We start from the raw sequence: 142,986 nt of genomic DNA, 5'->3' as shown, positions 1-142,986 counted from the left end.
CTGCTCTGCACTTGCTCCAATGGGGGCCTCTCTCAGCTCGGGAACGCCGACAATTATCTGCTCTGGCCTTCCCTGTTGCGAGGCCTCTGTGTGTGATTCAACCAAAGCTGCAACCTGCAGGTCTGATGCAGGAATATGGTCCATCACATTGAGTTGTCTGAGCAAACTGCAGCCTCTTGACAAAGTCTCTGCTGCAGAAACAAAGAACATCTGCATGTCTTTCCCTGTTTATGACACAAGACTTTTCCTTATTGAGTGGTTGCATTAAATAAATTTCAATCGTCTATTTCCCCAAATTAAAGAGAGCTTCGATATTAAATTAGGCTTCTAGCAACAAACTCTCACTTTTTAATAGTTGTTGTTTTTTGGGCCCGGAGGTAGTGAGTGAAATGCGTCAGGTTTTACTAAATTGAAATCTTCCTAAATTGCTAATTTGACAGTTTCTATGACTGATACATATTCTTTTCGCATCCCTGTGTATGATTAATTTTCATATCCATATATTACTTTCATGGAAATGACCAGGAACAAGACATTACTGTCACGACTACATGAAGTATAAGTCTATTTAGCCTATTTGTGTCTTTTAATCTTCCCTTCGTTTAGAAATTCAGACGTTTTATTCGTCCGCCCGCTGCCAGGAAAGCGATTCGAAGTTGCAACTTGCAAAGAAGCGATTCATTTTAGTCATTAAATCAAATGCGCATTATCTCGCGGTGCCCAAACAAACATTAATCATCGGGCATAATCTCGACAGGTAATCTCCTCTCCCCTCTCCAACTTGCCTGGGAAAGTGATAAATAAATATATTTACAGCGCCCATTCAGGAGAGAGGAGGCATCCTTGCAAAATGATGTCATTAGTGCTGAACGATAGCTCCCACTACTCCTGTTTCTGTTGAAAAAAACAAGTAGCTGCATTCAATAGGCTGTAGCTCAAGATCAAAATCAATAATAATATTCTTGGGCGAGTGAGTCTAATGGCCGGAGAATCCCATCACCTACCAGCCGCCGTCGGGCAGCCGGCACTCTGGTGTGCTACCGCTAAGAAAATCCACTTAATCAACTTTCCTTAAGGTTTGCTGACACACACGTGCAGACACAAACACACACATGAGGTTTCTGTTTGTGTGCGAGTCCAAACAACCGCTCATTATTTTTGGTATCATTCATGAAAAGAAAAAGAAAAAGGATTAGGAACGGATCCGTATCACTGACTCTTTCTGGTTTCCAAGGAGATTGAAATAATCCTTGACAATGACAGTTTAGACTTTGCAGCTTGTGCTCATTGAGAGATGAAGAGGAGACAGAAGCGTCTCTCCTGGATTTCTTCCGCTCTGTGTCTCTCATGATGCCGGCTAATGAGACTACTGTGAAACAGAAGAGAAATTTCTAAACCGTGCTTTGGAAAGCTCCAGGAGGAAACTTAACTTAAATCCTTGGCAGCTTTGGCGTTATTTCAAAAACTTTAAAACTCCAGCAATAATTTTAAAAATGATGTCTGTAAACAAGACATGTCCTGATTATGTTGATTATATTTTAATATAATTCATATATCTTTTCACGTTAACCTTCCTGAGACATATGCAGGTTGCATAATTCTGTCTAAACCCATCTCAACCCAAAAGGAAACTCACCGACCCCGACTTGACCTGTTGCAGTTCATGAAGCTGTGATGTGATGAACCTCCACATGTCCCTACGTCCATTATGCAACAGAATTACAAAGTTAGTGATGTGTGACGGGCTGGTACAGTCAGTGGTCGAGAGGCTTTTAACTTGAATGATATGTTTGACCTTGTTCATTCATGTAGGTAAATTACAAACTCTACAACCCTTCAAATAATGAATTAATCCTCCGACAAACCCCAGAAAATCACTTTCTACACTTTAATTTAACCTGTGCTGCTTTGAATTATGGTCTGACGCAGCCTCTCTGCTTGGATTCACTTTGAGATGTGAGATAAACCTGGCAAATTAAATGATTGGACCCAGTTTAGAAAGTTAATCCCGATTTACATCCATGTCAGTCCAAAAAAACTGATTTTGGGCCGTGTCTCACTGACCAGTATGGAAACATGCTCGGGCCTGGGACACTTCTCACCCTCCACCTTTGACGTCTTGGCCAGGTAGAGGAAGGGGAAAATGGCGCCAGCGAAGGAGAACATGTCACTGACGCTGTATTCGGGACAAAGCTAAGCAGCGAGCGAAATTTGGTTTGATTTGGGACAACATTACCCTGTCTGAATACTACTAGGACATCCCATGTGAGTTAACAACCCGATTTGAGACACAGAAATCAAGTCCAAGGATCTCTCCATAGACGTCCATGACATAATTGTGGCGAGACAAGGATCGGGGCAGGGTTATGGAACCGTTTATAAAGAGTGTTCCCAGGAGCACATTGTCCTCGATTGCTACGAAATGGAAAAAGTTTGGAAGCACCAAGACTTTTTGCTAGTGTTTGCCGGCCTTTGTGCTGGTGGGGTGTGAGTAAAAGGTATATGACAGGCTGCTGGGCCAGACAGTGTTTAATGACTCTGAGACCATGAGGAAAAAATTCTCTGGTCTGAGGAGACAACAACTGAACTGTCCGGGCAGAGCGCCAAACGTTGTCTGGCAGACACGAGGAACTACTCATCACCCGGCAAACCGTCCCTGCAGTGAAGCACGGTGGTGGCAGCATCATGCGCTGCAGAGGCGTCTCAGCAGCAGGGACATGGAGACAGGGACCGTCCAGCAAGAAAAAACCTGCTCCAGGGTGCACGCCACCAGAGACTATACGCACGACAATAGCCCGAAGCATTCGGCCAAGACAATGCTGGAGTGGCATCCAAGACTGGGCTTGAGTGCAGCCAAAGCCGGGACTTAAACTCTATTCAGCATCTGTGGAGCGACCTGAAGATTGGCAGTTTAGATGCTGCCCATCCAATCGGGTGGAGCTTGAGAGGATCTGCCAGGAAGAAAGGGATAAACTGCTCACATCCAGTTGTGCAAAGCCTGTGGAGATTTTACAGGAGGAGACTCAAAGCTGTAATCGCTTCGACAATGTGCTGAAGGAAGGGTTAGAATCGGCAGAGCGCTTTCCTCCGCCACGGCCCAACAGGGCTCTGGAATTCAATCACGTTGTACCGAATCCTACTCACAGATATTAGTTCCTCTATTTGCTCACAATTTTAAAGATTATGAGTAATTTTAACGAGTTGTTTGATGGCCCAAGTTTCATGGAAGTCCTTTCAATCATCTTTGCACAATCCTGCTGACAAACACACCAATGGACCGGGGTGTAAACATAACCTCCTCTGTCGGTGAATGGTAACAAGTTGAACTTTGCAGCAGTTTTATCAATTTGAAATCAAATCTACAACATGTGATAGGATCTAAAAACCTCCTGCACCCACTCTCCAACACACTCACACACACACACACACACACACACACACGCACACACACAAACACACACACACACAAACACACACACACAATGTTCCTACAGTAACAGGCACAATCCCTGAACAAAATAAAGCTGCATCCAAGGTGGTGGAAAAAGTCGAACTTAAGGAAGCAAGGTGTGATTCTTACACTATCAGATTGTCCCCATACACTGGATTTTCAGGCCTATTTGTTCAAAACTTTTTCCAGACAAAACTTTTGCTGCTAAATTTCAGTTAGTCCCTTCTCCCCCCCTTGGGCAAAAAGGTTTATGACTCATCCTTATTTTATCCAAGAAATCTCAGCTAGGAAAAGAGACATTATTTTTTGATGCCGCTCTATACTATCGGCTGATAAACCAGATTTATTTTCATTTGAAAAAACATGCGGCTCGTATTGTGCTCCAAGATTTAAAGCAGTTGAGACACGGTGAATTTAAAGCTGGTCTGCAGATACACATTGTATAATTAAACGCTTGCGTCCATAGAAACTGAAACATGCTGCAGACACACACATATATCCAATAGCCCTGTTGCTAGGCAACGGCTGTTACGGCGGGACAAGGGGCCGTCTCATTTTGATTTCAGGTTGTCCGACCCGTCCTTGTGAACACGATATCTCAATAACCCCTCGAGGGAATTTAGTCAAATCGGGTACAAATGTTCACTTAGCCTCATGGATGAACTGATTGGATGTGGGTGACATCTTGACCCCTGAAACCACAAGTCGGCCCCTGATTAGAGGTCAAAGGTCACGTTAACCTCATATTAGTCTAGATTGAAACTGCTCTGGTTGTTGGAGGCGTACGGTACAATCACAGTTATTCTAGTTATATAGTGATGCATACATTTCACTTACAGTAAAAGGGATGTAATCACAAACAGGACATTTTAGTGCAGCTTTAAGTAATTACGCAATAAGATCATTGTTCTGAAGTGAGGCAGGAAAGAGGAATGACTAATAACAGTCGTTCTGTTTGTCTCTATCAGGAATATCGTCTCAGGATTAATGGATCATCACCTCATCTATTTGTGTGAGTGATTGTTCTGCAGGAGTTTCTCAGTTTAAGTGAGTGCATCTTCCTGTGGGGAAAAGTTTATAATAAACCAATGCATCAAAAAGTTGTTTTTTCTGGTGCTACGATGCCGTTGGCCCTCAAGAAAATACACAATCCTCATTTATTGTGATTTGTTTTTTTTTGAGAACTCGTGAAATTCTTTTCTTTGTTGTCTAATAAATCGAGTGTCCGCTTCACTTTCCTTTTTTAATAACAAAATCAAACTCAAGGTTCAGCCTGTAACTCCTCACTTTCACTCGGTCATTCTGTTTGTAGCCGTTACTTCTGCGGCTCCATCGGGTTTCTTCTTTCCTGCGGCTCCACCCGAAGCCTCATCTCTTCCCCCAGAGTTCTTACAGTGACATTGGCAAAAGTCTCCAGGGATCTTAGTGCATTAGCATCATGACCTCTTGTGTGTCTTTGATTCCTCCGCTCGCCTCTCCTTCCTTCTCACAGCTCATCGATCTCTTTCCTTGCTCCCTCAACCTCCCGTCGCCTCCTCTCCCCACCCTCCCACTCTCACCCCTGCACTTTTCCTCTTCCCTCACGTCCTCCACTCACCACACTTTAACATTGTCCCTCGCCTCCGCTTCTCCTTCACGTGTGGACCTGCTCAGGAACGAGCGGAGCGTCCTCGCCAGCTTATAAAACCACATAAAACACCATTTCTCATAAAGAGGAAGACACGGTGTGCGTTGCTGCAGCTGCCACAGGGAGGATTTGAAAACGCAGGAACGCCAGACTAATAACGCTCGGAAGACATTTTGTTATGGGCCAGGACGTTCCAAAGAAAGCCGGGAAATCCTAAATCATTGCGAGAAAGTTGAGGTTGATGGGGCATAGGGGAAAAAATCAATGTGTGCTATTACAGGGCTGGTTGAAGAGATGTAATTTGCACCAAGAGGCAAAAACATGACAGTCTGATTTAAAAGGGGATGAAAAGAAGAAGTGAAGAAAGTGTTTAGCTGGAGCCACGTACTGTACATAAAGGAGAAACTCTGCTGCAGGCCAAGAAAAAAGTTTTTACGGCACAAACACCTATTGAACTGAGTCAATATCACTTTCAGCACCTTGCTCTAATCATTGTTTCATTCTCTCACTTTCTTCACTTTCAGTTTCGCTCTTTTCATTTCAAGGAGCTCGTTTCTCACGTTGACACCGAGCTGAAGTTGCTCAGATTCAATTTTCAGAAGTTAATTCCAAAGTTTTGACACATCTTGCATTTAAAAAATGACACAATAGATACATATATTTGTATGTATATAGAATATGTGGTGAAAATAAAAATATAGAAGTGGTATCTGGAGTATATGGAGGAAGTAGTATGGAAGTAATGTGATGACATGGTAATATTGTTCATGAATAGTAATGAAAACGCTAAAATTGCAGATCTGATATTTAACTGTAAATAACTTTATATTTTGCTCAATGAGGGCAAAATAAAACACATTGTCTTCATGTTGCTCACGTCCACAGACTCAAACGGTTTCTTTACATGAGAAACGACAGTGACCACACATGTCCAGACACACTTGCTTGGATCAGCTCTCAGGATGTGTTGCTGCAGCAGCGATTTGCCGCTGAGCCGTGATGACTCTGTGCTTCTGTCTGACTTTGCATTATATTCTTTTTTCTCCCGGTATCATTAGGAAGTCCAAACAGAGGCAGGAGACGTCGGGGGGGAGGCAGAGACATCGGTGACAGCTCCGCGATGCCAGCGGCTCCTGTGGCGTAAACATGCCAGGGAGAAGCTCTGTCAACACGGGGGACGGGGGGGACAGAAGACGTCTGCGTTAAGGACGAGGACTGTCACTGCCCAGGAGGCCTCGGCGTGGAAAAGACTGGTGCAATCTGCTGAGTCAGCGCTGTGACATCCTGACGTCACAGCGGGACACGTTCAAACTGAAATGAGATCACACGACCGTTTGACGTCTCAGCAGGACGGAAACTTTACAGAGATGCTGTGGAAAATATCAAATGTCCTACGTAAAGATTAATATTTAATGCTTATACTGGACATGTCCAAGGGGGGGGGGGGGGGTGATCTCAGTCCAGCAGCTGTGAGCCAAACAACTTCTTGGTGTTTGTAGCAAAGTGCAGAATATTAAAGTTTACAAATTACATATTGATTTTTTATATTCTGAAGAACAATAAAATGCATCATCTCAATGTCTTGCTACTGGAATTGGATTTCTTTCCCCACTTCACATTACCCCAAAAAGTAGAAATACTGAAAGACTGGATAATATTGTTGCTGAGTAAACAGAAGAGATGTTCGAGATCCACAGTGAGGCTTCGATAACATGTTGGTACAATTATACAAATGTTTGTGATGTTTGTGTCTCAAACAGAGAAGCGTGATGGCAGAAATGAATCCAACAACATGAAATACAGTATTTTAATTTTAAATTAAAACGAGAAACGTTAGTTCACAGAACAAAACATACACATCGACCAACTCTGGAGGTGAATCTGTGCAGATGTGATGGAAGCTGGAACTGATGTGGAAGGTATTCGTGCACATTTTACCTCCCCCCCCCCCCCCTCCTCAAAAGACCAGCGGCTTTTAAATGTGCCCACTTGTTTTGGACGTGTCTCTGTTGTTTGTGGAGAATCACTGAACTGAGAATAAAACACAAGCTCACATGTTTGAGGTTGAAAAACGGAAACTCGCTCCTCAAACACTCGTCCATCACGATGTGAGAATCCAGCCGGTCGAGTGCAAGGAAACTCAAAAAGCATTCTGCGCTTCGTGATGTTTTGTGGATGGATCAATTTAGCTTTATTTGAAAAAGCATAATTTTATACAGGAATGTGCTTCACGTAATTAGATTCTATTTTTCCTTCAGTTATTTCTCTCTGTTTCTCTGTTTGTCAGCAGGAATTCATCAAACCTTTCTCCTTTCTGTCACCTGCGTCCGAGGCCCCTTGTTATCTTCGCAGCGTCAGACGAGATGGAACCGAAAGTCCATTCCTTCTTCTTCTTGAAATATTTCCGTGTTCAAAATCTTTGCCTGTGGAAACTGTTCAGTGCAAACTGGAATCAAACTGCTAGGTGCCCCGGCATGACGAAGCGAGCGGGAGAATGTGAACGATGTGAGGACAAGAGCAGATTGCTTTTCTTTCCGCCGTGGTTCGGCAGTTAGCTGCAGAAGACAGCACATTTAATAATATGGTTCATAATATTGGCAAGCAAAAAGTCCTGGAAATGATTGACCATCAGGCAGTCTGTATTATAAAGCAGTAAACTCTTCACGCCATGCACCAGAGAAGTTCTGCAGCCGTTAATCTTGGGCCCAAGCCGCCGCTGGGATCTGCTGTCAGGGCGCCGCTCGGGCTCTTTTCACGCAGCGCGTCAGTAACAGCAAACAGGTCAAATTGCATTTTGAGGAATAGAATAGAAACACCAACACACATCCGCTGGCCGAGCGGCAGAGGAGACTCTCACCGTGTTGCGGTTAATCCTTGACACAGAAGCTCTGAATGGAGACGCACGCTGAGGAGGGAACGCTTGTTGCCCGGAAACCACAAAATGACACGTTGTGAACGAGCTCTTAAAGCGGTTACACACACACACACACACACACACACACACACACACACACACACACACACACAGGACTGTACCTGGAGGAACTGCGAACAGAACTGAACTCTGGGACTTAACCTCTGAAAGACTCACATTCTCTGCACATGTCAACCTATTCTGACTCGTGGCAGCTTAAAGATGTGATATGAAACAATAAGAAAAACAACTTGTGTACTTATGTCATTCCAATAATCTTCAAACCCAGGAAAAAGTACCAATTTTATTTATTTATTTATTTTGGTCGCCTTTTAATTGCATCACATCCGCTGGTGACGTCTCTGTCCCTCACCCTCACCCGGACATTTTCCTATTGTTGTGAAGTTGCCCAAATGTCTGAAAATGTCTTCACCCTTCTTGCCAACAGGTTTTCCATCCCTGCACATTTTGGACTTTTCCCTCATTGCAGAGGAAGCGTCCTCATCTGACCCCGGACTCTCAGCAACTGGCAGGTTTCTTACCGTCCCTACTTCCTTATATCAAAGCCACGGTGTGAACTGCCAGCCAAGATCACACAGTTGAAATCACGACCTGCCAACAAAGCAGACAACCTCACATCTGCTTCTCCTTCCAGGTCCTTGAAGCTCAGGTAGATTCCTCCTGAAGCCGGCCTCACACCTCAGACACCTTCCCAACTCATATACATTTCAGTCGATGGTTAACGGAGATCTTAACGTTAGCTTGTGATTCAAGGCGTCGAGATAAGATGATTAAATTAGACTTTCCTCTTTTCCTGCTTTGCTCCCAGTTGAGTCTGATTCATGAATCGTTTTCACCGCTGGACTAAAGCGAGGAAAAACCTCAGTTTGCAATTAATTAAACCAACAGTGGTTCTGTGAACAATTATTGCATTGCAGCGCAGCCATTATATACAAAGTAAAGCTTTACTCCTGTTTGATGACTTAACATTTTGTGCTGCAAACAAAAAGTTTATTCTGCTTTAGTTTCACTTCCCTTATTTTCCTCTAAACACCCGAGTCCTCGCTGCTGCAGCTCTGTGAACTTTTTAAACCCCTTTTGTATAATTGCATCACTTTGCATTGTGTTTCTGCTTCTCTCAAGGCATTGAAATCAATTAATATTACTGATCAACGTGTCTAAACTGAGCTGAAACTGGATGTATTTTCTCACTGCAGGTTTAACTTTAGTGTCACTGCTGGACTGAGTGGTTGCTGCTGCATCTTTCAGTGTTTAAAAGAAAACTGCACCTTCCCAGACGACACAGTGACATTTCATTTATTTCGGTGTGTTACAGCGACGGACGTCTCCAGAGGACAAGACGGCCGGATATCCAGAGAACGAGGAAGAGAAATGAGCGTTTCTGTCTTTACCAAAATGGGCCAGCAGCTCATAAGTCAGTCCAGTGCGTCCAGACGTTCCGTTTCTTTTACCGCGTGGAACAACTGCTGATGTTATAAAATTGTTTTTCATTTTTCAGCCCCGTGAAAATCGTTCAGTTGCGTTTCACAGTGAGTTTGCACGTTGCCACATCTGCAGAGACGGGAACACACCGAAGGAATAATCAGCACAAACACTTTCGTGTTTCTAATCTCACTTTAATGCCTCTGCAAACTAATTCACAAACAATAACGTCAATTAAAACGGAGTGAAAATAGGATTTTAGCGGCTTAGTTCACGGGGGGGGGGGTGGAATTATCTTTTCTCTACAGAGCAGTGGCCACTTTTAATGAAGGTAGACGTCTGTTTGAACTGCAGCACAATGGAGGTCAACGGAATTTATTTCCCTGTATTTTTCTACTTTCATTGGAAAAAAGTCCATAATTTAAAATACTTTAATTGCTGTTGTGCTTTGCTTGTTCTAATAATTACATCTTATTACCAACTTCTCGTTGTTGTCCTGGCTCACTGTGTACGAGTCTCTTTTTATTGGTTCTACTGGTGGTTGGCAAACAGCTTTCGGTGCATTCCCACCACCCACTGATCTGTGAGCTGGTTCCGCTCTCACTCAGATTGGCAACGATTGATTTGCATAATCAGAACGCATTTGTATTGCCTTAAGGGGCTGTGGATCAGGAGGAAGAGGACGGAACCAGAAAGTTGCTGGTTCAATCCCAGCAACGAAGACAGCGAAGAAGAAGTGAAAGGACACTGACAGAGAGAGAGAGAGAGATAGAGAGAGTCACTGTAAATACTGAAGGAAATGTTTTCTTATATGTATTATTTTTGTAAGGTCCCCATGCAAACTTATGCTCTTTTTACCAGTAGTTTTCTCTCCATTGCACTATAGCTTCAAGACGCTGTATAGAAACAATTCGTGACCATTCTTATTTGGCGTTAATATTATGAATATTATTATTAATGATGATGTTACTTTCTGTCTGATCCTGGGATGCTATAGACTGAGGATCTGGTTGTGTTTTTTTTTTTTTTTTTGCTGATGAGGTAAAAAAAGATGAAATTGTAAACACAGTGGAAAATTATATTCGATACCAAACCCCAAATTCACCCTGAAAACTGTGTGAATGGTCTGTGTAACAGAAAAGATCGATCTATCACCTGTAAATGTTTAATTTGGTAATAAATGTGATTTTAAAACAGACGTATAATTTATTTTAAAGCTCTAAAATCACAATTCATTCACCTCCTTCTGGCCTTTGCAGAAATATGAACTTTTGAGGTATTTTGCTGCAAAGAACAGAGTTTTGCACGATCCGAGTGACACTGTTTTCACTGAAAAGGAAGAAGTTTTGTTTAATCCTCTTTCCGCAGATTAAAACACAGAAGGAACTGATGTGTAGAGGTTTTATCCTTTATCCTAATTGGGAGGTTCAAGGCGTCTGGATGAGCTGGTGATAAAAGGGAGGAGAGTGAATAAAAAAACGATTCCTAGTGTGACTAACACAGCCTCAACCGCTGTTCTGTGTGAATCCATTTCCCCAGTGTTCCCATCAGTGTGAAATAACTGGAGCCAGGATTCATTACACCCGGCAATGTTTCCAATCGTAAAGGATTCACACTCCACTCTTTTCCTTGGATCATACAAATCGACCATGGGATCTGCATCATTGTAGCTTCTCTGCCTCTTTAATGAAGCTAGAGAGATTTTCTTTTTTCATTCTGTGTATCTCCAGTTGTCCTTTGGGTTTCACTGCATTCCAACCCGTGCACTGGTGATGAACTGTCGTTATTGCCCTCTGTGTGTGCAAAGCAGAACACCAGTATGTGTGGAGCCCTTTGCACTGACACCATGAAACTAACTGCACCACTTCTGCAAAGATCTTTCTAATCTTCTGTCTTCACCATTTCCACCTTAAATGGCAAACATGGATAATTAATATCTGCGTCTCATCTCGACTCAAGTTCTCCTTTGACTTCTTTCTCACCTTTGGCTTCTTTGAAATGCTACGAAGGTAGTTTTGCAATTATATTGTCCATTTAGACATTCCTCCGTAATTGCATTTTGCATTTAATTAAAAAGGAGAGAATTGTGTGAGCAGGGTTCTGTAAAGACTTTAAAAGTTGTCAATACAATCGTCTAAAAACTCTCAGATACGCAAATTTATTATGTGTTGATTACATTTATGTAGATTTTAATTATGTTAACATTCATTTAACGCTACTGAAACATTTCAGAAATTAACACCAGGTAATAAAACTACAACCCAGAGCAACGTAGAACTGATAAATTATCATCTATTTGAGTTGTTTCTACTAAAATCTTGTCGTCTTTTTAAGTTGACGTCATCTTCTTTGAAAAAGACAAATAATATCTCAGGACGAAATAGAAATAGAAAATAGAAATAGAAAGGTCATTAACGCTCTTGGTGAATACTCCAGTTAATCTCCTGCTCCATTATTCATTATTTATACTCCTGGTTCTCCAGGCGTCCAATCAGATTTCGCCACAGTCTCGATCGTCAGGCGTGTAGCTGCTGTCAAACTTTAAATCTTCTCCTGTCAGCTGCAGTGTCATTGATTCACTCTCCAGCCAGTTTACCACCGGTCCTCGTGTCCAGCGCCGTGGTCGAGTTTATCAAAGTCTCTCCTGATTGAATCACTACTCATCCAGTCGTCCAAACCTTTAAGTATCTGCAGTTTTATTTTGCTGCCAAATCAGTGAACTGAAAACTGAACACAGGAAGTTGTGTTTTTTCTCTCTCCACACATGTACATCAACACTCTGACACACAACGAACACACGTGTGTGACCTTTTCTGCAACAGGTTGGACGGGGTGGAGTGACAAATCAAAGGCTGTCTTTCAAAAGTTTGGCATATTGGCAGCTTCCCAGCAGGTAGAAAATTCCAGTCAATAAACCATCTGAGTCCAGAGCAGAAATCCATTCAGCTCAGGCCTCAGCAACCTTTCAATCTATCAGCTGCAGCCCAAAACACAAACAGGAGGAAAGGTGCCAATGAGGCATAAAAACACAGCTCGTATCTGACGTGACTGGAGCAGCAGGAGGAGAAAAATGAATTTTAAGGTTGAGATTGAAGTATTCAAGTATTCTGCAGGTGTATGTAAGTGAAAAAACATAAATTAATATACATTTCAGACATATTCAAAATGTGTTTTCCTTCTGTTCCACTGAACCCCGCAGCAGGACGACAAATATTCCTCGCCAACATTTTCCTCCTGAATTTGCTTGAATGGATAAAACAACATTTTCCTTATTTATTTTCACACGTGTCCTGTACTGAAAATAGCCACTTCCTCTGCTGGGTGAGTGCGTCCCGTATGGTGGCTCTCTGGTTTCCAGGTTGTGAGCCGGGTTACGGGCCACACAGGTGACAGAGGAAGAGGACACCCGCCACGGGAACATATGGGCCAACCAGGTTGTGACGAGATGGGATGTGACAGCCAATGAGATCCCTGGAGATGCGTCTGAGCCGGGGTCATGCTATATCTGCGGAAGCATCTGTGGACAGGAGGAAAGTCCTCCGAGTCAGATGACGACTCTTCAAACACACACAGCTTTGCACATATTCAGACTTTGACTTAACCTGCTTGACTTACAGGAACATTTTGACTTTGGATGAAAACTCGTCGTCTTGTTTGTAAATAGAAATAACTGGTGATCCTGGTGTCGTCAAACCTGCTGGTTCCCACTCACATGGAACCTGTGCCATGTTCTTTATAAACTGAGCTGACCTGACTCACCTGTCCGTTAAGTCTTCTCACGTTGTACCATTGCACCTTTTCTGAACATGTAATGAAAACTCAAACTGCGACCCCCTGACCTTGCAGGTTGAAGCCATTGAGCTTTACACCCCGCCCCTCTGGATCCTGTACAGCAGCAGTGAAAGACTCATCATGAACTTCGCTGCCTGGCGTCTGCACCATGTGATTTAACCATGATGTAAGTGCAGCTTCATGTGGCTTTACAGGATCTCAGGAAAGAGGCAGATCGGCGCTCACGCTCTGTCTGAAACGTGACGAGGACCCGTTACCTCACACAAGATATCTCGGATCATTAGTCGTCACTTTTGTCTGTTTCTTATTCATTCCGGCTCCTCAGTGTCTGTGTAAGTGAAGCATGAAGACTGTTAGTGTGTAGGGAGGAGAATGTTCTCCCTCTCCAGACTGAGTGGGTGTGTGTGAGCTCCAAGTAATGACAGAGATCAGAGTGTTAACAGGTCTGAACTGATGTGTGATGCCTGAATGTCATCGGCTAAACGTGTGATTTAAGGATTTAATTTAACTTTGTTTTATGAAATAAGAGGCTGAAGGTTGATGCTCGTGATTTACATAATTAACCTTTATTTACTCTTAAACCTGTGACTCATTTTCAGTTTAATTTAGCAATCAATTAAAGCCTGTAAACAAGAATTGAGGATGAGCCTCCCCTTCCTCCAGTTGTTCAAAAATGAATCAAAAATATTCTGCATATAAGCGCCGCCATTTTGAGTGTTACGCGGTATCAAGGTCCCGCCAAACACGAGTCAGTCAAAGCTGTCAATCATGAAGTTTTTATATCATCAAATAACTTATTACAACTGTAAGAAACACTTAAATATACAAGAACTGCTTAAAATTGTAAAGATAGATAGATAGATAGATAGATAGATAGATAGATAGATAGATAGATAGATAGATAGATAGATAGATAGATAGATAGATAGATAGATAGATAGATAGATAGATAGATAGATAGATAGATAGATAGATAGATAGATAGATAGATAGATAGATAGATAGATAGATAGATAGATAGATAGATAGATAGATAGATAGATAGATAGATAGATAGATAGATAGATAGATAGATAGATAGATAGATAGATAGATAGATAGGTAGGTAGGTAGGTAGGTAGGTAGGTAGGTAGGTAGGTAGGTAGGTAGGTAGGTAGGTAGATAGATAGATAGATAGATAGATAGATAGATAGATAGATAGATAGATAGATAGATAGATAGATAGATAGATAGATAGATAGATAGATAGATAGATAGATAGATAGATAGATAGATAGATAGATAGATAGATAGATAGATAGATAGATAGATAGATAGATAGATAGATAGATAGATAGATAGATAGATAGATAGATAGATAGATAGATAGATAGATAGATAGATAGATAGATAGATAGATAGATAGATAGATAGATAGATAGATAGATAGATAGATCGTAAACAAACGGCTGCCGAGAATCAATTTGCAGTCAAATGTTTTATTTTTACTAAATGGGCTAAAAGCACCAAAATACTCCTGTGAAGTTTAATTAGGATTACATTTAGATTATGGTCTGGATTACGCTTGTACACTGAGTGGCTGAGGGAATTCATGTAATCAATAACGGTCCCAACAAGTATAATGAGACGAGCACGTGTGTGTGTGCAGGTGTTAATATAGATCAGTGATTATTGATCGTGAAGCTCAGGAAGCTGATTTCCCTCCTGTGATCTGATCGGGGATTATTCCACACGTGGGAATGATCAGGTGGAGCCAAGGAGCAGGTGGTGGTGGAGGAGCCGAGGAGCCGAGGACAACATGGAGGCCGACACGCGCTGTGAGCTGAATGGAAAACACTCTGACATTACGAGAGGAGCCATGTAACTCAAAATTTGAGCTGTGATTCTGGTTTACGCTGCAGAGACCGTTATCAGCTCAAAGAGATGGAAGAGAATTTGGCTCCAAAGAAGAAAAACACATCAAATTAAAGCCCGACAGATTTCTGGGGACGGCTTCACTCCTCGATCACTGCTTCACAGGCTCTGGATCAAAATGCTGCCAAGAATGTCCATAAAGATGCCGGCATCCATTCCTAGAACATACTGGCTCAGTGTTTGAACGTTGGGAGGAAGAAGAGACACATCGTTCATCTTGATTTAGTCTAAACTCTGACTTCACCTCCAAGAGTTTGCTGTCTGATGAATCAAGGCCTGATGGGAAAACCAGTTGAGCTCTATCTTTGGTCTCCACCAGCTTTTTGAACCAGGTTCATAAGTTTAGTTTTTTTAAGTAAAATGTAAACATATATACACATCCACAAACCAATCAGTGTCAGGTACCGGTAGAGAGGATGTACATATGTCAGACAAAATTCCTTAGTCCTTAAATCCCAATGTGAAACCGAAACTAACCAGATCCAATGGAACCAGAGTAACAAACACATGAAGCTTGGTTCAGTCTCTCAGCTCCTGTGACATCCTGGACTTTCCTGGACTTTCAGACTCATCAACATCTTCTAATAATTCTACTTTTGAATTCAAGACATTTTTAACTCGATCATAAACCCTTATGAAGTGTGAATACTTGTGCTGAGCAGCGAGCAGCAGCGGTGACTTGTCTGTGTGTGTTTCGGTCTCAGATGGCCGGTGTCGAGTGCCTCTCTCCTGAGGTCTTTACTTCTCTCTGACAGCACGACCGTGTGACTGCGTGTCAGCGAAACCTCCTGCCGCCCTGCATGAGCTCCCGTAGGGCAATGATGCTTCAAGAGCTGGGCTAACTGAATTTACTCCCCTCTGCACCACACACACACACACACACACACACACACACACACACACACACACACACACACACACACACACACACACACGTTCTGCTCTGTAAAGGATGAGGCGCAGAGTGAAAAACATAAAAATTGTTTTTATTCAGCACCTGGATTAGAAATGTGAAGTTTTATTAGATGTTGGCGTCTGGGGAGAAAACTCCAGAACAACATCTGCATCCTCAAATACTGGAGAAGTTCAGGAAAACATCAGGAGTTCAGTTCAGGTCTGAAAGCCAGAATATATACTGTATACATATATATCATATATCCCAGAGCAGATCAGTGAAGGTCAACATGGAAACACTAAAACAAGATACTGTTCTTTACTGTATGAAAATAGATCTGCAAGACAAACAAGTTTGTCCTCACATCTCCAGGTTCCACAGGGGAGGTCTTCAGCCGTGTCTCCTTCTAATGCTCCTTGATTGCCATTGACCCACTTTCACAGTAACAAGAGGAGACCACAGTGTCACGTGGGAGGAGGCTCCCCCCCCCCCCCCCCCCCCCACAGACGACTCTCGATCTGACAATGATCTGAAGAGTTCAACATGAGTGACCTAGAAACATTTAGCATCAAGTCCGACTTCGGTTTGTCTCATTAGATCTAATGATTTATACAAAGTGTATTCAAACAGAAAAACTCTTTAGAAACAAATCGCAATGACTTTTGATTTCTGCTCACAGAGTTTGTGATTTTCAGGTGAGATGTTGCCTGTGAGTTTCAGGTCAATGTGAACTTTGCATGAAGCAGCTCTGCACGAATACACAGCATGACAGACTGCTACTTCAGGGACCAAAGGAATACGTTCACCTAAAAAAAGAATAATGCATCATATCCTATTTAATCACCTAATTAGGGAGGTTGTGTTTTCATCTGTTTGTTTGTCTGTTGATTGGCTGGATTACACAGAAACTACAGGACATTGTGAGACAGGACGTTTTCTGTTTTATTTAATTTGGTGCAGATCCACCCCACGAAAATCTGTGTCCAGTGAATTTAAATAAATGTTTATATCGTGTGTTTGGTATTTGTATCGTTCTTTTAGATATTTCAAGCAACTCTGTCTTTCAAATTGTTCCCCAGGTCTTTTTTTATTCATTTGTCAACTGACACCAACGTCTGAGACATTTTAATTGAATCAGCGAGCTGCAGACGATTGTGCTCGTCGAGACCGTTGAGTCAGTTTCCATCGTTCAGGGCAGTTGTGATATTTCACACGTTATTGTTCACAGGGACGGATGCAAACTTTACTGGTGCATTAAAAAATGGCTCCAGCTGTTTCCTTCCTGAGCATCGAGAGGCAGCAGCGAGGAAACGATAACAAGCAGCTTTAACAGCTCTCATAGCAGGGATACGTTTCTCAGAAATGTTTATTCTGTTTACATATTTATCATTCTCCAAGACTTTAATTATTTCCGGCTTTTTCATCATTATGATATTATCTTGTCCTGGCTGTCAATAAGAGTGGAGGGTTCTCTGCAGCGGGATTCAGACGTTTGAGGCAGAATAACGTACGATTCTGTGTTGTGCTTGTTTGAGGTTTATAACTGAAGGAAAGATCTTTCAACTCAGGGAAGTTGTCGGCGTGAGATTGAATTTCCCACGTTGAGACGGAGATGTGACTTTGTCTCAGCGTCCTGATCGTTGATCCCTTGTTTGGCCCATCAGGGATGGTGGACATAAGACTAAGGAGAGAAGAGAGTGGGATTATTATCAGATGCACTTGTCTAATCTGTAGCTTTCTAAACATTGGCTGTGTCCAAAATCCACTGTATGCACTATAAAAAAATCTCACTAAGCTTTCAGACTGCACTATAAAATGGTGAATTCGCTATATAACGGACTATCAATCAATCAATCAAATTTTATTTGTATAGCCCATATTCACAAATCACAATTCGTCTCATAGGGCTTTAACATGGTGTAACATCCTCTGTCCTTAACCCTCAGCAAGAGTCAGGACAAACTACTAAAAACTATTTTAACAGGTAAAAATATGTAGAAACCTCAGAGAGACACATGTGAGGATCCCTCTCCCAGGACGGACAGAAGTGCAATAGATGTCAAGAGTAGGAAAACATCATCAGGATTAAAGTTTTTTGCAGCATCGATGAGGGTAAACACTTTTCAATACTATATCAATCAATCAATCAATCAAGTTTTATTTGTATAGCCCACATTCACAAATAACAATTCGTCTCATGGGGCTTTAACATTGTGTGACATCCTCTGTCCTTAACCCTCAACAAGAGTAAGGAAAAACTACTAAAAACCCTTTTCACAGGTAAAAATATGTAGAAACCTCAGAGAGAGCCACATGTGAGGGATCCCTCTCTCAGGACGGACAGAAGTGCAATAGATGTCAGGTGTAAGAAAACATCATCAGGATTTTTAGCAGCATCCATTAGGCTAAACATTTTTCAATACTATGTGTCAGGCAGTCCCGCTGCAATCACAGTCTCTGGCCAGCAGCAAGACCACGATCCAGCATCAGGATGGGATCCACTATAATCCACAGTCATTGTCCACCGCCGCCAGTTAGAATCCATTATCAGCTGCCGCCTCGGTCGTGGTCCCTCATCATCCGATGCCAACGCGACAAAGGATCCTCCATTACAACGACGATCAGCTGGCACGATACAGAATCCACCGAACTGGATCCACCATTGCGACCTCCGACACGCGATCCACAATCATAATCCATGGTGCGGCCACAGCTGTGGCCCTGCATCCGCGGGCGCTAAGGCACAGAAACTCCGGGAAAAGGGGTCAAGTTAGTAACATGTACTGATCAGATAAGAATTATCTTGATGTGATAAATATGGAGAAAAGGAAGGAGAAGCAGGAAAGAGAAGCTCCGTGTGTCTTGTGTCATAAATTCCCTGTGCGTCTTAGCATCATCAGGGGTTTTTGCCATTTAATCAAATTTGGAACATCGCACAAATTAGCTCTAACTATAAGCTTTATAAAAAAGGAAGGTTTTGAGTCTACTTTTAAACGAACTGAGCGTGTCTGCCTCCCTAACTGAAAGTGAGAGATTATTCCACAGCAGTGGGGCTTGATGGCTAAAAGCTCTGGCTCCTACTCTACTTTTAGAGACTTTAGGGACAACAAGTAAACCTGAGTTCTGGGATCGGAGTGCTCTAGTAGGTTGATATGGAACTAACATCTCTTTAAGGTAAAGAGGTGCCATATCATTAAGGGCCTTGAAGGTGAGGAGGAGAATTTTAAATTCTATTCTAGATTTAACAGGAAGCCAGTGTAGCGATGCTAATACTGGAGAAATGTGCTCTCTTTTCTTAGTTCTCGTCAGGACACGTGCTGCGGCATTTTGGACCAGCTGCAGAGTCTTTAACGACTTGCTGCTGGAGCCTGATAATAATGAATTACAATAGTCCAGTCTCGATGTAACAAAGGCGTGGACTAGTTTTTCTGCATCTTTTTGCGAAAGGACATGTCTGATTTTTGAGATATTACGCAAGTGGAAAAACGCGGTCCTAGAAATTACTTTTAAGTGACTATTAAAGGACAAATCAGGATCGAAGATCACTCCCAAGTTCCTGACTGTGTCATTGGAAGCAAGGGCAATGTCATCTAGCGCAGCTATATCATTAAATAATGTATCTCTAAGGTGTTTAGGGCCGAGTATTATAACCTCTGTTTTATCTGAGTTTAATAAGAGAAAATTGCGGGTCATCCAGGTTTTTATGTCCTTGAGACATGCTCGAAGTTTAGTTAATTGATTACTTTGATCAGGTTTTATTGACAAATATAACTGGGTGTCATCCGCATAACAGTGAAAATTTACCGAGTGTGTCCTGATAATGTTTCCTAGTGGAAGCATATATAATGAGAATAAAATTGGGCCGAGCACAGACCCCTGTGGGACACCATGGTTAACTTTGGTGCGCACCGATGACTCATCATTGATTTGAACGAATTGGGAGCGATCAGCAAAATAAGATTTAAACCAGTTTAAGGCCGTTCCTTTAATGTTAATTAACTGTTTTAGTCTCTCTAATAAAATTTGATGGTCAATTGTGTCGAATGCTGCACTGAGATCTAACAGAACGAGGACAGACACAAGTCCCTGATCTGAAGCTATTAGAAGGTCATTAGTGACTTTTGCCAGGGCTGTCTCTGTGCTATGATTGGTTCTAAACCCAGACTGAAAGTCTTCATATATATTATTTTCCTGGAGAAACTCACACAGCTGATTGGCTACAACTTTTTCTAAGATTTTAGATAGGAAGGGGAGATTAGATATTGGCCTGTAATTTGCTAAAACCTCTGGGTCTAGGGTGGGTTTTTTGAGTAGGGGTTTGATTACAGCTATTTTAAAAGACTGTGGTACATAACCTGATGATAATGACAGATTGATTGTGTTAAGTAACGAATTATCTATTAGGGGCAGAATTTCTTTAAGTAATTTAGTTGGAATCGGATCTAAAATACAGGTTGTTGGTTTAGAACCTGAGACTATTTTGGTAAGCTGATCACGGGTGATCAGAGAGAAGCTGTCTAAATAATGGGAAGGATTCTCAGCCGTTTCTGAGATCTCTATTGTTGGGAGGGTATTAGTGCCAATTGAGGGCAGGAGATGATTGATTTTATTTCTAATAGTTAGAATTTTATCATTAAAAAAGGTCATAAAGATATTGCTATTTAGGGATCGAGGAATACTGGGTTTGGTGGAGGTGTGACTCTCTGTCAGCCTGGCTACAGTGCTGAAGAGAAACCTGGGGTTGTTTTTATTCTCTTCTATTAGTTTTGAGTAATAGGCAGCTCTTGCTTTGTGGAGAGCCTTTTTATATTCTGTAACACTACTCTTCCAGTTTAGGAGATTTTCAACACTGTTGCTGGAGCGCCACTTCCTTTCTAATTTTCTTGATATTTGTTTCAACTCATGTGTCTTGGAATTATACCACGGAGCTAATTTACTATGTTTTACACATTTCTTTTTTAGAGGCGCTATTGAGTCTAATGTAAATCGTAATGAGTCTGCAGAGCTTTCTACGAGGTGGTCAATCTCAATAGAGCTCGGGTTTTTAAAGAATTCGTTGTTTATGTCGACGGATAATACGGGTTTAAATGTAATCGGAATTATTTCCTTAAATTTAGCTACAGCACTATCAGGTAGACATCTAGAAAATGAGTTTTTTATTAGTGGCATATATTCAGATAGTGAAAAATCGAAGGTTATTAAATTATGGTCTGATAGTACTGGATTGCGCGGAAGTACTGTTAAATGTTCAATTTTGACACCGTATGATAACACAAGGTCAAGTGTGTGGTTACAACAATGAGTAGGTTGATGCACACACTGACTAAAACCAATTGAGTCTAGTATTGAAATAAATGCTACGCTCAGGCTATCTTTATTATTGTCAACATGAATATTAAAGTCACCAACAATAATAATTTTATCTGTCTTTAGGACTAGGTTTGATAAAAACTCAGGGAATTCTGTTAGAAATTCAGTATAAGCCCCAGGAGCACGATAAACTACAGCAAATATGATTGGCTGTTGGTGTTTCCTGGATTGACGTGGAAGATTAAGAACAAGACATTCAAATGAGTTGTAGCTAAATTTAGGTTTAGGATTAATTGATAGACTGGAGTTAAAAATAGCAGCAACTCCACCTCCTCGCCCGAGTTCCCTGGGAACGTGTGAATTTATATGACTGGGGGGAGTAGATTCATTTAAACTGACATATTCATCAGGATGCAGCCACGTCTCAGTAAGGGACATTACATCTATATTGTAGTCTGAGACTAGTTCATTAACTAAAATAGCCTTTGAGGACAGTGATCTAATGTTTAAAAGACCACATTTGAAAGTCTTAGTTTCCTGTGTTGTTCCAGAGGTTGTGTTAATTTGTATAAGATTATTGTGAGTTCTCGCTCTGTTATTGTTTAATTTAAATAATTGAATCGGACAGTAGACAGAGACAGTACCTATGCGGTTGGGTGACTGATCCAGAGGGAGCGCAGAGAAGTGTTTAGCACTGCAGCTCTGCTTCCTGGTCCCAACTCTGGGTTGTCATGTGATAGACTTAGTAATATTCTTAGATAAGAGAGCTGCTCCATCCCAAGTGGGATGAACGCCGTCTCTCCTAACAAGACCAGGTTTCCTCCAAAAAGTTTGCCAATTATCTATAAAGCCCACACCGTTTACAGGACACCACCTCGACAGCCAGCGATTAAAAGAAAACATGCGACTAAACATGTCATCACCTGTAGTGTTAGGGAGAGGGCCAGAGAAAACTACGTCACGCAGTCCTGCTGCAATCATAGTCTCTGGTCAGCAGCCAGCAAGATCACAATCCAGCATCAAGATGGGATCCACTATAGTCCACAGTCATTGTCCACTGGCGCCATTTAGGATCCGTCACCAGCCGCCGCCCCGTTCGTGGTCCACCACCATCCGATGCCAACGCGACAAAGGATCCTCCATTATCACTACGATCAGCTGGCACGATACAGAATCCACCATACTGGATCCACCATTGCGACCTCTGATGCGTGATCCACAATCATATCTATGGTGCGGCCACAGCTCTGGCCCTGCATCCGCAGGCGCTAAGGTACAGAAACTCCGGGAAAGGGGTCAAGTTAGTAACATGTACTGATCAGATAAGAATTACTTTGATGTGATAAGTATGGAGAAGAGGAAGGAGAAGCTGGAAAGAGAAGCTCCGTGTGTCATGTGTCATAAATTCCCTGTGCGTCTTAGCGTCATCAGGGGTTTTTGCCTTTTAATCAATGATACAATGATACAGGCCGAACTTGAGGCTATACTGAGGCTCAAGGTAAATCTGACTGGCTACTGGTTTGTATGGTAGTACGATGAAAACCATGTGGCCCACTCAGTAGATCAGACATCAATACCTCTATGCCTTTTTAAACTAAACGCTTCCTATTTCGAACATAGGACGAGTTATTTTCTGCCGCACTAATTAGCTCTAACTATAAGCTTTATCAAAAAGAAAGGTTTTGAGTCTACTCTTAAACAAACAGAGCGTGTCTGCTTCCCGAACTGAAAGTGGGAGATTATTCCACAGGAGTGGGGCTTGATGGCTGAAAGCTCTGGCTCCTACTCTACTTTTAGAGACTTTAGGGACGACAAGTAAACCTGAATTCTGGGATCGGAGTGCTCTAGCTGGTTGATAAGGTATTAACATCTCTTTAAGGTAAAAAGGCGCCATATCATTAAGGGCCTTGAAGGTGAGGAGGAGAATTTTAAATTTCTTTTCTTGATTTAACTGGAAGCCAGTGTAGCGATGCTAATACTGGAGAAATGTGCTCTCTTTTCTTGGTTCTCGTCAGGACACGTGCTGCGGCATTTTGGACAAGCTGTTTCTCTAAGGTGTTTAGGGCCGAGTATTATAACCTCCGTTTATCTGAGTTTAATAAAAGAAAATTGCGGGTCATCCAGGTTTTTATGTCCTTGAGACAAGCTCGAAGTTTAGTTAATTGATTACTTTGTTCAGGTTTTATTGACAAATATAACTGGGTGTCATCCGCATAGCAGTGAAAATTCACCGAGTGTACTATGTATTAATAAATCAGTGATTTCAGACGCAGCCATGCATTACACTTCACTACACTTCACTTTCATGATTACACTTTATATTCTGCTGTATCCTTCAGCTGCACGTCTTGGTGTTGAAACCTGTCCTCCTCAATCCACAGGACTTTACCAGACGTGAACGCCAGACACTGATATCTGACGCCGTTTTATCTCTGAGCAGCAAAATCATCAAGTGTGTTTTTAAAAACAACAACAAAGTGCCAGCGTTAATAAGTTCAGCCCGTCAGAGTTAATTCAGCCACCCCCAGAGGCACATCAGCTATTCCAGGGAACAAACAACCGTCTACTCAGCACATGTCAACATCAAATAATCAGCCGCTCAAGAATCCAAAGTTATCAGAGGAGGATTTGCTGTGTAGTTATTGACATGATGACCAGAGCAGGAGCACCTCAGTATCTCCAAACACTGTCTTCTAAAGACCCAATTACACGCTGGTGCAGAATCTGCGCTGAAAGCAAATGTGATTAACCGTGTTCCTACAGCTGCAAACATCCTGACTTCACAGGGCAGGCTCACGATGTGCTGTAATGGAGATTATTTAGTCTGTAATTAACCTTCTTTATCTCAACTTACCATGAATATTTCACTCCTCACGCTCTCAAGGATGCGATGGTTCTTGCCTCAGGCACCGGAAGAGTGTCGGTTCCCAAAGAATTAGATGGATCTGAATAGATATATAATTACGGTGATTCACACGTGTAGATCAGGCCTGAGGCTGTCTGGGTCTCTCATTTGGTTTGGATGTATGCTGATTTGATTTCTTTGTCTTTAGCTCGTTTATCTCAGCGTCTCCAGGTCAAACCGAAGTGAAAGATTGTTCAACTTTACCAGTAGTGGAGGCTGGAACCAGAAGTATGATTCACAGTCACACATACGCTGACGTAGCAATGTCAAAACTTTATGGGATAAAAAATATCAGTAATTTAAAGGCACTTGATTATTTCTAAAATCCAGATCCATGGATTGTTCCCTGTGAGTGTTCTCTCCTTCCTCCACTAAGTGGGGGTGTTGTCCTTCAGTGTTTAAATCATTTGTGTTGCAGAAACCTTCCCCTGTCGTGTGTTGTTACTCTGAAGTTCCTCCCCTGCTGATGTTGTGATTTCATTTTCCCCTCTTCTTCTACATCTCAGGGCTCCAAAGACATGCGACTCAGTGTGATGTCAGCAGCGAGTCCTTTCCATCACAGGGCAGGAGAATGAGGCGCCGCTCCTGTGAAGATGGTCTCTGGAGTGGACACGCAGCTTCCTGTAGAGCTGACAGATCATCTGGGTTCAACTCTCCCTCCCTGCAGCCGCCACCCACTTTGATGTTATGTTTATGTCCCTGCAAAGAGCGCAGGAAGAGAAAAGACCAGCGGCTGAGTGCGCACATTTGTCCAGGAGAGGATCAGCAGCATGAAATGGCAGCAAAGCAAAAAAAATTTCCTTGCTCTTGCTTTTTTCGGGGAGCTGGATTTCTCTCCTGACATATAAACGTGACATTTAATCTGACATTTAATCACTAACCCTTAGCCTCAGCCCAACATGAGCTAAATTCAAACCTGAACCAACAATCCATATCCCACTAATGAATCCAGAAATGCTGGTCTTTCCATCTTTCTGTCGGTCCTTTTGATTTTCTCAGCAGCCGCTCGTCCAAATACCTTCAGTGGACGCCTCGTTTCCTCCTCAGCAACACATCTGCCACATCTGGAGTCTACCGGACCACAACACAAACCCCAACCCTCTCTCATTTGATACATCTGGAGGCTGTGGCCTTTTTCTACACAACCTTTGTTTTACAGAACATCTCCGTCCAGACGAGAACTAAAACGCGTGTGTGTGGCCAGTAGGTGGCGACAACATCTGGAATCCTTAGGACCTGTAATGTTGGGTGAGACTGACATCGGTACTGTGACGCAGTTATTTAGATGGAGTTATTAAAGGGTCCTATAACATCGCTGACCAAACGTAGAAAAACCAGTATGAAGCCGGCATATCTGTTGTTGTTCTGGTATGTGTTTATTACACAAAGCAAAATTGGAAGTAAACTGTGAGGCTGTCACTTCCCAAATACTCCTAAATCTTAGGGTGGACAAACAACTCAAACCCAGAGGAGGAAGTTTGTATTGCAAAAATATCCACATGCTTGTTTGTTTGTTTGGCACCGGGATTAAAATCTAATGAACGGAATTCCACAAAACGTGCTGGAAGGACGGGACATGGGCCAAAATGTAAATTGACCCATTGGCACGAGGCATTTTCACAAACTCTGATTTCTATGTGTGCATGTAATTTGGTGCAGATCCAAATAAGAAATCTGGACCTGCTGGATTTAAATGTGGTTTCAACACAGGGCTACCTAGGCGTATCCACTGTCACTGTCACTCTACTTTTAAACTACATTTGGGATGTGACACTGCTCCATCTATGCTGCTTCCATTTTCAACGGCAAACTTGGCGGGTTTGACTCACATCACAGTGACATCACAGACTTCACTGCTTGGTAAATAGCAGCCATTACCTCCCATCAGGCTATTTTTTGCAGCGACGCCGCGCACCGCCGGACACATTTTGAACGGGCATAAAACAGATTTAGTAGCACCTATAAATGGCGACTGACCTAAAATGACCATAACTCTTCCTCTGCCATCCTTGTGAGGAGCGTCACGTCCTCGTAAAGGTCGTTCAACGCACACATCAGTGGCTGTTTGTTGTTTACACAGTCGCTGGCTTCACAATGTCTATTTATTTTAATTTGATCAACATTTGGCTTCACCTAACAGAGACAGAGACAGGGGGGGTGGATGCAGGAAGCTCATGCTGAGGCCCAGAATGCAGAAAGGCTGTAAACGCAAGGAATCTGTGATGAGCAGCATCTGCAGCAGAGCTGAGGAGCGATGTGGTGCTTTACAGACATCCTGTGGTGAACAGTGGGAACAGCAGGCACACCGAGGGGAGCGTCACGACACTACCTGCACACGTCAACAGTGAAGCTGGTCACCAACGTCTCATTGGTGATATAAACCAAAGAGGAGATGGGTCCAGATGTTGCTGATACATCTGTCTACACAATAATGTAAAGAGCTGTAAATACACATGAGGAAGTGAAGAGGAGGATGCTGCTAAACTGATCCAATTCTTATGTCTATGTAATGTCAAATATTAGTTGGAGAATGATTTGTCAAGTTACAAAGTTAAACATTATATATCAAGTTATATTATCAGGGATAATTTTATCTAATTGAAATCATATTTAAAATAAAGACAAAACTAGAAATGTCACTATATGCAAATAAGACAAGTGAACTAACACATTTTCTAAATAAATCAATCATGTCTGAAAAAGAGACGGAAGAAGACAATAGTCCAACCTCTTTTTTTTCATATTCAGGGTTAATCACAATATAAACATTCATGAGATCCAATTAAAATATTTTTTTTAAAAAGAGTAGAAACGTTGAAAATTACCCGTGAAGTAAATGAGAAAGTTTAATTTGTTCAATAAAGTAAAGACATTTAAAACATCACACAAAAAACACCATGTGGCTCCTAAAGGTATAGCAATTTTATTTATAAGGAAAGTTTCATACAAAATAAAAGTTTAAAAAGATCTGAATAAAAGAGGTAAAAGAAATAAAATATTTAAATCTGTATAAAATATTAAAAATAAGGTAAAAGAGAAGAGTACTGCTAATAAAATAAATAGAACTGTGTAAAGTAGTGAAATTAAAATAGAATAAAATACAATGATGGTGTGACCTTGTAAGAAAAAGTTTCAGTTCAGATATATTCAGTTAGATCTTATCAACATGTGTTGTCGATTGTTGTGTGTGTGTGTGTGTGTGTTTTTGTTGTGTTTGAGTTCTGAGGGAGTTCCTCACCTCAGGATCAATACAGAAATTATAACGCTTGTGCATCATTTACAGCCACGGTCACCATGACGATGAGAGCGGGGGAGTGCTGGGGTTTCCTCTGGCAGACGTTAGGGATCATAGGAGTATCATCTGTGGCCATCTCTCGCTCCGTCTCGCTCCCTCGTTCTCTGGCTGCGTGGATTTCTTTTATCTACAAGGTAATCAGGGCTTTACTGTGGTCTGTGCAACACACACACACACACACACACACACACAAGCACACAGACAAACACAAACACACACACACACACAAACAGAATGTATAAACTGTGCACGAAACCCAAACAGTCCTCTATGTTATTGCCTTAAAGATTTAAAACACACAAACAGGGAGCGATAAAGCTGAATAAAATCTGGATATCCACGGGAACATTTCTGTACAAATCATGTTTATCTCTGGTAAAAAAACAAACACAATATAAATATTTGTTTCCTCGTCTCTGACCTTCTTTGCTCTTGGCTCTAACCAGCGCTGTGGGCATTTGGATTTCACCGGGGAGAGGGAGAGAGATATCAGAATGCAGGTGTACGTGTTTATCGAACACATTTTGGAGATGGATAATGATTCTAAAGGCCTCGGGGCAAAGTGGAAATTACATTTGGCTTCAGTGAAACTCTGTAAGTGACACTGGGGAAAGTACTCGCTGGTTCCTTTGTCCTCTTGGAGTTTTAAGACTGAGAAGAAACAGCGATGATGGCGGTGAGAGCGGCTGCAGCTGAGGACACCACAGACTTGTCTTTATAGTTAAGATAAGAAACTTTATTTACGTACAATGAAAACATGGAAGCACATCTTTTCTGCTTTCGTGTTTATTCTCTTAAGGTTTTAATTGTGGTAAATACAAACGCTGATACCAACATGTCTGTGATTCTATCGACCAAACTGAAATGTTAGACTGCTGTGTGTGTGTTTGTGTGTTTGTCTGTGTGTGTGTGAGTCATTTTGGCTCAGTCGGTGTTTGTTAATTTGTCTTCTAACAATATTTAATGTCTGTTTGTCAACTAACATTAGGATATTTGATTGTATAAGCCAGATGTGTAGTGTGATGTCTTGACAATAGTTATGTGATGTTTTAATGAAGAAGAATACTGCAAAACTTTTTGCCAGAAAATCTTTTTATTCTTTTCAGAACATTTTTGTCTTTTTCCTGGTTAAAGCACATTTTTACTTTTACATGTAGAAAATATTTTTTAAGAAAACAAATTGAATTTCCAAAGGCAAAGTGAAAAAAACGAATGCAGCGTTACTGTGGGAATCAAACCCAACACACCCGTTGAACCCCCTCACCAGGGCTGGACCTCCTTGTCAGAGACAAACTTCCCATGAGGATCAGTCGCTCCAGCAGGCAGCAGGGCCAGGTACACCGGGGTGATAGCGCCCTCATCTGGTGACTTGGGGGCTTTATCTCCAGCCATGTCTGTGCGCACCCATCCTGGACAGCAGGCATTCAGCAAGATCTAGAAAAACAAATAAATAATAACCCATAAATTAGCAATTAGACCACAACAATGGACAAAGAAGAAAAGATTACCCTTAGAATTTACATTTATCATTTAACGTCCAATTGAACATTATTTAAATCTTTTGTTGAAGCAAAGCAGCACGATGTGGGTAAGCTGGTGGATTTGTTAGAGTCCAATTTACCTTGTCGCTCTGTCTCTCCTTGGACAGTTGACGAGCCAGGATCATGGTCAGAGTCTAGAAACACAAACACGCACACGCTAGATACATCACTTTTTCCATAATGAGAGATGTGGCATTAAAGAAGCATCTAGTTTCTTAAATCTTTGAGGCCCTGTAGAGTTCACTTTCAATCGCATCTGTTTTTTCCTGGTCTTATTAAACTGGACGGTTGAGAGAAGCGGTTAATACTGATCTTACCGTCAGGCCGGTCTTGGACAAGCCGTACGCCGTCTCCGGCCAGCCGCCCTGCTTGTGCTCGTTCTTCTTGGTGGCGTCAACGAACTGCTGCATCAGTCCCACCAGTTCGTCCTCAGTGATGTCCTCGCTGCGGAAACGCTTCTGGAGCTCCGGGCTGCACTGGGTCAGGGCGCGCTGGCCGACGAAGCTGGAGACGTTCACCACACGACCTGGAAATACAAAACACAAACCTCGCCGTGTGACTCTCTCTCACGCCAAACTGAAGGTTAAGAACACCTGCAGACATCTACACTTCTATTTACAGCTTTTATTTAAGCAAATAAAGAAATTCTGTGCACTGAGCTATTTGTTAAGAGTTCAGAGTCCTCACCTCCGGCTTTGACGATAGGAAGGAAGTGAGTCATCATGTCTCTGGTGGCGAAGAAGTTTGTCTTCAGCGTGACCTCCGCCTGGACGTCGAAAGGAGCCGTGTCAGCCGCTGAGGAGAGTTTGTGTGTGAGCACCTCCACTAATAACATGACATGGTTTTCAGTATTTATTTGTGTGTCTGCCTCCAGTGAAGCACACGTGTGATTCATCAGTGTGTGATTCTAATCTGACCTTTGAATGCGATGCCAGCGTTATTGATGAGGACGTCCACTCCTCCGTACTTGTCCTTGAAGTAAGCGGCGGCGGTGGTGATGCTGCTCAGGTCGTTGATGTCCAGCTGGTGAAACATGGGCTTCAGTCCCTCCGACGCCATGGACGCCACGGCCTCCTGACCACGCCCCCTGGAACACATGGGTCATTTTAAAACTGGACCGACAGGCTCACAGAGAAATCACAGACAGTTCAAATACTAACACAACCAGTGCAGCGGGCGGGGTTACTCACTCGTCTCTGGACATGAGGTACACGACTCCTTGGTACTGTTTGCAGAGCGCTCGGACAATGGCCAGGCCGATGCCCTTGTTACTGCCCGTTACCACGGCGACCTTAGTGGACATGTCTGCACAGAGTGGAGCGAGAGCAAGAGATTAGTGTATGAATAAATAGTCTTTATGAAAACATAAAGGAAACATTACACATTAAACACACAAGCAGTCTGCCATGTGAAAACAAACAATCGCACAACTTTGTCTGAATAGATGCTGAGTCACTCCACTCGCCATGCTGGAGAGTATATAGATTGAAGGGAGATTTGCTGAGTCATGGTGACAATCCCAGCGAGAGAACAAGGAGAAATCCAAATGTCATCCAGTTTTATAATCCAAGATAATTACAATTTAACTCTGAACAGTGATTTAGTTTGTTGCACTGACACATTCAGATCTGTGGTAACTGTATTAACATTACGTCCTGTTACACATTGATATGAAAACAGGTTTAGAAAGTAGATCTGCAGGATTATTATCATATATAAGGATATTTAATTATAAACAGTAGTACAAAGATGAAATGTTCACATCACAAGTTCCTTGTTTTGATCGGTTTAAACTGAGCAACTTTGTCTGAATAGATCCCGAGTCACTCCATGCTGGAGGCCATAGATTGAAGGGAGATAACATTTGCTGAGTCATGGTGACAATCCCAGGGAGAGGACAGTGAGAAATCCAAATCTCATCCAGTTTTATAATCCAAGAAATCTAAAAGCTACGTAAATAAAAGTTTATCAACTACAATATAAAAGTTTCATGTTTTAAAATAGTCTCTTAAATGTCCAAACAGCTGGAATCTGGGTCTGAATACATCAACATGCAGATGTTAATGACTAAAATAAGACAATTTAACTCTGAACAGTGATTAAGTTTGTTGCAGTGACACATTCAGACCTGTGGTAATTGTATAAACATTAACTCCTGTTACACACTGATATGAAAACAGGTTTAGCAAGTCAAGCTGCAGGATTATTATCATATATAAGTATATTTAATCATAAACAGCAGTAAAAAGACGCAACGTTCAAATCATGAGTTCCTTGTATTCATCGTTTTAAACTGAACAACTTCGTCTGAATAGATCCCAAGTCACTCCATGCTGGAGGGCATACATTGAAGGGAGATCAAATTTGCTGAGTCATGGTGACAATCCCAGGGAGAGGACAGTGACAAATCCAAATCTCATCCAGTTTCATAATCCAAGAAAACTAATAGGTAAGTAAATAAAGGTTTATTAACTATAATGTAGACGATAAAAGTTTTATGTTTTGAAATAGTCTTTTAAATGTCCAAACAGCTGGAATCTGGGTCTGAATACATCAGCATGCACATGTTTCTAACTAAAATAAGACAATTTAACTCTGAACAGTGATTTAGTTCTTTGCAGTGACACATTCACAGTTGTGGTAACTTTATTGACATTAAGTCATGTTACACACTGCTATGAAAACAGGTTTAGCAAGTAGCTCTGCAGGATTATTATCATATATTAGTATATTTAATCATCAACAGCAGTAAAAAGACGCAGTGTTCACATCACGAGTTTCTTGTTTCCATCGTTTTAAACTGAAGTTTGAACCTTTCACCCGATTCCAGTTGCATAACACTTTTTTTTTTACACACGTTCAATCAAAACCAGATAAATCCACATTTCCGCAGTGAACAACTCGCTGGGTTCGTACCTGAGGAGGAGGAGTAGGTTCTTACTGTGACCGGAGGGATGAGGAGCTGCTGAAGCTGCAGACAAGAAGTGAGGAGCTATAGGAGAACGACGGGAACGAGGAGAGAAGCTGCAGGAGGTGAAGGAGGAGGAGGAGCAGGAGGAGGAGGCTCTGCGCAGCGTCACCGCGCACACCCGGAAGTAAACACTCTGACCACGTGGGCGGGAGAAGGCGTCGCCGCGCGGGATCGATGTTTAAAAAAAAACCCGATTTTGATATTTTCCAGGTACTGAGCTTTTATTTTTACTTTATTACATCCACAGCTACTAAGTTGATAAATATACGTTACTCTGTGTTGATATGTCCGTGAGAGCGGTGCATGATGGGAGTGTTTTAGGGTTTAACCATGTGACCAGTACAGATACAGTTCGAGCACCAGTGAAGGTTTTAGCTGAAAGTTGGAGTTAAACTCTCCAGAAGAACCGACCGGTGTCAGGTGCCCAGTGTGTCCGGGGCTCGTTGCCTGAACTCGGCTGCAGGACCTCACCTGCCCCGCTGATCTCCTCCATGTGTAAATGACACAGACGTTACATGGACTAGTGTCTTCAATGATTATATCCTGAGTTAGATCTCTAAGTATTAATCTGCATGAATATATTAAGTAGGGAAAATACTTTTTACTAATACATTATTCATTCTGTTTTTGTTCTTTATCTATATGCAATGAATCTTTTAAGTTTGAATTATATGTCAGTAGCTTTGTAAACCAGCAATTATAAATCTATTGTAAGAGGTGAAGCTTCTCTTCTTGCCAAATGCTCACCTGTGTATAATGGCTATTAGTACTTTAAATATTTATTTCATAGCCTACATGTGAACCAAGGGTCCCCCTCTACTGTTTTGTTTTGCCGACTTAAAATGAAAAACTATTAAATAGTCAAGTGGCAAAATGCTTTATCTCTTCAAATGGTTTTAAGCAAATTAGTTTTTCTCAAGAGATATTCATGGATCCAGTACAGCTTCATATTATTCCTGTGACATGTCAACCCTGTAACTTAATGTAGTCAGTGATTGTTGTAGAAAAGATGTGAATGCGTGTATGAGGTTGGTTTAATGGACCTTTGTCCACGTGAAGTTGTGTTTACTGTGTGTGTGTGCGTGTGTGTGTGTGTGTGTGTGTTTTTCCACCACAGAGGGTCCCAGCTTCATGCGGGGTCATGAGGGGTCGCAGCCATCGAGCTGGACGAGCTGCGAGGAAGAGGAGGCAGAAATGTGAAAGCTCCGTGCAGTCAGGTAGAAAAACATCTGTTTCAGTCATGTGTGGTGTCTCTGCTGGTGTCCTCCATCACCTGTCTCTCTCTGTCTCTGTCTCCTCAGTCTCTCTGTGTCATCAGCTCCAGTATGTGAGGCTCATGAAGTTTCTCCACCAGCGAGGATTCACCTCATCCCTGCTGCAGCCGGCTCTCTTCACCGGTACGACTCTGGTGTCCTACTTTCTACTTTGATGCTGTTGTATACATGTGGGCTAAATAATGTCATCTACTCAGTAAATACCTCAAGAACATCCTGTTAGTTTCCTGTTACTATGCAACTAGTATGAACATGAAAGGGGTTTGAATTTAATTATTTGCTGTGCTAAAATTTGAAACATTAAAGTAAATAAAACTGCAGAAATCTTCCTAAAGTTTGTGTTTCTCTGTCCATGCAGACACAGGTAGAGGCTTGCAGACTCTCAAAAATATAAAGGTGAGTAGGCTTATGCAGTACTAATATATCAGATTTATATATACTACATGATGTTAATGTTTTAAAACTTTACTAAGACCTACATGAACATCAGTAATAGAAACAAACTTTAGGCAAAAAATCCTATTTGACCCAACTAATTTACAGTCATGGATACTGTGATTGTGTTTAATGAGTTCAGTAAAAATGACTTTTTAACAATGAGTGTTATTCAAGCTTAACTGACTCTTAATGTTTTTGACTTGATCAGAGATTTCGACGCCCAGCCGGAGGGTTTTTGAGTTTCAATGCTTGGTGCAGATATTAATAATGTGTTCTGGATCGAGTGCTGTGGTTCAGTTGTGTAGAAACATGTGATCTGTGATGATCTGTGTTTTAAATCCCTCTTCTCTGCCTCAGCCCAGCCAGCTCATCATTTCTCTGCCCGAGTCGTGTCTCCTCACAACCTCCACTGTCCTCATCAGCGACCTGGGGCCTTTCATCAAGAGGTAAACACTGGAACACACCTTTTACACATCCGTGAAACAGTAGATGTTAAATATTATATCTCCTTTAATATCTGTAAGATGAGAATCAGAGAATCATCCGAGCTGTCTCTGTTTTCCTCTGCAGCTGGAAGCAGCGTGTCTCTCCCCTGGTGGCTCTCTGTGCGTTCCTCGTGTGTGAGCGGCTCAGAGGAGAAGCGTCTCACTGGTTCCCATACATCTCTGTGCTGCCTTCCTCTTACACCTGCCCCGTGTACTTCACCGACGACATCATGAGGCTTCTGCCTGCCTGTGTGCGGAGCAGGGCCTTCGAGCAGAGGGAGGCTGTGCGAGAGCTCCACTCCTCCAGTCGGGACTTCTTCAGGTGAGTTTGGGACAAAGGTTGCTGAAGCAAGTTGCTCAGGTTGTGTGAGGGCGTGTGAAGGCTTGTGAGGACAAGTTTGCGTTGAGGTGACATGACTTGCAGAATTTGAGATTAAAATCTTTGTGTTTGAGTATCAGTATCTTTAGATCAAGCTCTTTTAAACTGTGAGATTGCAACATGAACCTGGTGCTTGAAAGGTTGTTTAATGTTTGTGGAGCACAGGGCAGCTGGAGACCATCCCAGCAGCTGACACTGGACAGGTTGTCAGTTTATCACAGGGATGATATACAGAGACCAACCTTTCACACAATGCAGGCACAGAGAGAACATGCAAACAGGGATTGTGGAGGAGAAAGTCTGAACTGTAATCCTGGTGCATTCCTGCAGAGCCGCTGCCAGTCAAGCGCTCCGGACATTAATAAGACCATAGAAACGGTTGAATGCAGTTAACAAAGCATTCCAGACGCACCCTGTTTTTTATATACTTGGGGACTTATACAGATAACAAAGATTGTGTATTTAAAATGGATACGCAGAGGTTTTAGCTTTTAATCTGCCAGGAGCCAACACACCTGTAGACAAACCTGTAGACATCTTTTTTCCAAGTGCAACTAAAACGTTAAATGATTATTATAAATAAAGAAGATCTACTGTTAATTATTATTATTACTCTAAATAATGTATTTATTTTGTAATCTATGTTGCCTTTTTCTGTAGAGCCGAAGACAAAGTTCTATATTTTGGAGGATACAGTTCAACCAAACCCAACGTGACCTCCTCACAGAACAGCCTCTGTGTTCCTCGAAGTTAAAAGTTCATTTGACACAAAGAGAGAGAGCACTCCAGGTCACATATCTGCAAAATACAACACAGTGAAGACTTTACACATCACTGAGACAACATCATAATAAAATTCATACAACAAATATAGTACATGTATTTGTGCACATCTGGAAACATGTAATTCTTCAATATCTTATTCAGTCGTCCTCAAACTGTAAGTGATTCTTTTTTGCTCCAGATCCCTGCAGCCAATCCTGAGTCTGCCTGTGGAGGAGGTGTTCACATATGAAGCACTGAGGTACACACACACACACACACACACACACACTCCAGTTGTACTTTATTTTAGAGGCTGACAGGTTTCTTTATTGGGCTGATAAGATCGGCTGATATGAGCCTTTCACTAACATATCGATTTGTTTATGAAAACGTTTACCACCAAAATAAAAAACGTTTATTTTCTTATTTGATATTCTATGTATTTCATTGTGTTTATGTTTCCTTTTTATTTCATATTTCATTACATTAAAGTTTATAGTTCGATAAACAAGTTAGGAATCATTGCTAATTATTTTAAAATACATATATAGATATATATATATATATATATATATATATATATCAGCCCCCAAAAAATCCATATTGATCGAGCTAGTACACTTATTTTAATATATGATTTTATAGATACAGATCTCTCCACTGTAATGTTATATGATGGTGAAAATGCTTTAGACTGAAACGTGTTGGACTGTTGGTCTCTCAGTTTATCTGTTGTCCTCTGTCCTCCAGGTGGGCGTGGTGCAGTGTCAACACACGTTCCGTCTTCATGTCCCACCCGTCCAACGACTTCCTGTCCGGACAGGATGTTTACGCTTTAGCTCCCTTCCTGGACCTGCTCAACCATCAGCCTGACGTGCAGGTACACTACAGTGTGACAGGAGAGTTAGAAAGATGGAAGAATCAGAAACGAGTTTGGAAAATCCCATGAAAACATATTTCTTTTGGTTCCAGGTACAAGCGAGTTTCAATAATGTAACCAGATGTTATGACATCAGCAGCGTCTCCGGAACGCCGCGCTACCAGCAGGCCTTCATAAACTACGGTTCCCATGACAACCAGCGCCTGTTGTTAGAGTATGGCTTTGTCGCCCCCAACAACCCTCACAGTGTTGTGTATGTAGACAAAGGTAAGCTGTAGACGTAAAGTGCTGTTTGTGTATTTGTGGCTGAAGCAGCTCCATGCAAAACCTTTTTTCAGTTTGTGTGTTTTTTAATATATGTTTGAGATGTTTTACTTTTACACAAAAATATATTACTCAGTAAACTTTACATTGTATTTGTGAGTCAATAAAGAGAGATTCAGGCCGTTAAATAATTTTTTATATTTAAAATCCTATACCTTTGTTTGAATCCCTCAGATCTTCTCTGTGACGTTTTAAAAGGCGACAGGAGTTTGATCCAGAAGATGAAGTTTCTTCAAGAGAACAAACTGGTTCAGTGAGTGATTTTAATATGACATTACATTACTATTAAATATAAACACTTTTTATACACAGACCATGACAGTAAATCGTGCAGTAGAATATAAAATGTTTTCTCATTTAAAGTCTCTAGCTCATAATCTATCCTCTTTTATATTTTGGTTAGTCGGCAAGTTTCCCAACTCCTGAGAGTTTCCCTGCATGAACGTTCTGGACAGAGTTTAGTTAAGTTTTTAAATGTCTCTAATAAACCTCCTCTTGCTCCTCCCTTCGTTCAGGAACCTGACTGTGTCCAGTGACGGCCTCGGTTGGAGGCTGATGACAGCTCTCAGACTGTTGTCCATGCCACAAACACTGTAGTAAGACGAACACACACATTCACACACACAACAGGTCCACATGCTTTTTCTGCACTAACTCTGTGTGTGTTTCTCACAGTCACCAGTGGAAGGCAGTGTTGCTCGGCCAGGCGGTGGGTGAAGAGAGGGAGGAGTGGAGTGTCCGCACGGCCGAGACGCTCTGTCAGCTACTTCTACAGGATACACACACCGCTCTGGATAAGGTGTGTGAACGTGCACACACACACACTCACACTCAAACAAACGTCTTTTTAGTGATGCAACACATGACATGATTTGTGTGTTTGTGTGTGTAGATCTCCGTCCTGCTGCAGCAGTGTGACCAGTCCGTCAGGGAGCAGCTTGACGTTGTCCAGTCACTGCGACAGGAGGAGAGGTGCATCCTGGGACGCTGTCTTGAGGCACTGCGAGGCATGATGACACAACCGGATGAACCGTTGCCATGCCAACCTGATGTTGACACTGGGAGCTGACATCTGATTGGTGCGCTTGTCCGCTCGCTGCAAGTTTTTGTTAATATCACTGGAGTAACTGGAGACGCTGGCCAGTCCCCATGTTCCTGACAGAGGCTGCAGGACGTCCTGTGATCAGGTTTGATTCCTGCGACACTGTGATACAGTGAGACGCTCACCACGACCATCACAAGAGTCAAAGGTCTCAGACACAGTTCTCTAGAATGACTCCTGTGTCCCTCTGGACTCATGTAAAACTGAATCATGAGCAAACAGAGTTAAGAGGAAAACAACACTGAGGCTGATTCGTCAACAAGAACTGGAAATGTTTATCATGTTTTAATTGTTTTAATTTATTAATGAAATGGCACAGTACAGTAATAATACAAAAGATTCTCTTATTTCCAAGAGTTGAATTGGATCGTTCAAGTAAAGTTCTTTTTATGATGGCAACATAAATTGCGATAAAAATTGAGAAGCTATCTGCTCTCTGAGCGTCCATCTAGTGTAAAGTTTGTGTTTATTGACTTAAATATAGGTTTGTGGATTCTCAGAGAAATATAATGTGACAAACAGTGATCACAGAGGCCTTGATATGAGTCACTGTCCCATGGAATCACACATTCACAGGCTGGATGTGAGAATTAGAGCGTGAATGTGTATTTGAAGGAAAACCCCATCATATGAGTTTCTGTTTCTCAGTGTTGAAAAGACGACGTAAGCTTTATCTCCTTTATCTTCCACACGATGTTCGTTCTGACTTGTTTCAGACCCGAAAAACAATCGTGTTTGAATCAGTTCATTCATTATGTTCATTGAACTAAACGTTGCCTCAGATCTCAGCAGAATTACTCAGAGTTGAACAACTGCTTTTTTCTTCTGCCGACGCTGGACGGTCTCCATGGCGACTGTGGCTTCGTAGATAGAAACCGCCTCCTCCGGCTGAGGTCTGCAGACACAGAGAGGAACCCACAGATTGGATTTGATTGGGTTAGATTATAGTGTGTGGATCTGTGTGTGTCTGGGGGGGGGGGGGGGGGGCGTTAAAGCCAGGTGGTGCTATTTCTTGGTTTACCTGAGAACTCCAGTTGACATCTTCTCCACGATGTCCTTCAGAATATCTGTTAATAAAGGTTGTTAAAGACCTTAAAGCCGACAGGAGCCTGATTGTGATCATTATGTTTTTACATTAAACACTCGGAGCACACAGAGGATACGGAGGTAGCGTCCTTGCTGAGCTGACGAAGCCGTCCACACTTCCGGATTGAGGAACGACACAGAGGCTGATTTGAGATGCAGTAATCTGCAGTCTGGAGGATCCAGCTGTAAAATACAAAGACAAAGAACTTTAAAACCACAGGTGCTTTCTAAGAAACAGGCTGAATTTGAATTAATACAAATAACAAATGTATTGTAATCATTATGTCCGGTCTTGATCTGACCTTGTTGATGCTACGCTGCTCATATGTTAACTAGGTGGCTTATTGGGAATAATTTGAATCTAAAATGACCATAACACTCAATTGTTAACTGTAACTGGTGATTTTAGAGACAGAGATGATATGAAACACAACAGTAAAGATGCAGCTTAGAGGTCTGACCCTCGCTCACCTGCAGGTCTTGGTGGGACGTGACCCAGTGCCCCCCCACTGCCAGCGCACTGATGATGTCATGTTTGTGCAGGTGTAGTTTCATCTCCTCTGATTCCTCCTCTTCCAGCAGATGAACTGCAAACACAAACACAGCAAAATGCTCCGGTGTCAGGACGGTCAGATGGAGGAGAAGGAGCCTCAGCCTGTATAGAACCACTCAGAAGCCAACACATGACAGATTTAATGTCCCTTTTTTATTCAGTGTTTATCAGTGTTGACTGTGTTTTTACCTCCTGAGTCGATCACTATATCCACTCCCAGTCCTCCAGTCTCCTCCAGCACCAGCGGCAGCAGCTCTGATGAGCCGTTATAGACGGGAATGACTCTGGCTTCAAACGTAAACCAATGATGTCACAAGCGACTCTAGTTCATTTGAATACACTAAAACTGTTTCCTCCTGTCTACACCACAAATCTGATCCTATGAGGTTTTAAGTTGCCGTGTTTGCAGTTTTTAATGTTATCCACATGGGGGCAGCAGCTTTTCATTCAATCTACCTTTTATATTGTTAGAATATAACTCAAACATTTCTATTCATTTAGTTTGATTATGAAAGTAACACATAATTTAAATGCTCAAGTAAATGCGTAGTAAACTAACTATAGCTTATATACTGACAATTACAGAGTTAAACAACCAGTTTACTTAATAAGAATTAGAAATGAGGTGAGGAAGCAGGTAAGTCTGTTAGAAAGATGGATAGAAAAGATCTCACCTAATAAAGGATCCTGAACGCCTGAGGATCACATGACGGTGAGGACACAGAGTTAAGATGAAAAGGTTGAAATCAGAGTAAAAAGCATTAGATGATCAGCAAAGAGAAGATTTTTATAATAGCTGATTTGATTTGTTTTAGAAAATGTTGTTTAACGCACACAGAAAGGTTGTGTAACATATTAGAGCAGATACAGACCTACACTGGGTCGAAGCTGCTCCAGGAAAGTGTGATTTTGCAGCGAATGCGACGTCGTCAGAACCTTCACTCCGTGGTAAAAGGCCAGCTGGGTGACCATCAGGCCAAAAGACTGCGGAGGGAGAGGAGTTGAGCTCATTAGAAAACACATGAACACTGAAACTCAGGCAACGCTCAAATGCTTGTTTTTTTTGGTATTTATTTCTAAAAGGTTTCCTCCTTTTGAGGAGGAGGAGAAATGCAGCAAAAGTCAGATGATAATACAAAGACACATGATTCTTAAGTTGTTTTGTTAACATACACTTGCTCCGTCCACGACCAGGAGTGTGTGTCCCGCTGCCATGTGAGCGTGTGTGTGTAGAGCAGTGTAAGCACACAGGCCGTCACGCAGCGCTGACGCAACACACACAGAGCTGAGCTTCTCTGGCTTCTGGACTGGACGACAGAAACAGAAATATACATGTTTCATTTCATTCTGCCTTCATGACATCGCACTTGGTAGCTGTGTGTGTGTGTGTGTGTGTATGTGTGTAGTACCTAAATAGTGTTCATCTACGTCAATGACGTCACAGAGTCCAGAGCAGGGAGAGTCCAGGGGAAGCACACCTGGAGGAGAGGTGTGGTAAGCATGATAATGTACTGTACAATAAAGTAAACCAGCAGAGTGAAATGACTACTGGGTTCCATCTTTCCCGAACTGGGTAAGAAAAATTAGGTTTCATACCAACAACCTCGTCCTCAGGCTGGAAAAATGTTACTTTGGGTCCCACTGAAGAGAGAAAACAGACAATCACAGGGGTTAAACCTCAGCTGACCCCTGGTCTGTTAGGACTCTCGCTATGTATCATGTGTGTTTGCAGTTTTACGACCTTGCAGGACAACCCCGGCCACCTCTCTGCCGACAGGAATCAAATCTCTCTGGATGCCGACGTCAGCGAGCAACTGTGAGCAGCGAGAAGATGAGGCAGCAGTGAGAAAGATGCTCATACGTGCAGTGATTCATTTAACCGTGTGATTTAAGTTGAATTCAGTGGCTTTCACTGGTCTAAGATAAAAGTACCTTGAGGTCCAGAGGGCTGAGTCCACAGGCCTTCACCTGAACTCTGACCTGATGGCTGCCCAACACGTCAGGAAGAGTCTGTAGAGAAAGAGCAGAACACAAACTGTCATACAGAGAATCAGCTGTAAACCAGTGAGACCGTCAGATTCACATTAGCTGCACGGGCAAAAGTCCCTTATAATTGTTTTAATAAAGAAAAAGAAAAGCACTTTGTCAGACATAAATTACGGATCATTCAATCCTGTCTTCCTCTGAAGAAACACTGTCACGCTCAATCTACCACGACTGAGTTGATTTAATCCATGTCAGAATCAGATTTATTGTCTCTTCCATAACATAAACGCATTACACATGGGAGATAAATGTCAGATCAGACACACATTTAAAAGATGAGACATTAACTCAATAAAAGAGAATAATTAAAGCAGAGAAATATATGATAAAAGCAGACACACATTTAAAAACAGAAACACAAACTAAAAAAAGTGAGAAACCTATTATAACACATTAAAATAAAAACAAATAGCAAAACAGTTGAAAAACAGAGACACTTTTAAAAACAAATAACACATTTAAAAACAAAGAGAAATCTTAAGGCAGAGATACACAATACAAAGCAGACATAGGAAAACAGAGACACACATTTAAAAAGCAGAAACATACCAAAAAGGCTAAAAGATAAACATCATGAAAAACAGAGAAACATATTTAAAAACAGGAAATAAACTACAGACCAAACAGAACATTGTGCAGATCATGGACAGGGAATAATCTTTGTGTATAATCTGTGGTGCTCATGCATTTATTATTCCAAATAAAAATAACTTGACTGCAGTGTTATAGTTTATTACTTATGATAAAACCTTGAGGTAAAAAGCCAAACTCACCATTTCCTGGATGACGAACTTGGGCTGCGCGTCACTGACAGCAGCTCTGCAGAATAAACCCTTCATGCTGTTTTACTGATGGAGAAGCTCTCGATGATAAAACAACTTTTAACACTAATAACAATAATCACGGATTGTTATTTATTTTCTCCTGAAGAAGATTCAGCTGCTGCTTCCGGCTTCAAATCAGCTGATCCGCCTACTCTTCTTCTTCAGTGGCGAGTGGTATTAATGCATGTTTCAACACCGCCCCTGTGGGATGTTGTATATCACTACATCTCAAAGGTACCATACCTACAGTAGCTAAGATAAGATAACTTAAAACTTTATTGATCCACACACCGGGGAAATCCAGTTGTTAAAGCAGCAGGCAGCTAATATTATAAAAATTTTAAATTATATAAAACAGGCAGAGTATGTACAAAATAAACACATTTCACTGTAGTGTATTATAATGATGAATCACAACGTATGCGACACTCTGGTGGTGCAGTTCAAGGAGATGATATATTTTAACTTCACGTACAAATCTATTACTTTCTAATCCAATCTAGTCTAATTTATGAAAAGAATTGTTATTATTACATTTAATGAACTGTTGATGTATGATTTGAATGTAAAAAACCTTAATGTGAAAAGTAATGACAGTTCAGTCTTCAGGCTAATACAGTGATGTCATCAGTGAGATACATTATCTAGCTCCTGAGTATTAGAAAATGAAAAGTACAGGTATTTTATTTCAGTATGGTGTCAGTATCCCAGGATATGAAATCTGGGACCTTATATTGTTATCATGTTAACTTTTCCTCTATTTATTCACCTCTTTTCTGTGGCTATATTTGTATTCATCTGTCCTGTTCCATCTGAAACACAGACAAGTTGTTTTTATTTACATATTTATCAGTTTTGGGTCAATTTTGATAAACAAACTGTTTTGGGGATTTTTGTTTCTTTCTGTGTAATAACCAGCAGGGGCGCTGTTTCCCTCAACGTCCCGGTATTCCAGGCAAACCCACGGAGTTCTCGCGAGATCTCAGCGCGGACTCCCTGTTCGCTCTGCGCTGACATCTCGCGAGACCTCCGTGGCGTTACCCCATTTTCCAACCTTCCCTCTCAGTCGCTCGGAATTTTCGGCTACGGCGGAGAATCTCCGGAAAGAGGTCGAGGCGATAGAAAACGGGTCCGGGAATCAGGAGGAGAAGCCGAAGCAAGGACTCCGGGGCTCGGACTCCTCCACACAGCGAGCTGCTTCCCCCGGGGCTTCATCATGGAGGCTGAACTATGACGTGAGTGTGTGAGTGTGTGTGTCTCTGTGTGTGTGTGTGATGTGAAAGACGTGAAAGACGTTAGCGGGTTAGCTCGCCCTGCTAGCTAACAACACCAGCTAGCATCAGCTGCTAACTGTCACATTCACAGAGCTGCTTTGAATCCCCGGACGAGCCCAGGAGCTACCGATGCTAACCAGCTGCAGCTAACAGCGACTAGCTAACATACCATCGAGATCAATCACTGCCTCTGCACTGACTGGGAGCAGCCTGGAGTCAGCTGTGGTTACACCTTAGCTGTGGGAGCAGCTGGGAGGAAAAGGGTGACTCTACCATCGTCCTGAGGTGTTTCCTCTGTTAGTGGTGGATGTTTCCTCAGTGAGATTTGATTTGCTTAACGCGAGGGGATCCCCAGCTGCTCCCACAGCTCCCTGCACGGTCCTCCCACCTCCCACTGGGTCGCCTGATGGGAGCAGAACACCTGCGAGTTGTGGGGCAGTAACTGGGCAGCAGGTCGGTTTGTTCCAGTTTGTCAAACAGACGTTTTACCTGAAAGAGGAGCTCGTTCATCCTCATCCTGCCTGAGGTCAGGTGTGCTTCCACTGAGGACCACTGACCTGGTTTCCATGGTTACGTGGATGCTGGCAGGTCTTCTCCAAGGTGGGAGGATTACAGGTGTAGACACCTTGTCCAGTGACTAAAAGTACACACAACGTTAAGTTTTGTCGGGCCACCAAAAGGTCTCAGTACTGCACATGATCCAGCGGCAGAGTTAACCCTTGTCTCTGTAATGAATACTTTCAAAATTACATTCTCAAGCTCAAAGACACATTTGTATGCAGTGGCTGTTTTTCCTGAGCATCTCCTGAAGGTAACACCAGTGCTGGAGGAATCAGTTCTTTACTTAAGTAAAAGTATTGATATTACTCTGTAAAGGTACTCAGTTACTCACATAACTCGTGCTGAGTCAATATAATCAAGTAAAAGTACTCTGCAGAAAAAAATGCACCCTCTGGTTATTGTACTGTTAAACTATATATTGTATAATTAGATGATTATTACTCATGCGTTAATGTAGAAGCAGCATTTTGCTCCTGCAGTTGGTTGAGGTAGAGATCATTTTAACTACTCTACGTCTGCAACTATTACTTATGGTCATTATTGATCAATCAGCTGATTATTCTCTTGATTTATTGATTATTTTGTTTGTGAATATTAAGACAGCGAAATGTCGTGACAGTGTCAAACTCGTCACTTTGACCTGGGAATGTCCTTGTTGTTCTTAGTGCATAAAACGGTTCCAGTGTCCCGGCTGGTGTCAGTGACAGCAGCTGTTTTGAAGTCGGCTGCGAGACGTGACTTGTATTGTCTTTGTAATACTGACCAGTCAAGAGACAGACGTGTCAATTACTGTTATTTCAGATGGGAGCAGAGCTTTGTGTTTTACACATGATTTGTACTTCATCTTCTTTAAAGGCAGCTGGTAAACCATGTGAGCTCCAATAGTAAAATGCTTGCAGCTTAAGTGTGTGACACATCTTTATACTGGCAGCATTGGTTTCATTTCAAGCAAACAGAAAGTGCACGAGTTCCGTTGTCAATAATGTTTTATGGTTCTGAGAACCGGGTTTGCGGACTAATATAGATCCCCACTATAACTACACACTTTAGTTTTGAGAAGACAGTTCAGGAGTTCACCTGCTCAGTCAGGGTTCAGTGAGTTCAGCTGTGTTCAGGGGGGTGACTTTGTTTCCCTGCATCAAATGACCTATAAACCAGGACAGTGTAATACAGTTTGTTTCCCAGGGCTGCGTTCAACTCAGTTTATTTCATTCAAATGGGAGCGGCTTCAAAAGCCTGAATTCATAATCTTATCCACCAGAAACAAAGGCGGTGTGTTGGTAAACAGGCTTAAACAAGCTCTGTGGATCAGGCAGTGAACCCATTTGATAGGTTTAGAGTTCTTGATCCTTATTACACATTCACATTCATTTTCAACATCATGACCTTGAGCCTTATATAGAGAGGCATATTGTTTCCAGGTTTTTCAAAGGTCATTTGGCTGATTTGACCTTTAATTATAAATAATGTATGATGATTAGATTAACGGTCAGTTCACCTGTTTAATAACAACAGTAGAAAAGTTCAGGTTGTGCAGATTTTTTTTCCATTTTAGAATCAATCATTATTTGCGCTGACCGTAAAAACAAGTACTTCGTCCCGACAGTTATCAGGGGATGATAGCATTTACGACAATCTATGAATATTAGTTGTGTTGTTGTCATTTTCCTTATAATACAAGCAAGATTAATATGACCTCATGACCCTAAAGTTCCCCTGAGCTGTGCTTCAGATTTCAGTACGATACTCTGGGGTAGTGCTAACATTAGCTTTTGCTCTGGAGGCTGGTGAGCATGTTGGTGAGGAGGGTTGGGAGGAGGGCGCAGGAGGGAAGGATGTAGTGATGCAGGAGGGGCTGATGGAGAGACTGCAGTTGGATGTGTGTGTGTGTGTGTGTGTGTGTGTGTGTGTTTCAGGCAGAGGGTGTGTGTTAAAGTAAGTGTGTGTGTGTTCATGTTAAGATGTGGCCGTTATTAATACTATCACAATGCACAGATAATGTATGGGTGCTTGCAACTGACCATTAATCGTCATCGTGTTTTTAAAATGGCTTTAAATGAAATTACCAGTGTATCAAGGTCCCAAGCTAAAATATTCAGATGACATTGAGCAACATTCCATAAAAAACAACAGATTGCGTGTTTAATTAACATTTATCATAATCATATTGACCAGAGGAAACTATGAATCGTCTGTCAATTGTATGAATTGATCAACTGACTCATTATCTCTGCTCTACTTCGAACCAGAACAGGAGGCATCTGGTGCATGAGGCTCTAGGGTTTTAGTCGTCAACACATTCTACTATATGAACAGTTGTTTTGTGCATTTCAAGGTTTATTTAACTATTTCAAAATTGGTTGAGTTTCACTTTCAACCCAAAGTTATTTCATAATGTCATCAAGGCCAGAAGGTTTGGTGTGAAGTGGGATCACTAACTTCTTACACTGTAAGGGATCAGTGTTGGTCAGGCACATGGACACAGTAGACTGAAGAGTTACTGGAGCAGCAAACAATGGATTTATAATCATTATAATTTCCTCCCTGCTGCTCATATAACTGAATCGCTTTCGATTAATATTTAATCTTATACCAGTTTGAGAAATTATACTTTAACTCCCAATGGAATAAATTATGATTTATAAATCCTAAATCATCTTGGTGTATTTTGATGCATTTTAGTTTTTGGTTCCCCTGCTTTCCTGCTGTCTATCCCGGAGTGTTTTAATTGTGGGGTGTACGTATCGCTGTTTGCTCCAAGTACCTCCCTAACAGTATGTTGTCTCTTGCTTGAGGGTTATCTATTTGGCATCAATATCATTATTCTTTCAACTCAGGCTGACAATGTGCAGCGTGGTTTTATATGTTTAACGCTCTCCGGTCTTGGGATGCTTTATTTCATAATGCCTTTGTTGAAGGTGAACTGTCAATGACGCTTGTTCCTTTGGGTCAGAAATTTGCTTTTAAACATGCTGCACTGTTCCTAAAAGTCTTGACTGGTTATATAGAATTACTCTGATTGAGAGAAGCATGTTCTCTGTTACACTGGAGGAAATCTAACTAAAGCTGCTTGAGGCAAATTGGCAGCATCAAAAAACGCAATCTGCAACACGACAGCACTTTTTTTTTTTTTCCTGGAATGAACAGTACAACCCAGATAGAGGATTTCAGATAGAAATGTCAGGGGTTGTATATTTCAGTATTCAGCATTGTTTATGAGCATTGTGACATCAGTTGATTGACAGTTTCCCCAAATTCATTGATGGAAGAAGTGAAAGAAGTATGTCGGAGGGGTCAACAGGAAATTGAGGGGGAGGGGACAGAAAGAGAAGAGGGTCTGAACACTAATCTGTATCATGTTCTGAGGCTGGGTGTGTGTGTGTGTGCGTGCGTGTATGTGTGTATTTTTGTGTGTGTGTGTGTGTGTGGAGCTTAAACAGGCATCTGCCACAAGCCTTGATAACAGACCGACACTCCAGTAACATCCCAATGCTCTAATTATACAGACTAATCCCACAAAAACAATGTACAGAGGGAAAACACACACGATGACAAAGGAAATGGACGTTGTACGGTTTCAACAAAGAACTATTAACGATACAACTTTTAATCAACGGACCATTGATGTTTCACTGGAGTTTACAATTAGTTTGATGCTGGATTCATCGTTTCTACACATTGATAATCGTGTGTTCTTTGCTTGCGTCATCATTTTTTGCAAGTCACAAAGGGTTTTATAATTCTTGTCATGAGTTTGTTGTTTGCTCTGACCTAAGGTATCGTGGTCAATCTCAGAGCCCATCAGCTATCGTCCGACAATTCAATTAGCCTCTGTGGGCAACGAGCAATATTTCCAGGCTCCCGGTGTAGACAGTGGTTATCCGGGGCAGGACTCCATCTTCCCTCGGCCGCACAGAGTTTACAGTCCCACTATTTTTCTTTTATCACACAAGTCAAACAGCCTTACGTCTTGTAGGTGTTTCATGTCCAGATGACAGTTTGTCTTATATCTATTTATCAAACAGACAATTCCTTTCAGTCAATGTATTTCACCTCGTTCGCTCTGAATCACAGATTTCAACTTGTTAAGCAGTGTTTTAAAAACTTTGGTCAACCTGACATCTCATTAGATTGGAATTCTTGTTGTCAGTTCACCTGAGGACAACACTCTTTGCTGCCGTGTCCCTCCTTCACTCATTCCTGCATTTTCCATTCAATTGTGGCTGAACAAACATGTTTCAACGTAGCTGACAAGTGAGTTGAACGTCTCCCTTTACTAGTTTAGTTTCCCTGAGCTCAAGATCGATGGAAGCTGCTCAACTGCTTCAAAATTCTCTCACTGGCAGCCGAGAAAGTGTGTCCCTGTTTGTGTAGGGTGGGCTTTGTTCGTCTGACCTAGTTAAGCTGGCTATTTTGTCCTCCCACTCTGATGGTAATGGGACACACACACACACTCCTCAGTAGGCCAAGAACAAATTTCAACTGAAGAAATAGTCCCAGTGAAAATGTCAGAGTAACTGTTTCTGGATGAGGACAGCTGCAGTTTAGTTTTGTGATGGCCTGAGCACTGTGGCGTGAATTCCATCCAATATCATGGCTGTGCCAAACATCTGAGAAATAAATGTTTCAGTCTGATACAACAGGAATGTGGGGAAACGGCCTGAACTGACCCTCAAACTGTGTTTCTCCTCAGCCGCCAGCAAGAAAACCTTTGCTTACATCACACTTGTTAAGAAATTCTGCAACCCACACATAAACTCACACACCCTGATTAACTCCATGTCTGTTGCAATGTGTGTCAGATTATTGTTATGGGTTGTCTGCTGGTCACAGGGAGGCAGGTCTGGATTTGATTAACATACCTCGACTAGGGCAGAGGTATGTCACACCCACACACACCCACACACACTCACACATACAGTGTGTGGGTGTGTTATTGTGAGGGCGTCGAGCACGGTTTTAGTTCATATTAATTACACACATTTAAAAGAAATAATAGACAAATATTTTATTTCATCATCTTTATCTTATAATCATCATCTTAGAGAATCCCTGTAAGAAATGTAAAAGAAAGATGGTTTTCCAACACATATTGCTCAGATACTCAAAAACCCAATTTCCCTGTTTTTGTGTCTTTTACTTTGTAAGTCGACAGTATGTAGCGTTTGTAAGGAATTCCGACTTTAGAAAAACTCCAGCAGAGTGACCCTGAAGTGATTTTGAGAACAAGCGAGCGGCTCGGGCAGCCTGCCCTGCATAAATAAAGGTCTGCTGCCCTGTTGACATGCACAAGTATGGCTGACACATGGCCCAGTTTCCTGTGGAGTCCGAAATCAGTTTATTGAGGCAGAATCAGATTTCTTAATGTTTTGTTCCTTTTTGTTCATCGAGACAGAACCATAATGTGGGATTTAGAAACACGAGAATGTGTGTGCCTGATGTAGAACTGCTTATTTTCATGCTTTCTGTTTTTCTGAGTGCATCCGAACAAACTTTCAAGGTGGAGCAGCCATAATCCTACAAGGCTCAATGAGCTAGAAATTCTAAACTTCAGCATTAAAACACATCAGAGTGGAAAATTAACTCCAGACCGGAGTTGGAACATCGTCTCCTCTGAGTGACTTTGTTTACTGTATCAGCACCTTCGTCGCTGCCGACCATTATTTGGTCCTTTCACCGCGCCGCAGAGCATCTAATTGGATTTCTGACCTTGCTGACAAAAGCTAGTCGCTTCACGGTGGAGGTATTTTTGTGGTTTGCTGTAAACTTGAAGTGGTTACACTGCTAAATGTATTTGTTTTACACTCACTGCGTTATTGGGCAGTGAAATACTCAGTGTGGTGGGATGATATTGTTAAACTCTTCTGTGTTTTCTTAATGTGTTACAGGTGTTGTGTAGCTGCGGACGACTGAGTGAACCATGGCGCAGTTCCCCACCTCATTCACAGGTCAGTATGTGTTTGTGTGTGAAGGACATGATGCGGGGGGAGGGGGGGGGGGGTTGTGTTTTCCTGAATGAGTAGTTAGAGCCAAATTAAGTCACCATTATTCCAATAAGTGCAATTTAAAACAAACTCATGATCCATGCTGATTTACCATAACATTTTATCATCCACAACTTAATATCTCCTTAAGATTATTATATGTCTGTCAAGCACATAGAATTATTTAAAAGAAGAGGCCGAATAAAGTTGCTGGACAAAAAGACAAATGTCTGATGCCCCAGAATCATAAGTTTTTAAAAAATGTCTTACATAAAACTAACTACCGGAGGCAGACGGCCAGATCTCCCATCAGGACAAAGACAAACAGATGGAGATAAAAACCCAAAACACACACAGTACGAGTTGTGAGGCTAAACAGATTTTAACAGTCGGGAAGAACATGTTGTCTTTGTACTGAATGAGGACAATCCACAGTGATACTGAAGTTATAAACAACTCAAGTTCCACAGAACATCTAGTCTCAGATTCAATTATTGATATTAATCATATCAAGTGATGTTATATACACCACGTTTTATGTGATTTTTCTACAGTATCTCTCGTGATGAATATTGTAGAAGAATCCAAGGTGTATATGCAAAGACAACTGAATCAGCTTCGTTCTTCTTGTATCTGTCAGCAGTTATTGTTCGTACATTTCAAGAAATTACTCATCGATTCCATGAGCGTGTGATTTCCTGGTCAGTTGGAGCTAGAGGGAACCACTGTTCAGATCAGCTCTGTTCATAACAAACTCTGATCTGGCATCGGATTTATTCTGTCCAAAATGGAATAAAGTGGAATCGATAAGCAGGGCAGAGAAGCACAAAGACTGATAATTGGGTAAAGCCGTGTTTATCATCTCTTCACTTGAAAACCCAAAACACAGATCTGTAAAGTATTATTACAGTTAAAATGATAGTTAGACCCTGGATAGAACTCATCCATGAGACAGTGATGTGATGACGTTATCTGGTACATTTTACAGGAATTGAATAATCTGTGTCAGTAAGCGATGAATAGATGTGAATCATACACTGATGTGTCATGTACTGAGCTTTCTAAGGAAACCCGGCTGTCTCTGTCCTCTCTATTCATCCCTATTGTCTTTCCTCATCAGTGTCATAGTTGACACCCTTCCTCAAGTGTTGCCCAAGAGGAAACCTTCCACAGGAACTGAAACTAATGACTGACACATTCCGGTCATTCCTCCTTTTACTGCCTCTGTCTGGCTTTGTCTCTGGGTTTAGTATATGATCTGTAATCCTGTGTCTGTGCCGTTGTGTTTTTGGTGTGTGACAGGTCCTGATGTGTTTCTGATCTCAGTGGATGAAAGAGCCAAATATGATCAGCAGTTTCACAGCCTCGCTCCGACCGCAGGGGGTTACATCACAGGTAACAGCACCCAGCAGTACTACTCCTGCATTCTATCTGAAGTCACACCCTGGTTCGTCATTATGCTGCTTTCATTTCCATTCAAAGCAACATGGGTTTCACGTTTTCCTGATAAGTTCCCCTCATGAGCAGATGACAACAGAGCCGGCAAACCTTCTTCTTTCTGTCAGGCTAGACACTGTTAGGTGCATTGCTGATTCCCACTGGTGTAGTTACAGCACAGCCATTGTAAACATGGTCTGATCAAAATTCATTCCAAAGGACAAATTCATAGCAATTTACTTTCTACACTGTCCAATTCCACATTAGGTTCCCTGTGGACTGTGTTTCACCCTGTTTCTGTACCATCAAATAACTAATTAAAACCAAGCTGATCAGAAGCATGAACACTTAAACAGAAATGACAGAAACCATCTTTGAGAAACACATATCTGAATGTGAATTATTAGCTTCGTGTCCCATCTGTTAACATGGAACGGGGCACATGTTTATGACCTATAATGCAGCTACCCCACGAGGCTTCACTTTATGGAAGCTGTCATGTCGTCCATCTTTATGATGCAGACAACCTTCAGCAGTAATGGAATTACCGGGCACATTCCCAAGATGTTTGCGACGGACATTTGGATTCAGCCATGGTCTGAGGTGACATTTCTGTGCTTTGATGTCACATCCTGTGTTTGTTTCTCTGTCAGGTGACCAGGCCAGGAACTTCTTCCTCCAGTCAGGGCTACCCCCTCCCGTCCTGGCCCAGATCTGGTGAGTCACACAGCGTAGAAGTTGAGACATATCCACACTAGTTTGCTGGATGTGTTTTTCTGGCATTGCATCCGTCTTCCTGTTCACCGGTAACACAGTTTTCTCTGTGTACCTGCAGGGCTCTGGCCGACATGAACAGTGATGGCCGAATGGATATCTACGAGTTCTCTATCGCCATGAAACTCATCAAGCTGAAACTCCAGGGTCACCCGCTGCCCCCTTCGCTTCCTCCCAGTATGAAACAACCCCCCCTGCCTTTACCCCCACAGAGCGGCTTTGGTAAGACACACACAGTTGTTGATTATGCTGTGGTGCTGCCCTGCTGCTTACACTCAACACATAAGAAATGCTACACACAGATAAATGCCACATGCATGGGATTTTTGAGACTTGTGTGATAGCTGCTTTATGTCACGATGAAATCAGGAGGTGATAAAACTCTGTTTACTGGTACAGCACTGCAGATCTGTGTGACAGGAATGAGGCTGTCACTCTCTCTCAGCTCTACCACTTGATTATTGCGCCTTAAGTGCTGATCAATAAAGTAATAAAACCAGTCTAAAGTAATAATTATCTTCTCCTTCAGACCCCAACATACACTGAAGCTCTCACACTGCATTTATTATATGTCATATAATATATATATATCATGTCAGATTCAGCCGTAAAGAAAAGCTGATTGTTGTCTCTCGTGTTTTTCTTGCGCAGCTTTGAGCAGTTGTGTTTTTGTAAAGACAATGACTGGTAATCCTGTGTTGTGTATGTGTTTATCCTTAGGCATGCCCCCCATGGCTACCATCCCAGCTCCTCTTTCAGCCGTGCCCCCTCTACCCCTACCCCCTCTGCCGGTCGGGCTGTCTCCCCCACTGGTCTCATCTGCCCCGCCTCCCCTCCCCCAGCCCATTGCCAATGGAGCTCCTCCCACAGGCATGATCCCGCCCATCTCAGGCTTCCCCCACCCAGGTAACGTAACAACAACAACAACAGGGGGGTCGTTGAGTCTGTAGCAAATGACAGTGTCGACCAAATTTAAGCTCTTAATTACACATTCTATCCACAATTGTATTTACATTTTTGAGAGTCAGGTGATGGATTATATCTGTATGAATGTTGTCTTCATCCAAAGCTGCTTTCAGACATGCTCTTGAAATGTTCCAGAGGGGCAGTATGTGAGAAGGCAAATGTTCCAGAAATGTTCCTGTTGTTGTAAAGACGTCTGAGTTAGTCTCCTGCTGCGTTCTACATTTGTGCAACTCCAGAGATAGTCCAGATCCAATTGTCCGGATGTTTTCCTGATTTCTTGTCTGAAAATGGCTGAAGATTTTTGACCACAGCCTCAGACTAAAACGTTCTATTTTTCTGTCTCTCTCAGCTCAACCTGTCAACAAGTCGTCTTCATTCAATCGTTCCAGTGCTAAGCTGCAGAAGGTAGCATCATTTGATGCTGCTAGGTAGGTTAAATAAATGATTTTGCTTCGCATCAATCATTTGAAATGAGGAAATATATTTCAATTTTATTTCCTTTTTTTTAATATTTTTTTTCCCAATAATATCCCAAGCTTTTAACTTACTAAATGTGTTACCAAATTCATCTAGGTTGTAATCAAGTATAATTTTGCAACCTACAGAACATTTGACTTTTCCCTTTACCTCCTGTCTTTTCATTGCTTCTCTTCTTGCTATAAATCCCGTCACTGCGCTTGTTTTTATTCTCTGTTGTTTGTCCCAGCAGTCTGCCCCCCTGTGATTGGGCCGTTCCTCAGTCCTCAAGGCTGAAGTACAGACAGCTTTTTAATTCACACGACAAGATGATGAGTGGACACCTCACAGGTACACTCACACTCACAGACACACACATAAAGATATTATCATTCCCGATCATTAGTTTTTCATCGAATCTTCTTTGTGTTTGTTCACATGTTCCAGGTCCACAGGCTCGCACTATCCTGATGCAGTCCAGTCTTCCTCAGGGCCAGTTGGCCACAATATGGTCAGTGCTTTGAATAATTACCTGAAATGCATATAATTTAAACCTTATCAAACCTGCAGATGCACTTAAAGGACATGAGTGCTTCAACAGGATTATTTGTCTCCTCTAGGAGTCTGTCAGACATCGACCAGGATGGGAAACTGACGGCTGAGGAGTTCATCTTGGCCATGCACCTCATAGATATGGCCATGTCAGGGTTACCGCTGCCCCCTGTGTTACCACCAGACTACCTCCCACCCACATTCAGGTAAATGCTGTAACCAAATACCACATTAACTGTCTTAGTGTATGTGTTTATGCGATTGACACACACCACAAATACTTCAGGTATATATTTTTTTTTTGTTTTAGGATAATAAAGGGGGAAAACTACATAAAAACAGTTTTACTGACTAAATTCTCCTCAGATGTGTGGAGTGACGATCTCGAATGAATGGGAGCTGATAGTTTGCAGTGTAATCATTGTCTTTGTGTGTGTTTGTTGAAGGCGTGTGCGGAGCGACAGTGTTCAGTCGGAGCAGAAGTTCGTTCCGGAGGAATTGGAGGAGGAGCTCGAGAGCACCCAAGATAAGAAACTACCAGGTTTGGTCCTCACCAGCTTTGGAACTGGACACCTTCATGTTAACTGTTCAAACTGGAGCTAGATCTTGTCACAGTCTTCGTATTGTTAGCTGGAAGAGGATTAATGGTGACCAACTTTAAAACACTTGCTACACGTATATATTTGCATTTTTCAAATGATCAATTGTCTGTTTATGCAGTGGTGATAGTTGTTTTTCATCCTACTGTTTGAGGTCAACACTTTTAGTGCTTGAGCAAGACTAGAAATATATTTTTGGATAATGTATTCACAACTTTTGAATGCTACACCATACTATCTGTAGTTTTGTATGAAATAAGTTTGTCTCTCCGCAGTGACATTTGAGGATAAGAAGAGGGAAAACTTTGAGCGAGGAAACCTGGAGTTGGAGAAGAGACGTCAGGCTCTGCAGGAGCTACAGAGGAAAGAGCAGGAGCGACTGGCTACTATAGAGAGAGAGGAGCAGGACAGGAAGGTGATGATACTGATCCCTCATTTCCATACTATCGGCTCATTGTACCACTGTCCTTGTACCAGCCACATTCTCTCATGTCTTTTTAAAATATCTGTTCATTATTAAGATTAATTAGTGTTGAAACTAGGAGGAACCTTTAAAAGAAAAAGGGTAACCAAAACAATGTAAGAGCTTTTCATTCTGTCTGCTCACGTTTGTTCTCATTCTTTCAGGAGCGTGAACGTCTCGAGCAGGAGAGGAGACGACAACATGAACTGGAAAAGCAGCTGGAGAAACAGAGAGACTTGGAGAGGCAGAGAGAGGATGAGAGACGCAAGGAGATCGAGAGAAGAGAGGTAAAGAGAAGAGGAAATGACTCAAGTAGATGCATCTTAATTGAGTTGATGTTCAGCTGCTGCAGCTGTGTAATTTCATTTGTTGCAGACTTCTGACAGGCCTTTCTCTCACTCCCCACCACCTGCTTCACTTATTAGCTCTTACACTCCTGCAGCAGGTGGCTTGCTGTATATAGTGACATGTATAATATAATATTATAATATGATGTGATGCAATCTGACCCTGCAGTGGTTTTGGTACTTTTTAACATTTTGGTGATTGTGTGTGTGTGTGTGTTTCATTTGTCCAGGCTGCTAAACGTGAATTAGAGCGCCAGCGTCAGTTGGAGTGGGAGCGTCAACGACGGCAGGAGCTTCTGACTCAAAGGAACCGAGAGCAGGAGAGTATCGTGCTGCTCAAAGCCAGGAAGAAGACCCTGGAGTTTGAACTGGAGGCTCTGGTAATGACACAACAGCACCCACAACTAGTTACATAATTAAAAATTCTAGTGGACTAGAGAATATATAATAAATGGGCTTGTACAATTATTCTCGAAACCTAACAACATGGCAAACTGCATGTTTCTGTCAGAGCGGATTAGTATAAACTGCTGCAAATACAGGCACACGCTCAGTTTTACCAACTTAAAAAAGTCATTCCATCGCAGAAAGTTGGTCTTGATCTGACAATGTCGCGCATGAACGTTTCTCACAAGATAAACCAAAAGCAATCAGCCAGTGCCAACAGGAAGAAATGAAATGGCTGACAACTAATTCTGTCTGCCACCCAATACTTTGTACATACATCTGCAGAAACCTGATAGTATATTCCCTTTTCATTTCCCCTTCCCATCCTCCAGAATGATAAGAAGTCCCAGCTAGAGGGCAAACTGAAGGATGTTCGGTTTCGTCTGTCAGCTCAGCGAAGAGAGGTGGAGCAGACCAATCAGACGAGAGAAACACGCATCGCTGAAATCACCCTGTTACAACAGCAGCTGCAGGTACGAGAGAAAAACATAAACCGTCAGCACGTGAACACGGATGGGTCAGATGAACAGGTGTCATAGTAATGACCAGTTCACGCAGTAAAATTCTCATCAAGGATTTTGAATAAGAAAATGTAATTGAATATGTGATCTTTATGTTATCCTTCCTTCTGTCCAGGACTCACAGCAGTGGCTTGGGAGGCTAATTCCTGATAAACAGTGTCTCAACGACCAGTTGACACAGGTTCAACAGAACAGCTTGCACCGTGAGTACTACACACACACGCTCAACACACTACTGCACATTACTATGCTCATCTCGCCGTGTTTTCACGTATTGTTTGTGATTGGATTTTTTTCTGAGTATGTCTGTGAATGATAATCCTGATCTCCATCTCTGTGTGTGTGTGCTCAGGGGACAGTCTGTCATCCCTGCAGAAGGCTGTGGAGCAGAAGGAAACCAGCAGAGAGCAGCTACGAGAGCAGCTGGATGCTGTGGAGAGAGAGACGAGGGCCAAACTGCTGGAAATAGACGCGTTCAACACTCAGCTGAAGGTAAACACTCCATCAACCTGTGAATTAATGCAGGACAAAGAGACTAAAGCCACATCTACAAGAGCAAAATGCATGTACTAATCCCTATGTAACCAAAGTCACTATAGGCTGAATATTAATGAAATAACAGTGTTTGCTCACAGTTATTGTAGCTACTGGAGATACACGCTTGAGTGACAGAACAAAAAGAAGTTAAGGCTTTAATCAACCCATGAAGAATAGTATAAAAATACTTGATATGAATCTAAAACCAGGTTACCCTGAAGAAGGACTATACGATTATTAAAAAGGCATTTTTCGCACTAATGATGGTACTAAATATGATCGCTTAGGATGTGTTATTTATTTGTTTGTCAGGAAATTGTGGACGGTGCTGGTATTATCACTAAAGTTGGAAGTTAGATTTTCTTCAAAGTTTGGTTAGCTGAGCTCCTGTGTTAAAACACATTTCACTCTGTCACTCCACTGACGTCTATTTAAGAAGTTAAAAGCTTTAACAATTTCATTTAAATATTTTAATAGAAATAAAGAATTCCAAACCACCTTATCCAAACTATATGATCAAAATGAAGCAGTAGTTTGTGCTTCTAAAATAAGTAGTACTTTAATTAGTATATACTATAATTAATACAATAAAATTGTCTAATATACCTAGCTTGCTAACCCAGTAATTGTTTTGCTTAAATCAGCTTTATGTTGATGTGTTTTTTGCGCCTCTTGATGCTGATGTCTGCTTTAAAACAGAACTTGCTGTGCTTCGGAGTGTTTTCAGTCGGCTGCTTCAGGTCACCAACTGTTTACTGTAGAGAAAAGGAAGATGGAGGGATTGTCGTTATGTTATTTATTTGGTTTGGAGCTCAGCAGCTTGTTTATGTTTTATAGATCATCTGCTGTCACCTGTTTTTCTTCCCATTGCTTCAGGACACAGCTTCAGGTCAAAGAGAGGAGAGTTGGTCCTGTGCTATATTCTAGTGTGGAAGACGAGGGAAAGAGAGGAAAACAACCAGAAATAAAGACATTTCCTAATGGCCGATCTGAATGAAGCTGTTTCTTAGTGTTTTTCAGTGTATTTGAGAGGAATAGGGACGTGAGTTTTCTCCAGCCAAGTCTCAGTGGTGCAGCTCTTTGTTAAACAGAGGCACAGACTACTGAGATGTGAACTGTTTGACTATAACGCCCTCCGCCTTCCTTTCTGCACTTCCTCTCCCCAAAATCTTCTCTTTCTCAATGCTGTGCCTCCTCTGTCCTTCATACGCTCTGGGACTCCTTAATGCTCCTCCTGTCTTTACTCTGCCTCCACTTCACCGTCGTCCTTGTGTTTCATCCCGGCTTTTTCTTGACCGTTGCCATTGTTTCCTCCATAATCATATTCTCTTGTTTAATCTACGTAATAAACCCTTTCTTCTATAATTTCTACTCCTTTTATTTATCCCCTACACTGGCATTTGGCTCCCTTGCCCATGCCAGTCTCTGTGTGAGTTCTATGCCAACCACTGTGCCAGGATAGAGGCCCTGCGACGCCAGCTTCAAGAGGAGCAGAGAGGGAGACAGGTAGAGCACACTGCCACCACTGGACTGGGGTGGTACTGCAATGGGGGGGGAATAATATCAATTTACACAACAAGCATTTTGCATTTGATCTAAAACCTGGAGCACAGAGCAGTTTTTACATCTGGAGAGGACCAGCACTGATTATCAGAGAAAGTAAAACGCTGAACACCCTCTTGTCTCATCACTAACCTGCAAGCTTCAAGAAGTCACCTTAGTCTCTATCGTCTTAACACTTTCAAACCAGACGTTTAAAATGCCTGGTTTGTGCAAGCTCGACTGTAACAGTCATGCTTTGGAAGGTTTGACTACTGATGCTGTACTGCCCCTGGTGTGCTGTGGTTTCTGATCTCAGAGTCAGGCTACACCCACATGTTTTAGTTTGAAAATGCATCACTGTTGCTGCGGTGACGTCTGCAGTTCAAGCCTGTGAGTTTTTTAGTTTTATTTGCACAGAAAAATAAAAAAAAACAATGATCCTGTCACCTGCATCCTGATCCTGGTTCTTATAGGTCAAAACTCGATGACCACTGATCATGGAAAAAACGTTGATAACACTAAATACCATCATCGGTTCAATAAATGAAATCCCAGCCTTTACTTTTCCCTATTGTTGTTCTTCATTTGTATTATTTTGTGTAACTATCAACTAATTGCAGTGTTGCCAATTAGCTTCCTGCTAAGACTGACATGCACATGCTTAACGTACATGTGTGTATGATATACATTTTAGTTTGGACGGGGATTCTTACTGATATGGAGCTAATGGAAACTGTTTTAGTTTCAAAATGTTTTACAGTACAAATATATAAATGTGGGTGTAGCCTCTATAACAGCTCTGCAAAGGAAGCCTGCGTTACAGTATTAAAAACACACTAATCATTGCACTTGTTACAACCCAGAATAAAATTGAGAACTGAAAATAAATGATAGCATAAAGGAGGAAGGAGAAACACGTATTTGTACCTCACAGGGTATTTATTAGAAGTATGTAGACAGAGCTTAATTACTGACCCCAAACACTGCAATAAATACATAAAAACCCTGAAATACAGTTGACCTCCGAGCTCTGATCTTCTCTCCAGTGTAGACGGGTCAGTTTTAAAGGTTTCAGCAGCAGGATGCTAATCAAAGTGAGTCACGAGATCCTCTCCTTCTGTGAGTCATGTCTCTTCTCTTGTCTAATCCGTACTCGAGTCAAGAATTTAAATATTCCTCTGGCCTCCTGGAAAAAAACGGTTTGAATTATATTTCAAAAGTAAATATTTAACTTCCACCCAAGAGGTGACATCAATCTACAGTTGAATACACACGAGAAACATTTAACAAGTCCCAAGGAAAATTCTACTGACCTTATCTGTCTGTGAGTGTGTGTCTGTGTCTATAGAGTGGTTGATACTGTGTGCGTGTGTGTGTTTATATGTGTGTGTGTTTCAGTGCCAGGAACAGGGACAGCTACAGGAGTGTGTGTCAGCCGTCAGGGTGTGTCTGGCTCGGCTAGACTACGTTATACAGGTCCACACAACAACCCAGCCCCCCCCCCCTCTCTCTCTCTTATTCCACCTTTTTTATCTAACTTACTTCAACCTTACTTCAATCTCTTCACTGAAACCACCTCTTCTTCACTTTCTCCTCCTTTTTCATCTCAACTTTTCGCCCTCTTCTGTCTTCTCTCTCTTCCTCCTGTTTTGTGCCCCATCTTAATTCGCCCGGCTGATGTTAGCTCACACGCTTTCATAGTTGACGCTGTACGCTGTCGTGATGCTAAGCTAGCAGCCACGCGAGGTTAGCCGGTGTTCTAGCTTAGGTGAATTTATATAATGCTAATGTCTGTATGCTAGCAGAGAATGTTTCAGCCATACAAGGTGTCTTGTAGGGTTCCCCACGTTGGTTGTTTGGCTGAAACACGACGGCTGCCTTGTGTTGCTATAGTAACAAGAGTGGTGTTCTAATGGCACAGCTGGTTGTCAGAACTCTCCCCACCACCACCACCACGTCATCCCCTACCACTCCTCACCCACATACTTTTGTTTATTGTTCACCTCTAACCCCTCCCACAAACATCCTGGGCCTTGTGCAAGCTTCGCCCCCCCACCGTGACCGGAGCCTTGTGTTTTCGAGGCTGCGTTCATCCCAACCTCCAGTAGTTATAGCCCCCCCCCTCCCGCTGATGCCCCAAGGGTCGCACTGGAATCAAATCCTGCTCAGAGAAACCCATGCTGCACTGAACACACCAGAAACAGAGAGGGAGGAAACTGGTTGGAATACAGAGACTTTTACTAGATCACTAGTTACTCATTATTTGCCCATTGAAGTTAATTTACCCGGCAGCTTCACTGTCTGTTACAGGACTTGTTGTTCTTCTTGTCCCTGGCGACAGTTGTTAGTGGTTCTGGCTGGAAGTTAGGGGTCGTTGTCAGGCTGCAGAATGAATCAGACGCCTCCCTGATCTGAAGAATCTACAAATGAAAAGTGTCCAAAACCCAATGCCAGTTCTGTTTGTAGAGATCCAAAAAAAATCTCTATAAAGTTGTGTGAGTTGTCCACGAAACAGGATTTTGATATAAGCTTAGTTTGGGCATTTTTGTGGCCAAGCTGCTGATATGACAATTGGGATTTTTGTTACGTTTGTGCTTCCTTCAATCCTTGGAAGAACCATCAGTCATTTCCTGGGCAGACAGACTTGCCAGATGTGGACAGAGGAGAAAGAAATTACCTTTGTTTACTGTGTCACTCCACTTCAAGACTGATGTGCAAAATCAATGAGCTCCTTGATTTGACATTCAATTATTCACCATGGTTACCGACAGCGAAGTTGCATCACCTCAGTGAAGGGGCGGAGCTTGCCTTGATCACCTGACTAATACTCGCTGCTGTTGATGTTGTCGTTTGGTGTCGATGGTAACCCGTAGCAACCGACCCCACTGATCCCCCACTTCCTCCTCACCGCTGTTCCTTCCTGTATCCCATGATGCTTTGCAGGAGCTGCGGGAGATCCACAGCCGGCAGCAGCGACATAGACAGAGAGAGCTGGAGGGAGACACACACTCACTGACACACACACACTCTCTCATACACACTCCGATCGAGAGGCAGTCTGCGGAGCTGCACGAGAGCAGGTAAGAACTTTATCCATGTTATATATATAAGAAGTGTTGTTTTTAAGTGTCCACTAGGAGGTTCATCTTTCCCGTCGTGCTGCAGGTTGTCTTCAGACGAAGGTGTGAGCTGGAGGGATGATGAAGCAGGAATGTCTGCCCCTGATCCTCCGAGCCCAACCTCCATCTCTGCACCTGACGCCTGGCTGAACAGAGTGACCCTGGAAGAGGAGGAGAGGAAGAGAAGAGGGATGGAGGAGGAAGAAGAGGGCCGGAATAGTGCAGGTTCGGTAGAGGAGTTGGAGGACGAGGGAAGAAGCAAGAAGGACATGCAAGATAAATTAAGCAAGCTGTTCGGCCAGCCGGCTGATCCCTGGGGTTCATCAGGTGTGTTGAAGTGTGTGTCTGCATGAAGATTAGAACAAGAGAAATTGATGTCCAGAGTTTAAGCAGGAATTCAGGACCCATGTTTTAGGTCGTTCGCACAAGTAGAGATCATGGTTTTGAGTGAAAAGTTGTAATTCATAAAGGAAACTCCTGCAAACTTTCATCTAAACTTAATCAGCTGAATTCTGAGTTTTTATTGCCAGAAATATTTAGTGTGTTGTCTTGTTATGTCCTTTCCTTTAGGAGATATGAAGGTTTAGAGATTTTTGTTGTAGTGGTAGTGTGTTATTTTTGGAATTTTTAAAGTCAATGCATTAACTATTGGTTAATGCTTTTCCTGATTTTATAATGTTTATCTGAGCTATATCATAAGGAAATAAATGTGGAAAATGCCATTTAGCAACATATATATCTTTTTTTGCTGGTTTGACAGTATTAAAGTACCGTCTACTTCGTTTTAATTAGATTTTGAAAGTGTTTGATTTAACTCAGTGAACCCTGTAGAAACTCTGCTCTGATATCTCTGTTTATTCTGTGTATTTGCAGTGGACAAGTCTCCAGTACCCAGTCTCTTTGACCAGAACACAGTTGCCAGCGGCTTCGACCAGCACCAGCCGCCGCAGCATCTGCCGCCGCAACATCAGCCGCCGCAGCATCTGCCGCCGCAACATCTGCCGCCGCAGCATCAGCCGCCGCAGCATCTGCCGCCGCAGCATCAGCCGCCGCAGCATCAGCCGCCGCAGCACCAGCCGCCGCAGCATCAGCCGCCGCAACATCCACCGCAGCATCCGCCGCAGCACCAGCATCCCCAGCAGCAGCCGCCGGTGAAGGTGGTGTACTACAGGGCTCTGTACCCATTTGATGCTCGCAGCCATGATGAGATCAGTATCGCTCCTGGAGACGTCATCATGGTATGTAGAACATACTCACTGATGCAGTAACCACACAGTAATATCCTGAGCCTTATTGCATGAGCATGTGATGATGATGATGGTGATGGTGATGATGATGATGATGATGATGATGATGATGATGATGATGATGATGATGATGATGATGATGATGATGATGATGATGATGATGATGATGATGATGATGAAGAAGAAGAGAAAGGTTGTGTGAGAATGTGCAGATGCCACCAAATCAGAATTTTCTGTTTAATGACTTTACCTCAACAAAGTTTACATGGAGCCACTTAAGGTCTCACATACAAACAGTATTATGTGTGGTTACCATAGACCGTAAATAAAGATGGACGATGCGTCTCCGCTTCCTCTCACCATCCAAAATGTCCCGGGTACCAAGGCTGCCATCTTGCACTGGAGTTACCTAGAATGACAGAAACCAACTTTGGAAAAATGTACTTAGATGATGTCCCATCTGCTAACATGGAGGAGAGGCTGGGGCTTCATGGCCTGTGCTGCAGCCAGCAGAATGCAATCAAGATCTTATAATCTCACCTGTGGCGGCTGACATGTCGTACATCTTTAAGTGAAGACTGAGTTCTATACGTGAAATCAGATTTATATCTCTTCTTTCTAATGTATGTGTGGGTGAATGTGTATTAACTGTCTCTTCTCTCCTCTGCTGTGCAAACTGAAGGTGAAGGGGGAATGGGTAAGTTCTTGCCCCCCCCCCCCCCCCCCCCCCAGTGTTGTGCCTCCACCAATCATAAGCCAGCACTCATCAGAACTCCTGGTGTCATGTCATGTCGTCTCCATGTGCAGTCATTTGACAGCGGATGAATGTGTTTGGCTTCTTTTTTAATTTAACCAAGTCATTTAAGTCACATGTGTAAATGTCGTTGAACTTGTTTTGTTTTCACAGTTAATATCGTTTAACTAAAGAAATACAAACCTTCACCGACTTTCTACCTCAATGAGTATAAAGTCAATATTATATGAAGCTGAGGTTCATCTATTTTCACTGCAAAAGAAAACCTCAGCAGTTGAACACAAAACACTTGTAGTGGACATTTTTTTGACACACTCACTGCCACCAGGTTGAGACGTTACATTCCAAACGTTTCTGTAATTACCTTTTTATTTACTCCCACATTTCTAAAACAGGCCAAGGTTGAAGAATGTAGGAAAATCCCATTCAGGCCGTCAGAGTCAGGTTTTCATTATGAAGTTAATGATGAGTAAATGAGCACAACATTTACAAAAAAATGGTAATTTACAAAAGATATTGAGTTAATCGTGTTTGTTATACGTTTGTTTTTCTCACTCCTCATCCACTAATTAGCTTTTTTTTACCTTCTGAAAAAGCTGCTGCTGTTGTGGAGATTGTTGTGTCAGCACTTAGCTGTTGTACCGTGAATCTGAACACAGGCCCGTCTCTGTGAGTTTGTGCTCATGCGTCTTTATCTAAACCCCGCCCCTCTGCTCCTGCAGGTGGACGAGTCTCAAACAGGTGAACCCGGCTGGCTGGGTGGAGAGCTCAGGGGCAGGACGGGCTGGTTTCCAGCCAATTACGCAGAGCGGATTCCAGATAGCGAAGCACCGATCAACCTCCGCGCCACAGCCTCAGTCACACCCACGTCTGCCCAGCAGCCAATGACAACGCCTCCTCCAGCACCTGGACACGCCCCCTCATCAGCATCCTCTGCCAACAGTAACTGGGCCGACTTCAACACAACGTGAGTCGTGTGATGTTGACCTTATCTCAGCAAGGGTTCATTGACTTAAGTAGTACAAAAGTATATATATATAATTGTGTTATAAACTATTTATTGAAGCTTTTTTCTTTAATGACAAAATATGTGAAAGTAACATTACATATACTTCTATGAATGTGCTAAATAAAGGGATTCATTAGTTTTTCCACTGACTCCAGATTAAAGACACCCTAATTATCAACCTGCAGCTCTTTTTAATAAATATGTATCGTGGGTGTATATTTCCAGTTGGCCCACTAATACAGCCAGCCAATCAGACAGCGAGGGATGGGACGCATGGCCGACCTCTTCAACCAGTCAGAATCCATCACTCAGCGTTCCCTCAGCGCAACTACGGCAACGCTCTGCCTTCACACCGGCTACCATGACGACCGGCTCCTCCCCCTCACCGGTACTGGGACAGGTAACTCGTCTTATTCTTAAGTTTTGGATCTAAATAGTGTGAATGTTTCTACAACTGTGTTTGCCTTAGAAAGAAAAAACTTATATTAATGATGAGCTGCTGCTGTTTCTACATGAACTTCTGAACCGAGTCGTACTGTGGTTGTGTTTGTCAGGGGGAGAAGGTCGAGGGTCTTCAGGCTCAAGCTTTATATCCCTGGAGAGCGAAGAAGGACAACCACCTCAACTTCAACAAAAATGAGGTCAGCAAGAGTTCTTCCATCTCTCCTCTGTTTCAATTGTACATTTGTGTGTTTTTGTTTGTGTTAAATCCTGATTTATGTAATCATTATTGTTTATATAGATAATAACAGTGTTGGAGCAGCAGGACATGTGGTGGTTGGGTGAACTGCAGACTGGACAGAGAGGCTGGTTCCCCAAAAGCTACGTGAAGCTCATCTCCGCCAACACGGCGCCTCCTGTTGTTATCGCAGCGCGCAGCAAAAACACCAGGTAGGGTTTCTTTGCTCTAATTACCGAGGGTCACCCTGGATTTTTGTCAAAGATTACGCTCACTACTTTCTCAGCTTTCTGGTTCTCTTTTCTTGCTACATCTCACGTCATTTACAGCCTCATTAAGGGAAGAATAACTTCATACAGGGTACCCGCGGGGTCTTAAAAAGTCTTAAATTTAATAATCGGAATTTTAGTCCTTAAAAAAAGACTTAAAAAGCTAGGTCTTAAAAAATGAATTGGATTAGGAAGTTACTTCGGGATAACTTGCTCTCCAGTAAATGTGCTTGAGGAAATGTCCGCGCTGCAAAGTAAGCAGTACGGTAATCAATGAGGATTGATGTAAGGACTGTATATGAGGAACTTATCATTTTTAGCCGGTTCTGATTTCCAGCTCCGCTCCAGGTGTGTCTGCTAAAACACAGCTCAGACGCTGCCTATCCGCGCTGTGATGTCTAGCAGCGCGATCTAGCGATTGAAAACGCGCAGAGCAACCAGCAATCAAGCTAAAAGAGACGGAAATTCTACCAGTGTGTCAACGTCTTTTGTAACTTAATGGGGAAGTGCAGGTTAAACAAAACTTGGTTGAATAAAAGCAGGTTTAGTGCATGGTTACAACCAGTGGAGAGGAATGTTTTTGAAGGCCACTGCACCTTTAGCAAGAAAACAGTAAAACTAGGAACATCGGGGGTAAAAGCTTGAGAATCGCATGCCCAGTCAGAGAAACATAAGAGAAATGAAAAGCCAACAACAAACTCCTGCCATCTCTACAGTGTTCAAGAGGCTGAAGGCAAGGCTGGCAGCAAGATGGCCGAGGTCATCTCCAAGTAGGGATGTACCTATCCGATATTTGTATCGGTATCGGTACCAATATTGAAGAAATTTCTAGATCGGGTATCGGTGACAATGGGCCGATCCATATCGGCTGATCTATTCAGTGTAATTCTATGCTGTGCGCTGTGAGTGACGTCATACGCAAGCAACACGCCGTACAGTGTTTACAAAATAGAGCGAGCGAAAGGATCGGCTATCTGGAGCTATTACACATTACCTCAGCCAACAAGCTCCACGGCTACGTGCAACATCTGTAAAGTGAATGTTCCAAGGGGTGGTACGAAAACGTCTAGTTATAATACGACAAACCTCATAAAGCACTTACACAAATTAAACGTGAGAGTGGTAGCACCGCCGTCTGCTAGCTACAAAGTCAGCTAACCGATGAAACTTACAGTTTGTTACCATAATTTCGCGCTGTTTTTCGGTATCGGATCGGTATCGGCCGATACTAAACCTCAGATATCGGTATCGGTATCGGAGGTGAAAAAAGCGGATCGGTGCATCCCTATCTCCAAGTTCAATATTCTGAGTAGGGGCTGCAAGGAGAAGTTGGCTGAGCTTGAGACAATGGAAAAGGAGATTGTGGCCTAGGCAGAAGAGCTGAGAAGATAGAGGTTTATGTAGTGTTGGGGTGGGATGTTTAATTTTCTTCTCTGGCCATTTTTTTTGGAACATACTTTTTTCTCTATGCTGAAAGAATCGTTTATTGAACTCATACATGGTAACTGTTTGACAAACAAAATCATCCTTATTGACTAGAAGGATCAGTTATTTCTGATTCTATTTGTTACTATTTTGGACCTGTTTGGAGTTCCAACTGCTGTAAGTTCAGAGATACAGTCTTTGCCTTCTGTGTATTGTTATGTTTAGTCAATGTTATGTTGAACGGGAATACATTTACTTTGCAAGTAATTCTGGGACTTATTTCTTCTTTCATAGTAATTTTCCTTCATACTTTTTTGCCAGTATGGCCGTGAAATAGGTCTTAAATTCTATTCAAAGTGGTCTTAAAAGGTCTTAAAAAGTCTTAAATTTAACTTGTTAAAACCTGTAGGAACCACATATTCAGAGGCGTGACTTCCACTCCATGGACATTTAAATACTAGTTTGGAGTGAGCCAGTAGCCAAATGATTTAGCCTGCAGAGATTAAACTATTGTCTTTGTCAGTGACAAACACTGTTTACATAAGTTGCCTGAAAAGATTTGTCAATCTCAGGAGGATTTTTGTTATAGTTGAAATGTTAGACTTCCACACTTCCTTGCCAAATTTGGCTTATTTTGTATTGTAAAACTAGAAAAAAAAAGCTTCATTATGTTTTAAGTACATCTTTCTCTTTTGTCTTCTAGTGAGTCCGGTGTATCAGAGAGTCCACCCAATGGGAAGCGACCCTCCCCATCCCCAACAAAACCCTCAGACTCTGGTGAAGGTAAAACATGCACATGTACATCTGTATATATATTTGAAGTTTTAGGTGTTGAAGTGTCTTTGACCCTGTGTATGTGCATCTGTACAGAGTATTTGGCCATGTACACGTACGAGAGCAGTGAACAAGGTGACCTGAGTTTCCAGCAGGGAGACGTTGTCATGGTGACCAGGAAAGAAGGAGATTGGTGGACAGGCGTAGTCGGCGGCAAAGCTGGAGTCTTCCCATCCAATTACGTTAAACCTCGAGACTCTGCATCAGATGTAAGAGTGAATTTAGAGGAAATGAGATTGGATTAGGATTCAAGAAATATTTCCAACGCCTCTAAACTCTATTTCTGTTTTTAGTCTTTGGGACCAGCAGGGAAGACGGGCAGCTTGGGAAAGAAACCAGGTGAGATTTCTCTTGCTCTCAAGTATTGTTTTATTCGTCTGATCTCTGCTTTCTGTCCTCGAAGTTATTGACATGATGTTGTTCTACTTCTTCTTCTCTCCGTCCTTCTGTCCTGCAGAGATTGCTCAGGTGATCGCCCCCTACAGTGCTACAGGGGCAGAGCAGCTCACGTTGGCTCCTGGGCAACTCATCCTCATCAGGAAAAAGAACCCAGGGGGCTGGTGGGAGGGTGAGCTCCAGGTACAAACTCTAATATATAATTATAGTATATAATATATAAACACATATATATAATATGTGCAGAGAGAGAATACTCATGTTGACTGGGCATAAAAGGATTACATTACTAGCTACATGTACTACATAATCATATACTATATTTGATATTTGTAGTTATTGGATGATGCAGACGCTTGTTGTAACTCACGACTCATAACTGTGTTCTGGTTGGTTCAGGCTCGAGGGAAAAAGCGCCAAATAGGTTGGTTTCCGGCCAATTACGTGAAGCTGCTCAGTCCCAGTACAAGTAAGACGACGCCCACAGAGCCGACGCCTCCTAAACTGGCTCCTGCCAACACAGGTACCCCCACACAATGGATTTAATCTGTTCGCGGCTGGTTAAACTTTCATATACGACTCTGAATGCCCAGTTCACACTCTTTTGGTTGTCGACACAATAAGAAGTTAAACCTTTATAAATTAACTGTAAAAAAGAATGTACATTCTTAACACAGCACTTTGGTTTTACTTATTTATTTCTGTAAAACCAACAAAAGAGTGTCGGGTGTGTAAGTTTAGATTGGTGGGGAGAGAGACAAAACAAAGTAAAGGTCCCTGGACACTAGAGAAGGAAAGACTCAAATAGATTTTTTGTGAATGTTGATAATAAAAGAGTGGAAAGTTGAAATATTGACGACCTTTTTCTGTGGTGGTGAAGCTGTGTGTCAGGTGATCGGCATGTACGACTACCTGGCGCAGAACGACGACGAGTTGGCCTTCCTGAAGGGTCAGGTGATCACAGTGCTCAACAAGGACGACTGTGATTGGTGGAAAGGAGAGCTCAACGGGAGGGAAGGTCTGTTTCCCAGCAACTACGTCAAACTCACCACGGATACCGACCCGAGCACGCAGTGTGAGTACACAGACACACACAAACTCGCACACACTATGCCACCTCCGTCACAAAACACTGCACATCATGTACTAAAACCAACATACTCTCAGTTTAACACTAAAAACGCACACTCTCTTCCTCACGTACACACACACATGCACACACACACACACACCCCAGAGCCAGGTGTGGAGATGCTGTCCCTCTCTCAGTCTTTGACCCTTAAGTTGGTTTTGCCTTTGACCTTTCACCTTGACACTCCTTTGGGCCTCTTTGAAAACCTACCGTTCAAGCACCACCTCTGGGTGGTGTGTGGGTGTGTGTGTGTGTGTTTGTATGGTGTGTATGTGCATGCATGAGTGTGGATAAAGTGTTTCCTCTCTTCCTGCATGTGTTCCCTTTAGCATGATCCTTCATAAACTCAGAGGTTCTAGAGCAGAGAACAGCGGCACTAACTGATCTTATGACAAACAGGATAATGTCCATAAAGTCCTTTTTTGCACAGTGTTTTTCTGTATAAAATAAATAAAAAATATACTTATATTAATAAACTTATATAAAATTTGAATGCAGTTGAGATCAGGATAAACACAGCTGTAGAGCTGGGTAGTAAATTAAAATTATAATTTATATACTTTAGTGAAATCACAATGTGATTAAATGACCAAACGATCTAATTGTTCTACAAAACTAATCCGCGAAAGACAAAAAACTTTGATAAAAAAAGTTGATGAATTTCTTCCAAACACACAACGTGTGTGATATCTCACAAATGATGAACATGATAAGAAGTTTCTCTAAATGCTCATGGAAGCAATTATTAATCAATTATTCATTCATAAGTTGATCAGGTTATTTTTTGCAGCACAAACCGAGGACCGTTATTTAGATATTTGAATTACATTTAATACATTGAGGGCTGCTCATTTTAATCAATCTGGTGTCTTCTCAGCTCAGTGCGTAATCAGCACGTCTGCTTCGACCCTTTAAATTCACAGTTTAAAATTCCTGCTGACGCATCACCTGCTCTAGATTCTCTGCTTCTACGCTAGATTAGACCACACCTCCACACTCTCTGTCTTGCTGCACGCCCCGCCCACCTAGCACCCGATTGGTTGTTGTTGTTGGTGTTGTTGTTTTGTTTAGTTGTTTTTGTTGATGTTGTTGTTGTCGTCCTCTCTCTAGGATCATATCATTACCCAGAACCCCCCTCTCCTCAAAGCCCTCAAAGAGACCCACTAGGCCACGCCCACTAGGCCACTCAACCAATGGGACAGCTCCAAGAGGTCACATGACCCGGAAATGGCGACTCTCCACCAATAGAAGCCAGAGAGAGAGAGAGAGAGACACAGACAGACTGTAACGTTAAAGCGCCCTCTGGTGGCCAGAACTCTGTCTATGCATGGCTCTGACTGGACTTGGCCAAACTCTGTTTATCTGAGGCTCTGGCTCCAAACAGCACTGTTCAACAGGAGGGAGATCAATAGTCAGGACTCCTCTCGAACTCTCCTCTCCTCCTCCTCCTCCTCTTTCTTCCTCTTCTGTTTCCCCCTCTTTTCTTCCTGTCTCTGTCGGTTAAAAGGTGCTAAGTTAATGAGGGAAGGAAGAAAGGAGGAGAGGAAAAGAGGAGACGAGACTATTGATCTCCTTTCTCCCAGATTGGACTGATGTTTTAACTGTATACACACACACACAAACACACACACATGAACACACACATTAACACACATGAACACACACGTTAGCTTGTTAAGTGGATAGTGGGTCATTTTGTGGCTTCATGGGAGAATCTGTCATTAGCTTCAGCTCATCCCTCCCCCTTTTTTGTTAACCACACCCCCATTGGTTCAGCAGCTTCATTCAACCTGTCAGTCACAAGTGCTGGCCCCGCCCCACACTAACCCCTCCCCCTCCCACAGCTTCACAGAACGACCCACTATCTGCCGGAGGACGAGACTCACTAAAGTCTTTCACTCTCCTCTCGTCACCTCTCCTCACCTCCTCTCTTCCTTAATGCCAAAGACTCCTTCCTCCTGCTTCCTCGTCTCCTCTCTCCTCCTTCCTCCCTCTCATGTACACACACTAATGAAGGACAGGAGAGGAGAGAAAGACTTGAGACACGTCCAGTAGCAGTCACAGGCTTTTTACCTCCACACCCCCTGCTGCTGCTGCTGCTGCTGTTCCCTTCTATGGTGTCACAGTCTCCTCTCGTCTTTCTGTGCTCGGCGAGGAGGCATAGAAAGGAGCGAGCAGCTGGAATGGGACGCGGCCCGAAAGCTCAGGGCTGTAACTGCTTAGCATACGAGCTAACCACACGTCACAAACACAAAATACAATGAGGTACTGAGTTGGGAGTCTGCACATGTCCACACACACACACACACACACAAACACACACACACACACACGGTGATAATGTTTTAATCCGTCGCAGTTTAACACTCTAATTATGTATTAACTTTAAATGAAACGCTTTATGTTCTGTTGATGTTTTTCTGTTTGTTTGTTTACATGTTTATTGTTTTATCTGTTGCTATGATGATGAGATGCTGTCACACTGTTAAACACACCCACATGACTCGGGACAGATTTGGTACTAAACACGTCGAGGTGGAACGACCAAGCTCACTTCAGGTAAACAAGTAGCGTCACTCGTTTTCTCTCTTGCTCTGATATTTAACAAACAGACCTGAGAGCAGCGGAAATCTTCTCGTATCAAATATCAAACTATTCCTTTAAACACTTACTCTTTTAGTCTTTGCTCTATTTTACAAACTAGTGAAACTTTGAAGTAGTTTAAACATCATGTTAAATCTTTAATACTGTGATTCATATTATTATCATGACCAAACTTCACGCGCGATGATTTAAAGTTGACGCTTGGTTTCCCCGCCCCCCCCCCCCCTTCAATGCAAACCTACTGTATCAAACCTATCAACGATCATTTGACCCCATCGAAGGAACCCTGACCTGTGAAGTGTTGAGTTCTGTTCCTGAGGCTCAGGAGCGGATCACACCTGAAGTGAAGGACGTCACCGGTGGTCGCTGCTCTGTTGCTTTCACGTCACACGTTCGATTCCAGGGCGTCTCGTTCATTTGTTCAGCACTGAATAAGAAAAACAGAAAAAAAACGTCATCTATTCAGAGCCTGAAAACCTCACATGTCGTATTTAAACCTGTCGTATTAAACAGAAACACACGGCACAGCCTCACTTTACACTCTCAAACTGTTACCGTGGTTACGCACACCCCCGGTGTAGCTTTTCCACACAGCATTAAAAACCAGCTTTCTCTTTGTTCCCATAGCAACAGATGAGTATTATAGTGGTTGCCATATCAGACTTGTGTGTTTTATTTTATTTGTTGTTTATCCAGATGACAGTATTGTGATTTTAATGTTTACCTTCAGAAACACAAACGATTATTGAACAACGCAACGTTTTTATACAACAAGCAATAGAGTTATTATGATGATGATTATTATTATCAACTCGCTTGGATCCTATTGGCTCCTCCGTGTGTCAGTATTGGAGGTGAAGTGCTCTGATTGGTTGATAAGTCAAAGACCATTTGTTGTTGCACAAGCTGACGTTAGACGCCCCGGCCTCAAGATCAATCTTTTTTTTTTTTTTTGTTTGTTCAGATCCTGGTTTTTCAGGGTCAGAGAATCATGTATTTCTTCCAGTTTGGTAACTGATGGTCGAGACTTATCGCCGTCAGAGCCAGTATTTTAGATTCGAACAAAGCCCGACCTAAACCAGAGCCAAGCTGATCCTCTACATTCTCTCATCTGCAGCCGTCGAGTTCAAATCATGAACGCACTCGTTGTGGTTTCAGGTGGAAGCGGCCGGGACACACTTTACATTCAGAGCATTTTAATGTTTGCTTTTACCGTTTTCGTTTTTATCCAATCACACGGCTCTGGTTTAGTTCGGTTCGATTAGTAAAGATCTGTATGGACTGTGCTTAACCTGATAAATGGGGATTGGTCGATGCTTCTTATAAATAGCAACTCAGATGAATGGATTAACAGCCAAGCCAAATGTAACCAGACTGCTCTTGGTGTCAGTGCGTGCATGAATGAGCGTGTGTGTGTGTGTGTGTGAGAGAGTAAAGCATGAATGAGCAGTTTCATGGACGTGAATGGTCAGATGGAAACTTATAGGAATAAAAAAGGAAAAATGAATGAATTACATGTACAGAATGTCGTGCTGAGGTTTTACTGATGGAGGTTTTTTCTTTGATGAAGCGGTGAATGGTCCTGATGATTAAACGCTCTGAGACAGACGGCAGTCGACTGGCCTCGTTACTCACACACACACACACACACACACACACACATTTAAGAGGTCTTCACAATGACTTGCATTCATTTCTTTCAAACTTTTCCCCTGAACCTCGAACTTACCATAGAACTCTTCTCTTTATGTTTATTTGAGCGTGTTTTTCCCCAGATAGAAGATGAATCCTCACAAAATTACTACAAACAGATGAATTGACTAACATGAGTAATACAAGTACACACACACAAGTTAAGCTTCCTGTTTATCTAAAACAATATTTTAAAATACCTACAAATACTAAATATTTTAACTGCATAAAATATGTAAATAGTGAGTCATAAAGCTGCAGGAATTAGTGTTTAATATTAACACTGACTTCCTCAGATGTGAAAGTGGTGACGAACCTGGAGAAAAGGTCTGCGTGAATATCATGAATTCATCATTTTATAAGTCCGTTTGAACTTTGACTGTGTGTTTGTCAACTTGTCGCACTATCATGCAGCCAAAAACTAAAGGATACAACTTTAAAGTCAGGACAACAATAACAGATGATGTGAAATTAATTATTAAATATTTCTAGGGCTGAGCAACCGTTTTGGTATTTTATTGATATCTTTAATACTTTGGTCAGTGGAGAGATGAAAAGGTCTTATAAGTTGTAAAAAATATTTTTTTAAAGTTGCATGACGTAAAAAAAAAACTATCTCCCCCTGTTTGTGGAGTGAAATGTTTCACTGCAGTTGTATACAAATATCCAGAGAATCTATAAAATGTTTTTCTGTCCCTGAAGCAAAACAGGAAGCTTTAAATTGAAATCAACAACTACTGATGTAAATATAAACTTTAATCTGACATTTCTCTGTCACACAAATGTATCTACACACATATTCTGGAGAACGACAAACACAACACACACACACACACACTCCTCCAGACCCTCACTGTCTGTTCTCAGGTATGTAGCTGCTAGTTAAGTTTTAATGCAGGTATAATATGAAAGTTTTTAACTTCTGTGTTTGAGGATGTTTCTTTGACGCCTGTGTTTGTGTGTTTCTCTCTCTTTGTGTGTCTGTGTGTGTTTGTGTTTCAGGGTGCGCTGACCTCCACCTGCTGGACATGCTGAGTCCCACGGAGAGGAAGCGACAGGGCTACATCCACGAGCTGATCGTCACTGAGGAGAACTACGCCAACGACCTGCAGCTCGTCACAGAGGTAGAAGAAGAGCCTCATGCTCACACACACACACTGCAGCTTGGTAATCTTGTGTAACGATTCAATATGAAGACGCACAAACAAAAGGCTGAATTAACGGGAATCAACTGATTCCTAACTGTGACGCTTGAGGCAGCCTTATAGCTGAACCTTTATTTATATGTGTGTGTGTGTGTAGATTTTCCACAAACCTCTGCTGGACTGCGAGCTGCTGACGGAGAAGGAAGTCGCCATGATCTTCGTCAACTGGAAGGAGCTCATCATGTGCAACATCAAACTGCTCAAGTGAGACGAGAAAACACACAGATTGACACACACACACACACACACAAAGAGTGACAAACGCACACACAGAGTGACACACACACACTAACACTCATGCACTTATTTCAATCACGTTTTGAAGACCAGATCAGCCTGAACGCAGTCTTTTAAAGAGTTGCTAAGATTTGTTTTTAAAATTTAGATCAAAGTCTAAATGTGGAGTTTGGAACTGACTTATTATCTGGTTCCTTCTTTTTTCAAAAATATTATTTGGGTTGAAACAGTGAGCAACTTGTAAGTAGATTTTGATATTTACACCAGACGTCTAGACTTTACTCTGCAGAAGCTTTAGAATAAAATCTCCCCAGAGACCAAACTCCTCATCCTCCCTCGTCTTCCCCTCAGAGCTCTGAGAGTGAGGAAGAAGATGTCAGGAGATCGGATGCCGGTGAAGATGATCGGTGACATCCTGACCAATCAGCTGCCTCACATGCAGCCCTACATCAGGTCCAGCCTCTCATCCGACTGAGTCTTCTCTCTCCACGTGCACAGATTGATATTAATGTCACTGATGTCGTCTTCTATCTGTGTGTGTGTGTTCAGGTTCTGCTCGTGTCAGCTGAACGGAGCGACGCTGATTCAGCAGAAAACAGACGACAGCCCTGAGATCAAAGATTTCCTCAAGGTACAAAACACCACAGATCATGATCTGCGTTATTATCTGAGGTCATCATAGAAACAGAAACTATAATTATACAGTAAGCAGGATGAGGATGAATCCAGGACTCTGTTCTGTTGTGTCAAATTGAAAGAATCAGTGATTAACCCGTGATTTAAATGTCTCCTCTCTCTGTCAGAGGTTAGCCATGGACCCCAGGTGCAAGGGGATGCCTCTGTCCAGTTTCCTGCTCAAACCCATGCAGAGAGTCACACGCTACCCGCTCATCATCAAGAATGTACGAGCAGCACACACACAATCATACAATACACAGTGTATAGACAGGTGACAAATGAAAGGAAAAACCATTCAGTATTAAATCTTTGAGTCTCTGAACTCCACTGAAGAGCTGATTCCTCCACACGTCCCTCGTTTGTTGTTTTGATGAAGGTGAAGAGCTCTTCATCAGTTTCACAGTGACCCCTCATTTCCTCTGGTTGAGGCCTTGGGAACTGAGTTGTGTGTAAACTTTTAAAACTACCAGTTAACTCCCAACTTTGCTCCCTAATGATTTCTCTGTTATCGATCGCAGACGTTAGAAAACACTCCGGAGTCTCATCCCGACCACAGTCACCTGAAAGCTGCTCTGGAGAAAGCAGAGGAGCTGTGTTCACAGGTGAGACACGCATGTGCTTAACATGTTAACAGGAAACAACGCTACCAGAGTATTTATCAGTTGTGTTGACTTCTCTGTGTTTGTGTGTTTTCAGGTGAACGAGGGCGTCAGAGAGAAAGAAAACTCAGATCGTCTGGAGTGGATTCAGGCTCACGTTCAGTGTGAAGGCCTGTCGGAGGTGACACACACACACACACACACACACACACACACACACACAAGTCTATTATTAAAACAAAAATAATCCATTCTCATAACTTCTTATCATCATGTTTGACTGTTTATAGACTAAAATATGACTTTGTCTAAATCCTACGATACTAAGTGTTTCTCTCTCTCTGTGTCTGTTCTTTAGCAACTGGTGTTTAACTCGGTCACAAACTGTTTGGGTCCCAGGAAGTTTCTCCACAGCGGGAAACTGTTCAAAGCCAAGAGCAGCAAAGAGCTGTACGGCTTCTTGTTCAACGACTTCCTGCTGCTGACTCAGGTGAGGAGCAGTGTGTTTGTCTGTGCGTTGTGCGTCTGTGCTTGTTTGTGTGTTTGTCACTGACAGAACACCTTCAACCGTCTTTATCTTTGTCTCTCTCACCAGGTCACCAAGCCTCTGGGCTGGTCCGGCTCGGACAAAGTTTTCTCATCAAAAACCCACCTTCAGTACCGCATGTACAAGACGGTGAGCCCCACAACCTTCTGTAAATGTTTCTCTTTTCATGATTCTTGTCACATTCTGGCTACGTTTTGTGTTTAATTTATCCTTAATTGAATTCTAGTATTAAAATCCGAGTCTGAAACCTGCAGGTATGGTGCCGCCTCAGTGTATTTGATGTATTCGTCTCTTTCAGCCGATCTTCCTGAACGAGGTGCTGGTGAAGCTGCCGACGGACCCGTCAGGAGACGAACCTCTGTTCCACATCTCCCACATCGACAGGGTCTACACGCTCCGAGCCGAGAGCATCAACGAGCGGTGAGACTCAACCTCATCGCAGAGATCTCAACAACAACAAACAACAGTTGGCTCCCTAGGTCTGTGTTTATTTTTGAATGTGTGATTTGTGTGTCGGTGCAGGACGGCGTGGGTTCAGAAAATCAAGGCAGCGTCGGAACTCTTCATCGAGACGGAGAAGAAGAAGAGAGAGAAGGCGTATCTAGGTAACTTTATATTCTCAGATTGAAGGTTTGTATTAAAGCTGCTGATCCTTAAATAACATGAAAGTCAAATTGACCAACAGGGTTTTTACTTTGAATTATGTTATATTTTCTCATTTGATTGAATCCTACTCTTACAATTTACCTAAGATTCTAAGCTAATAACAAGGGGGTCTTCAGGGAGGAAGCATCATTATCTTTGTAATTTCACATGTGTTAAGAGTGTTTTATGGAGATATGCTGCATTCCGATATTTGAAAAATATCCACATTCATTTTGTATTCGATTTAAAATATGCATTCCATTTTCTTTGATTTGGTATTTAAATATATTACATTTTATTAAGTGTACCTAAGTCAAAGCCATTAGAAACACATTCAGTAACACGGTGTTTCCCTGTGACTCAGTTCGCTCTCAGAGAGCTACAGGGATCGGTCGGCTGATGGTCAACATCGTGGAGGGAATCGAGCTCAAACCCTGTCGCTCTCACGGTACGCACACACACTCCTTTAGCTCAGGGTCCTTTGACACTGGTTAGAAAAAGCCGTGTCGTCCTCAGCTGATGAATTCCTGTTTGTCTCGTCTCTGCAGGTAAAAGTAATCCATACTGTGAGGTGACCATGGGCTCCCAGTGCCATATCACCAAAACATTACAGGTACGACTGTGGGCCAGTTACTGAGTTTTCTAATGATTTAACAAAGTTCCTCCTCCTTCACTTTGAGAGTCTGATGAGAGAAAGATGTCAAATGATATAATGAGCTCAGTTGAGTCATAATTCCTAAACAGGACATTTCACTGTTTTATTAAATGGCTTGAATCGATGTTGTATTATTTGGTGAAGATTAACATTATGATATTAGTTACTGGAGCGTTTACTCTCAGTGGTTTAAAGTATCCGATCTTTTCTTGGGCTCTTCTCTCTCTGTAGGACACGTTGAATCCGAAGTGGAACTCCAACTGTCAGTTTTTTATAAAGGACCTGGAGCAGGACGTCCTCTGCGTCACCGTGTTTGAACGAGACCAGTTCTCCCCCGACGGTCGGTGATATTTAGACCCTGATTCAAAAGATCTTCCCTCAGATTAAACGTCTTTATCGGATATTTTCATCGCTGTTGTCTTTTTTCCCTCCAGACTTCCTGGGCAGGACCGAGATCCGGTTGGCTGAAATAAAGAAGGATCAGGGCTCTAAAGGACCAATCACCAAGCGGTTGCTCCTGCACGAGGTTCCCACAGGAGAGATCGTCGTCAGGCTGGACCTCCAGCTGTTTGAAGAACCTTGAACCCAGAACAGAACCAGCATGGACTCGTCTCCAGGGACTTGGACTGGATTAGACTGGACTGGTCTGGATTGTCTTTGTCTGGTTCACCTTCTTAGTGCTCAGATGCTGTTAGGAGGAAGCTGAGGAAACATTTCAATAACTGCCATTTACCAGTTAAATATTAGATTCCTATTTTCTGAAAAGTCCTAAAAATCTTTCGACTCAGTTTTAAAAAAGATTTAAAACTTCAAGTGAGGCAGACACAACAGTGGATTATGATGCAGGCGTCTTTTTGATCCTGCTAATAAATGATGTCATTATTTATGTTTATTACAGCTGGAAACTGTAGCTCAGAAAGTGGACAGTGATTTGTTTTTAATTATGAATATTATGTAAAGTTATATTTGGGTCTTTATTGACAGGGAAGTAAACATGAGCCAGGTCGGAATCGAACCCACACCCTCTGCAGGAGGACTCAATTCTCTGTAATGATTTTTATTGGGTAATCTACCCCATTAAATGAAATTTAACTGGTAAATGCTGCAGAAACATCATTAAAATTATAATATAACATCATAATATCACGAAAAGCAAGAAACACAATTTAAACTGGATGTAAGAAATTAATATTGTACCTAAACTCGTGTGTGTGCAGGTTCCGAATCTCTTAAAATGTACATTCCAGGCCACAAAAGTCTTACATACTATAAATGTTCATGTCTTAAGTTTTTGTTACTGGTCTTAAAAATGAGAGGAGAGTTCCAGTAAGCAGATTCATACTGGGATTTTAAAGTAAAGACAAACTTCCAGAAGCAGCAAGAAGGATGTTGCACTTCCAAGAACTTCATATCCAACACCTGTGGCTAGTCCAGTTCAGTTTAGTCCAGTCATTCCAGTCCAGTCCAGCCCTGTCGGCCTTCAGTCTGGTTCACGACAGTATTTCATCCAGTCGTCTGTCGGAGATCGGCCGGGTTCCTTTGTGTCATCAGACAGACTCTCCACTGACAATCCCAGCCCTCCTGCTTTGTCCCTACAAACCCTGAAACCCCTGTGTGTGTCTGTGTGTGGGCGTGTGTGTACATGAGTGTGTGCATGTGTGTGTGAATGCCTGTAAGAGCGTTAAGGTGGACGAGCTAATTAACGGTACGGTCCAGTGTACATTTTATTTTTTATCGTACAACTCTCTCGGAGTCTTAGGGTCGAGTCTCAGCGTCGGGTTCTGCATGTTAAAGGGACCGAGACATTTTGAATTTATGTACAGATGCAATGAGAAAAGCAAACAATGCGAATAAGCTAAAACTACAGTAATACACAATACATGACGAGTGTCCGCTGTACATAAACTACAGACATGCCAAAATGTCCCTTTGTATGAATAATAATAATAATAATAGCGCTGGTGACGAGGTGGCTGATGCAGGGAAACAGGTTTGACAGCTAATTTAAATTGAGGTACTGTAAAGAAGAATGTCTTTGTTTTTATTTGATGTTGAACGCACACAGGGGTTCTAGCTCTAGGTGATTCTTCTGTCACGTGTTTTACCTCTGGTGTCACGTCGCTATGCAGGGAGGGAAATAACCCGACAGTATCCGAGGGGGCCCAGAGCCGGATCCATCGGGGGCCCCCGAACATGCTAGGCTATAGGTACCGCAGTCGTGTATTTTGTAGAAATGTCATTTCCACACGCTAACCATGAGAAAGCTAAGTGTAGAAATCATTTTACTGTGCGTTGGCACTCCCAGCACTTTCAAAACAGACGCTGTCGCAAACACTAGAGCAGAGGACTCGACTAACATCGCACAGCGGCCGTTTTGAATACTCAAAGCAGGAAACGTAAGCTGGAGGATTAGTAAACAAAATAGGAAGTGATGTTCTCGTTGTCAGTAAAAGACCCAAAATCTCTCAGTAGCCTCTACTGGGTTTAAAAATGGACGACATGGCATCAGTCCAAAAGTGAAGCCAAATCATCTCGATAGCCCCCTAGTGACAATTTGAATTAGTTAAAAAAGTGTAATCTTAATAAATGTTTACTTGTTTAAATTTTAATCCAGCTTCGTGCTCCTGGTGCCTTCATATCTGGTTGTGCTAGCTTGTTCGCTGACTTTAAAACGGACAGCAAATGTAAGACTTCACTTTTATATTCATATCATTTTACTTGATTTCTTTCAAGTATACAAACTCAGGAGTCACTCTGAAGGCAGCGCTAATCCTCCACGCAGACCTTTTCCCACCTGAGCGTTCAAAATGGCCGCTGCGTTCGCCAGTCAGACGACAGATAAAATCCCAGTGTGTTCGCTCAGCAGAGTTGTATATATATACGTTAGTTAGCTAGCTACTCGGCCAGTTAGTAAATTTAGCTAGAAGTTTTTAATTTAACGCCACGGTTACAGTCACGCACTGCGTTACCACGGAGACAACCTATAGTTACCTTAGTGACCAGTCACTGTCCAATCAGAGGTCAGCGAGGCCAGGCCGTTCGCAGCATCTCGACAGTTGAGGAAGGTGTGAATGTGTTTCCCCAGATTGAAGATGACGATGATGATGATGATGATGAAGGTCGTCCTCGTCCCTGTCGACCCTCTACTGTTCTTACTGTTCCAACCGACCTCCTCTCCTCCCTGAAACTAATCCAGTTTGAACCTGTTCTCACTGTCTATCTTCCAGGTTGTGTATAATACTACTGCTAATCTGAGAGTTAATATATGAGCGTGGGGAGGGGGCGATTGAGACTGCTGTTAATTATCACTGTAGAAGATGATGTACGTTGTTGTCTTTCAATGTTCAGAATAAACTCCAGTTGGACCAAGACGGCGGCTGCTCTGCTTCTCTGATTATTACGTTTACACTCATATGCAGGTGACGTCAGGGAGATGATTATAAAGGTCGTGAGATGATTTAAGGAATAAGAAAAAAAATATATATATGTTGTTTCAATCATTTGCTTAGCTAATTAAAACACATATTACTCATTACCCACAACATTTAAACCAGTCGTCTCTTGTTGTAACATTGAGGCAGATATATATTTACAGATTGACTGAAGCAGATATTATCATGACCTCAACAAGTCAAATTTCAAAATTGTATTCACCATAACAATGAAATATTAGTTTTAATCCTGCAAAAACAAGACGAAAGTAAAGCAGCTTTTCTTTTGAACTTGTCTTCTTCACTTCAGTGAATTCTGTCAGCTTTGTTCTCTCTGCAGTTTAGTGTTGTGCTGCCACATGCCCTGAAGGGGGCGCTGTCTTTGAACTAGCTGCGTCAAAACAAAACACTATGGTCAAGAACATGCGTAACAAAACCGGAAATCCAACCACGTTGGCCTTCAAAGTAAAAGCATCTTCCATAATCACCGTATATCATATTATATCCAGATTTAATTTAATTTATTTTTGTTTTGTTTCATTTCACTTTATTCAATCCGAGTTATAAATTGTAGAAAGTCTGGTGAAAAATGTTCAACTGCTTATCCAGGTCTTATACCACAAGGTAACTCCACTCACATTTCTAGATGCCTTGTTCTTCTTTAACCTCTAACTTGTTTTTATCTTCTTCTATAATTTTAATGTATAATTTTTATAAATTCATTTCGAATTACCCTCTCGACAGGTGTTGAATAAATAAACTAACTTTGCATTGTGTTTTTTGAATTAAAATAATAATTGCAGCTGCTGTGTTGATGAAATTAAAGAGAAGCAAGTAAAAACTTAAATCATTAATTAGTGAAATAGGATTGAACTGGCAGGGGTCAGAGGTCAGCCTTTTTTCCAGGGTTACCCTTCGAGCTTTTATTTTGACAGTGCTGAGAGGAAACACGTGTTGTTGTGATTTTAAAGCTCCGAGTGTTTATGTAACTGAAGCTCTACTAAATTAACACATGTTAGCTCGCGGGCTACAGATTATATGATACATAACATCAGCATTTAGTGCATCTTCATCAGCTGCAGATTTAAAGCAGGTGAAGTCCTCGTTGCGGTGTCATGGAGGAGGAGAAACTCTCTCAGGACATTTAGTTCTTTCTCATTTCTCGACCCTTCACTTCAACTCAGATAAACGAGCTTGGCTTCTCTACACATTTAATTCGATTACAAACATGGCGGCTGCTTTCTTCAGGAGAAGATCGTGTTTAAATGTGAGTACAGTGGTTTATTCTCTTTGTGGCTGGAATCTGAATTTAAAACCATGTGTATTGTTTTTAATAATGACAGATAGAGGCATCACAGCTTCAAATTGCACCATTACAGTGCAGCTTTCAAATAAGTGCAGATTATTAATCTGTAAAATGTCCTAGAAATTTATTCTGCAGTAAAATGTCCCCTGTGACATATTATATAACATTATATATGAGGTTTAAATTAGAGTTAACGTCACATACTAACACAAATAAAGTATTTGTAAAGTGAATATCAGACTTTGTGTATCTACAAATTTTCTTTTCTTTTTTTAAGTAGCAGTTTGAAAATTTAAGTACTTTAAATAATCTTGTGCATCTAATAATTTTATTATGTGTGTATCCGTGGTATTCACTTTGATGGTGTGTGTGTCCAGTATCTTCACAGAGAGTTGTGTAGAGTTGTGTGGAGGCCGCAGGCGGCTCTGTACTGCTCCAAACCTCCAGACCGAAAACTTCCACGAATAACTCACATCAGTAAGAGAGACAATCGTGCGTGTGATTTTCTATCAGGTTTTTATGTGAAATCTCAATTATTCTATTCATATATATTAGTTTATGTAATCATTAGCATTTATAATCAGGATTAAGACATTAAATGTTTTGAAAAGGAAATACCTGAAAAATGAAAGTACTTAATGCAAGTAACCTGCAGAAATGATTGACCCCAGTAAAACACACCTGCTTGATATCTTGTCCAGTTTTATCTTCACATTTGTTTATTGTCAGGAAATGTCGCACAAAATATTGCAGTGAAATTATATTTTTGAATACAGTAGACTGTCAGTAGTTTAATTGTCAACATGTTTTTACTGGCAGAAAAAGCCAAACCTCAGCCTGCTGTCGATGTTGCTAAACTCCTGGAAGAACTTTTCTCCCAAAAGAGGCCAGGCACAGCGCCCCCAGGTGCTGGTAAAGGTCAGTACATCGAGGATGTTGTGTACAGCATTATGGACTTGTCTGCAGATATGTTTTAGCTGAACTGATTAATCCTTTATTCTATGAAATGTTAAGTCCAGTTGAGCTGAGTTAACAAAATAATTGTTAACTGAATCCCTCAAGTTGATTTGTTCTGCTTCTTGTTTTACATCTTTGCTTTTTTCTCCTCTTCCTCACCTCTTTTTCCTACAGCTACGAAAGCCTCAACCATCTCCTCAACAAATGTCTCCACTGCAGATGTTTCTCATTCATCAAAAACAAATCCAGCAGTTTATTTTTCTCGTGCTGCATCTACAGCTATATCTACTTTAAACACTGCACCGCTTTCCCCTCAACCAACACCAGCATCTTCCACACAGTCGCCTCAGCAGCCGCCTCCTGGTTTGATCCAGGACTTTACCACTGATGCTGTTTCTACAACCTCAGCTTCTCCAACGTCTGGATCCGCAGCGGCTTCAGCAGAATTCCAAACTTCAGCCCAAATGCTAGAAACCAAAGTAGAAACTGCTGCAGAGACAGATAATGTAGAGGAATCCTCTGTTTCAGCTGTAGAAACTGCAACAGAACCATCAACAGAGTCGAGTCGTCCTCTTGTAGAAGCATTAGAAACTCAGGCTCCTGTTGTTGAGGCTCCAGTAGAGCCTCTGATAGACGTCGCAGTAGATACAGCTCCAGAAATCGAAATGATAAGCAAAGATCCAGGAGAGGAGGGAACCTTATACACAACCACAGTAGAAACTGCAATAGAATCATCAGTTAAGACTGGTATTAATCCAGTAGAGGCAGTAGAAGCTCCAGTAGAGCCTCTGATAAACGTCACAGTAAATGCATCAGCTGCAGATTCAGGACAGGTGGGCATCTTGTTCACAGTAGAACCTTCAGTAGAAACTGCATTAGAGACTTCAGCAGACACAAGCATCGCTCCTCAGGAAACGTCAGAGAGAGGAGCACCAGTCGAAGGTTCAGCAGAATCTATGATAGACATCACATTAATAGAAACTGCAGTAGAATCACCAGTAGAGGTCAGTCTTCCTCCAGTAGAAACCAGAGCTTCTGTTGTAGGATCAGTGGAGACGATGGCAACGGTTGAAGCTCCGGTTGAAACAGAACAAACCACGAGTGCGGATCTGGAAGACACCAGTGTCTCCTTCACTACAACAGTAGAACCTTCATTAGAAACTACAGTAGACCCTTCAGGAGACGCCACTCCTCCCCCGGTGGCAACACTAGAAACTACAATAGCAACAGTAGAGCCTTCATTAGAAAGTGCAGTAGAACCATCAGTAGAGTCCATGACCTCTGCTCTAGAGAGTGAAGCTGCTGATGTTGAACATACAGTAGAAATTGAACATGCTGCTTCCATCCAGAATGCACAGGAACCTGCAGTTTACGCTTCAGAAAACAAAGTGGAATCTAGAGTACAATCATCCTCGGGTAACGTCGCTGTCAAAGACGAGAAGAGCGAATCTGAACAAATGACCTTAGAGTCTGTAACTCTACATTCAGTGAATACCTCGGTGGATTCTCTGAAAACCGACGAGCTCCTCCAAACAAAGTTTACTCTCGATGAGGAAGTAGAGAAACGACTCCAGGAGCTGTTGGTCGGTGCCGAACACGAAGCTGTGGCCAAAGCCGAGAACACGGGCGAAGATGAGGGTGAAGTTGTGTCTAAAGTTCTTTCTCAGTGGAGCTCTCTCTCTGCCGACCTTCAAGAGCTGGAGGGAGAAACCACCTCATTGATGACAGAGCTTGTCTGTCGAATTCCTGCAGCGCCTCCGGGAACCGACGAGGCGGTAAAAACGAGTTCAGCCTCTGATCAAACTGCGGGAGCTAATGTCGCGTGTGTGAAGGTGGAGGAGGAAGAAGAAGCCATGACACTTGAGTCCATAACTTTATCTGAGGTGGAGGCTGAAGTGGACATTTTCGAAACTGAAGCTCTGCAAGAAACAAGTGATGCGCTGGAGAAAGAAGCTGATGCTCTGGCAAAGGAGGAGAAGATTGAAGTGAAGATGGCGACAGGGGAGGATGTTTATAGTAACTCAGCAGAGGCAGAAATCCTAACGCTGGATTCTATCTCTGAAGCAGCCGATGCGATAGAAGCTGAGATTCCTTTAATGATGGAGGCCATGTTTGGCTCTGAGCAAGGACTGAGGCAGACTGAGTCTCTGCTTCCGAAGCTGGGGCTGCAGAATGAAATGATTGATCAGGAAGCAGGAAAAGAGTCTGCACAGCCGGAGGGAAGAGTCCTGGCGGCCATGTCTGTAGAGTCTGTGACGTTGGTGGAAGTTGAGGCGTCTCTGGAAACTCTGGAGAACGAGTCTCTGAGCAAAACCGCGACGTATCTGGAGAATGAAGCCGAAGTTCTCGCTGGAGAGACGAGGACGGAGGTAGAGGAAGGAGCAAGGTCTGAGGAGGTCCCTGAGGGTCTGGACGTCGAGTCTCTGTCTCTGGCTGAAGATCTGCAGACTGATGCTCTGATGGAGGAGCTGCTGTTTACGGTTCCAGGCCAAATCACAGACCTGACAGAAGCTCAGGTCGATCAGGAGGTTGTAGGAGCAAATATTTCAGATGGTAAGTTTAACTATTAGTGGAAGTAAAGACGAGATGGTAGAAGATAGAAGTACTAGTTAGTTTGCATCAAATACTGAATTTAAATCTGAACACACAGACATGACACACAGTTTTATATTCAGTGCAACTAACACTTGTGTGTATCTGAGTAATTAGATCCTTACACACACAGAAAGTTAGAGTTCAACAGAATTTGTTTTATGGTGAACAGACTTTAATGTTTTCATGTGTTTGGTTCAGAGTTGGATCCAGTCCAGAGACTTTTCCTGGAGAAGATCAGAGAATACAACAACCTCTGCAGGTAGACACACAAAAGAAGTTTCCTATCATATTGTTTGATTATATTAAAGGACCTTGAGTAATTTGATCAGATCTGTCTAGGAGAAGGTTAAATAAGTAATTGTACCACATTGTTAATACAGTACATGAACAGCTATGAATCCTGTTGTCTCCTCTCAGGTCGAGTGGAGGACCAGTGGAGGAGGAGACAGATTATGAGCGTCACCTGTCAGAGGAGACAGCAAAGCTCCAGAGACTTTATGGAGGAGGAGACCTGAGCAGCTTCCCTCAGTTCACCTTCACCGGTGAGAGACACATGGAGGGAAAGAGTCAGTTCCTGTAATGCTTTGTGAAATATTGTTGTGTTTTTACCCTCAGGGCCACCGTAGTGTCAGGTCCCAGAAGGAAATGTCCCTTTCCCTGCACAACACATACAGTATCAAACTAAAATAGGATAAATGAATGTTCTTATTGTGTTGTTTTCTTTCTAGAGCCTGAATTGGACCAGGACCCAAAATGACTCATGAATTTCTGCCTCCTGCTCTTTATCCTCCTCTGCCTCTGTGGAGGAACCGAGGAAATGGGAGAAGAGGAACTATTTGTTGTGGTGATCTGCTGGTTAAACAAAAGGGAAAAACAATGTATGGTGCAGAAATTATAGAAAGTATTTTATTTTATTAAAGCAGAACTTTCAAAAGACTAAGTCTGTTTTTTTAAGAGGTTGGGGATGTGTCACATGAGGCGACTTGAATCAGATTTGACTTTCTATTACTTACAGACAATGAAAGAGAGAACTATGGTGTTCGAACTGTCTGTTTGAGTTTTAATTAATATTTAAATTAAATAATTGTAAACTGTGGCTGATCATCAGACTTTCGTATGACGTCGAACTTCTGTGACCGGAGCAATGATTTGTCTAGATCAGGGGTCAGCAACCTTTACTATCAAAAGAGCCATTTCGCCAAATAATCTTGTTATCACACAGCTTATAAAGTTATAAGTATAAGGTAATGTATATAGTTATACTTAGTGTTATGCCAGTTTACACTTAAAATGAACTAGTTGAAAGTTCTGTTAATGTAGATGAAAATTAACTAGGTGACTTTCATATGTAATATTTTTAAATTTTGAATTAAGTTCTCGGTTCCAGAACTGAACTAGTTCACTTTCATTTGTTTAATTTTATATTCATTGGGATGATTCAGGAGACGAACTGACGATCATGTGTTTAATTATTAACCGATGGTACTAAATTTCTTGATGTTTAAAAGCTTCGCCCCGGACGGAGTGATCTGTCTGAAAGAGGGTCAAAGTACAGAAACACAGACACAGTGCGAGTCGGTGTGTTGGGGAATAAATGCAGCAGCTGCTCCAGGAAAGCTTAAGTGTGTTTGTCCTGATATCTGAAACATTGTAACAAATCGCCCTGTTTAAACCCCAGGGGAAAGTTACTACGCTTTAATTTTTTAAGGACACGGGCGGACCCGACCCGCTGTGTCGTTGCGCGCTGCAACAAGTGTATGAACAAGTTATCATAAACGAAAGATCATTAGTTGGACCGATAACCTTGTTATCGGTCTGACCATAAATTAACTAAATTTAAACGAAATACAGTCAAACAGGTTGTGTATTATACACTGTATCTAAACAAAACACCAATCAAACCCCACATATCCCCGCGCTCGTGCCCGCAAACAATGTCGGACCCGTAAACATAAACACGCTATTTACACACATTCAAACATCAATATTTTCCCACCCCAGGTCCATAACATAATCCCCAAACAAACGTCCAAACAAAATGCCTGCAGGTGTGGCGAGGTGAGTGTCGCAAACAAATCCAAACAAAGTCCACGGTTTCTCACCCCCTTCCAGTGCCCAGAAAATGTTCAGTCCTTGAAATAATCCATTACGTAACTCCCAGGCAATAATCCCGTTCCAGAGAAAAATCCTTGCAAGTTGTAATTGATCTCCTGGCCCTTGAACCTCTGGCAGCACCGCCAGCCCGCAGCTCCAAAAAAACCACACACCTCAGTCGGGACGTCACTTCCCCATATTTAACACATTTCCCGTTACAGAACCCCATATATACATAATCACACAAATAATAAAGAAATACATACACAGATCCATTCCCTCATACCTATAGTTTTGAGGCGTCTGACTAATGACGTGTACCTTTAATCGATACACAAAGTGCACTAAGGGGACCTTTACAACATGTCCTGGATGTGTTGACCTCGAGGTCAAGCTCCTCTTTATTTACACCGTGTTCACTCACTTCTCTCATCCACTGTGATCGTGTCGGGATCAGTCGCTGGAGAAGCTTTTGACTCGTTTACTGTTCGTTTGTCTTCATGACTTTAGCTTCGGTTATTAGGAGTTCACCAGGTTTCAGGCCTGTTCTTCAGTAACAGACACGGAGGAGGAGCGGTGGACCCGGTGGTTCGGTGAGTAAACTTTTGTTTTCTTAACGCTTGACAGGTTTTACCTGCACATGCGTGGGAGGCGAGCTCTGTACAGAGTCACTTTCAGTTTGCATTACACAATGTTCACAATGGAACTTAGAGTGTGTGAGTCTACAGTCTGAACTCTGCAGAGATCGGAGCTGCAGAGTCTGAACCTCCGCTGCTCTGACTCGGTGTCATGAGTCCAACCAGCTGTAAACTCGTCTCTTCTTCCATTGATCCACATTCAGTTCTCAAAGAATGAAAGACAGATGTCTGCGTTCTTGGCTCTGGTTGTGTTGATCCTCATCATGTGGACTTTCACCACAGCAGGTACGTAAAGTCTGATCTTACTCAGAAAATCACAGGTTCTGTTTGAACATACTTTGTACAGGCATGTTGGTTTCCATCAGACGAAGCAGGAAACAAGGGAAATGATTGTGAAGGTTTATAACAACATAGAGAAACATGTTCTCACTGAGCTGGAGGTGAAACAGTTCACACCAGATGTTGGGTTCTTTTATTCTTCATTTAAACTTCGTCGTCAACAGAACTGAACCGGGTTGGGTTTTTTAAGTGTGTGTGTGTGTGAATAAATATCAGCTCTCTAATTTGATAATGCTGTCATCACACATGAACGCAGAAAAGAAAAGCCAACCGAAAATAATGTCATAAAGATAAATGATTGCATTGCTCCCTTTGCACATATCAAAATAAAAGCACACCAGCGTTTCTGTATATAGACCAGAGACTGTACAGTGGATATAAGTCCACACACCTCTGTTGAAATGCCAGGTTTTTGTGATGTAAAAATATGAGACCAAGATAAATCATGTCAGAACTTTTTCCAACTTTAATGTGACCTATAACATGAACAATTCAGTTGGGGGAAAAAAATTAAATCTTTTAGGGGGAAAAATAAAAAAGTTAAATAATGTGGATGTCACACCTTGTTAAGTTCTATGAGATTAATTTAGATTTGTGAATATGGGCTCTACAAATCAAATCAGATTGATTGACTTTTTGGGAGCTGTCCGTCTTTATTTACTGTCTGTGATCCAACCTCTCTAATATAACTAAACTGTACAAACCGAAAACATTATATAAGCATTCAATGAGAATTTTAACAGCACATTATTCTACAGTATTTGTCACAAGTTATAATTTAGATAAAAGTGCAGGAATCTACACGAAACACTGATATCTGCTTACAATCATATTTTAATTGTTTATATGCTGCTTATAAACAGCGACTTTCAAGTGTGTTAGAATTATAATAATAATAGATGCAGAACAAAAATAAAAACAACGATGTCTAATGAGTTTAAATGTTTACTCAAACCACACAAATCAAATAAAATTTTTAATTATTCTGTGAATATATAATTGTAATTAATCTAATACATTAAGTGCAAAGACTATGTGCAGTATGCATTATATGTATTTAGCACAGTGAATATTGTTTAGAGGGTTAGGTTATTAAAATCTCTGTGGTTGAATACCTGCTCCTTTAAAAGTCGCCTCTTTTTAGATTCGCAGTCAGATCATTTCCGTTGCTGCAGTTTCCTCTCAATGGATTTTATTTTCTCAAAGAGTCAAGAGACCTACGAGTCTGAAATAAAGTTAAATAAAGTTAAATTGAATCGACCTCTGTCTCTTGACAGCTGGTGATCATACATTTCATCGCCCTCGTCAAAGAGCTGCCTGAGGAAATTGCCTTGTTCTCCTGTGTACACGCTCCGGCACTGGTTGTAGTGTCTGTGTGTGGAAACCAGTAGAAACACATGTGCTGAGAGTGAAAATTGGTGTGCGCGTGTGTTATTTTGTACACACACACACACACACACACACACAGGATTCTAAAAATATTAATCTTTCTTACTGTCTACATTTTCAGATCTTAAATTCTTCTCATCGCAAAGAATGTTCAGATTTTGCTGAATCTCAAGGTCAATTTTCTAAATGAACATTTCTGTGATCAACACACAACTTTTCCAACTTAATGTGAATCTGAGCCTCTTTTAGTTCATATTTTTGGTTTGACAGTAAATGTACGTTACACATTCAAATGCCTCGTATGGCAGGAGGTTGTTTTTGTGAAAGCAGCTCAGATAAAACTACTGTATGTTAACTGTCAACAGTCAAACAGACAGACAGTTCCATCAGGATATTTACATTCACAATCCGTCTGTGAGCAAATGCTCTAATTGCACTTTGAAAAAAAGCTGTGAAAAAAATCACAGATGATGAGGTCTCCTGCGTTTTAGAGGAGAGCTGCATCTTACCCTGCAGTTTTCAACCTGGTAAAGACCCAGTCATTTACTGGATGCAGGTGGAACCAGGAAACACTCGTGTCCACTCCTACTACGGAGACAGAGACCAGTTTTATCACCAGAGTGAGCGCTTCACAAACCGGACATCGATGTTCCAAGAGCAGATCTCCAGAGGAAACGCCTCGATGAGGCTGACGGGGCTGCAGCTTCAGGACCAGGGCAGATACGAGTGCTACACCAGCACAAATACTGGAGCCGGCAAGTCGTCATTTATCAACCTGAGAGCAGATGGTAAAGAAACTCACAGTGAAAACAGAACACAAATACTAGAAATTACATTTGTCTCTTATTGCTGTTACCTTGTTTAACATGTGCACCGTTGGGTTGAGTTGAAGCTGATACTTAAGCATTGGACTTCTCGTTGCTTGCCGGCACCATTTCCTCTTTGAAAAATGGTTAGTCACTAAAGTGCAATGAATCCTGGGGGGGTTGGACGGGGACGGATCCACTCGTTGGAGCTCGGTCTTCAAATGCAGCCCCTGAATTGAGACACAGCTGATGCCAGCAGCACCACATAATGGCTCATATGTGACGTGTTAAATAATAAGCACAATATGTCAAATTAATCAAGAGCTCCACAGTGCACGAGGCAAAGATGATCAATGAGTTATAAAAGAGAAATGTTGTCTTGCAGCTCCAGTGCGTCACGTGTACATTGAGCAGGTGGAGGACAGCTTCACCTGCCGCTCAGAGGGGATCTACCCCGAGCCGCAGCTCACCTGGTCCACCAGGCCTCCGTCCACCTTGACCCTTCAGAACCAAACCTCAGTGAAGGAGACGGAGCAGCAGCTCTATGAGATCAGCAGCACACTGACAATGTCAGACAGAGACGCTGTTCTGATCTGCAGCATCAGCACTCGCAGTGGCAGGAGGAGCGCGGTGTGGTATCAACCCAGTATGTTGAATCTGCTCTATGGATCTGAACCTTTGCTTGTTTCACCGTACTGCTGCATATTTATATCTGCTCCTACAAATAACTTACATTTTATATCAATGCTGATTCTCAATCTTTACTTCGTTTGTTTCTTTGTCTGCTGAACAGATTTCCACTAAACTAGTTGTGATGATGGAACGTGGGCCACAGGTCACTCAGTAGAACTCAGACCTCCACAAGGCCCAACAGTCTCCTTATGAAACCACATTGAAATTCACCAGGCCCAAGATCTGCACCAAATTTCACACACTCATAAATATCAGTCCTCTAAATTTGTCAGATTGTTTCTTCATCTTCATCAGTTATTTGCAGGGAAATCAATGAAAAATGTTGAAAAATGACCTCTCTCACAATGGTTATGTGAAAAAAACACAAATCCTGGATCCACACAAACATTTGATGAGTTCTTCTCTGAGCCTGACCCATAACACACCATCCTGCCAAGTTTCATGGAAATCTGTTCAGTAGTTGTTGTGTAATGTTGCTTAAAGCCCAACAAACAAATGGAACATTGAACCATTCGTTTTCTTTCTTTAACATTGGACCTTTCTGGACTTTTTCCCTGAGAGGACTGATGTGTGTGAAATGTGGTGCAGCTTGAATTGACTGTTGGTCCTTGGAAAAGATATCAGCTCCACTGAGTGACCTTCTAGTTCAATTCATCATTCCAAGGCCACACCCTCCTCCACATGAATCATTCTGATGATAGAAAATGTTCAGAAAGTCTCATCAGAGCCTGAAACCACATTCTGACAACGATGATATTATTTGATCCCTTTTCTTTTCAGCTCTCGTCCGTGTGTCACCGTTTAAAACAACAGCAACAATCCACTGCACTGCTCCAAACACCAAACCCCCGACACACTGGGTGTGGAAATTCAACCACAGGCAGATCATTGTGAACCAGACCGGGGTCGACGGCCTCCACAGCGTCTCAGAGCAGTGGAGGCAGCAGGTGGAGGATGTGTCAGCGTCAGGCAGCCTCACGCTGCACCACTTACCTTCAGACCACCAGGGAACGTTCACCTGTGAACTCAGTAGTGAAGAGGAGACGCATTTCATCAACAGCTACGTGACGATAGACAAAGGTAAGATCCCATGAGACGAGAACTGATTGATGAAATCCTCATAGCGACTGTCAGACCTGAGGCTGGTGCAGTGAGCCCTGGGTTCCTCCTGGTGGAGCAGATCCCCCAGGGCTCCGTCCTCCAGCTCATCAGGAGCATCACGTACACTTGTTGTCCGGAGAACATACAGGAACGAGGAGGCCACACATCCACACACACACCCACACACCCACACACCCACACACCCACACACACACACACACACACACACACACACACACACACACACACACACACACACACACACACACACACACACACACACACACACACACACACACACACACACACTAAAGACACATCACATGTTTTCAGGTTCAGTTGCAGCAATTGTGGTCGGAGTCCTCGTTGTGTGTGTAGCATTAGGAGCTGGAGCAGGATTCTTCTTCTTTAAAAGACTAAAGGTAAATATTAATACTGACAATAGTTCTGCTGTTCATTTATTATGTGAAGTTTCTTCTAATTATTATTTCTTCTGAACAAACCCAAACGGATCATCCACAATCAGATGCTTCAGAGGATACATTTAAAGTAAGTTTACTGTATATTCTGTACTGAGAATTACAATATTCTGCCTTGAAGAATAACCCTGTTGTCATGGAGATGCTGTAAACTATACTTTATTCTTGTCACGTTGCTCTAACAGCTTCATCTCAGCTGCATCAGCAGACACATCCTAAAGCATCAGTTTCTGAGAGTTCGTTTAAAAACCATATCGATATTAGAGTGAAAGAAAATCTGATACCGATATAACGGCCAACAAATTTATGAAAAAGATTTGACAATGATTCCTAAAATGCCGTTATCAAACCCTTACGGCAAAGAATGTATGTAACGTAATGTAACTAAGACTAGACATTTTACAGTTTAACCATGAAGTGTATTATGATTTTTTGTGGTTCCTCTATGTCAGAAACGATATGCTAGGGTGCGCCCAATGGGATTACGACCGGAATACACGTCATAGTCACACACGGAGTCTCGCTACATGGCCTTGGACCACCTTCGCCATCATCACCACCGGAGCTCACCGGTGACCCCCCACCGGTGAGATGATGGTGATGATGGCGAGCTAACGCTAGCTCCGGGGGCTCCGGAGCTTGCGAGCTGACGCACTCCACCGTGCAGAGCGCGTCTCCCCTCTAGCGTTGGAAAGCGTTGCGAGCTAACTGCGCCAGCTCCAGCTCCCACTGCGGGCCTGCGCTTGGGAGCTGGGGCTCTCGCAGCCAGGCTTAGGCCCACCTGAATCTGGTTCAAAACGATATGATTGCAAGATTGTATCTTCATCTCCAGTAGCCATATTTCTACAGAGGTAATGGATAGCTAAAAATCGGGGCGCTTGTATCTCGTGAAGGAGGGGTGAGGGGGAGAGCGGGGAGGGGGGGGGGGGTGGCACTCAAAACAGGTAAATCTGAGGAGGGCTGTTTTAGACGGGGTAAAAAGGGTGCTGTTTTAAATGATCCTTGTGGTGTTTTGACCAAAATAGACATTTCATTAAGACCCCAAGGAACCATATCAACTGCGGTAAAATGGGCATACGATGGGTCTTTTAAGCCTACTCTTAAACGAACAGACGGTGTCTGCTTCCCGAACTGAAAGTGAGAGATTATTCCACAGGAGAGGGAAACGTAACATTTTTTGTATTACAAGTTTCTTTGAATTTATGTATGTATTTGTAATACATATGAATAGTGTTTGCCTATGCAAATTAGTGTGGAGCTCATGTGCTTGTCAAATTCATTTCAAAAGAAACTTGTAATACAAAAATGTTACGTTTCATGGTTACTTTCATTGTGTAAAGTTTTATTTTGATTGGAGTAAAGGAAAAAAATAGTCTTTTTGGGGTGTATTGTTGCCGGGCCTTATTGGCACACATTGATGAGAATTAAACATATTTCCTCAACTAGGATTTCTTAGGACTTTTAGTATGTTGTTCTGGACACCTCATAGAAATGATCTATGCTGAAAAAAATTCTTTTACAATTAGTCGGTCGGAAAACGCTACTTTGCCTGGACTATTAGGAGTGAGATCCACATTAGAGCCCACACTCAAGACAGCTTGGGTCAGGCCAGGGGATGTGACATCCAATCTGTAGTAACTCGCAAATGTGAAGGGAGAAGACCAGCTAACTGCAGCGCAGATGTCTTGGATAGAGACTCCCTTGAACAGGGCCCAGGAGGTCACGAGACCTCTAGTAGAATGTGCCCATAAACCAGTCGGAACCTGAAGGCCCGAGCTGGAGTAGGCCAATGCAATGGCATCCACTATCCAGTGAGAAAGTCTTTGTTTGGTGATAGGTTTGCCCCAGTGGGGCTTAGTCCAGGACACAAACAACTGATCCCCTTTCCTAAAGTTCCTTGTCCTTTCCACATAAGTGTGTAAGGCACGGACAGGGCACAGCATGTGTAACCGCTGCTGTTCCGCAGAACCATAGGGAGGTGGCTGAAAAGCTGCCAGTTCCACTGGGGAGCATGGTTTAACAACCTTAGGAACAAAAGCAGGATTCGGCCTCAGTGTCACCCCAAGGTTCCCCGGGGTGAACCGCATACATGCTGGATGTACAGATAAAGCGTGAATATCACGCACTCGTTTAGCTGTAGCCAAAGCCAATGCCAGTGCCGAAGCACACCAATCCTCAAACAATCTCCACTTACAGTCATAGAGAGACCTAGTGGATGATGCTCTGGCATTCTGAATCGTGTTAACAACACTCTGTGATAACCCAGTCAGGCTCAGATGAAACCACTCACGGGCCAGGCCCACAGGGTGAGGCGCTCCGGATGAGGGTGAAATATCTGCCCGCGCGCCTGGGAGAGCAGGTCCCTGCGCAGCGGGAGAGGCCACGGGTGACCGTGGAGGAGCTGCCTCACTTCCACCAGCCAGTGCATGGACGGCCAGTGAGGAGCGATCAAAATTAGTGACAAACGATTCTCCCGCACCCTGAGCAGTGTCGGGGGAATCAAAGTCCGAGGTGGAAACCCGTAAAGCAGGACGCGCGGCCACTCGTGAGCGAACGCATCCAGAGAGAAGAACAGTCGGCACTGTGTGTTCGCCCTCGACGCAAATAGATCCACTGTTGCGCAGCCGAAATGTGACCAAATCTGAGCTACTACAGACGGGTGAAGTTTCCACTCCGCGTAGAGAGGATTTCCCCTGGACAAGAGGGCCGCACCCACATTCTGAATTCCGGGAACGTGGGTCGCTCTCACTGAGAGGAGATGCACCTCGCCCCATAATATCAGTCTGCGTGCAAGAGTGTGTAACTGTAGAGAACGTAGACCCCCCTGGCGATTGATATACGCCACCCTGGTGATATTGTCCGTCCTCACCAACACATGATGTCCCCGGTCGAACGACAGAAAATGTTTCATCGTCAGAAACACTGCCATCAACTCCAGATAATTTATATGGGCATGTTTGAGATCTGCGCTCCACATCCCATTCGCGGATCTGCCCTCGAACACACCGCCCCAGCCTGACAGGCTGGCGTCTGTTGTCACCTCTTTTCTGGCAGATATTGCGCTCATGCGCACACCCGCTGTCAACAGAGACGGCTGTTGCCATGGTCGCAGCGCACTGACACAGGACGCGCAAACCGTGACACTGCGGCGTCTGTGGCGCACAGGATCCAGTCTGAGAGAAGCCACCCAACGCCGGAAATCTCTCATGTACAGCCTGCCCAGCCTCACCACCAATATGGTTGAGGCCATCAGTCCCAGTAACCGGAGACACAGTCCGTACGTGACCCGACGTGTTACGGCAAAATGAGAGAGAGTGGACCTGAAAGTGTTCACTCTCTCGGCTGATAGGCGAGTCGTGTAGGTCAGTGAATTTAACGTGAGACCCAGAAAGGCAATGTCCTGCCTAGGTATTAACACGCTCTTTTCCCTGTTCACCACAAACCTCAGATCGGCTAGGTGTGCCAGCACAATGCCTTTGTGCACCGCCGCCTCTTGCTCTGAGCGCGCCAGAAGCAGCCAGTCGTCCAGATAAGTGGCCACGCGTATGCCCCGCTCCCTGAGGGGGGCTATAGCGGCGTCGACACATTTCACAAACACCCTCTGGCTCAGTGACATGCCGAATGGGAGTACACTGTGTCCTGAAAAGCGAACCTCAGATATCTCCTGTGCGCAGGATAAATGGGAATGTGAAAATATGCGTCTTTCGCATCGATTGATGTGAACCAGTCCCCCGGCCGGATCAAACGTATCAGCGTTGAATGTGTCAGCATGCGAAACTTGTATCTCCTGAGATACGAGTTCAAAATGCGAAGGTCCAGGATGGGACGTAAGCAACTTCCCCCTTTCTTTGGGACCAGGAAATACCTTGAATAAAAACCTTCCAGTCTCTGCTGGTGTGGCACTATTCGTATGGCACTTTTGTTTAATAGAGCTGATATTTCCTCCCGTAACACCCGGGCCGACTCTCCCTGCGCACGGGAAGCGATGAGGCCGCGGAAACGGGGGGGTATTGTGGTGAATTGAAGCCTGTAGCCTTTGGCCAGTGTTTTCAATATCCACTCTGACGCTGTGCATGCTTTCCAACTCTCTAACCTCAAAGTTAGGGGGGAGTGAAGCTCTGTCTGACACAGACGATCTCTGGGGGCCCGCACCAGCTGCACACCTCCGAGTATCACTGCGCATGCGCGGTCTGATAGGCTCGGGATAAGCAGAACGGGACGTTTCACCACAGGTGGGACGCTGCTTCCCCCTTGTGGTGTTAAGGGGGACAACAGTGTGCTCTACACCTCTGTTTGTCGTTTTTGAGTCTTTTTGTTTTTGTAACCCTGCGCCCTCGGCTGTGAGCCTGGATGCGTCAGTGGAAAACTTTTTATTGACACAAACTGTGTGTGAGTGCTTGTGAGACATTGGTGTGGTGTTGAACAATCCCACATCTGAAACATGTCTCTTTGCCTCTTGAATGGGACGCACGAACTGAGCTCTGGGCCCACGCGTCGCCGAGAGGGATGGGTGGCACTGGGTAATTTCTCCCCTAACACACGGGATAGCTGGGCTGCCAGGGAACGGCTGGCAGCCCCGCTCGCGGTGGTGTTGACCACTAAGTCGCCTTCTTCTTCGTCGCCTGGCCTGCTGACTGGGTGACGGGCCCGGTTGAGCAGCCTGGGTTGACGGGGAGTAGAAGGGCTTCCTCGGCCAAGCAGGCTTGGTGTCCGGGGGGCCGTTGGTGTTCGCACCCGGTTGAGCCCTGGGGTGCTTCAGGATGCGGAAAGCAGGGGGAGCGCTCCTAGAGGCCACCTGAGCGAAAGTCTGCCGGGGGGCCGGGTGCGCGGCGGCAGGTGCTTTCCTCGGAAGGCAGAGCTGCAGAGCCTCGTCCTCCTTTTTCTTCACCTCGCAGCGCTTTTGCATTGAGGCGAGAGCGGAGCCGAAGACACCCTCGGGGACAATAGGCATGTCCAGGATGTCCTCCTTTTCTCTATCGGACAGATTGGTCAGATTGAGCCATCTCGTCCTCTCCTGTAACACCAACATCGATATGCACTTCCCCGCCGCCTGTACAGCACATCGCTGGACGCGCAGGCAGATATCCGCAATTGTGGTGATCTCATCCCACGTGGAACATTCACGCACGTCGGCTATGTCGTCAAAAAGCTCTGCTTGGTAAGCTGACAACATGGAGGTGACGTTGAGAGCCCTCACTGTCAAAGCCGCTGCTTTATAAGCTCGCTCAGTCATGGCCGACTGGAGGTGATCGGCTTTCATGGGGAGTGTGGGGGCCCTGGACGAGGCAGCTGACAGCCGTGGATGGAGGTGAGCTGCCACCAGGGGCTCCATGGGAGGCATGCGGGCCATGGCATGTTTATCCATCCCTTCAACATCCAGGGAAGACGCACCTTGAATGGTGGTTTTGCTGGAGTAAGGGTTTTGCTTCCATGAGGCGGTAACTTCCTCCAGGAGTTCCAGGAACACCGGGAGAAGTTGTCTCGCAGCCCTTTATGCTTGGGGTAATTTTTTCCCCTCGTAACGGGACCTTGGGGCCTCCGCCACTACAGCGGGCCATGGAATCTTCAATCTCTGCGGCGCGTTTACACACATCGTGCATATCGCCGCTAGGCTGGGGCGTAATTACCCCAGCCGAGCCCTTTGCAGGGCTTGGAGAGCTGAGAGCCTGTGCCGGTGGAACGAAGCAGGATTCAAAATCCGCGTCGTCACCATTCGACACCAGACAATCTTCGCAGTCGGACTCATCCTCCTCCTCATAATCCAACATGAGACGTGGCTCCGTTAGCGGGTCCAGCAAATCCAGCATGGAGCCCCAGCCGGTTCGGGAGTGTCCTCCTCGGCCACACCGGGTTGGGGTTCCTCGGTAGTGGCCATGGAAAGGATCGGGTCCCCCTCAGAGAGGCTAGCTTGGCGTGCTAGTCGTCGGCGGAGGCTCTTCGCTGTGAAGCGGGAGCAGTCGGTGCACAAGCCCAGGTTGCTGATAGCCGCGTGGGCATGTTCCAGCCCGAGACACGGCAGCAGCTAGGTAGCATCGACGTCGATTAGAAAATGCTTGTTTGTGAAGCGAAAAGAGGTGTTTGAATGACGTGTGACGCCGCGTCCACCGTATTTAAAGGGGACATAGTATGAAAATTCCACTTTTGTAGTGCTTCTACACGTTAATTTGGGTATCTGGCATGTCTACCGTCCACAAAACTCTTGTTGTGGTTCCTCTCTGTCAGAAACGCTACGCTAGAGTGTGTCCTATGGGATTATGGGCTTTTTCGACGTCACACTTGCCATAGCCCCCCCCCGGAGGTGGAGATCTGGCGGAGGCGGAGACCAGGGTGAAGTACGAGCCAGAGCACCCTCCTCAACTCGAGGGGGGGGGGCTGGGGCTTAGCTGGGGAGCTAGCCGAGGGGGGACGCTAACCAGCCAGGGAGCTGGGTGAGAGGCGGAGGAAACAGAGCCTGCGGTCGGGGTGAGTTACCTGCCACAGCCCCCTCTCAGCTCGGGCTCGCTGGGTGATGTCTGCGGGCTGCTGGCTCCATGTCAGCGGCTCGCTTCTGGTGGACGTGTTGCTGTTTATTTCAGGTACGAGGTCGGAGCTGCTTCACTGTGTTGAAGTTGTGGCTGTTTGACTGTGTGTCACTGCTGTGCTTCTGCTACCGCCGCGAGCCGGGCTGCCACGAGCCCGGCCGCGGAGCCCGGTCTGTCTGTCTGTCTGTCTGTCTGTCTGTATGTGTGTCTGTGTGTCTGTCTGTCTGTCTGTGTGTCTGTCTGTGTGTATGTGTGTGTGTGTGTGTGTGTGTGTGTGTGTGTGTGTGTGTGTGTGTGTGTGTGTCTGTCTGTCTGTGTGCGCTCAGAATATAAGCCCTGTATGAATAAATATACAAATACAATTATATACTGTATACACACATCTAATGCATGTATTTAAATAAATGGATACTGAAATATATGTGTAGGACAGTGACTTAAAATGATTTTAAGAACCTTAAATATGCTAAGGGGAAATTAAAGACGTGAAAGTGGATGTGTCTGTGTGTGAGTGACAGGGGGGGCGGGACGGTGAGAGAGGGGGGGGGCGGGGCACTCAAAACAGGTCAATCTGAGGAGGGCTGTTTTAGACAGGGTAAAAAGGGTGCTGTTTTAAATGATCCTTGTGGTATTTTGACCAAAAAATGTTACAGACATTTCATTAGGACCCCAAGGAACCATATCAACTTGTGGTTAAATGGGCATAATATGTCTCCTTTAAGGTGCAGCACCTTGACGCGGACGTCACGACTGCCAGCCTATCAGGGCTGGCGAATTGTTATAAGTGCTTCTGTGAATACGCACGAGGGGCGTATCCCATAGTGAGACATCTCACTCATGCTACTCAGAGAACATATTCAGATAATGAAAAATGTAGGTTATTAAATTATGGTCTTATAGTATTGGAACTGCGCGGAAGTACTGTTAAATGTTCAATTCCGACACCGTATGATAATACAAGGTCAAGTGTGTGGTTACAACAATGAGTAGGTTGGTGTACACACTGACTGAAACCAATTGAGTCTAGTATCGAAATAAATGCTACGCTAAGGCTATCTTTATTATTGTCAACATGAATATTAAAGTCACCAACAATAATAATTTTATCGGTCTTTAGGACTAGGTTTGATAAAAACTCAGTTACAAATTACAACTGCATTCTCTTTGTGTTTATATATATGCTTGTGCATTCAGCCAATATAAATGACAAAATATATAAATGTGTGTGTGTGTGTGTGTGAGTGTGTGTGTGTGTGTGTGTGTGTGTGTGTGTGTGTGTGTGTGTGTGTGTGTGTGTGTGTGTGTGTGTGTGTGTGTGTGTGTGTGTGTGTGTGTGTGTGTGTGTGTGTGTGTGTGTGTGTGTGTGTGTGTGTGTGTGTGTGTGTGTGTGCGCGTGCGTGCGTGCGTGCGTGCGCGTTTGGATGAGAAATACTGACGAAGAAGGAAGTATCGTTCATTCTTCTCTCTTGTCAAACTAGAATTCCCAACATATGAGGTCACTGTAACCTTTGACCTTTGACCACTGAAATCTAATCAGTTTATCTTTGGTCTAAATGTGAAGAAATCCCCTAAAGACAGACTTGAGACTTCAACAGGCCATGAACATGGTGTGTGACCTTGACCTTTGACCACCTTATTTAATGAGTTCCTCTGTTAGACTGAATGAACGCTTGAACCAAATCTGAAAGGATTCTCTTGAGGAGTTTTAACATGTTCATGAGGCAAAGAGAGGATTTACCAGGGTGGGGGTCACATGATCACGTTTTGTATGAATGTTGTGTTTTCTGATTTTATTCTAACAGATATTTTCTTTAATTACAGACTCGGTGGTTATGAACTCTGTGAGACTCACTGCGAAGTTATGGCCTCAGCTCTTAAGTCAGACCACTCACTTCTGGCAAAACTGGATCTGAGTTGTAACAAGCTGCAGGATTCAGGAGTGAAGCTGCTGTGTTCTGGACTGGAAAGTCCAAACTGTCGACTGGAGAATCTGAAGTCCTTAAATCCTTCTTCACTTTTCAGACTTTCTTTCTTATTGGGTCATTATTTATTTAAATTGTCTCAGTTCTGCTCTGCTCACTGTCTACTTTAAACAGTGTTTATTTACACAAACCTGCTCAGTGACCAAACACACACAGAAGAAGCTGATGAATGAAACAATGGTCCAACATGTCTGATCTAATATTTATCTTCAGGTCACAGACTGGACTGAGGTCAGCAGCATGTTGAGAGTCTGTGTTGACATGATGACGATCCACAGCAACAGGACACATTCAAATATTAATATTTTTTTATCCAGGTTGGAGAACTGCAGTCTGTCAGAGATCAGCTGTTCTTCTCTGGCTTTAGCTCTGAGGTCAAACTCCTCTCATCTGAGAGAACTGGATCTGACTCTAAACACCCTGCAGGACTCAGGAGTGGAGGAGCTGTGTGGTTTTCTACAGAGTCCAACTTGTCGACTGGAGACTCTGAGGTCAGACATCATGTTTTAATGTTAAAGGTTCAGTCTAAATATGTTTAAATTTAAATATAAAGTATTTAATTCTAAAGTCTGTAAATATATAGTACTTCAATATATAGTATATACTATATAATATATATTATTAATTTATAAAGTATGTCAATAAACAATATGTTAATATAAAGTATTTAAATATAAGTTATATAAATATAAATGGCTCATTCTAAAGTAAAGAAAACAACAGTTGGTATAATTCGGATGAAACTAGTGAAAACATCTCTAGGATTATTTTCTATTCAGTTTCTAACAATGGATCCTTTCACCTGAATCTTCCACACAGGAGCTTTAAGGTCAAAGGTCAGAACATGTGTTCCTAACAGTGAACACTGATACTGAGCTGAGAGATGTTTGTAGAATGAGCGCTGAGGACCGAGTCAGGCTCAATGTGACTGAAGTTTTACTGACAGAGAAACAATCCAATGCTGGACAATGTGTACATAAAATGTTTCTGTGGAAGCGAACCAGGACATGTCCCGGTGGTCCTGTGGACTGACCACATGACAGCGTGCTGCGTTGGTGTTCTGGGACTGGGCTCAGGGTCCAGAGTCCAAGTTGATTATGTTTGATTCCTTTTATTTTTAGGACAAAGTTCTTTAGCTCTCTTTCTTCCACTTTGGGTTTGTTTCCAACATGAAACCCTTCCTCTGGTTTTAGGACTTACACGGAGTCGTCCATGCCTTTATCTTTTCACCACTAGATCTCTGTCCCGCCCTGTACACACGTGTTCCTCAGGCTCCCTGCACCACTTTCAACTGGTCAAACTGCTGCTCAGATCATCGCCACTTCAAGAAAACATGATCATAGAACTGCTCGCCCTTTGCACACATCAACTGGGGAACATGTTCTGACAAGTGAGTCGGACATTTTCTGGAGCTGAAGCAGCAGCAGGAGATTGTTCTGGTCCGACTCGTTCACAGCAATAGGAACATGTGGGAACATTCAGACGAGGGGCGGAGCCAAAACAAATATCACCATGACAACCATGGTTAGGTTAAGTTATGTTGAGTGACATGTTCACTGTGAAGGAGTTAGTGACGTCTCCATGTGTCGTACGTGTTAACGTAGTCCACTTGTTCACGTGTACGACTCCTGAACATGTCCAGCAAGATATTTAGAAACATCTAGTGGTGAAGTTACATATTTCAAACAACTGAACCCAGAGGACACGAGGACTTTCAAGCTGTTTTCAGTCATGAACTCTGTAAAATAGTGTCTGGACATTTTCTGGAGTTTGACTTTCACATATTTCGAACGGGTGGTGCAGCAGGAGGCCGGACATGATATATAAATCCTGCTGAGGAAAGATCAGTGTTGTTGTTTACAGCTCATCCACACCGGCGTCGGCCCTCATCACCAAAAGCTCTGGAATCTCCTTGCGTTTCCAAGTTAACGTCTTAGTCTTCTACGTGTATGGCTCCTCTTCTTCATCCTGAGATATTTGAGTTTTTCCAGTTTCACGTCCGTCACGTGTTAGAAACCTCATCAACACGTCCTCTCGCTCTCTGTGAATCCTCTGGACATTCACCTGCTCTATTCTTACATGGACTCACTCAGAAACTTCATTAGGAGGCTGCAGGAAAAGTTCCAGAAAATGTCCACAACAACTTGACTTGTCTTTTATTTTCAAACATGAACTTTAATTCTTTATCCAGGTTGTTGAGCTGCAGTCTGTCAGAGATCAGCTGTTCTTCTCTGGCTTCAGCTCTGAGGTCAAACCCCTCTCACCTGAGAGAACTGGATCTGAGCTTCAACAACCTGCAGGACTCAGGAGTGAAGGAGCTGTGTGGTTTTCTACAGAGTCCAACCTGTCAACTGGAGACTCTGAGGTCAGTTCACTGATTGACTTTTGTAGATCTCATATCTGCAAAACAGCATTCATACCCAATTTATCTTATTGAATTCTAATTAAACATAATTCCTTTTCATACATAACATGAATCCATTCATTAATTAAGCTGTGACATTTTAAAATATTCAGCTACTTGTTAGAACACTGAATGTAGTTCTGGATTTCCCTAAACTGATCTGCATGACAGAGACCGGGTCCAAATAATCTATTTGTACTGAATCAGGACTCGTTTTTAGTCCAACATGTCTGATTTCCTATTTATCTTCCATGTTATGAGTCTGTGCTGACATGAATATGTGTGTTATTTTCACACATGAACTCAGTTTAATTTACAGTTAAGTTTTATTCTTTATCCAGGTTAAGGAGCTGCAGACTGTCAGAGATCAGCTGTTCTTCTCTGGCTTCACCTCTGACGTCAAACCCCTCTCATCTAAGAGAACTGGATCTGAGACTAAACAACCTGAAGGACTCAGGAGTGAAGGAGCTGCTTGATCTACAGCAGAGTCCAACCTGTCGCCTGGAGACTCTGAGGTCAGTAGATAGTGGAGTCAGTCCACGCTGCTTTCATCAGTATTTTACTAAACACAGTCAGTATCACAGATCTAGGATCTGTTCTACCAAGCAGGATTTGTGGTTATCAGGTTAACTTCAGGTTTAGTTTTTTCAGTCCTACGAAGCTCATCCACTTCTTAATGAGGTAAATCACCATGGTAACTCATGATGAACGGCTAAACTGCTCCGGGTTAAGTTGGAGATCAACCCGTATAAAAGCTCCGCCCACTGACCACAGTGACTCTACACTGTTGTGTGGTGCACACTCTCCTTAAAGGGACGGATAAGGGAAGTTTATCAACGTCTGGTTGGTTCAGTTGATCTCTAACTCACCGAGAACATCTCAAATCCCTCCAGACTCATCCTGTCACCAAAACACCAGATGCATTCAGTCAGCTTCCTGAAGACAGTGTGTGTCTTCAGAGACAGTGTGTGTCCTCAGAGGCAGTGAGTCAGTGTGTGTCCTCAAAAACAATGTGTCCTCAGTGTCAGTGAGATAGTGTGTGTTCTCAGAGTCAGTGAGTGTCCTCAGAGACAGTGAGACAGTGTGTGTCCTCAGAGTCAGTGTTTGTCCTCAGAAACAGTGTGTCCTCAGAGTCAGTGAGTGTCCTCAGGGAGACAGTGTGTGTCCTCACAGTCAGTGTTTGTCCTCAGAAACAGTGTGTCATCAGCAACATTGTATGTCCTCAGAGACAGGGAGACAGTGTGTGTCCTCAGAGACATTGTATGTCCTCAGAGACAGTGTGTGTCCTCAGATACAGGGAGACAGTGTGTGTCCTCAAAGAAAGTGAGACAGTTTGTGTCCTCAGAGACAGTGTGTGTCCACAGAGAAAGTGAGACAGTATGTGCCCTCAGAGACAGTGTGTGTCTTCAGAGACAGTGTTTGTCTTCAGAGACAGTGAGACAATATGTGTCCTCAGAGACCGTGTGTGTCCTCAGTCAGTGAGACAGTGTTTGTCCTCAGAGACAATGTGTTTCCTCAGAGAAAGTGAGACAGTGTGTGTCCTCAGAGACAGTGAGACAGTGTGTGACCTCAGAGACAGTGAGACAGTGTGTGTCTTCTTCTCTTCCACTCGTCTTGTTATTAAACAACAGATTCAGATCTCGTGGCCTTGAGTTATTTATCTCGTTCACACACGTTATTATGTCATGGTCACGTAATATATTTTTACCTGATGCCACCAGGGGGCGCTGCAACTTACACATTGACCCGATCCCAGATGTTTTACCAGCTGTTCTTCCATCATTTAGAAGCTTTGACTGAGTTTATTTTGTTTTGGATAATGAGCGTATTGCAAAAACAGGAAAAAAAAAAGTTCAAAACAGGATTTTCATATCGAAAAAACAGGAAAAAAAAAGTTCGAAAAACTTTTCCTGTTTTTCCGAGATAAAAATCCTGTTTTTCGCTCCAATTTTTTTCTATGCTTTTATTTTGAAAGTGACGTATAGCGTCCATAGACGTAGCGTCAAATAAACCTGAAAACATCAGTTGAAAGTCTCGACCATCTTTCGGGGGATATGCTACAGATAGGTAGAGGATAGTTTTTATTTTTGGCGCATTAGTGGCTTTATTATAGAAGATTGATGTGTAGTTCCTGTTATAAGCAGGTTGGTGGTTGGGACTCTTGTTTTGAAAGGGGTTCTAACGGAAAGGGGTTCTATCGATAGAGAAAAGTGTGAAGGAAAATAAACGAGTGTGATGTCCCGATTCAATAACCATCTCTCGTGTCCTCTTTCGGCTGAGGCCTCCTGACAGTATAATAGAACAAGCCGCTCGGCTACATTAGTTGCAGGGTCGACTGATGCAGCAGCCACCATACTCCATGCGTGTGAGAGCTTCAGGCAGGATTAAGGGAACGCCTTTTCCTGAGAAAACAGGATTTTTATCTCGTAAAAACAGAAAATAAAAAAGTTCGAAAAACAGGATTTTTATCTCGTATAATAGTTCCTGTTATAAGCAGGTTGGTGGTTGGGACTCTTGTTTTGAAAGGGGTTCTAACGGAAAGGGGTTCTATCGATAGAGAAAAGTGTGAAGGAAAATAAACGAGTGTGATGTCCCGATTCAATAACCATCTCTCGTGTCCTCTTTCGGCTGAGGCCTCCTGACAGTATAATAGAACAAGCCGCTCGGCTACATTAGTTGCAGGGTCGACTGATGCAGCAGCCACCATACTCCATGCGTGTGAGAGCTTCAGGCAGGATTAAGGGAACGCCTTTTCCTGAGAAAACAGGATTTTTATCTCGTAAATCCAGAAAATAAAAAAGTTCGAAAAACAGGGAAAAAAAATAATAATTCGAAAAAACCGGAATAATCCTGTTTTTCGAACTTTTAAAAAAAAAATTTATCCAAGGCTTTTTTATTATTTTAAGTGAATGCAATACGCTTCCATAGTTTTCCTCTGATTTTTATTATACAACAGTTTTATTCTGGTTGTGAAATATGAGGCTCTGCCGTCAGTCAAACTGTCCATGTCTGTGATTGGCAGTGTTGGGAAGGATACTATCAAAACGTATTCCGTTACAGAATACAGAATACATGCCCAAAAATGTAATCTGTAACGTATTCCATTACATTAACTAATCTGAGTAACGTATTCTGAATACTTGGAATACTTCCGGTTTGTATTGCATTTTTTAAGTGTATGATTGCGGCGTTGTTATAGTCAGTGGCGCAGCAGCAGTTTAAACTCTCTCTCCGCCGATGCGGCGGGCCAGCTGGATGTCCGGCTCCCATCCACTCCCACCTCTGTGCCGGCCCCACCGGAGGCTGAAGCCCCCCCCTGCGCCAAGGCTGCCTCGCGCCGTGCAGCGATCGTTTCGGCGTCGGGTCTATTTTTTGCGCTTGACGCGAGCATATCGCTCCAGGAAACACACTGAAAAATGATTTTAAACGATATTGATGACATATTTTATATGATATAAATGATAAAGCATGCATCCCATAGTTTGTATTCCCCTTCTGTTGTCCTGGAGTTTTAAATTTACCAATTTGACCGATCACATTATTAAATGCCCCCCTCCATACAGACACACAAGCAGTCATAAAGATAAAAAGAGAGGGGGGGGGGCGGAGAATACGTAATTTACCATCGAAACCCGACATTGAACGGAGCAAACAGCGGAGAAGTTCTTGAAGATGGATGACATTAAATTGGGACGCTGTTGCAGTTAATGTTGGAGCAACAAGTGACCATATGCTTTTATACTTCTGGGTCAACGGGTGATATTATTTTAGCGTCGCTTCAGCGTCCGGTGTGAACCCGGCGTGCCTCGCTGGCCTCCTGCAGAGCCATGACAGCGGAGCTCTGGGAGCGCAGGTCGGTCTTCTCTCACCAGGCGCTGGAAGGGCAGCTTGCGGATCAGCAGCTCCGTAGATTTCTGGTAGCGACGGAACTCTCTCAGAGCCTCGGTCCCGGGCCTGTAACGGTCCCGAGCCGGTCGCGGTGAGGCTTCTTCACGCCGCCGGGGTCCGGGCGCTCTTACGGCAGCCCTGGTCTCCAGCTGCTTCCTGGGGGCTTTGCCTCCGGTGGATTTACGAGACAGTGATTAAACTCGTGAAACAGAGAAGTACCGTCATGTAATCCACTGATTTCAACAATGTAACTGTATTCTGAATACCATCTATTTAATTTGTAACTGTAACGGAATACAGTTACTCATAATTTGTATTCTAAATACGTAACGCCGTTACATGTATTCCGTTACTCCCCAACACTGGTGATTGGTCATACACAGTAGACCCCGCCCCTTTTATGTGCACGCTCAGATCTCGATGAGGAAAACCTGAGTTAACTTATCGAGTTGATAACCAGCGTCATGTGACCACATGACGCTGGTTATCAGGTTCAGTTGAGCTGATTTCAGAAAGATCTCCCGAACATGTTGAAGTGTCTTTGTAGTTCAGGCCTCAGTGTTTCCTCAGTGAAGCTGTGAGAGGACAATGAGGACAGACGTCAGGATTGGACAGAGACACAGAGAGACAACAGTCAGCCAATCAGACGAGCCACAAGTTGCTTGGGATCATTTGATTGAGTTGACGTGAAGACGACAGTTGTTGTTTTCATGTGAACAGGAAGTGAAGCTGGACCACAGCTGACAGCCTCACACGAGATACAGAGATGGTGTCGTCTCCATCTGATCTGAGACAGTTTGTTCTCTTACTTCATCAGTGAAGAACTGATCAGGTGGATCTTTGTCACAGCTCTGAGATCAGTGGGACTGAAGCCTCTCATCATCACCATGGTAACCAGGAGCTCTTTATACAGAGCAGAACCTCTGCTGAGTTCCATCTGTCTCATCTGGTCCCAGTTTGTCAGAAGCAGATGTTCATCAACTCACAGTGAAACATGGCTTCACCTGTAACGGCAGTAAATCCACCTCTCAGGCAGGCACGTGCACAGACATTTTGGGGGGCCGGTGCTCAAACCAAAAAAAAAGGGCACCCATCGCCAAAATTATTTATGAAATTAAAAATAATAATAATAAATAAATAAATACTGATTCTCCCTCATTTGTTTTACTAGTTGATGGCCTGATCCAATATATAAGAGGGATGCTACCCTGAGCTGCTTGCTGCAGTTCCCTGTCCCCTTGCTTTTCTTGGCATTATGCTGCAAATTTTGTAAATGAGATAAATCAATTTTGTGCATAATAATCAAGAGTGATTACATAATCTCTATAAAGCTGACAACACAGTACACACATTTTTGTTTACTGTTTTCTGACAGAGTTGAAGTATAAGCAGCATTATAATATACCACAATATATACCTCACGCAGCTCAACTTAAGACCTACCTTTCATTTCAATAATTACGATAAATTCTCTGCCTGCTTGCCTGCCTGTCTGTCTGTCTGTCTGTCTGTCTGTCTGTCTGTCTGTCTGTCTGTCTGTCTGTCTGTCTGTCTGTCTGTCTGTCTGTCTGTATCTCTCTCCCTCTCTCTTCATTAAACATGAAAAACGTCAGTAAACAGCTGGAAAGGGTTTGAAAAAACGGATTTCGTGAGGTTTTTGTTAGTTTATTTTTTATGAAACGTCGGACCAGTTGCGACGTAATGTTTTCAGTGCTAATGTTGTGGTTAATTTATCCCCAAACACCGTCGGGGGATTGCACACACAGCGTCATTACCTGTTTGTCTGATGCTGCGGGTCAGAGGAGAAGTGGCTGCAGCCGCTTGGCCCTCAGCTGCATGAGGAGGGAGGGGCCAGCGGGTGCTGGTGAGCGCGCGGAGCATGTCGGGGCGAAATTCTCACAAGAACTCAGATAAATGCCCCGTCACATATCAAAACACATTGGGGGGTAATTGATGACAGAGAGAGTAATTTTTATTCCTAAATATTGATGAATGAGGAAAAAATTGGACTCCAGCAAAAGGGCACTTTTCTCATCCAGGGCAAAAGGGCTGGTGCTTGAGCACCACTAGGGGTCTATCTGTGCACGTGCCTGCTCTCAGGTGTCCACTCTGCACTTTGACATGCAGAGGACACACACTGAGCTCTTAGCGGGTTCATTCCAACACGTGAACATTGTTAAGGCGTGTTTTTTTATCCTATATAATGAGAGAAGCCGATCCAAGATTTTGGTTCAATCAAATGTTTTATTTAAAGATACAATGAAAAGTTATTCATAGCTATGGACAATTATCACAGCCTATGCTAATTAAGTTAGCAGTAGGAAGATGAAAATGGCCCCGAACAGAAGGGGTTTGGTATAGTTATAACAGTAGATTTGATGTGATTGGTTATGAATATTTGGAGGGGAGTCACCGCAAATCACTTTGGATCTCCCTTATTGGTCCAGCCGCAGTCCCACGCCTCTTGTCACCGAATCCAGGAAGTGACAGGGAGCAGCTCTCCGTCATGCACCTACGCTACTCTACCGGTTGCTAGGGCAACTCTATCTACCCTGACAGTCTGATGTTGTCTCGTAATTCAGCCTTGAGTAGAAAGTGTCTTGCTCTAGCCATCTTGGCTGCACCAACTTAACCATAACAAACTCTCTTCGACTCTCCTATCAGGACAGCTGTTAGACTGGCCATCCTTGTGACGTACAAACATTATTAGCAAATTCCAAATATTAAATATGATAAGCGAAAGGTTGAAAATAATGATTTGTATAAGGTAATGTTATTGACCCACTGCTCCTACCTCCCCTTCCGCCTTTATGAAAAGAGTCTGTGCCATTATGGTTTGAGAACCTATTATTGTGTGTGTCTGCTCCATCAAAACAATCTTGACTGTGAATGTGTAAACATTCGCATCCTCGAAACTAAACAATGTCATACTGACTTTGCCCCAGAAAGGACAGCTCCTTGAATTCTGTCTGATGTTGAATACAGCTAATGAAAATATGCTTTAATATCCAAGAAGTTAATTATGAGGACAACTAAAAGATACATTATTGGCACTAAACAGCAACGGTTATTAAATTAATTTGTATGTGCATTATATCTAGCTAAAACTACCTCTAGCTTTATTATTAAGAGTTCTTTCAGACACAACCTATAGTTAAAAGTTTGAAATTCCTAACAACATGAAGCAGAGAGGAAGCTGCTCCACCTCTGAACAGGACTGAAGTCCCTGCTGCTCTTTCTACTGGATGTGCTGCATCACTGACTCACAGCTGATGAAGTGAGTCTCTGTAACACTGATGTCTTCTTCTCTCAACAGATGGGATGGACCTATGTGGAGGTGAGTGTGAAGAGGACAGTGTGTGTGGACGGAGGCTGAGCTGTGTCCTGAGGATCCAAAGGCTGAAGCAGCAGCAGCTTCATTTTCAAGCCCATCTCAGTTCTTTGTGACTTCAAGATAAGAAGTGTTTGACAGAAAAAAAGAAGTTCAATGGATTCAATAAGATTAAGAGAAAAAGAAAATGTCCTGACGTTTAATAGTTTCACATCTTCTGCAGTTTGTGTTTATGACTGATGAAGAATAAGAACCATGAAAAGAAGGAAATGCTGTCTGAGACAGAGGACAAACAAATACCTCAGGATGAAGAAGAGGATTTGTATTTTATATCTGGTACTGTTTTGTATTTGTACATATGTTTATGTAACTTTACTTCATCGACTGTTATGGCACATTTAATGTTTTATTAAAATGTATTTCTATAAATCTGTGTGGTATCTTTCAGTATATGACACATTTAGGATTTTACTCATCAGGGGATGAAAAGCTTAAATACAGAACAGAGGATGACTGTTGATGACTTTGGTGACTTCTATCTTGTCCTCTAGCGCCACCTGGAGTTCCAAGCTTCCATTTATCCACTGAAATCTAAATTAATCTACAAATGTCTTCTCCTCTGGCTCCGTTGTGTGGTCACTGATTGTTCCAACACTTCGATCTTGTGATGTTCCTCTATGATGATTAACTTCACCCTCGGTGGAAACACTTGTTTCCTTCAGGAGACAGAACCACTCTTTTCTTTTATCTTCTTTCACTGGATCATTTCCTCATTTACTTCCAGCCCTCGTCATCTTACAGTGATCATTGATTCATCAACACACCAGCAGAAACTGCAATAGAATCATCAGTTAAGACTGGTATTAATCCTGTAGAGGCAGTAGAAGCTCCAGTAGAGCCTCTGATAGATGTCCCAGTAGAAACAGCAGCTCCAGATTCAGGACAGGCGAGCATCTTGTTCACAGTAGAACCTTCAGTAGAAACTGCAATAGAGACATCAGCAGACACAAGCATCGCTCCTCAGGAAACGTGAGAGAGAGTAGCACCAGTCGAAGGCTCAGCAGAATCTATGGTAGACATCACATTAATAGAAACTGCAGTAGAATCACCAGTAGAGGTCAGTCTTCCTCCAGTAGAAACCAGAGCTTCTGTTGCAGTATCAGTGGAGACGATAGCAACGGTTGAAAGAGAACAAGCCACGAGTGCGGATCTGGAAGTCGTCAGCGTCTCCTTCACCACAACAGTAGAACCTTCATTAGAAACGACAGGAGACCCTTCAGGAGACGCCACTCCTCCCCCGGTGGCAACACTAGAAACTACAATAGCAACAGTAGAGCTTTCATTAGAAAGTGCAGTAGAACCATCAGTAGAGTCCATGACCTCTGCTCTAGAGAGTGAAGCTGCTGATGTTGAACGTACAGTAGAAATTGAACATGCTGCTTCCATCCAGAATGCACAGGAACCTGCAGATTTAGCTTCGGAAATCAAAGTAGAATCTAGAGTAGAATCATCCTCAGGAAACGTCGCTGTCAAAGAGGAGAAGAGCGAATCTGAACAAATGACCTTAGAGTCTGTAACTCTACATTCAGTGAATACCTCGGTGGATTCTCTGAAAACCGACGAGCTCCTCCAAACAAAGTTTACTCTCGATGAGGAAGTAGAGAAACGACTCCAGGAGCTGTTGGTCGGTGCCAAACACGAAGCTGTGGCCAAAGCCGAGAACACGGGCGAAGATGAGGGTGAAGTTGTGTCTAAAGTTCTTTCTCAGTGGAGCTCTCTCTCTGCCGACCTTCAAGAGCAGGAGGGAGAAACCACCTCATTGATGACAGAGCTTGTCTGTCAAATTCCTGCAGCGCCTCCGGGAACTGATGAGGCGGTAAAAACGAGTTCAGCCTCTGATCAACCTGCGGGAGCCAATGTCACGTGTGTGCAGGTGGAGGAGGAAGAAGAAACCATGACACTTGAATCCATAACTTTATGGTGGAGGCTGAAGTGGACATTTTCGAAACTGAAGCTCTGCAAGAAACAAGTGATGCGTTGGATAAAGAAGCTGATGCTCTGGCAAAGGAGGAGAAGATGGAAGTGATGATGGCGACAATTTGTTTTATGGTGAACAGACGTTTTAAACTTTAATGTTTTCGTGTGTGTGGTTCAGAGTTGGATCCAGTCCAGAGACTTTTCCTGGAGAAGATCAGAGAATACAACAACCTGCGCAGGTAGACACACAAAAGAAGTTTCCTATCATATTGTTTTATTATATTAAAGGGCCTTGAGTAATTTGATCAGATCTGTCTAGGAAATGGAAAATGTAGGTTGTAGATGTCCTGCTTATTTAAAGGTTAAATGAGTAATTGTACCACATTGTTAATACCGTACATGAACAGCTATGAATCCTGTTGTCTCCTATCAGTTTGAGTGGAGGACCAGTTGAGGAGTCCGATTATGAGCGTCACCTGTCAGAGGAGACAGCAAAGCTCCAGAGACTTTATGGAGGAGGAGACCTGAGCAGCTTCCCTCAGTTCACCTTCACCGGTGAGAGACACATGGAGGAAGAGCGAGTCAGTCCCTGTAGTGCTTTGTGAAATATTGTTGTGTTTTTACCCTAAGGGCCACCGTAGTGTCAGATCCCAGAAGGAAATGTCCCTTTCCCTGCACAACACATACAGCATCAAACTAAAATAGGATAAATCAATGTTTTTATTGTGTTTTTTTCTTTCTAGAGCCCGAATTGGACCAGGACCCAAAATGATTCATGAATTTCTGCCTCCTGCTCTTTATCCTCCTCTGCCTCTGTTGAGGAACCGAGGAAATGGGAGTGGAGGAATTATTTGCTGTGGTGATCTGCTGGTTAAACAAAAGGGAAAAACAATGTTTGGTGCAGCAATGATGGAAAGTATTTTATTTTATTAAAGCAGAAGTTTCAAAAGACTAAGTCTGTTTTTTTAGAGGTTGAGGATGTGTCACATGAGGCGACTTGAATCGGACTTTGACTTTCTTTCCTACTTACAGCTGATGAAAGAGAGAACAATGGTGTTCTTACTGTCTGTTAGAGTTTTCATTAATATTTAAATGTAAATGTAGTTGATCATCAGACTTTCGTATGACGTCTAACTTCTGTTATAAGTTATAAGTATAAAGTAATGTATATGGTTATACTCAGTGTTGTGCCAGTTTACACTTAAAATGAACTAGTTGAAAGTTCTGTTAATGCAGAAAATTAACTAGGTGATTTTCATATGTAATATTTTAAAATTTTGAATTAAGTTCTCGGTTCCAGAACTGAACTAGTTCACTTTCATTTGTTTCATTTTATATTCATTTGTCAGGATCTGGCACTTTAGTGCATGTTTTAGTTTATTGAAAAAGTATTTTCTGTTTGGTAGATCTCTGTTGTTTGAGTTTTCATGTTTGCACTCTGTTTCTGTTTCCTGTTTTATTTTGTAGTCTGTTCCTTGTGTGTTGTTTCTGTCTTCACTTCCTGTCGGTGATTGTCTTCCTCTGCCCTCATGTGTTACACCTGTGTTCAATTGCCCCTGCCTCCCCTGTGTATTTAAACCTCTGTCTTCCCTTTGTCCTCTGTCGGATTGTCTGTTTTTCCTGCGGTGTTTCTGGTTGCTGTCCTGGTCTCCTGAACCTAGTGTAGCTTACTTGTGTTTTGTTCCTCCTGTTCTTGTCTTTCCAGTTTGCTACTCCTTTTGTTTTGTTTGTTACCTGTTTAGTGTTAGTGTTAAGGTTTTGTTTGTTAGTTAAAGAACTTCTTTTATTAAATTACCCTTTTATTTAACTATCTCTGCATCTGGGTCCATCTCCTTCATCCAAACCGTGACATCATTGGGATGATTCAGGAGACGAACTGACGATCATGTGTTTAATTATTAACCGATGGTACTAAATGTCGTGATGTTTATATGCTTCATCCCGAGGTGGAGTGTGCTGTATTAAATTGGGTGCAGCCAGAGAGTCAAAGTACAAAAACACACGATACAATGCGAGTCGGTGTGTTAGTGAATAAATGCAGCAGCTGCTCCAGGAAAGCTGAAGTGTGTTTGTCCTGATATCTGAAACTTGTCCCGGATGTGTTGAACTCAAGGTCAAGTTCCTCTTTCTTTGCACCGTGTTCACTCACTTCTCTCATCCACTGTGATCGTGTGAGGATCAGTCGCTGGAGAAGCTTTGGACTTGTTTACTGTTCGTTTGTCTTTATGACTTTAGCTTTGGTTATTAGGATTTCACCAGGTTTCAGGCCTGTTCTTCAGTAACAGACCCGGAGGAGGAGTGGAGACTCTGTGGTTCGGTGAGTAAACTCTTGTTTTCTTAACGCTTCGTCACTTTCAGTTTGCATCACACAATGTTCACAATGGAACTGCGAGTCTGTGAGTCTACAGTTTGAACTCTGCAGGGATCGTAGCTGCAGAGTCTGAACCTCAGCTGCTCTGACTCGGTGTTATGGGTCCAACCAGCTGTTAACTCGTCTCTTCTCTTCCATTGATCCACATTCAGTTCTCACAGAAAGAAAGAAAGATGTATGCGTTCAAGTCTATGGTTGTGTGGATCCTCATCATGTGGACTTTCACCACAGCAGGTACGTGAAGTCTCATCTTTCTATAAAGAGTTCTTGACAGTGTAGAGGTTGGAAAAATTCATACTTGCAACATTAATGAAAAACATTTGTTGAAGAAAAACATTTACGATGAAGATAATAAAAGTATAAAAACACAAACTATTGAAGGTTTCCTTACTATATAAAGATGTGTATGTAAGTAGCATGTGTGTGTGTGTGTGTCTACCTGAGTAAGTGAGCTTTCAAAATGACGGCCAGCCAATATCAAGATAACGGACCCCCTGGGTCAGAGAGATGTGTGGGGAGATGTGTGTGTGTATGTGTTGGTGCCAGGTTAGAGGAAGTAGCTTGTTGCATGCAGAGAAAGACTGAAGAGCATGACATTAACTTTAAAATAACTTTTAACCAAAATATCACAGCAACACAAATCAAACTTATAAACATCACCCGGAATCGAATAACAGTCTTTGCTTAGCATAGCATAATTATTAAGCCCAGCTTTTCTTCAGCTGGAAACAGGGCCTGAGTCAAGGTGGAGGGAATTATGAACAATTCCAAATACCAGTCAATTTTGGCACAAAACCTTCAGACTTCCGTTAGAAAGCTGAAGATGAAGAGGAATTTCACCTTTCAGCACGACAACGACCCAAAGCACACATCCAAATCAACAAAAGCATGGCTTCACCAGAAGAAGATTCAAGTTTGGGAATGGCCCAGCCAGACCACAGACCTGAATCCACTTGAGCATCTGTGGGGTGATCTGCAGAGGCCTGTGCAATCTGACAGATTTGGAACGCTTTTGCAAAGAAGAGTGGGCAAATATGGCCAAGTCACAAGATGTTCCATAATAATAGACTCCTACCCAAAAAGACTGAGCGCTGTAATAAAATAAAAGGTGCTTCAACAAGGTATTAGTTTAAGGGTGTGCATATTTATGCAACCAGGTTATTGTAGGTTTAAAATTTTTCCCCCTTAATGATTTGTTTGTTTTTCAATTTAATTGTTCACGTTATAGGTCACATTAAAGGTGGAAAAAGTTCGGACATGATTTGCCTTTGTTTAATTTTTTACATCACACAAACCTGGTAGAAACCGAAAACATTATATAAACATTCAATGAGAATTTTAACAGCACATTATCCTACAGTATTTTTTACCAGTTATAATTGAGATAAAAATGCAGGAATCTACACGAAAACACTGATATCTGCTTACAATAAGATTAAAATAGTTTATATCCTGCTTATAAATGGCGCCTTTTAAGTGTGTAAAGCATTATAATAATAATATATGCAGAACAAAAATTAAAATGAAGATGTCTAATGAGTTTACATTTTTATTCAAACCACAGAAATCAAATTAAAATACAAGTTCAATTATCCTGTTAAAAATATAATTTTAATTAAACTAATACATTAAGTGCAAAGACTATGTGAAGTGTGATAATATGTATTTTGCACAGTGAATATTAAGAGGGTCAGGGTATAAAAAACCTCAGTGGTTGAATACCTGCTCCTTTAATAGTCACCTCTTTTTAGATTCGCAGTCAGATCATTTCCGTCGCTGCAGTTTCCTCTCAATGGATTTTATTTTCTCAAAGAGTCACGAGACCTACGAGTCTGAAATAAAGTTAAATTTAATCGACCTCTGGCTCTTGAGAGCTGGTGATCATACATTTCATCGCCATTGCCAAAGACTTCACAGTAAAATAAGAACTGAACAATGTGGACTTGAACCAGGAGACATGTTGTTTATGTTCCACATCAAGTCAAAGCTTCCGTTGGTGACCCTTCACAATAAAGGTCCCAACACAGGTACACTGCATAGGATGAAAGGAAACAAAAATTCACTGACCAAACCTTAACAATAAGGCAACTAAATAAATAAGCTTACATTCACACTGGGTGATGATCAACCGGTTCTGCAGCTGAGCTGCGTTTATACCAGAGGTTTATACAGAGGGTTTCTTTTGAAAATTGGTGTGCGCGTGTGTTATTTTGTACACACACACACACACACACACACACACACACACACACACACACACACACACACACACACACACACACACACAGGATTCTAAAAAAATGAATCTTTCTTTACGTCTAAATTTCCAGATCCTAAATTATTCTCATCGCAAAGAATGTTCCGATTTTGCTGAATCTCAGAGTAAATTTTCAACATGAACATTTCTGTGATCAACACACAACTTTTCCAACTTGGTGTGAATCTGAGCCTCTTTTAGTTCATATCTTTGGTTTGACAGTAAATGTACGTTACACATTCGAAAGCCTCTTGTGGCACGAGGTTGTTTTTGTGAAAGCAGCTCAGATAAAACTACTGTAGGTTAACTGTCAACAGTCAAACAGACAGACAGTTCCATCAGGATATTTATATTCACAATCCGTCTGTGAGCAAATGCTCTAATTGCACTTTGAAAAAAAGCTTCAATTCAACACAGTTGATCCTGAACTGTTTTTTTTTACCCGGTGTCTCACAGATGTTGAGGTCTCCTGCGTTTTAGAGGAGAGCTGCATCTTACCCTGCAGTTTTCAACCTGGTCCAGACCCAGTCATTTACTGGATGCAGGTGAAACCAGGAAAACCTCGTGTACACTCCTACTACAGTGCCAGAGACCAGTTTGCAGTCCAGAGCGATCGCTTCAGAGGCCGGACATCTCTGTTCACAGATCAGATCTCCAGAGGAAACGCCTCCATCAGGCTCACGGGGCTGCAGCTTCAGGACCTGGGCCGATACGAGTGCTACACCGGCACCATCACTGGAGTCATGGAGGAGTCAATTATCAACCTGAGAGCAGCTGGTAAAGAAACTCTCAGTGAAAACAGATCACAAATGCTAGAAATGATATTTGTCTCTTATTGCTGTTACCTTGTTTAACATGTGTACCGTTGGGTTGAGTTGAAGCTGATACTTAAGCATTGGACGTCTCGTTGCTTGCTGACATCATTACCTCTTTGAAAAATGGTTAGTCACTAAAGTGCAATGCATCCTGGGACAGGTTGGACGGGGACGGATCCACTCGTTGGAGCTCGGTCTTCAAATGCAGCCCCTGAATTGAGACACAGCTGATGTCAGCAGCACCACATAATGGCTCATATGTGACGTGTTAAATAATTAGCACAATATGTCGAATTAATGATTAGCTCCACAGTTCATGAGGCAAAGATGATCAATGAGTTATAAAAGAGAAATGTTGTCTTGCAGCTCCGGTGCGTCACGTGTACATTGAGCAGGTGGAGGACAGCTTCACCTGCCGCTCAGAGGGGATCTACCCCGAGCCGCAGCTCACCTGGTCCACCAGGCCTCCGTCCACCTTGACCCTTCAGAACCAAACCACAGTGAAGGAGACGGAGCAGCAGCTCTATGAGATCAGCAGCACAGTGACACTGTCAGACAGAGACGCTGTTCTGATCTGCAGCATCAGCACTCGCCATGGCAGGAGGAGCGCGGTGTGGTATCAACCCAGTACGTTGAATCTGCTCTATGGATCTGAACCTCTGCTTGCTTCACCGTACTGCTGCATATTTATTATCTGCTCCTACAAATAACTTACATTTTATATCAATGCTGATTCTCAATCTTTACTCTGTTTGTTTCTTTGTTTGCTGAACAGATTTCCACTAAACTAGTTGTGAGGATGGAACTTGGGCCACTGGTCACTCAGTGGAGCTCAGACCTCCACAAGGCCCAACAGTCTCCTTATGAAACCACATTGAAATTCACCAGGCCCAAGATCTGCACCAAATTTCAAACACTAATAAATATCAGTCCTTTAAATTTGTCAGATTGTTTCTTCACCTTCATCAGGTTTTCGCAGGGAAATCAATGAAAATGTTGAAATACGTCCTCTCTCACAATGGAAAGGTGAAAAAAACACAAATCCTGGATCAACACAAACATTTGATGAGCTCTTCTCTGAGCGTGACCCATAACACACCTTCCTGCCAAGTGTCATGGAAATGTGTCCAGTAGTTGTTGTGTAATGTTGCTTAAAGCCCAACAAACAAATGGAACATTGAACAGATCCATTAGTTTTCTTTCTTTAACATTGGACCTTTCTGGACTTTTTCCCTGAGAGGACTGATGTGTGTGAGATGTGGTGCAGCTTGAATTGACTGTTGGTCCTTGGAAAAGATATCAGCTCCACTGAGTGTCCTTCTAGTTCAGTTCATCATTCCAAGGCCACACCCTCCTCCACATGAATCATTCTGATGATAGAAAATGTTCAGAAAGTCTCATCAGAGCCTGAAACCACATTCTGACAACGATGATATTATTTGATCCCTTTTCTTTTCAGCTCCCGTCAGTGTGTCACCATTTAAAACAACAACAATCCACTGCACTGCTCCAAACACCAAACCCCCGACACACTGGGTGTGGAAATTCAACCACAGTCAGATCATTGTGAACCAGACCGGGGTCGACGGCCTCCACAGCGTCTCAGAGCAGTGGAGGCAGCAGGTGGAGGATGTGTCAGCGTCAGGCAGCCTCACGCTGCACCACTTATCTTCAGATCACCAGGGAACATTCACCTGTGAACTCAGCAGTGAAGAGGAGACGCATTTCATCAACAGCTACGTGACGATAGACAAAGGTAAGATCCCATGAGACGAGAACTGATTGATGAAATCCTCAGAGCGACTGTCAGACCTGAGGCTGGTGCAGTGAGCCCTGGGTTCCTCCTGGTGGAGCAGATCCCCCAGGGCTCCGTCCTCCAGAACATACAGGAACGAGGAGGACACACACACACACACACACATACACTACACTACACTACACTACACTGAAGACACATCACTGCACTTTGTTGATGCTACAGTTCTACTCTCTGAATTACATGTTTTTCATGTTTAGTTGCAGCAATTGTGGTCGGAGTCCTCGTGTGTGTAGCATTAGGAGCTAGAGCAGGATTCTACTACTTTAGAAGACTAAAGGTAAATATGAATACTTACAATAATTCTGCGTTTCATTTATAATGTGATGTTTCTTCTAATGAGTATTTATTTTGAACAAACCCAAAACAGATCATCCACAATCAGATTCTTCAGAGGATACATTTAAAGTAAGTTTACTGTATATTCTGTACTGAGAATTACAATATTCTGCACTAAAGAATAACCCTGCTGTCATGGAGATGCTACTTACTACTTTATTCTTGTCATGTTGCTCTAACAGCTTCATCTCAGCTGCAGCAGCAGACACATCCTAAAGCATCAGTTTCTGAGAGTTCGTTCAAAAACCATATCGATATTAGAGTGAAAGAAAATCTGATACCGATATATAATGAAATGTAATTGAGATTTGATATTTGACAGTTTAACCATGAACTGTATTATTAATAACACAAATACAAAGAACTTTAATTAAAATGGCTGCAACCGGCTGAATAATCCAGTGGTTGACTGAAATTTGCATCCAAACTACTTGAGGTCTCCTGAGGTCACCTGTCTCACTCCTACAGACAAAGAGTTAAGCTGGCGCATGCTTCTGCAACTGCGGCTGTAGCTTTTGACGCAATTGTGTTGATGGACTCGTTTCAATTTATGGTTCTCCAAGGGTTGCGCGTGCTGCAAAGCAATTCCCCGCCAGAACACTAGGTGGAGTAACGTTTTTTGTTGAAGACGACCTTAGAGACGCCTTCTTTGTGTCTGGCAGTTGTCGTTGACTGTTTATTTACATCGCCACTGGTCCTTCTTTTCTGGCGGACAAATTTGTCCCTGATCTTCCTCCACAGCTTCGTACATTCATTGACCTGCAAAGTTAGCCGAGATCTCCTTCCAGGTATTGCGCGTACTTGTATTCCGTCAACGACGGGTTATACAAGTAGTCAAACTTTCTGCCAAAAGCTCTTCTATTTGGTCCATATTCGTTCCTCTAAATCTTTCGTGGTTCCTGCCGGTATTATGGGGCATGAAACCGGAAATGGGACTCCGGAAAGGATGTAAAAACGCAGAAGCATGCGCTGGCCTTTAAGTCCTTATCTCACATAATGGAAGTGAGTGACTGACAGCTGGAGAACTAATGTTTAATATGTACTTATATACAAGGTGATATTCATATTTATGACCATATTCAATTCAAAGCCTTTGTAAAAAACATTGTGCTGCAGTAGCAGAACTCTGCAGAACACTGTTGAACTGAGAAGATTAAGATTGAACAAATGCTGTAAATATGAATTAATATTAATGTGAATATTGTGCATTGAACAGATAAAGTTGCACAACTGCATTTCGTTGTGTATATTTATGCATGTGCATTCAGCCTTTAATAGAAATGACAAAATACATAAATATGAGTGTGACATTCCTAAGAGGGTTTTTGGAAGATGTCAGGGGTGTCTGTGTGAGTGTGTGTGTGTGAAATATGAGGTCACTTTGACCACTGAAATCTTATCAGTTTATCTTTGAGTCCAACTGGTCTAAATGTGAAGAAATCCCCTAAAGACAGACATGAGACTTCAACAGGCCATGAACATGTTGTGTGACATTGAACTTTGACCTTTGACCACCTGATCTAATGAGTTCCTCTGTTGGTCTGAATGAACGCTTGAACCAAATCGGAAAGGAATCTCTTGATGAGTTTTTAACATGTTCATGATGCAAAGAGGGGATTTACCAGGGTGAGGGTCACATGATCATGTTTTTTATCACTGTTGTGTTTTCTGATTTTATTCTAACAGATATTTTCTTTAATTACAGAGTCGGTCGTTTTGAACTCTCAGAGACTCAGTGTAAAGACGTGGCCTCAGCTCTGAAGTCAGACCCCTCACATCTGAGAGAACTGGATCTGAGTAACAACAAGCTGCAAGATTCAGATGTGAAGCTGCTGTGTTCTGGACTGAAGAGTCCAAACTGTCGACTTGAGACTCTGAGGTCCTTAAATCCTTGTTCACTTTTCAGACTTTCTTTCTTCTTGGGTCATTATTTATTTAAATTGTCTCAGTTCTGCTCACTTTCCCTCAATCATCTGTCACTCACCCAGCCTGTCAGTCACGTCCACCTCATCAACTCCATTCACCTGCACTCACCTGCTCCTGATCACTAAGAAAGTGTCTGTAAATAACATGTGGACTGAGGCCGAGCACTCGTCCTCCTCAGGTTTTCAAAATAAGTCACATTCTTATTGAAACACGTTGGACAGCTGATAAGTATAGAAACAAACAGGAAGTGACTGTCAGGAGCCATCCCTACTTTAAACAGTGTTTAATTACACAAACCTGCTCATTGACCAACACACAGAGAAGAAGCTGATGAATGAAACAATGGTCCAACATGTCTGATCTGATATTTGTCTTCAGGTCACAGACTGGACTGAGGTCAACAGCATGTTGAGAGTCTGTGTTGACATGACGATCCACAACAACAGGAGGACACATTCTAATATTCACATGTCTTTATCCAGGTTGATGGGCTGCAGTCTGTCAGAGATCAACTGTTCTTCTCTTGCTTCAGCTCTGAGGTCAAACCCCTCTCATCTGAGAGAACTGGATCTGAGTAGAAACTACATCCTGCAGGACTCAGCAGTGAAGGAGCTGTGTGGTTTACTACAGAATCCAACCTGTCGACTGGAGACTCTGAGGTCAGACATCATGTTTTAATGTTAATGGTTCAGTCTAAATATAATGTATATATTTAAATATAAAGTATTTAATTCTTAAGCTTGTAAATATAAAGTACTTAAATATATAGTAGGTAAACATAGTATTTATTTATGAAGTATGTAAATATAAAGTATGTAAATATAAAGTATGTAAATATAAAGTATTTCAAAATAAATGGCTCATTCTAAAGTACAGAAAACAACAGTTGGTACAATTCAGATGAAACTAGTGAAAACATCTCTAGGATTCTTTTCTATTCAGTTTCTAACAATGGATCCTTTCACTGCCGGGGTCGAGCAGGCTGTACCGGTGATTATCCCTCTGCAGGTTCATCTTTAGAAACTATGTTACGGGTTTTACTTCCTCTAGAGCAGGGGTTTTCAACCGGGGGTCCACGGCCCCCTGGTGTTCTGCGACGGCATTGCAGGGGGTCCGCGAAATTCGCTTTGATATTTCAACACATTTCCAGATTACTCTTGAATATCGTGAAAAATATCTAAAATAAGAAAAATATGTCTAAAATAATATAAAGGTGCTGGTGATCATGAGGTTAAACTTAAGTAGGCCTCAATTGTTTGTTTGATATTGTATGATTATCATTTGTGACATATTCTGCATTACTTTGTCATCTTCCCTCTTCAGCTGTAGCCCCAGTTTATGTTGATCGTTATTGATCACCGTTACTTTAACGTTCTCTCAACATGTCAGCTACATGTCTGTACATTTAAGTCATGAACGTTATATATTGATGTACATATGGTTCTGAGATGCAGTACAACTACAAACTGCATTTTAATTTTGTTTTCAATTCTTAAGCACTGAAAATCAACCTTTTTTGTTTTTTCAAAAATTTTCTAGATTTGTTTGAGGTTTTAAAATTAAATTAACATGGAAAAACAAATGTTAAAACTTCCTTCTATCCACATGCACGCAAGCACACGCACGTAGGCACATCAGTGGGCAATTATTAACAATATAGGTTAGGTTTTCAGTTAAGAATTAGTTGAATATCATTGTAATCAAAATGTCAATCAACCTACCTTGGTCTATTCTTAAACACAGGTCTATAGGCTATATTGTGGGACATAGACAGTCATTGAGGCACAACAATAGTTTTCTGGTTGAATGTTCAGCTCAAGTCTAGAAGGCCATACAAGTCATGATCAGATGAACATGAATCAGAATAAGTTCAGGTATTGCACATCTTTAGCATACCACCCAAAAAGCCACTAGAATGCAGGAAATAACATCTACTTAAACCAAAATTTCCTGTGGGTGGACCTTCAGCTATGTCTTTGCTTCACAGAATGTAACCAATGTTGTCCATCTCCAGTAGGCCGCCCCTATCAACGACTTTGGGCCCCACAAACAACCAGAATGAGTCATGGGTACAACGCCAAATTAATTCCAATTCCCTGATAATTGAGCCACCAACGTGTGTGGCTGCGTGCGCGGCAAAATTTTGGTCACCCACGACAATATCTCACTCCAAGGTTTTTTGTAAAGTTGGCAGCTCTGATATAGTTAAGGACCCTCACATACCAGCCCCTACTCTCTGGTGCTTTGTGATACTGTGTTCTGTTTAAAACTCACCCTCGTAGTTTGAGCAGCGATGTGTTCTCTCTCTCCCTCTCGCTCCACTGCTCTCTCTTGCTCCGAGTGTCTCATGTTTACTTACTCCTCTGCCTCCATTAACAGTAGTGGTACATGTAATAAATGTAGTGTGTTGGTCGGCTCCGCAGCTTAGAACCCTCGTTAGCTGTAGTTAGCTGGCCCGTGCTAGCCGCAGCGAAGCCACCTAGCTCAGCCCGTAGCTTAGCTTCAGCTAGCAGTCCCCCGACCTGCCCCGTGCAGCCGGGAGCCCAGGGTGGCTGGGTGACGGTCCGAAGGGGGCATAGTGCTACCCTTAGAAAGCCCACGATTAAAGAACCACCAGCTCACGTTTCAAATAGATTTTCTCCACTCACCGACGCACCCGCTGAGAAACAAACTCTGGTTATTGGCGACTCGGTTCTCAGAAACGTGAGGTTAGCAACACCAGCGACCATAGTCAATTGTATTCCGGGGGCCAGAGCCGGCGACATCGAATCCAAATTGAAGCTGCTGGCTAAAACTAAACGTAAATACAATAAAATCATAATTCACCTCGGCAGCAATGACTCCCGGCTTCGTATGTCGGATATCACTAAAGTTAATGTTGAGTCGGTGTGTGCTTTTGCAAAAACGATGTCGGACACAGTAGTTTTCTCTGGCCCTCTCCCTAACACAACAGGTGATGACATGTTTAGTCGCATGTTGTCTTTTAACCGCTGGCTGTCGAGGTGGTGTCCTGTAAATGGTGTGGGCTTTATAGATAATTGGCAAACTTTTTGGAGGAAACCTGGTCTTGTTAGGAGTGACGGCATTCATCCCACTTGGGATGGAGCAGCTCTCTTATCTAGGAATATTACTAAGTCTATTACATGACAACCCAGAGCTGGGACCAGGAAGCAGAGCTGCAGTGCTAAACACTTCTCTGCGCTCCCTCTGGATCAGTCACCCAACCGCATAGAGACTGTCTCTGTCTACCGTCAGATTAAATTATTTAAATTAAACAATAACAGCGCGAGAACTCCACACAATAATCTTATACAAATTAACACAACCTCTGGAACAACAAAGGAAACTAAGACTTTCAAATGTGGTCTTTTTTTTTTTTTTTTTTTAATATTTTTATTAAGAGGATAGGCACAGTAGGTCAGAAATCAGTGTCAAATTTACAATGGGTATCACAATCTCAGCACGGCAATCAGCAATACACAGAGATATAAACACCACAAAAACACTGCGCATCTTGATGGATCAAGAATAGTACATACATTCTCCTTCTTGGGATGTTTTTCTTATTTTTTGACCACATGAACGAGGTCCAGTAAACAACACATTACACAACTCAATGAAAACAACAACAATAATGATAGATAGATAACTGAAAATTCTATTAAGTAACAATTAAATATTAAAGCTGCACAATATAAACAAATTAAAAGGAAAACAAAAAACAAAAGAAAAAACAAAAAAAAGAATAAGTAAATGAATGAATAAAAAGGAAGAAGAGAGAGAGAGGGGGGGTCCGTCAATCAGGGGGCAGGGACTGGAGAGAGTGAAAGAATGTAAGAAAGGGAAGCCACTTACTATAAAATTTGTTAGAGCTACCTTTCACCGAATATCTAATCTTTTCCAGCTTTAGAAAAGACATGGTGTCGTTGAGCCACTGAGTGCTGGAGGGAGCTTTAGTTGACTTCTAGTTGAGAAGAAGGTGGCGTCTTGCTAGTAAAGAAGTGAAAGCTAAAATGTCTAATTGATTAGAGGTAAACCGGTTATGGTTCTCTGGGAGCCCGAATATGGCAACATGGGGGGAGACTTTTATAATCACTGAAAGTATTTTTGACATGGTGTCAAAATAGTTCAGCCAAAAGCAAGAGAGTAGCGGACAAGAGTAGAACATATGGGTTAAATTGCAGGATGAGGCATGACATTTGTCGCATTTGTCAGTGATACTGGGGTAGATTTGCGACAGTCGTGCTTTAGAAAAGTGGACTCTAAACAGTACTTTAAACTGTATAAGTGTGAGACGAGCGCAGGATGAACTTGTATGAATTTTCTTAAGAGCAGTGTCCCACCAGTCATCCTCCAAGTTTAGATCCAGTTCATCTTCCCAGGCAGCCCTAACTTTAGTAACTGGAGAGCAATCAAAAGACAGAAGTTCATTATAAACTTTAGAGATGAGTGATTTTTGAAGTGGATCGTGGTTTAAAAGCACCTCCCATTGTATGGTCGGCGGCGAGGAGGGAAAAATTGGAAACAAAGCTTTAGCGCAGTGTCTAATTTGAAAGTAACGAAAGAGATGAGAAGTTGGGAGATGAAATTCTCCTGAGAGATTTGTAAAGCTGCGAAAAATACCATCTTTGTAAAGATCTTTAAAACATTTCAGGCCTCTATTATGCCATGTGAGAAAGGTTGAATCTGTAAGTGGAGGTCGAAATAAATGATTGTTCAGTAAAGGAGCTAAAGTAGATGTTGATTTAAATTTGAAGTGTTTCCTAAACTGATACCAAATTTTAAGTGTGGAGTGAACCACTTGATTATTTGTGAAGCCTGAGAGGTTAGATGGAATAGAAGAGGTAAGTAGAGCAGGTAAGGAGGATGAAACACTTGACTGTGCCTCTAAGTGGCACCATGGCAGATTCACTGACTTGAACCAAAATTAAATTTTTTGAATGTGTGTCGCCCAATAATACAGTTGAAAATTCGGAAGTGCTAATCCGCCATTGAATTTACATCTCTGAAGTGTGGATTTGCGGATCCTAGGAGCCTTTCCACACCACAGTCAGAAATAGTCTGATAGATTGTTTTAAAAAACTGCTTTGGCAGAAAAAGTGGGAGACAATGGAACAAAAAAAGAAATTTGGGCAGAATGTTCATTTTAACCGTGTTAATTCTTCCAATTAACGAGAGAGGCAAGCTCTTCCATCTTTGGAGGTCAAACTTAATTTTAGACATTAAAAGTGAGAAATTCGCAGAAAAAAGAGAGTTTAACGTTCTGGTTACGTTGATCCCGAGATACTTAAAGTCAGAAAGGCTCATTTTGAAAGGGACATCTGATTGTGTGAGCTGTGATGCTGAAGCATTGACAGGATAGCATTCGCTTTTAGAAGTATTAACTTTATAGCCTGAGAAAGAACCAAATCTCTGGAAAGCAGATAAGATTGTGGGAATCGAAAGGACAGGATCTGAGACATACAGCAATAAGTCATCAGCATAAAGTGACAATTTAAATTCTGTGCCCAATCGTGAGATCCCAGTAAAAGTGGACGACCTCAGAAAGATCGACAGGGGCTCTATAGCTAGCGCAAACAATAGAGGAGATAGGGGACACCCCTGTCTGGTGCCACGGGTTAGAGTAAAAAAATTGGACTGAATGCCATTAGTGGAAATGTTTGCTTTTGGTGATGTGTAAAGGAGACGTGTCCACGAAATGAACCCATTATCCAGTCCAAACTTCTTTAGTACAGTAAATAAATAGTCCCATTCAACCCTATCGAATGCTTTTTCAGCATCGACCGAGATCGCTACCTCAGGTGTTGTTGTGGCAGTTTTAGAGTAAATAATATTTAGGAGTGTTCGGACGTTAAAGAATAACTGTCGCCCCTTAACAAATCCAGTTTGCTCATGTGAGACAATAGTTGGTACAATGTTTTCCAGGCGATAGGCCAAAGCTTTAGCAAGGATCTTAGCATCTACATTTATCAATGAAAGAGGTCTGTATGAGCCGCAGAGATTCGGATCCTTATCTTTTTTTAAGAGGAGACTTATGGAGGCTTGCCTTAAAGTGGGAGGGAGAGTGCAATGTTCAAGTGATTCCTTATAAACAGCATGTAGCAAAGGGGACAATTTATCCTGAAATCTCTTAAAAAATTCCACTGGAAATCCATCAGGGCCAGGAGCCTTGTTATTTTGCATACCTCTCGCAGCGAAAGTGATTTCTTCTACTGTTAATGGTGAGTCAAGTTCTTTAGCAGCATCTGAGCTTATCACAGGGAAGATGAGGCTATCTAGGAATAAATTCAATTCAGTGGTGTCAGGTGGAGATTCAGACTTATATAAAGAGGTATAGAATGAGTGAAAGACCGAATTAATGGTGGTGGGGTCCTTATGCAATGAGCCAGATGAATCTTTTATTTGAGGGATCATACGTGAAGCAGCTTGGCGGCGTAGTTGATGAGCCAGAAGACGACTTGCCTTGTCACCATGTTCATAATATGTGGAGCGTGATCGTAAAAGAAGTCGCTCTGCATCACTAGTGGTGATGAGATCAAATTCAGTCTGTAAATCGACACGCTGTTTAAGTAAACTGGGAGAGGGGCAAGTAGCGAGTTGTTGGTCCAATTTGGTGATATTGATAGAGATTTCTTGCAATTTGGCTTTACGGGACTTATTTAAGTGGGCAGAGTAAGAAATAATTTGTCCCCTCAAGTATGCTTTTAATGATTCCCACAGCAGTGAACATGAAACTGGTTCCATATCATTTTGATTTAGAGAGATATAATCATCTATTTTAGTTGTAATAAATTTGGGGAACTTATCATCTGAGAGAAGTAATGTATTAAACCTCCAAGGTGTTGAGTACCGGGGTTGTGAAGAGAACTGAATATCTAAAGAAAGAGGGGCATGATCAGAAATAACAATAGGATGATAATTAACAGACAGTACTTTGGGAATTAGTTTAGCATCAATAAAATAATAATCAATCCGAGAGAAAGATTGATGCATCTGAGAAAAGAAGGAATATTCCTTGTTATGAGGGTTATTAAATCTCCAAGGATCAGTGCAACTGTTCCTGGACACAAAATCTGAAAGTGACCTCGCCATTGAAGGAGTCAGAGTTCGTGGGTTGGAGCGGTCTAAGTTGGGATCAATTACACAGTTCATGTCCCCGCCAATTATGAGGAGGCTGTTGTTCAATGAGGGAAGACGTTCAAATAGCTTGTTCATAAAGTGTGGATCATCGAAATTGGGGGCATATATGTTAACTAATAAAATGGGAATATGGAATAACGTACCTGCAACAATTAAGAATCTACCGTTTTTGTCTGATATCACCTTAGAAGCTGAAAACTGAATTGACTTACCAATTAAAATAGCAACTCCTCTGGCCTTAGAGTTGAAATTAGAGTGAAACACCTCAGAAACCCAGGGACATTTAAGTCTGACCTGATCTTTAGTACGCATGTGGGTTTCCTGCAGGAACACTAAGTCCGCTTTAAGACGTTTCAAATGAGCAAATATCTTTGATCTCTTAATTGGACTCCCCATACCTTTAATATTCCAGCTCAAGAGTCTCACAGAGGATCCAGTGAGTGGGACATCAGAAGTATTAGTATTGGTGGCCATATGTTAAATCCCTAAAGAGAGAAATAGACTGAATGCGGATCCCCAAGGAAGGAAGAAGAAGAAAAAGGGAGAAGAAGAGAAAGAAAAAAGAAAGAAAAAATACACAAAAACACAAAAAAAAAAAACCACACACATTGAACCCCCCCCACCCCCCAATTGCACTTACAACGTCTCCATCCCCAAATGATGGAGAACCCAGTGCTAAACCCACAAGGAGTCAGATCCCTAAAGCGAACACTTTCGGCTTTTTGCATAACTATCAAGCTTCGGGTTAAGCTCCTGCAAGTCTAGCAACATTTGACAGGAAGGTCAAGACAGCCAATCAAGACCCAGTTAAAATGAAAACCACATACTGTGTGTTTATGAAAATAAGAGGAAACAGATTAACTAAAAAAAGTAATAAATGTCAATATTAACTATCACTGCTTCTTCACCGGTGTGTATCACCTCACGGTTCTCTTACAAGTTGAGCGACCTGATGAATGCGCTGGCCTCCTCCGCCGAATCAAACCTCTTCTCCGCACCGTTGTGTGCGGAGACGCGCCGGGTAGAGCAGACCATAGCGGATCCCTGGTATCTCGCGGAGCCGGTGACGAACATCATTAAAGGGGTATGATCGGGAAAGACGGAGAAACTCAGCTCTCCAACCTTGATCCGTTGCTGGGTTCTGTCTCGGCGCAATATGTCCACACAGTCTGTATGATAGTGAAGACGAGCGATTATGGGGCGTGGGCGCTCTCCGGGCTTCGGCTGGAGAGTACGATGTGCGCGGTCCACGAGAGGCTCCTTCTCCAGATCAAAAGCCTCCTTGAGCAGAGAGGAAACATCCGCAGCAGCAGAAAAGTTGGAAAAATCTTCAGGAATTCCCACTAACCGTATGTTATTGCGCCGCGATCTTGCCTCCAGATCTTCGCATTTATTGTCCAGTATTGTCAGCTCAGTAGTCAGGTGCTCCGCTTTAGCCTGTATGGTGGCAATGTCATCGGTGCAGGAGGAAAGCGATGTTTCCATTTCACCTACGGTGTTCTTCAGAGCATGCACCTCAGACTGGATGTTTGTAATGCTGCTGGATTACTCCAATTTCACTGCCTGTAGTTCAGTCTTGATGCTTGACAAGGTCTCGTCGAGGCAGCCTGAAGTTCAGCTCTGAAAATAGCTGCCATTTCAACACGGAGTGACGAGAGCAGCTTGGCCTTGAAGTCGTGTGATGGAGCCCCACCTGTGGCCTCAACCAGGCAGGAGGGGGGATCACTACGAGGCGGGGATGCAGTGTTTGGCTTTTGGAGGCATTTTGGTCGGCAAAAAGACGGCGTTAAATTTAGATTATGGAGGTGGGGAAAACACACACCGAAGAAAGATGGAAAAGGTGTACCTAAAATAGTTTTTTAAAAAGTTGTTGCAGGAGCTCTGAGAAACACGTCCTACTCCATTAGCTGCAACACCGGAAGTCCAAATGTGGTCTTTTAAACATTAGATCACTGTCCTCAAAGGCTATTTTAGTTAATGAACTAATTAACTAGTCTCAGACTACAATATATATTTATTGTCCCTTAATGAGACGTGGCTGCATCCTGATGAATTTGTCAGTCTAAATGAATCTACTCCCCCCAGTCATATAAATTCACACGTTCCCAGGGAACTCGGGCGAGGAGGTGGAGTTGCTGCTATTTTTAACTCCAGTCTATTAATTAATCCTAAACCTAAACTTAGCTACAACTCATTTGAATGTCTTGTTCTTAATCTTCCACGTCAATCCAGGAAACACCAACAGCCAATCATATTTGCTGTAGTTTATCGTGCTCCTGGGGCTTATACTGAATTTCTAACAGAATTCCCTGAGTTTTTATCAAACCTAGTCCTAAAGACCGATACAATTATTAATGTTGGTGACTTTAATATTCATGTTGACAATAATAAAGATAGCCTGAGCGTAGCATTTACTTCAATACTAGACTCAATTGGTTTCAGTCAGTGTGTGCATCAACCTACTCATTGTTGTAACCACTAGAGATGAGCCGGATACTCGGCTGAAACGAGTATCCGGTACGGATAAAGCACTTTTGCCGATTACGAGTATAATACGAGTAATCGGAGTCATTATCTGTGCTCGGACTGAATGAAAATCCTCACACAGCGTCACAGCGCTCCACCCGTCACACACGGCTCTGCTCTCTCACTCACAGAACAGCTCTCTGTCTCTCAGTCACTCAGGTTCACTGCGCATCGGGACTGTTCCATAGGCTCAGTCAAGGAAGCAGAAATGATTCGTTCATTTCCCGACTGGGTCTTCGGGTACGAGTCTTTGGAACATTTTTCACGAGACCTGCAATGGCTCAGTAGATGAGCGCTGGAGATGCGAGGGACGTTCACTGTCTCCCGGAGAAATGAACACTCTGTGTTTTTAGTATAGAAAGATGTGAATTATATTTTTTCACAAGTCATAATGACTGGTTTTGTTATTTTCACTTTACATTTACACTTACTTTACAGTAAAGTAAACCTCTATTAAATACAGTACAACATGACAGTTTGTATGGTTTGAAATTGTCATCTATTATCACACTGGCATTTAATTATCACGGCAAACAATTACACTGCACTAAACTTTAAGTGTTAAGTGAAAATAACAAAACCAGTCATTATGACTTGTGAACAAATATAATTCACGTCTTTCTATACTTAAAACACAGAGTGTTCATTTCTCCGGGAGACAGTGAACGTCCCTCGCATCTCCAGCGCTCCTCTACTGAGCCATTGCAGGTCACGTCAAAATTTTTCCAAAGACTCGTACCCGAAGACCCAGTCGGGAAATGAACGAATCATTTCTGCTTCCTTGACTGAGCCTATGGAACAGTCCCGATGGGCAGTGAACCTGAGTGACTGAGAGACAGAGAGCTGTTCTGTGAGTGAGTGAGCAGAGCCGTGTGTGACGGGAGGAGCGCTGTGACGCTGTGTGAGGATTTTCATTCAGTCCGAGCACAGATAATGACTCCGATTACTCGTATTATACTCGTAATCGGCAAAAGTGCTTTATCCGTACCGGATACTCGGCTGAAACGAGTACCCTGGTTAATACCATATCAACCTACTAGAGCACTCCGATCCCAGAATTCAGGTTTACTTGTCGTCCCTAAAGTCTCTAAAAGTAGAGTAGGAGCCAGAGCTTTTAGCCATCAAGCCCCACTGCTGTGGAATAATCTCTCACTTTCAGTTCGGGAAGCAGACACGCTCTGTTCATTTAAGAATAGACTCAAAACCTTCCTTTTTGATAAAGCTTATAGTTAGAGCTAATTAGTGCGGCAGATGACGCTAAGACGCACAGGGAATTTATGACACATGACACACGGAGCTTCTCTTTCCTGCTTCTCCTTCCTCTTCTCCATACTTATCATATCAAAGTAATTCTTATCTCATCCGAACATGTTACTAACTTGACCCCTTTCCCGGAGTTTCTGTGCCTTAAGGCCAATTTATGCCTCTACGTCTTTTCTAAAACGGACAGATAAGACCGCCCTATCCGTCATGGAACGCCCTCTCCGAGCACCTCGGACAGCTTTTCGTACACCTCTGATTTTTCTAACTGTCCGTCTTTATTTCGGAGACCCCACGGACAGCTCTTGGCTGTGATTGGTCCGCGAACGACATCATTTCCCTACGACGTCATTTCCGGATTTCACATTTCCGGCCCTCTGACTTCCTAATTCACAATAAACACATACACAACTACGATTCTACGATTAATGTGACGTGTGTGTTAAGCCAGCGGAGTTGTCCGGCTGACGGTGGCTCGTTAGAGTACTGACGGCATGTGTGCACGGTCACATACAGTTATAACGAGCTTTCAAAATGAAGCTAGCGGGCTAGGCTAGCCGGCTAGCCACCATGCTAACTGCGGTGGTAACAGTGCATAACCCCGCCGTCACGACTTTAATTCCACTTCTATCATGACACTGTTTCTATAATACCGTCAGGTTAGAAGCAAACACTGGGTAGTAGTTAGTGCCGGGAGTCCCTGCTGACTGTGTGTGGATGCTGGGAGGGGAGCTAGCTGGGAGGGGAGCTAACTAGCTCCGTGTAGCTTCAAGCTACACGGAGCTTCAAGCTGTGGAATCAGCAACAGAGTTCGGAAACAAGACCTGGGAACCGCTGCGCTAAGAAACGATTACATCAGCATTTTGACCTGCTGGGTGTCACTTTATTTTATTTAGTTGCCATCGTAGCCTACACTGTGTGCAAGTGGGGAGTAAGTAAATACACAGAGTGGACTTCTTCTGATTACTCGTGAGGTAGGCTTCTCCAAGCTTGTCTTCCGTTGCGCCACCTATGGGTTTGGCGGTGAATTGTTTTCAACGTACAGTCGTCGGAGAGGTAAAAATCAAAAAGACTCTCCGCTCTCCGTGCAACCCTCTCCGAGAAACGGATACGTAGAAGCATACTGGAGCCTTTAGCGCCCGCGGATGCAGGGCCACAGCTGTGGCCGCACCATGGACTATGATTGTGGATCGCGCGTCAGAGGTCGCAATGGTGGATCCAGTTTGGTGGATTCTGTATCGTGCCAGCTGATCGTAGTGGTATTGGAGGATCCTTTGTCGCGTTGGCATCGGATGGTGGTGGACCACGACCGAGGCAGCGGCTGATGACGGATCCTAACTGGCGGCAGTGGACAATGATTGTGGACTATAGTGGATCCCATCTTGATGCTGGACCGTGATCTTGCTGGCTGCTGACCAGAGACTATGATTGCAGCAGGACTACTTGACATATAGTATTGAAGTTATCCTTCAAAAATGTTTACCCTCATTGATGCTGCTAAAAATCTTTAATCCTGATGATGTTTTCCTACACTTGACATCGATTGCACTTCTGTCCGTCCTGGGAGAGGGATCCCTCACATGTGGCTCTCTCTGAGGTTTCTACATATTTTTACCTGTTAAAAGGGTTTTTAGTAGTGTTTCCTTACTCTTGTTGAGGGTTAAGGACAGAGGATGTCACACCATGTTAAAGCCCTATGAGACGAATTGTTATTTGTGAATGTGGGCTATACAAATACAATTTGATTGATTGATTGAGTCCAAGTTGATTATATTTGATTCCTTTTATTTTTAGGACCAAGTTCCTTCAGCCCTGTTTCTTCCACTTTGGGTTCCTTTCCAACATGAAACCCTTCCTCTGGTTGCAGGACTTACACGGGGTCTTCCATGCCTTTATCTTTTCCCCCCTAGATCTCTGTATCGCCCTGTACACACGTTCAACACTTTCAACTGGTCAAACTGCTGCTCAGATCATCGCCACTTCAAGAAAACATGATCATAGAACTGCTCGCCATTTCACACATCAACTGTGGAACATGTTCTGACAAGGGGGTCGGACAGTTTCTGGAGCTGAAGCAGCAGCAGGAGATTGTCCGGGTCCGACTCGTACACAGCAACAGGAACAAGTGGGAACATTCAGACGAGGGGCGGAGCCAAAACACATATCTCCATGACAACCATGGTTAGGTTAAGTTAAGTTATGATACCGGTTCACTGTGAAGGAGTTAGTGATGTCTCCACGTGTCGTACATGTGAACGTAGTCCACTTGTTCACGTGTAGGATTCCTGAACATGTCCTGCAAGATATTTAGAGACATCTAGTGGTGAAGTTACATATTACAAACAACTGAACCCCGAGGACACGAGGACTTTCAAGTTGTTTTCAGTCATGAACTCTGTAAATTAGTGTCTGGACATTTTCTGGAGTTTGACTTTCTCATATATAAAGAACGGCTGGAGCAGCAGGAGGCCGGACATGACGTATAAAACCTGCTGTGGAAAGATCAGTGTTGTTGTTTACAGCCTATCCACACTGGCGTCGGCCCTCATCACCAAAAGCTCGGGAATCTACTCATGTTTCCAAGTTGACGTCTTCGTCTTCTACGTGTACGGCTCCTCTTCTTCATTCTGAGATATTTGTGTTCTTCCAGTTTCACGTCCGTCACATGTTAGAAACCTCATCAACACGTCCACTCGCTCTCTATGTGTAACTAACCCACTGTGTGTTATTGTTTATATTGTTTCTGAATGTGACATTTTCACTTGAGATGAGCAGAGTAAAGTTTATGATGAATGCAAAATGTACATAGAATTATTTGTAACTAACCCACTGTGTGTTATTGTTTATATCGCCAGAAGTGTCTCTTTTATTCTATTGTAAACATGTTAGATGATTTTATTTTGAAATGTTTCTGGCAGAGTCGCCCGGTGATGACGTCAGCGTTGCGACGGAAGAGGCTATGTTTTTAGCAACCTCCGAAGAAGCACAATTTTCTTACGGAGTATCTGAGTTAAGTTGTATTAAGGTGTACATGGAAAAGGACGGTTCAATAAACGACCTAGACATCAGTAAAGTCTCAAACATCTTTCGGGGGATCTGCTACAGTAAGAAAATTCACCTTCACCTGCCGCAACACACTGCCTGTGGAGAGAGGAGACGGGAAAAAAGGACACGGAGCGGCGTGACGCAGAAAACAAACACGGCACGAAGCGGTGTGACGCAGCAACGCTGGTGAAGCTTTAACAACGACGGCTGAGATGGATGACATTAAGGAACAGATGCAGAAACTACGGAAGGAGGAATCAAGTAAAAAGGAAAAAAGACTGCTTAGCCTCTATGAGCAATGGAAAATGCTAATGAGAAAGTCCAAACAAAGCTTGAAGAGCAACATATCAGACGCAGAGTTGGCTACACTGGCAGAAAACATTGAAAAAGGAATGAAGGACATCATCAAAGTGTACAGTGAAATGAGAGTGCATGACACACCAGCCAATGAACTGAGATGTAAGATGGACTCATGTGAAGCCGTGACTAATGACATGTTGAAAGTAATTTATGAACGTTTATCAGAAATAGATGGTGAATTTGATGCAGATTTTCAAAGGCAGCGTCTGCATCAGCTACACGCAAATGACTATGCTTACTCTGTATATGGAAGCGCTTCACTGTCAGGTGCCAGTCTCCGCTCTGAAACTGCGAGCATTGCAGCAAAGAGAGTTGATGCAGCTGCAGAACTAGCTGCAAAGGAAGCTCAATACCAAGTGATGCAAGTTGAATTAAAGGGGACATATTATGAAAATTTCACTTTTGTAGTGCTTCTACATGTTAATTCGGGTATCTGGCATGTCTACCGTCCCAAAAACTCTGGAAAAAAACAACTCCCGTGATATGTTGTGGTTCCTCTCTGTCAGAAACGCTACACTAGAGTGCGTCCTATGGGATTATGGGCTTTTCCTACGTCACTTCTCGCCATAGCCCCCCCCCCCGGAGGTGGAGATCTGGCGGAGGAGGAGACCAGGGTAAAGTCCTCAACTCGAGGGGGGGGCCTGGGGCTTAGCTGGGGAGCTAACCAGCCAGGGAGCTGGGTGAGAGGTGGAGGAAACAGAGCCTGCGGTTAGGGTTAGTTACCTGCCACAGCTCCCTCTCAGCTCGGGCTCCGGCTGCCTGCTCCGTGATCACGGAGCAGGAGCCGCCCTGTCACGGTGCAGGCAGCTGGCTCCGCGGCTCCTGCTCCGTGATCACGGAGGAGGCACCGCGGCTCCGTCCTGTCACGGAGCAGGAGCCGTGACAGGACGGAGCCGCGGTGCCTCCTCCGTGATCACTGGATCAGGAGGCAGCCTGCTCCGCGATCACGGTGCAGGCTGCCGGGGCGAGGAGGCTGTCTGTCTGTGTGTCTGTGTCTGTCTGTCTGTCTGTCTGTCTGTCTGTCTGTCTGCCTGTCTGTGTGTCTGTGTGTCTGTGTGTGTCTGTCTGCCTGTCTGTCTGTCTGTCTGTGTGTCTGTCTGTCTGTGTGTGTCCGTCTGTCTGTCTGTCTGTCTGCCTGTCTGTGTGTCTGTGTGTCTGTCTGTCTGTCTGTGTGTCTGTGTGTGTCTGTCTGTGTGTGTGTGTGTCTGTCTGTCTGTCTGTGTGTGTGTCTGTCTGTCTGTCTGTGTGTGTGTGTGTGCGCTCAGAATATAAGCCCTGTATGAATAAATATACACATACAATTATATACTGTATACACACATCTAATGCATGTAGTTAAATAAATGGATACAGAAATATATGTGTACGACAGTGACTTAAAATGATTTTAACAACCTTAAATATGCTAAGGGAGGATTTAAGACGTGAAAGTGGATGTGTTTGTGTGTGAGTGACGGGGGGGCGGGGCGGTGACAGGGGCGGCGGGGCGGTGACGGGGGGGGGGGGTCACTCAAAACAGGTCAATCTGAGGAGGGCTGTTTTAGACAGGGTTAAAAGGCTGCTGTTTTAAATGATCCTTGTGGTATTTTGACCAAAAAATGTTACAGACATTTCATTAAGACCCCAAGGAACCATATCAACTTGTGGTAAAATGGGCATAATATGTCTCCTTTAAGGCAAAAGGATAAAATAAGAACAATGGAAGAGCAATTGAGCATGCAGAGGTCTGAATTGGAGCGTCTACAGGCAGAAAAGGAGATGGAGGCTGCTCTTGCCAGACTGATGATCTACGACAGAGAAATGAGAAAGGAACCAGATATTCAGCCCGCCCAGCAAAGCAACAGAGCAAGCATTTCCATCCCCTCTGATCACCAGCAGAACCCTCACATTGTTGCACCAGCACCTCAGACTGACGTGTCTCAATTGGCCCAAGTGTCATGGAAATTATTAAAATCTAACTGTTCTCTGATGAAATGTTACAATAACATGTTGTTCACGTATCTATGCTCAAAGTACAGGTGGAATGACCTAAAGAACACCGCTATAAAATCTAAGTAATGTTTGCGTCAGCCTGATACCAGTAGATGTCTGTTTGTTTGGCCATGGATGAACTTGATACTATTTGATGTTCCAAATGTCTATTCCCTCAGGAGAGGAGGATGACCGCTGCCTCATCTCTGATAGGTTCCAACCACTGAACTTGTGATGTTCTGCGTAATATGGGAAGATGATGTTGTGACGTCAGATTGTGTATTTAAGACAGCCTTCCTCTCATCCAAATTGTCAGACCTTCGATACCTGTAGTGGTGTTGATAGCTCTGTCCCACCTGGCCAGGTGCTAGCTCAGAAACTCTGTTTGTATTCAACTCTATTCACTGTAAATTGTTTTCTTGACCTTTAATTAAATACTTTGATATTATTGAATTTATCACTCAGTCTGATGGTCTATTTTCTCACCAGGGAATTAAAATTCCCATCACACCAAGCAATCCAAGAGAGCACCACATAGTGTTTAATGGAGAACCAATTCTCTATATTGAATGGAGGGCTTCATTCATGTCACTCATCGACCGCAAGGGCATCTCTTCAGCTGATAAACTTCATTTTTTAAAGAAATATGTCTCGGGCTCAGCACACAAATGCCTTGAAGGCACTTTTTTCCGCAGTGATGATGAAGCATACGGAGATGCATGGAAAAAGCTAGACCAACGCTATGGCCAGCCATTTCTAGTCCAAAGACCTTTCAGGGAGAAGCTGTCAAAATGGCCGAAAATAAATTCCAAGGACGCTGAAGGGTTAAGGTCATTCTCAGACTTCTTAAACGCCGGCCTGCAAGCCATGCCACATGTAAAGGGTCTAGAAATATTAAATGACTGTGAAGAAAATCAAAAGGTTAATACAGAAAGTCCCTGATTGGTTAGCAGCCCGGTGGAATCGTAAGGTCACAGTCAAGCTAATGGAAGAAAAAGATTTTCCCCCCTTTGAAGACTTTGCTAACTTTGTGAACATGGAAGCAGAGATAGCATGCAACCCAGTCACTTCTCTACATTCTACATTCTGCTCTTCACTCATCTAACACACTCCACGACAGAGAATTCACCAAGGAAATAAGAGGAAACAAAGCCAAGGTCCTCACTATGCAAACCATCACAAGCAGCGATGAAGCAGGAGCAAACAGTGTAAGATCCAAACCCCCCTGCATGTGTTGCAAAGATGACAAGCATCAGTTGCCAAGGTGCCCAGACTTCACGAAGAAGTCTCTGAAGGAGCGACGATCATATGTGATGGAGTATAAGCTGTGCTTCGGATGTATGAAACCAGGTCACAACGCAAGGGAATGTCGTCACCGGCACACATGTGATGTATGTAAGAGAAAACACCCTACATGTCTCCATGACTACACCTATAGGGCACACACAGGTAGACAGGGGACTGAATGCAGTTTGAACACAGCTCCAAACACGGCTAATGATACCAGAGTGGTTACAGCACTTAACGTCACTAGAGGGAGCCAGTCAGACATCACCTCCATGATCGTCCCAGTGTGGGTGTCCACAGCCAAAAACCCATCTAAGGAGCAGCTTGTGTATGCATTGTTAGACACTCAAAGTGACAGCACCTTCATCGACGAAGAATTAAGCAATGAGTTACAAGCAGATGCCTACCCTGTGAAACTGAAACTGACCACTATGCTTGGAGAAAACACCATTGTGAAGAGTCAAAGAGTAATTGGACTGCGTGTAAGAGGCTACAATTCAAGCTCTCACATTGATCATCCTCCCTCATACAGTAAAAACCACATTCCAGTGAACCGTAATCATATACCAACGCATGAAACAGCAAAGCAATGGTCTCATCTAGAGGGAATTGTCGATGAAATGCCACCTCTCCTTGATTGTGATATAGGACTTCTGATCGGATACAACTGTCCAAGAACATTAGCGCCCAGACAGGTGTTATCTGGAAAAGATAACGAGCCCTATGCCATCCTTACAGATTTTGGTTGGAGCATTGTTGGAGGTTCAACCCCATGCCTGGATGAAACAGAATCCAGCCTGTGTCACAGAGCCAGTGTAAAGGAACTTCCTCCAGTAACACCAATGGATATTGTAAGCATCCTTGAGTCAGACTTTAAGGACACAAAAGGAGAAGACAAGACTGTGTCACAAGAGGATCTCATATTCCTTGAGAAACTGAAAGGAAGCATAAGGAAAAATGACAAGGGACATTATGAGATGCCTCTGCCATTCAAGCAACGGCCACACTTACCTTATAACAAAAGGCTTGCTGAAATCCGACTAAGTCATCTAAGACGAAAATTCGACAAGGATGAGAAATACAAGAAAGACTACACAACATACATGAACAAAATCATCGAGAGAGGTGATATCGAGGAGGTACACAACGACGGAACTCAAGGTGAGCGATGCTATATTCCCCATCATGGCATCTACCAGCGAAAAAAGCCAACTAAACTACGTGTTGTGTTTGACTGCTCAGCGAAGTACAATGGCACAAGCCTAAACGAACATCTTCTTCCGGGACCAGACTTGATCAATAATCTAACTGGCATCCTCATAAGATTCAGACAGCACCCCATCGCTCTAATGTGTGATATAGAAAAAATGTTTCATCAGTTTCATGTCCAGGAGGATGACCGCAACTACCTGCGTTTCCTGTGGTGGAGAGATGGAGATGTGAACACAAAACCCCAGGAATACAGGATGAAAGTACATCTGTGTGGTGCAGTTTAATCCCCTGGCTGTGGGGATCCAGTAGGATCCCTGTTTATCACAAAGG

General features: G+C 42.8%; 6 protein-coding genes across 10 annotated transcripts; 4 read left to right on the top strand and 2 right to left on the bottom strand.

The window, feature by feature from the left end:
• Positions 1–28,620: 28,620 nt before the first annotated feature.
• On the bottom strand, positions 28,621–32,150 carry cbr1 (carbonyl reductase 1). Of its 2 annotated transcripts, none has more exons than XM_061086941.1 (7): positions 32,004–32,150; positions 30,278–30,392; positions 30,005–30,174; positions 29,775–29,912; positions 29,405–29,613; positions 29,168–29,221; positions 28,621–28,980 (listed from the first exon to the last, which is right to left on the bottom strand). In XM_061086941.1, the coding sequence occupies exons 2-7, from the start codon at positions 30,388–30,390 to the stop codon at positions 28,807–28,809; spliced, it is 858 nt and encodes a 285-aa protein (XP_060942924.1). In that variant the 5' UTR covers positions 30,391–30,392; positions 32,004–32,150; the 3' UTR covers positions 28,621–28,806. The 2 variants fall into 2 exon arrangements, with proteins under 2 accessions (XP_060942924.1, XP_060942925.1); XM_061086942.1 differs by having other exon boundaries at positions 29,775–29,882; positions 32,004–32,149.
• A 58-nt stretch (positions 32,151–32,208) lies between these two features.
• Positions 32,209–38,669, top strand: setd4 (SET domain containing 4). Of its 2 annotated transcripts, XM_061087661.1 has the most exons (14): positions 32,209–32,268; positions 32,404–32,553; positions 33,176–33,275; positions 33,360–33,455; positions 33,691–33,728; positions 34,128–34,216; positions 34,341–34,577; positions 35,599–35,658; positions 36,150–36,279; positions 36,372–36,546; positions 36,778–36,856; positions 37,119–37,199; positions 37,279–37,402; positions 37,496–38,669. In XM_061087661.1, exons 3-14 carry the CDS (start codon positions 33,200–33,202, stop codon positions 37,670–37,672), a joined length of 1,362 nt encoding a protein of 453 aa, XP_060943644.1. In that variant the 5' UTR covers positions 32,209–32,268; positions 32,404–32,553; positions 33,176–33,199; the 3' UTR covers positions 37,673–38,669. The 2 variants fall into 2 exon arrangements, with proteins under 2 accessions (XP_060943644.1, XP_060943643.1); XM_061087660.1 differs by lacking the exon at positions 32,404–32,553 and having other exon boundaries at positions 32,217–32,268.
• Positions 37,980–42,349, bottom strand: cryzl1 (crystallin, zeta (quinone reductase)-like 1). 2 transcript variants are annotated; one of them, XM_061087662.1, is made up of 13 exons: positions 42,164–42,349; positions 41,277–41,354; positions 41,086–41,158; positions 40,941–40,985; positions 40,754–40,822; positions 40,518–40,651; positions 40,217–40,328; positions 40,019–40,039; positions 39,534–39,632; positions 39,263–39,378; positions 38,869–38,974; positions 38,727–38,772; positions 37,980–38,600 (listed from the first exon to the last, which is right to left on the bottom strand). In XM_061087662.1, exons 1-13 carry the CDS (start codon positions 42,227–42,229, stop codon positions 38,504–38,506), a joined length of 1,062 nt encoding a protein of 353 aa, XP_060943645.1. In that variant the 5' UTR covers positions 42,230–42,349; the 3' UTR covers positions 37,980–38,503. The 2 variants fall into 2 exon arrangements, with proteins under 2 accessions (XP_060943645.1, XP_060943647.1); XM_061087664.1 differs by lacking the exon at positions 40,019–40,039.
• A 924-nt stretch (positions 42,350–43,273) lies between these two features.
• itsn1 (intersectin 1 (SH3 domain protein)) lies at positions 43,274–81,771 on the top strand. Its single transcript, XM_061086685.1, has 46 exons — positions 43,274–43,449; positions 49,938–49,997; positions 51,336–51,428; positions 52,124–52,187; positions 52,306–52,466; positions 52,965–53,150; positions 53,560–53,638; positions 53,920–54,017; positions 54,114–54,177; positions 54,287–54,424; positions 54,665–54,759; positions 55,093–55,232; positions 55,445–55,567; positions 55,858–56,007; positions 56,407–56,547; positions 56,711–56,798; positions 56,948–57,087; positions 61,618–61,754; positions 61,840–62,120; positions 62,667–62,746; positions 62,918–63,031; positions 64,517–64,761; positions 65,029–65,203; positions 65,358–65,444; positions 65,546–65,694; positions 67,880–67,959; positions 68,047–68,219; positions 68,304–68,349; positions 68,468–68,589; positions 68,806–68,929; positions 69,287–69,481; positions 74,837–74,958; positions 75,137–75,243; positions 75,628–75,729; positions 75,826–75,907; positions 76,080–76,178; positions 76,473–76,556; positions 76,651–76,734; positions 76,912–77,043; positions 77,149–77,229; positions 77,399–77,520; positions 77,623–77,705; positions 78,110–78,193; positions 78,294–78,358; positions 78,632–78,740; positions 78,835–81,771. The coding sequence occupies exons 2-46, from the start codon at positions 49,970–49,972 to the stop codon at positions 78,981–78,983; spliced, it is 5,301 nt and encodes a 1,766-aa protein (XP_060942668.1). The 5' UTR covers positions 43,274–43,449; positions 49,938–49,969; the 3' UTR covers positions 78,984–81,771.
• A 1,045-nt stretch (positions 81,772–82,816) lies between these two features.
• On the top strand, positions 82,817–87,609 carry LOC133020206 (mucin-19-like). 2 transcript variants are annotated; one of them, XM_061086684.1, is made up of 7 exons: positions 82,817–83,098; positions 83,515–83,614; positions 83,957–84,055; positions 84,269–86,647; positions 86,888–86,948; positions 87,107–87,231; positions 87,418–87,609. In XM_061086684.1, the coding sequence occupies exons 1-7, from the start codon at positions 83,060–83,062 to the stop codon at positions 87,444–87,446; spliced, it is 2,832 nt and encodes a 943-aa protein (XP_060942667.1). In that variant the 5' UTR covers positions 82,817–83,059; the 3' UTR covers positions 87,447–87,609. The 2 variants fall into 2 exon arrangements, with proteins under 2 accessions (XP_060942667.1, XP_060942666.1); XM_061086683.1 differs by having other exon boundaries at positions 83,515–83,629.
• Positions 87,610–104,749: 17,140 nt separating this feature from the next.
• LOC133020204 (NACHT, LRR and PYD domains-containing protein 12-like) lies at positions 104,750–112,740 on the top strand. The gene is made up of 3 exons (XM_061086681.1): positions 104,750–105,096; positions 105,477–105,650; positions 112,340–112,740. Exons 1-3 carry the CDS (start codon positions 104,900–104,902, stop codon positions 112,362–112,364), a joined length of 396 nt encoding a protein of 131 aa, XP_060942664.1. The 5' UTR covers positions 104,750–104,899; the 3' UTR covers positions 112,365–112,740.
• The last annotated feature ends 30,246 nt before the right edge of the window (positions 112,741–142,986 follow it).

This window comes from Limanda limanda, chromosome 15 (assembly GCF_963576545.1).
Source record: "Limanda limanda chromosome 15, fLimLim1.1, whole genome shotgun sequence".
Classification (NCBI taxonomy): domain Eukaryota; kingdom Metazoa; phylum Chordata; class Actinopteri; order Pleuronectiformes; family Pleuronectidae; genus Limanda; species Limanda limanda.
The sequence above is the reverse complement of the archived record's forward strand: the minus strand, read 5'-3'. Positions and strand labels throughout refer to the sequence as shown.

What these genes read in the sequence shown, in the direction of transcription:
- cbr1 (XM_061086941.1), bottom strand. Translation starts at nt 30,390, where the DNA reads ATGTCCACTAAGGTCGCCGTGGTAACGGGCAGTAACAAGGGCATCGGC. An exon ending in TACCTCATGTCCAGAGACGA is followed by an intron (nt 30,175 to 30,277) that starts GTGAGTAACCCC and finishes CATGTGTTCCAG; the next exon opens with GGGGCGTGGTCAGGAGGCCG. An exon ending in CGCTGGCATCGCATTCAAAG is followed by an intron (nt 29,913 to 30,004) that starts GTCAGATTAGAA and finishes TCATGTTATTAG; the next exon opens with TGGAGGTGCTCACACACAAA.
- setd4 (XM_061087660.1), top strand. Translation starts at nt 32,233, where the DNA reads ATGTTTAAAAAAAAACCCGATTTTGATATTTTCCAG. An exon ending in CAAGAGAACAAACTGGTTCA is followed by an intron (nt 36,857 to 37,118) that starts GTGAGTGATTTT and finishes CCCTTCGTTCAG; the next exon opens with GAACCTGACTGTGTCCAGTG. An exon ending in TCCATGCCACAAACACTGTA is followed by an intron (nt 37,200 to 37,278) that starts GTAAGACGAACA and finishes TGTTTCTCACAG; the next exon opens with TCACCAGTGGAAGGCAGTGT.
- cryzl1 (XM_061087662.1), bottom strand. Translation starts at nt 42,229, where the DNA reads ATGAAGGGTTTATTCTGCAGAGCTGCTGTCAGTGACGCGCAGCCCAAG. An exon ending in AGTTCGTCATCCAGGAAATG is followed by an intron (nt 41,355 to 42,163) that starts GTGAGTTTGGCT and finishes CTTTCTCTACAG; the next exon opens with ACTCTTCCTGACGTGTTGGG. An exon ending in TATAGTGATCGACTCAGGAG is followed by an intron (nt 39,379 to 39,533) that starts GTAAAAACACAG and finishes TTGTGTTTGCAG; the next exon opens with TTCATCTGCTGGAAGAGGAG.
- itsn1 (XM_061086685.1), top strand. Translation starts at nt 49,970, where the DNA reads ATGGCGCAGTTCCCCACCTCATTCACAG. An exon ending in ACCCGCTCATCATCAAGAAT is followed by an intron (nt 76,179 to 76,472) that starts GTACGAGCAGCA and finishes TATCGATCGCAG; the next exon opens with ACGTTAGAAAACACTCCGGA. An exon ending in ACTTCCTGCTGCTGACTCAG is followed by an intron (nt 77,044 to 77,148) that starts GTGAGGAGCAGT and finishes CTCTCTCACCAG; the next exon opens with GTCACCAAGCCTCTGGGCTG.
- LOC133020206 (XM_061086683.1), top strand. Translation starts at nt 83,060, where the DNA reads ATGGCGGCTGCTTTCTTCAGGAGAAGATCGTGTTTAAAT. An exon ending in AGGAGCAAATATTTCAGATG is followed by an intron (nt 86,648 to 86,887) that starts GTAAGTTTAACT and finishes TGTTTGGTTCAG; the next exon opens with AGTTGGATCCAGTCCAGAGA. An exon ending in GAATACAACAACCTCTGCAG is followed by an intron (nt 86,949 to 87,106) that starts GTAGACACACAA and finishes GTCTCCTCTCAG; the next exon opens with GTCGAGTGGAGGACCAGTGG.
- LOC133020204 (XM_061086681.1), top strand. Translation starts at nt 104,900, where the DNA reads ATGAACTTTAATTCTTTATCCAGGTTGTTGAGCTGCAGTCTGTCAGAG. An exon ending in TGTCAACTGGAGACTCTGAG is followed by an intron (nt 105,097 to 105,476) that starts GTCAGTTCACTG and finishes TTCTTTATCCAG; the next exon opens with GTTAAGGAGCTGCAGACTGT. An exon ending in TGTCGCCTGGAGACTCTGAG is followed by an intron (nt 105,651 to 112,339) that starts GTCAGTAGATAG and finishes TTCTCTCAACAG; the next exon opens with ATGGGATGGACCTATGTGGA.